Raw genomic sequence first — 144179 nt, 5'->3', positions numbered from 1 at the left:
GAAGTGTCCCTTGTGCCAACATATGAATTTCCACCACCCGACCGGTCTCCTCGGCTCTGCAAACTCATCGCTGACGACGACATCACCTTGCCCCCGGAAGCTTCGGTCCCTGTAAGCCTTTCATGTGTGGCGCAACCTGACGCCACGGTGGTCTTTACGCCATCTCCTGTTTTTACTGAACGCAAGGGCATCGTTCTCCCATTTGCCGTTCTTACAATTGCATCTGGTTTAACCGTAATGCTGGTTACCAACCACTGCAACTACCCCATCAGCTTACTTCGTGGTGAAACGTTGGGATATGTGCAACCTGTCGACCATATCGATGATATTATTCCTCCCGACGAAACGCCATGTCACATTGCCGCAATAACTCATGCGTCTGAGCCATCAAGTTTGTCAGCCTTCGACAATGCTATTGACGCAGACCTTCCCCTCTCGCATCGCCGCCAACTTGTTGCTCTCCTTAACAAGTTTCGCTCTTCTTTCGACTTTCAAGAACCTGCTTTGGGCCGCACCACGACTATCACTCATACTATTGACACCGGCTCACATTTGCCTGTGCGACAGCGTCCTTACCGCGTTTCCGCCGAAGAGCGCCGCGTCATTACGGAGCAAGTAGACGACATGCTTAAACGTGGAGTGATACAGCCTTCTCAAAGCGCTTGGTCATCACCTGTCGTTCTGGTCAAGAAAAAAGATGGCACCGTTCGATTTTGCGTGGACTATCGCCGCTTAAACAAGATTACGAAGAAAGATGTCTACCCGCTACCACGAATAGACGATGCTCTTGACTGTTTACAAGGCGCCGAGTACTTTACATCCTTGGATCTGCGTTCTGGGTATTGGCAGGTGCCAATGGCTGAATGTGATCGCCCTAAAACAGCCTTTGTAACGCCAGATGGTCTATATGAGTTCAAAGTGATGCCATTTGGGCTCTGCAACGCACCTGCCACATTTGAGCGCATGATCGACACCATCTTGCGTGCCCATAAGTGGAAAACTTGCTTGTGTTACCTGGACGACATCGTAGTTTTTTCGTCTGATTTCCCGACACATCTTGTTCGCCTCCACGAGATTCTGACGTGTCTAACTTCTGCGGGCCTACAACTTAACTCCAAAAAGTGCCACTTCGCAGCACGCAAACTAACCATCTTGGGACATGTCATCACAAGAGACGGTGTTCTTCCGGATCCCGATAAGCTTCGGGCTGTCGCTGACTTCCCGTTGCCCACATCACTGAAAGCTCTAAGAAGTTTCGTCGGTCTCTGCTCGTACTTTCGTCGCTTTGTGCCCAACTTCGCGTCCATCATCGCACCTCTAACAAGTCTGCTCTCCAACAGCAAAGGTATATCTGCATGGTCACCTGCATGTGACGACGCATTTCGCCAGCTGCGCCGCCTGCTGACCTCACCACCCATTCTTCGTCACTACGACCCCGCTGCTGCCACAGAAATTCACACCGATGCAAGTGGCATCGGTCTTGGTGCAGTTTTGGCACAACGGAAAGGCACCCAACCCGAATACGTAGTCGCCTATGCAAGTCGCGCTCTCAAGAAGGCTGAGTTGAATTACTCCGTGACAGAGAAGGAGTGTTTGGCCATAATCTGGGCCTTGACGAAGTTTCGCCCGTACCTTTACGGCCGCCCTTTCGACGTGGTCACAGACCACCACGCTCTATGTTGGCTGTCCACATTGAAAGACCCGTCCGGACGCCTGGGACGTTGGGCACTTCGATTGCAAGAATACGACATCCGTGTAGTATATCGTTCCGGTCGCAAGCATGCAGATGCCGATGCACTTTCGCGATCGCCTTTGACCCCAGATGTGGCTTCTCTGTCACCACTTTTTACCACCTTGTCACCAATAGACACCACTGACATGCTTTCGGAGCAGCGTAAAGATCCATACCTTGCATTGTTACTCGACTACCTTACCGATCCGTCTGCTGTCCCTTCCACGAGAGCGCTACGCCGACAAGCAGCCCACTTTTCCGTGCGAGACAGCATTCTGTACCGCCGCAACTACATGCCTGGTGGTCGGAAGTGGCTCCTTGCTGTCCCAACTCATATGCGCTCTGACATCTGCATGAATTTCCATGCAGACCCTCAAAGTGCTCACGCAGGTGTCCTGAAAACCTACGAAAGGCTGCGCCAACGATATTACTGGCGAGGAATGTATCGCTTTGTGCAGAAATACGTTCAGTCTTGCACCACTTGCCAACAGAACAAGACACCTCCGCGGCACCTTACTGGCATGTTACAGCCGCTCCCATGCCCGGCTCGCCCATTCGACCGCGTGGGTATCGATCTCTATGGCCCCCTCCCATATAGTCGCTCTGGAAACCGGTGGATTATTGTCGGCGTCGATCATCTGACACGCTACGCTGAGACTGCAGCTCTACCAGCAGCGACCGCCCACGAAGTTGCACTCTTCATTCTCCGCAGCTTCATTCTCCGCCATGGGGCTCCACGGGAATTACTCAGTGATAGGGGTCGAGTGTTCCTGTCGGAGGTCATCCAAGCTATTCTCGCTGAATGCAACATCATCCACCGGAAATCTACCGCATACCATCCACAGACGAATGGTCTCACTGAACGGTTCAACCGCACACTTGGCGACATGCTGAGGATGTACACCTCCTCCGACCACACTAACTGGGACGCTGTCTTGCCTTTTGTTACCTTCGCTTACAACACCGCGACGCAAGCGACTACCGGTTTTTCCCCGTTCTTTCTGTTGTACGGCCGCGAACCATCCCACCCACTCGACACCATACTTCCGTACCGCCCTGATGTATCGGAGTGCTCCCCGCTTTCGGAAGTCACCAGATACGCTGAAGACTGCCGTCAGTTGGCTCGGTCTATGACAAGTGAGGCTCAAGGTCTACAAAAAACCCGCATGATGACGCTCATCACATAGCGCCTACGTTTCGTACTGGCTCCCTCGTGTGGCTTTGGGTGCCCCCGCACGTTCCTGGCCTGTCTTCCAAACTTCTGGCCCGGTACCATGGTCCATACCGTGTCATTGACGCAACCTCACCAGTGAATTACATCGTCGAGCCCCTAACGCAATCGCCAGATTTGCGCCGTCGAGGACGCGAGACCGTACACGTCGACCGTCTCAAGCCCTACTACGACCCCCTCATTGTGCCTACTCCGTGAGTCGCCAGGATGGCTACTCTTCAACCCGGGGGGTATTGTAGTGGAGCATACGCACTAACGTGTATGCGCCTTCCAAAGAGAAGGAAAAACCCCGTGCTCTGATTGCACGAGAACCTGGGCCGCCTTTTGCCAGACTTGTCGTACGGCCACTTTTCGTTGCGACATCGTTGCGACTTCTCCGGTTCAATAAACGTCATCACACTACGCACATAAACTAATAAAGTATGTTTAAGATAGAAGTATAAGAGAGCGTACGAGTATTTGCACAATTAATTCTTGATATTTTTTAGTGTATTCGGCAAGCAAAAACGCAATGTCTCAAAACCATGATTTGTGTGCCGTCTCGGCAAATGCCAATGTTCAGAGTGTCGGTTTAGGCGCGTCAAAGGATTTAATTGTAAGTTAGCTGAACTACGTATATGGCCGCGACCTTTTATGGAATTAGATCAAAAAGAGATAACTAAGGAATATTCGTAGAGCAAGTCTAATTTGATTATTTTATGTTTCACAAATATTTGTCAAATATGGGCATTAAAAGTAAGGTTAGCAACAGAACGTAGAGCTTTTTTTCTGTAAGATAATAAAACTATTATTATATTGTTTTGTTCTATTACCCAAAATTAAGTTGCAATAACTCAGATGTGATATAAAGAGCGGATTAAATATCATTTTTTTTAGGAACTGGCAATAGACCCTGACATTTTCTCAATACACCTAAGACTTTGCAAAGCTTGTTGTATAAAAATTCTGTATGATAATCTCATTTCATGTGCTCAAAGAAAACAACGCCCAAAGACTTCGCGATGGAAGAGAATTTGATTATTCTGTTATTTAACATGACATTGTAGGATTCGGTGACTTCATTAGGTGGATTTGGAGCGAAAAAGAACAGCTTTTGTTTTGGAACAATTTGTAAGTAAACAATTTTCAAGGGTCCTGCTGTATATCTTTTGTAATGTTGAGTTAGCTGTATTTACGAGATGACTAGCATTCGTACCTGAAAAAAAAAATATTAAGCTTGTGTCGTCTGCGTAAATTAGGGTTCAGTTAAAGCAACGTATCTTCCAGACCAATGCTAATTCTTCAAATGAACAAGAATAAGACAATTAAGAAAACGATGCATAAAAGCTTAGTGCATAAGATAAACCCAAAAGTTAATTAAGGGTGAATCAAGAATGAAATAAGTGCACTGAGAATGTAACCAGCACCACAGCGAATCTTCTTGGGAATGCATGCTGGCTTTCACCACCAAGTCATCTTAGCATGTAATAAGAAACCCTGTGAATTGTAATTTTTAATTCATGCTGAACAGGCAGAGACGCAAGAGCTTTTCAATGAAGTTTTATTTTTACGATGGTAAAAATAGGAAGATGATTTAGAATCCAACCAAAAATTTTGAAGAAACCAGACGTTTTGAAACCGACTTGGTTCCTTCCTCAGGGGTGAGTGCGGAAAATACGTAGCAGCGGCGTCTTCAAAGCACTCGCGTGGCGGATAATGACCCTCTCTCTCTCGCTCGCTCTCTCGTTTTGCCGTGGAGCGCAGTTCATGTGTATACAATCGGGGAAGGGTTCTGAGAGAGCGTTTGATGTTATGGGCTGTCCTCTGTATGTGTGCCGCGACTCGAGTAATAACCTTCTCCTCCAGTTCGGCTCGCTTTCAAGGATGGCCGTCACCTCGAAATTTATCCGGTGATCCGACGTCTCAGCGTCCAACGTTTCTTCAAAACTTTTGGTTGGAGTCTAAATCATCTCCCAGTTTCATACCCAACCAGACAGACTTCTGTCGAATGTTTACATTCAAGTCGATGGTACAAATAGTATGAATGGCAAATAGCTGCCGGCTGTAGGTGCACTACACACAGTCATATGTTGCGCACAACTGTCAATACTACGTACTTTCGAACACTTCGCCAAGGTATTGAGCTGATAAACAAAGCGCGCATTCGACGCGTGCGCGCACACGATGGAACTGCCGGAAAACAGTCCGCGCGCGCGCCGAGAACTTGCAAAAATAAGAAGTGTACGTCGGCCCTTCCTTAGCCCTGGTTTTTACCGTTCGCTCACTAGCTGAATGAAGTGCGACCAAAGCGACAAGCATTAGGGACACAGGAAATGGTCCCTTGTGACTACCACTTATAAGTGCAACCACATGTGGTACGTATGCTCCTTACATTCGTGTATTGAAGCCGATTAGCATGCTTCACCTACAGCTCCAATTTACTCATCAAAAGAGGTGTACGAAAAATAAGAGCTGTGCCTTGAACCATAATTGCCAGGCTTGCGTTATAACATTCTGAAAGATAGACAACCCGGAAAATAATATTTGAAGTAAGAACTCATAAAAACCTCGCGATATATATACGGCTAGTTTCTTTTCTTTCGTTCTTTGTTTGGTGGAGATTTAGGTTACACTTGCTCGGATATCAAGAAGAAGATGTGTAGAAAGGAATGAAGAAAGCGAAGTTTGTCCGATTACGGTCAGATAAATAAAAACTCTGGCAACCTCGACAAACGGCCTATATTTTGGCATTAAAATTGAATTAGACACTTTCATATTTTGCTCTGAGCCACAGCATCGCAGCTGAGCGTACGTATGCAGTATACTCAATCTCAATTTTCTCGGATGTCTCACAGTGGTTTCTCATTCACTTATTCGAGACGGCATTCAGCGCAACGCGAGAAGGACGCCGGCTTCTGGGAGGAGGCCTCCGAATTCATCCGTCTTCTTCAAGGCCGTGCACACTTGCCGCATCGTTTGCTTGAACATCTCTCTCGCTAGAACTACGTCATTAATTATGCTCTCGTTTCTCGTTGCGACCTTCCTTCCAGAGGAACCCAGATTTGAAAGCAGAAAAGAAAGTCTTCCGGCTCAACAGCCACACTCACAATGTTGTCCGGCAAGAAACAACCCCTCCTGCTGCCGTTTGGCGCACTCCTGTTGTGCTGTATAAAGCAGAATGCTGCGCAGGACTACATCACGGTAAAGACGGTCAACGGGCACGTTCGTGGCATGCTCCTAGACGTGGACGGTGCGTCCGTCGCGCAGTTCCTCGGCATACGGTACGCGGAGCCCCCCGTTGGGCCACTTCGCTTCCGGAAGTCCCTCCCTGCCCGTTCGTGGAAGCCCGAGACTCTGGACGCCCTTGAATTCGGAAGTCCGTGCGCGCAAGCCAACGGCTCTTTGCCTCCGGTGTCGTGGCTCGTCCCGCGAGACAAAGTCAGTGAGGACTGCCTCTTCCTCAATGTCTGGTACCCGATGGGCGAGGGCCAGGACAACCTCGGAGTCCTCGCGTGGATTCACGGGGGCGGATATCGCGCCGGCACGGCATCCGATCCCGACTTCGACGGTAGAAAGCTTGCGGCTGTCGGAAACGTCGTTGTGGTCACCATCAACTACAGGCTCGGATCATTCGGCTATCTCTACACCGGGCCCGGCACGTCGACAGGCAACTACGCCCTCTGGGACCACAACTTGGCCCTCCGCTGGATAAGGGACAACATCGCAAGATTCCGCGGTGATCCCCGACGAGTGACGGTCTGGGGTGAGAGTGCCGGCAGTATAGCCATCGGTTCTCTGCTCTTGTCGCAGCAGAACGCGGGTCTCATTCACAGGGCCGTACTCTCCAGCGGTAGCAATTTCTGGCTCTTACCGCCCATGAACCGAGCCGGTCACGAGTTTGCCGACCGCATTGCTGGGCACGTGGGTTGCCTGGACTCCAAGAAACCTTCTTCCAAAACACACCCTGCCCAAGTGGTCCGGTGCCTGCGGTCGGTGCCGGCCGACGCCATCATCGACGCTGAGCAAACGCAGTTTCCCGACGACCTCGTCACGTTCCGACCTTCCTTCGGCGACCAGTACCTCCCACTGCCGGACCTGACGACTCTGTCTAAGAGCATGTTCATTCCTCTGGACAGCCTGCTCGCTGGTGCCGTCACCGAAGAAGGCAGCCTCTTTCTATATTTCAAGGACCACGTCCTCTTTGGCCCCTCGATGCCCAAGCTGACCAGGAAGCAGGCCTTTGACTTCGCTCTCGAACACTACTTAGGCGCCCTGCCCGAAGGCGTTCAGACGATGATGAAGGAGTTCTACCATAACAACGTCACCAGCGACGAAGACTCGGGAGGTGTGTTCCGGTCGCTGATGGACATGGTGGGCGACTACCTCATCATGTGTCCAACCAAGTTCTACGCGGAGCTTTTCGCAAAAACCAATCGGCCCGCCTACTTCTACATGCTGGACCACAGGTCCGAGAAAGGTCGCTTCCCGCCTTACATGGGATCGATGCACTTCGAGGACGTGCAGTACTTCTTTGGCCTGCCCTTCGTATTCCCCGACCGACACACGGACGAGGATCGGGCTTTCAGCCTACTCTGCATGCGAGTCATCGGTTCGTACGTCAACACAGGGTGAGTGTCTCGCAGATGAGAAGAATATACGGGGGCGTTATTCGGGATGAAAACGGAATGCTTAGCTCAGCGAAGCCAGCGAAATAACAATAATTCCTCGATATCGGACGGCTGGTGCAAACAGTGATTTCGTATTCATGACATGCGTGTATGCACACTGCGAGGCACGTACCGAATCTCCGCAATGCGAAGGCTGTCCGTGCAAGAGGTGTGGACAGCTCTGTCGGCCAGGTTCTCTGTGGTCATTCGTATGCTTGCAACGTGCGACAAATGCGATGAGTTTAACGCCTTCCTCTGAAGCCGATGTAATCGGATTCCACTGCATTTTTCACCCTCATCCCTTTGTAATTTATGCGTCCGTTTCTCAGCATTTCTTTAAAGAAGGCTGTCATCGTGTTTTGTGAACGTGGCACGTGTTTCTTCTATAACTAAACGTAGTGGGAGCCCTAATTAGTATTCTTATCTTCGCACACTCGTTTTATCAAAGGCAAAATTTAAGCCTCCAGCCTGGCTGGTAATAGTGAATCAATGAAATGAACTGCTGTTAACGTTTGTCCTCTTTGTTTTTTCTCCACATCTGCTGTCTTTTTCTGCGCTATTTCATCAGTCAGCCAGTGCCAACCAGTTCAACTATCTGCTTCTTTAGTAGTGTTGTCAAATATGATGTGCAAATTCCTTCGTTTGATTTCGTTTATTCCTCATGCCGTGCACTATATAGCCACGATCGGCTATATAGCTTAAACGCTAACGCATGTGGGTTGAGCGCCTCTCGGGCCATTATTGAAGCGATGGAAGAAATAACCTTGTAATATACTCTTACAGTGCACTTGCCCTATCTAAACCACGCTTAGTGGATGTCGCACAGCTAAGCCTAGGTACGCGGTTTCGATTTACGGCGACGGCAAACACAATCGATGGAGCGGATATGTAATAATATCCGAGTACTTAAATAACATCCGTCGACCATCCATGTAAATAGCATTCGTGTGCTTAAATTTAGGGTCTCGCTAAAAAAACTCCAGGTGTTCGAAATTCGGAATCCACTGCGGCGCACCGCGTAATCAAAATGTTGTTTTGGCTCGTAAAAAACAGATTAACGAAGTATTTTAACCTGCCCAGTACAACAAAATGTCAAGAAATCTTTATCTTGTAAGCTTGTGTACGGTATTGCGTCATTGCCTCATGTACTGCAGCCAGGTGAATTATACTTCATTTTATACGTAATATGAGTTAAATGACGACAGACATCTAGACGAGGTAACCGATATTACCGACATTAACAAGGTAACCGACATTACTATATGAGGCGTTTTCTGCTGCTAGGGCGCGCATAACAGGCTGCCACCCGCACGTTCAGGCCTTAAAGTATCTGGCCGGTGTTTTATATAGGCGTGAGCAGGGTTCCCCTTCAGAGAAGGCGAAGGTTTTGTCGCAGCGCCCCCCTTCAGTATGAAGTGAGTGTATGGGGCAGACACCTTGAGCCCCCCCCCCCCCCACTTGGTAGAAAAGGGTAGTAACCGACCCCCCCCCCCTCGTGCACACGCCTATCTGTGGTGGCCCAAACCTTGCGTCTTTCAAAACACAATCATCAATTACACTGTTTAATGCCATTCCCCTCATTCGTGGCGATCGGTCAATCAGAGGGACGGAACAAATCCGTCAGTGATTTCACGTCACGTTGCAAGAATATCAATATGTGATAGCCCTAGGACAAACTCGCATACATCATGCTTCGCTTTAGAGCCGCAGACTATTCCTTTTCATTGGTCTTAATCTTCTAGCAGCCTTGCTGAAATAACGGCCTTTGAATGTTCAATGCTGCAGAAGACGCGTGAAAAACCAATTCGGTGTGACGATAGGGCTATACATCATATATTAGGCGCTGGGTTTCCAAATAGTTTTCTACAGCCACTATTTTTAGTGGGTCACTCCTTGCGTGGCTAATATGTAGACACGTGTTCACGTAGCGTTGTCTATTTCGGGCACCTGATTGCATTCTGTGTGCGCGTGGACATATATGCATATGCTTGCCCAAGAGCGTTTCGATCTACAGTTATAGCTCGCTCGCCATGATTGAGTGTCTCGCTATATATATGTAATCTTAGCGGTGCCTGCTCGACGAAAAAAAAATACTCAAAAATATACGCGGTATGACGTGCTTCACGAAAATTCAAAAAGAGGGATACTCCGAAAATCGTTCTCCGAAGAAAGTAACTCGGCCCTGCGAAGCATAAAGTATATATATATATATATATATATATATATATATATATATATATATATATATATATATATATATATATATATATATATATATATTATATATATATATATATATATATATATATATATATCGTTCATGTATAATCTTTGCTTCCTTGTCTGTCTCAATATCACGGGTAATATAGCAACTCGTACCTTCTTTTACGCGCCTAATCCCCGTTTTACATCTTTACCTGCTGTTCATTATTATTTTCTTTCGTTCTTTTCTCGCTATACCAGCGTCGTTCTTTAATGCAAATTTTGCGCAAGGAAAGCGGAATCTGGCGTACGCCTTCATGTGGTAGTATCACAGGCAGCGCGGACTGGGCTATTCACTTGGCTGAAATTTGCCAAGTGAAGTTCTTCGTTTTCACGGGAGCTTGCTCCGTGATTCCTCGTTTCCGATGATGATGCTATTTCACTAGTCCGCTTTCGTGCGCGAGTCAGCGAGCTTTAAAGTGACGACGGAAACGCGTAGATCTTAACGGCTCTCTTACAGGTATTTTTATTATTTTTCATGGGTTTATTCTACGACACGCTGAATATTTATAGTCGTCATATTTGTCTTCGGTTTCGTGCACATGACGTATGCTCTTCTCTTGCATTTCCTTCACTTTTTTCGCTTTTCGTTTTTGCTCGGGGTATATGGCGGCATACTCAGGGCGCTGGCATTATCATCAACGAAATTCCTGCTTTAAAGGGGCTCTCCAAAACCTTTTCAAGTAATCATCGAATAACTCCGTTAAAAGAACTTATTATAAGCTTCACGTACCAAAACTGTTGGGGAAAATCTTGGAGGATGCTTGAGCCTTGTCTTCCAGTGTAGAACGTGACAGTGTAATGCGGCCCCATGTACATCAGCTTCTCAATTTCTATAAGCACAGCTTCGGTACTCGGTGGATGCTTCAATCATGCCGCAAGAAAACAAACATCTGTGTGCGTTACATTGGCCGTTTGAAACTATCCTAGAACTCCTGCTGCAAGTACAGTTGCAAAATGCCCACAGCGTCATTATTCTTCCTCATACAAATCATCAAACGACTCGGCAACACGCCCATATTCGTAGCTGCTCACTTTGCTGGTACTTTTGCAACTTCTCAGCACTTTGTGATGCGCAGCTGCTCACTTTGCTGATATTTTTGCAACATGTCAGCGCTTTGTGATGGGTGGGCCTTCAATGCCCGCACTCGTTGTGCAATTCACACGTCTTGACGCCTGGCTTGATTCTACGCTTCTGCCCCGCAAGCATTAAGGAAACTCCTCCCTTTATACGCTAAATTCGTATATAGTGTTTCTTTTTTTTTCGAAGCTGTTTTAAGCAATAGCATGACTCCGCTGTTTGCCCCGTAGGCGACCTGCCTTCGATTCTCACTCGAATCAAAGATTTGTTTTCAATTTTTAGTATTTATTAACATGGAAATGTTTAATACCAGGGTCCACTAAGGCTTCAGTGATATATTTCGTCGCGGGAATGTCATAGAAAAAAATGCGCATGATCGGATAGCAAGGGAAAACTTGAAAAAAAAAAGTTTTGTCAATGGAAGTTTAACACGCGACGACATATGCCGGGCACGCCAACCACCATGATCATTGTTCACTCATCGTGGGTGCTTTTCAAACAAACCCTCACGCTTTCCTCACACAGTGGTCTCGGTCGATGCGATGGTGTCGGCGCCTGGTTTCTGGAAGTGAAGTATAATGTCTGATTAACGCGTGGCCTCAGCGATCAGCTTCTGCGAGATGTTATTCATACGCGTCTGTCCAATTCGTCACCTTCCCAATAAGAGAAACACAATTTTCATAACGCCTTAGAGTGGTCCTGCAACACTTTTTAAGTAGCCATGGGATGCATTTAATAAGGGAGCTTGTTACCTCACGAACTTCAATCACCGCAAACATTTCTAGAATCTGTCCAGTACAATCAGAGTTACAGTGATTTGTCGGCGATTGCTTTCTCTCATCCCGACGAAAGCGCTGGAAGTTAAACATAGAAGGATTGAATGCGGCACGAAAATACGTCACGTGAGGCTTAATGAGCACTTTCTCCCCTCTTTTTTTTTGAATGTGTGGTTTTTTATTATTATTGCAATTCCGCGTGCTCGCACGTGCAGGTCGCGGCCTTCCGTGGCGGACAACTCCCGAGCGCGCCATACTCAAATCAGCCAATGACGATACTCTGACCTGTGACGTAATGATTACTTAGTATATGACATCATTTGTCGGGAGGGAGAAGAGAAAGCAAGCTTTATCAATGATAATTGATTGCGAATTCCAGGCCGCCTGCTGCGCTGTAATATTGGGATAGCGTGGTGTCCTCGAGGGCCCCGACTACCGATCGGCAGCGTTTTCCGACTATGTTGAACAAGTTTCGCAGGGCCCCTTTAACACACCTCGTGAAGGCAACCTTATAGCCCAAGCCACGGCCTCGCTCATAGCATTCTTCCGTATTAAGCATTCTCCCGGTTATGTATGTATGTATGTATGTATGTGTGTATGTATGTATGTATGTATGTATGTATGTATGTATGTATGTATGTATGTATGTATGTATGTATGTATGTATGTATGTATGTATGTATTACTACATACATACATACATACATACATACATACATACATACATACATACATACATACATACATACATACATACATACATACATACATACATACATACATACATACATACATGCATACATGCATACATACATACATACATACATACATCATGCATACATACATACATACATACATACATACATACATACATACATACATACATACATACATACATACATACATACATACATACATACATACATACATACATACATACATACATACATACATACATACATACATACATACATACATACAAGGGATGGACAGACTCACGCCTTAAGGAGCTTCGCCCCTAAAGCGAGACGCGATCCTCGTTTCGTTTCTCTCTGTAGCCCAGCCGCCATGCTCAATAACTATTACATGGCGCGTAATGGCGACCTTAGCTCAAGTTCGGCGCCCAATCAGCGATGCTCTTCTGGCTGCCAAACAGCTTCCTCTAATTGTGCTCCCATCGGTAACTCCTAAAGCTACCACAAACACTTGTTTAATCATTCGGCATGAACGCTATCAGTCACGATACAGATGCACCACCACGTGGTGCATCCACGTTAACCAGTGCTATAGCTGTCAAACGCAGATGTAATGTGCAAACTATTGTATATCATCATCATCATCATTATCTTCTTCTTCATCATCATCATCATCATCATCATCATCAGTGCACAGTTCACAGTGCTTTATTTTCGTCTTATAGGAATCAACCACCTCTTTCTTTTTTCGTCGATTTTTCGGTCACGGGCTAGACAATCAATTTTCTCTCACAACTAACGACGCATACCCCAACGCTGACACCGGAATTCCTGCGAAACGAGCTATTTATCACTGTCGCGTTGATACTGCTGTGTTGTAAATTCGTACCAATATTACGCACTGCAACCAATTAAAGAAAACAGTGTTCGGCCTGATTTGAAGTGAAAAAAACTAAAGTTTTTTTTTCTAATAGCTTGAAGACTGCAGAAAGCTTCTTGAACAAAACATTTTAAAATCCATCGAGTACAAGCGGAGTTGGTGATCTGTCGCAAGCGTTGAGTGCTTTCTCTCTCCTTTCGTGCTATGGTGAGCATGCTGAAAGCTACGAACTGAAGATTATTTCAAGGAGGCAAGAAGATGCGTCCCTTCGTCATCACACGTCATGGCCTTTTTTTTTTTTTCTTCAAACGTGCGGCTTACTTTCAGTGCGATCGCGATCGTGCGTGCGGGCATGTGGCGGTATCCCGCGGCGGTCGTGTTAACTATGCAGCTCTTGCTGCTTGAATCAGCCGTTCGGTTTATGACATAGTTTTGCGCGAGAATAGAGAAAGATTTCTCGAAGGCATTTAGAACTATGATGGGTGCCGAGAATTAATTTTTGAGAGAGTTTAAAAATTAAATGTAAATCCTCAGCCACGTCCTCCACTATTATTTTTGGCTCGCCTGTTTTCAGGAGTCTCGACTACTCATCGACAGTGCTTTTTACCATGCTGAAAAAAAGTTGCAGGAAACCTTTAGAATATATTTAGGTTTAAGTTTTCGGCAAAAACCTAAAAAACACCCGGCCTGCACGGAACGCGCAGCACACTCACAGCAAAAGCTCGAAGAGTGACCTTACAGAGCCTTTTCTAAACACTATTTGGGATGCTACAAGGAGCACACTGCTGGGTACCCAATAATCAAAACTTTTTTGTAGTAGGCCAGCGTTCACTAGTCGATCCTTCGTCATTCTTTGGAGCAGCGTGGTATCCGCTGCACACTTGTTAGGATTTTGGTGAATTTTTCGTATGCTTTGGCTGACGTCGATGAAGAATTAATTCTGCCAGAAGTGGGTATGCGCCACATTTATTAGGTGATCAAGAACAAGTTTTCTCATGGGTTGGAGTATTTGATGACCCAGTCGTTACGCAATTCGCATTGTGTGACGCCTGGATGTTCGTTTTATGTTATAAAACGCTTTATTACTCATATTACCACGATTTCTTTCCCGACACCAAGCCTGCCTAAAGCCTGAGTGGTAGAATACTGTACTGGCACGCAGCGAAGCCGGGTTCGAATTCTATCGTGTAATTGGTGTTTTTTTTTTATTTACTGAGTTCCAAGCACTGGCGTGGCACAGAGGTGGAATACTGGGAGCCGCGCGTGACCCGTGTTCTGATCTCATAACAGCTTTCCGAGTAAAACATCACCAAAACCGCTTGGCCTTCGTCCAGGAAGCATAACGCCAACATCGGTGTCATCATGATGATGTCACCAATCTACGTGGCGCATCGGCATCTGTATCGATAGCTGACTGACATATTCAAGTACTGATGTCTCGCTTGAATCAGCAAGATGGCAAGTTGGGCCAGTTGCATTACGTTAATAATTGAAAATTTTGTTGAAGCGCACTAAAAAACGGACGGACAGAAGAGGCTGACAAGGACAGCGCTTGCTTCACAAAGAAGCGCTGTCCTTGTCAGCCTCTTCTGATTGATATATGGGGTTTAACGTCCCAAAACCAACATATGATTATGAGAGACGCCGTAATGGAGGACTCCGGAAATTTCGACCACCTGGGGTTCTTTAACGTGCACCCAAATCTAAGCACACGGGCCTACACCATTTCCGCCTCCATCGGAAATGCAGCCGCCGCAGCCGGGATTCGAACCCGCGACCTGCGGGTCAGCAGCCGAGTACCTTAGCCACTAGACCACCGCGGCGGGGCTTGTCAGCCTCTTCTACCATTCGTTTTTTTTTTTTTGTGCGCTCAACAAAATTTTCAAGCTTGAATGAACCCTCGAGTGAGAGAATGACATTTCTGAGCAGGGTCGAGTGCAAAGCGAGAGCGTTCGGGAATGCGGCTGGACTAACATGCCAGAAGTTCTTGCTAACTATATGATGTATAGCGTGCGAACTTTTTGAAGTAATCCTCATCATCAGCGTGACTACGTTTACTGCAGGGCCTCTCCCGTGTTCCGCCAGTCAACTCGGTCCTGTGCTTGCTGCTTTCATTTTTCACCCGCAAACTTCTTAATCTCATCTGCCCACCTAACTTTGTCTCCCCCTAACCCGCTTGCCTTCTCTGGGAATCCAGTTAGTTACCCTTAATGACCAGCGGTTATCCTGTCTACGCGCTACATGCCCGGCCCATGTCCATTTCCTCTTCTTGATTTCAGCTAAGACATCCTTAGCCCCCGTTTGTTCCCTAATCCACTGTGCTCTCTTCTTGTCTCTTAAAGTATACACCTACAATTTTTATTTCCATTGCTCGCTGCGTACTCTTCAATTTAAGCTGAACCCTCTTTTTAAGTCTCCAGGTTTCTGCTCCATAGTTAAGTACCGGCAAGATGCAGCTGCCTTATACCTTCCCCTTGAGGGATAGTGGCAATTTACCTGTCATGATTTGAGAGTGCTTGCCAAATGTGCTCTACCCTATTCTTATTCTCCTAGTTACTTCAACCTCGTGGTTTGGCTCCGCGGTTATTACCTATCCTAAGTAGACGTAGTCTTTTACATCTTCAAGTTCACTATTATCCATCTCGAAGAGCAGTTCTCTTCCGGGGTTGTTGCACATTACTTTCGTTTTCTGAAGATTAATTTTAAGACCTACCTGTCTGCTCTCCTGGCTTGATAATCATGAGTTGCAAATTGTCCCCTGAGTTACTCAGCAATGCAAATGTGATCGGCGAAACGTAGGTTACGAAACGTAGGCACTCTTCATTAACTCTTATTCCTAACTCTTCCCATTCTAGGGCTCTGAAAACTTCCTGTAAGCACGGGGTAAATAGCACTGTTGGAAAGATTGTATCCCCTGCCCTACATCCTTCTTGATTGGTATTTCGTCGCTTTCTTTATGGAGCACTGTGGTGGCAGCTGATCCCTTGTAGACTTGTTCCAGGATGTTTATATATGCTTCGTCGACACCCTGATTGTGTACGTTAATGAACTTTTTTAAGTAAATACAGTTACCTTGGCAGGGGCGCAGCCAGAGTTTTTTTTTATTATTATCAAGTGGGGGGGTGTAAGTTTTAAGGGGGGCGGGTGTTTGTGTGTGTATACGTGTAACGTCTACGAATGCGAAATTGAAAATTTTAAAGAGTGTACGAGTGAACTCTCCTACCCCACCCACCTGGCTGCGGCACTCTAACCTGAGCACATACCCTCACCTTCATCCCAAAAGAGGCCTCGGGCGTCCCTTTCCTCAGTTCAATCTGATTACATTTCTGAAGTTCATTTAACGATCAAATACGTTCAAGTAATGATTTACTGTATAGTGTTCGAAAAGCTCTGGTGAACCCCTTCTTGGGAGGGGGGGGGGGGGGTCATTTATTTTCGGACGCAGACACTTACTCGCCGTAAAGTTCTGTAGCGCGTCAATTCCTGTAGGCTTTGTCTATGATAACTTAGTCAATGTATTCCAGTTTTCTTGCTAACGAAAGATGTCCCGTCCCACCACAACCCCCGTTTATTCCGGCTCGAATATTCTCATAACTTGGGTGCGCGTTAACGAACCCCAAGTGGTCGAAATTTCTGGAGCCCTCCACTACGGCGTCTCTCATAATCATATGGTGGTTTTGGGACGTTAAACCCCACATATCAATCGGTATTCTCGTAACGTCTACGCTTGCACAGTATATAAGTAAGCTATAGTTATAGAGTATATAAGTATATGGTAAGCTTAGTTGTTCTTGTTCCTCGTGACTTATAATGTCGTTGCTAAAACGGCGTCCAGGGACCCAATCGCGGCATACGATTTGATAAGGGAAGAGAGAAACGGAAAGAACGAAGTCGACTGCTCAGTACAAAAAGTTTGCCACGGCGGCGGGTTACAGTGACCCCTCGATCGTTCCGTCGGGCAGACCACGTGATTGATCACCCGCGCCATGCACGGCCGTCAACACAAAATCTTCAGGACTCTCTTGTTCGCCGAAGCGCAGTTTTTAACGACCGACAGGGGCGGTTTTAGCATTTTCCTCACTCGGCCGTGCTCCGGAAATCCGCGCGCGCAGCTCCCCCTCCCCCCAACCCTCTCGAATGCATGCGTTATTCATCCTCGTTATTTCTCCGAATCAAGTAGCGGCCCCGCCTTTAATGCGACTGTTGACAGTGATGCATAGCCGGCGCGGAAAGCACCTTCATTGCGCTCTCGCTGTCAGATGTTGTTAACGCTGTAGGCACCACCACCGATGCTTGTTAACGTGACCCTCCAAGACGCGTACAAAGATTTCTCATTAAACCAACAGACATGGTTGTCGTGACTAGGCCTGTGTCCGTACGTCTGCGTGTATATTATAGTTAGCGCACTTGGCGTATAGTGTACCTGTCAGCAGTAGCGCCACCATAATTTTCTCAAAGGGGGTGGGGCGAGTACTATATTTCGTCTATATTCCCACGCGTGTTTGTGTGCGCGCGCGAATAAGTACCCATGCAAGAATGTAAATATTCTGGAAGGTGCGTGCAACGCCCCAGACTCCACCCCCCCCCCCCCCCCCGGCCATGCCAGTGATACCTGGTGTGTGCCGACGAGAGGACAAGATGTTTCTAACAAGGGGAAACAATCTGGAGTGAGCACTACGTATATGATATATTGCTGTCGCAAATGGAGTTGTATTCATAAGATTGCACGTGCGGTAATTACTTCGTTGCTGCTAGATTCCCTGTGAGGATGAGTAATCTGCCTGCTAAGCCATGCGACTTGTTTATTCTTATGTTGATCGCATAGGTAGTTGCAGTACAATGCTATTGTGGGGATAACTGAAATAAAAAAGGCCATTCAATTAAAAGTAAATGTATAGACTCGTTCACACCTCGATAATTCAGCTTCATCATCATCATCAACATCATCATCAGCCTGACTACGTCCACTGCAGGACAAAGGCCTCTCCCATGTCCCGCCAGTTAACCCGATCCTGTGCTTGCTGCTGCCAATTTATACCCGCAAACTTCTTAATCTCATCTGCTCACCTAACCCTCTGTCTCCCCCCAACTCGCTTGCCTTCTCTGGGAATCCAGTGAGTTACCCTTAATGACCACTGAGCGGTTATCCGGTCTACGCGCTACATGGCCGGCCCATGTCCATTTTCTCTTCTTGATTTCAACTATGATATCCCCAACCCCCGTTTGTTCCCTAATCCACTCTGCTCTCTTCTTGTCTCTTAAGGTTACACCTACCATTTTTCTTTCCATTGCTCACTGCGTCGTCCTCAATTTAAGCTGAACCCTCTTTGTAAGTCTCCAGGTTTCTGCTCCGTAGCTAAGTACCGGCAAGATACAGCTGTTATATACCTTCCTCTTGAGGGATAGTGGCAATCTACCTGTCATAATTTGAGAGTGCTTGCCAAATGTGCTCCACCCCATTCTTATTCTTCTAGTTACTTCGATCTTGTAGTTCGGCTCCACGGTTATTACCTGTCCTACCTCTTCCCAATCCTCCTGCCTATTCCCTAAAAACACGAATACTATGCCATTCCCAGACGAATTTAGGACTTAAAGTCAGCGGGGATAGGGGCAGAGGGGTCCAGCCCCCTTTCAATGTTTAAGAAAAGGGGGGGGGGGGGGGCTCGGTTTTTTCAAGACTGGGGAGCAGCCAGAAATGTTTCGAGTAGGGGAAAGGGGGCCTCTTGATTTCGCGAGGGGTGCCCGGTTGAAGTGGCTATTTTCCGCTCTCTCTGTCATGATGAAATCGTTTGAGAGAGGGGCGCACGGGCCTTTGTGCCCCCCTAGCGTGCGTGTGTGTGTGTGTGTGTGTGTGTGTGTGTGTGTGTGTGTGTGTGTGTGTGTGTGTGTGTGTGTGTGTGTGTGTGTGTGTGTGTGTGTGTGTGTGTGCGTGTGCGCGTGCGTGTGCGTGTGTGTGTGTGTGTGTGTGTGTGTGTGCGTGTGCGCGTGCGTGTGCGTGTGTGTGTTCCTGATTCGAAGGGGGTCCCTATCAGCGCCCGCTAGGCTTGTCTAAATGTTAAAAGTTGGCACATATCCCCTTCATTTACGTTGTAGCATGATATATCGCAGGGACGGCTCAAGCGTTATCTCAGTGTCACCCATAACGCGTGTTTCCGTGCGTCAAATGCCGGACTAATTTATTGGAAGGCTGAAGCTCGCTTGACCCAGTATGCGAGTTTTCATGAGTGCTTGTTCCGAATTCATCATTCCAGTTTCTAACCGGCCACGGGTCCGACAGCGCTTCCCGGCGTCGTGAAGTATTTAACGACACAGGCATCGAGTGACTCGATAAAGCGCGTCTGACGCGGTGCCTTAACATACATGAAATATTTGAGCCCCCTCAGAGGAGCGTCTCGGTTTCCTAAGTTCGAAGGAAATTCTCAACAATGCGCTTCTTTCGTGCGCGTGTATATGCGCGTTCTAGATCGTCTCGGAGTTCGAGAGCTGCTGGCTAATTCAACGTAACAAGCAGCCTCGGCCTCACTCAATCTACACTCTGGCACACCGGGCGTGCGCAAGCCGAAACACGGCATTGACGCAGTTCCCGGAACAATCGAAATGCTCTCCTACACACATCTGATCAACCCGGAATTTTTCCCCCGAATCGTCTCAGGGCTGGCAGCGATAACTTGAGCCGGACTAGGTAATTAGGTGAGGCGCGTGGCTTTGGCGGCCCACTCATTCATTCCGTAAATTACTCAGCCTGGGGCTTGGCGCGGAGGTCAGTTTTGTATAGAGAGGAGAATTCTTAAGGAGCTGCGTGCAGTATAGATACACCCTCAAAAAGACCCAACCCCACGACCATTCTCGTCCCCGCCCCCTCGGTGCATGAAGGAACTGAAGGGCCTTCACGCGTATAAAGTAGGCAGGTGTCGATCGTTGAGTACCGTGCGAAGTCGAATGCTCGAGACTTTTGTGTCGCTTTTCGAAGTGATGGAGTGGGCGTGGTTCCCCGAAGTCGCAGTATATAAAGCTTTTGAACGGCAAGGAGGATACGGGATCGCAAACGCTGACGTCACAACTACGGCCCTGCATATGACGGCGCCCAGGTAACTGCTTCATATATATATATATATATATATATATATATATATATATATATATATATATATATATATATATATATATATATAACAGAAAAAGTGTATAAGGGCTCGTTTTTCCGTGTTTTCGGCACAATAATAATGAGATCTAACAGACAATAACGCCAAGGAATGTATAGGAGAATTTGTTAGACCCAAATGTAATGTAAATGTGAAGAAAGAAAAGTGGGTGAGAAGGTAACTTGCCGTGGGCAAAAACGAAACCTGTGACCTTCGAATAACGCGTCCGATGCTCTGCCAACCGTGCTACCACGGCGGCTATCCACCCACCACCATCCCCGCCATTTTATTGTGTATATACGTAAATTAAACGTGGCAGTGTCAGTAAGCACCGCCAGTGGCCATGGCGGCGAGTGTGGCACACTCTTCGTGAGCGTGTTTGGCGTCACGGAGCATGTTGCTCATTACGAGCTGGCAGCTGACTAATGGTCCCTCTTATACAACCTAAAGGCACCAAGTCTGCCAGTAAGAGACCCTCGCTAATGAATCGATGAAAGAAGTGTATACTATGGGCTCGTTTTTTTTTTTCATGTTTGACACAGTATTAATGTGATCTAACAGATTATAATGACAAGGAAAGTATAGGGGAAGTTATTATACTGAATTGCAATGTAAATGTGAAGTAAGAAAAGTGGGTAAAAATAAATCTCCGTGGCCAGGAACCGAACCTGCGCCATTCGAATAAGGTCGCAGGTTGCTTCCATCGCATCTACTTGAGTCAAGCAATGCGTAAAGCCTAGGGCATGCAAGAAACGCGAGCATGCGGCACGAGGCGCGAGCATGCTCAGTGGGGGGTGGACGGTGGCGCCGACGCCGAAGCGCGACATCGTGCGACTAAGAAATGGTTTGCATTAAAAAAGTAATCTCAGGCATAACATTTTACCCCCTTTGCTCCACCGCGGCGGTCTAATGGCTAAGGTACTCGGCTGCTGACCCGCAGGTCGCGGGTTCAAATCCCGGCTGCGGCGGCTGCATTTCTGATGGAGGCGGAAATGTTGTAGGCCCGTGCGCTCAGATTTGGGTGCACGTTAAAGAACCCCAGGTGGTCGAAATTTCCGGAGCCCTCCACTACGGCGTCTCTCATAATAGTGGTTTTGGGACGTTAAACCCCACATATCAATCAACATTTTAGCCCAGTATATATCTTCAATAGAGCGAAAGACTGGTGCGATAACGATGTTGTTCAGTGATTTACCCATCACATTCCACAACGACTGTTTTCGTGTGTGGCGCAGGACACCGCAGTTACCAGAGGACGACATCGATTGGCCCGTGTTCACCAAGGAGCAGCCGACGCACGTCATGCTGCGCGCGGGAAACAGCAGCGTCGAATGGGGATTCCACGAAGACGGCTGTAACCTGTACAGAAAGATCTACGAGATGCTCAGCATCGGCACTCCCTGACATCTGCCTGGTTGTTTTGGCATCGGTTGTTTTGGCAGGGAGGTTCCATGACACGCACATCATACGCCTCAAAAGATGCAGACATCCATCTGCGCTTCCCTGTACGAACACTTTCTCATGCAGTGGTAACGCTTTGGTGCTTGTTGCATCGGTGTTGGTACCTGGTAACGCGTCAGTACTGAGATACCATATTCATTTTCAAATGTTTTTTTTTAGATATGTTTCTTGGTCAACAGGCAGCTTTTGTATGTACACTTGCGTCTTTATTTATTTGAACAACATTTCACAATATATACTGCCTTTTAATTACCAATGTACGGCGTGTACAACTGAAGTGATTAAGTAAAGAATTCAAGTGAGAGTTTCTATTATTCAAGAAAACACAAAAAAATTAAAGATACTAGCGATCAACTAGACTTTCGCAATGGCAATCAAAAAAATAAACACGACAAACTACGTGTGCCAGACCTGCGAAGTACTCCTGTCTGCAGCTTGGGAACCAAACGCTTTGGGAACCCGAACACGTAAAAGAAAACAGTGCTTCAAGAGTGAGTATATCATAATGTGCTCTTCTGAGCCATGATCCAGTATCGGTGACAATATGCTCACAACAAATTACCTCCTAATCATGTCAAGGGTAGCTCACATATATGCTCGTAGGAACCGTCCTCCATGCCCTTATATATGCTGTGCTGTCCTCCCTGCACTCACAAGTTAATTGCCAGCGTGCGTTGATTAAGCCGAGACATCTGCTCAGAAGTTAATCATGTCTCTACATGGTGAGTATGAATTAATTAAACCCGCTGTGGTAACTGTTGTGAAGGCAATCTCATCTTCGTTGAGCTAATGTAATCACACCATACTAAACCTAATAGAAGCGAGACTCACCTTCCTAACCGGACATGCGAGACAAGGCTTCGACGGGAGTAGAATTAATTAAGTCACTGTCGCAAAGTATATCGCGACGCAATCGCGCAGGAATTGACTACCTTGTGGAGCGATGCGTTGTCACCATGACTGGGAAGAACTTCTAGATAACCATGGTAATGAAACAGAAAAAAAACATCGCTCGCTGTAGGGTAATAAACGGGACTACTGGTCACCCTTTCTTCATCACGTTATATATATATATATATGGCAATAAATTTGAACCCCCTCTCGCCCACCTCAAGAGCGCTGCAGGAGCGGAAGAAGGTGGGGAAAGTGGAGGGGGATCGCGTAACCACCTCGGATACATGAACTCTTCAGTTTGAACGTTTAAACAGACTAAAATACCCCCCCCCCCCCCACTTCAATGCCAAATATATGAACAAGACTCTTCGAACGGAAACGTACCCTGACCCTGCCTTTCTGTACAAGCTTTATCCTGAGGTTTATTTAACTCGTCTACGAAATTACGAAATGTGGTGGTTTAGAGCCACCTTACACCACGTGCTCTAAAAGCGCCCTTCAGTACGTGGCACCGATACAGCATCGTCCAGCAAGTGGGACTCCTCTCTGCGGAGTCCAGACATAACATCACTACGTTAGGCTGTCCAGAAGACCCACGGTGTGGCCTGCCGTGTGTTAGGGCACACGCCTTCAGAATTTTAAGCATAAAGTTTTTCCAAACCAAACCAAACGGCAGGAGGTTGCCTGGAGACAACTACAGGCACGCGCACGCCTAGCACGCACAGTCGCGCGCACATTGGCGTGCGCTGAGGGGGATTGATTGATTGATTGATTGATTGATTGATTGATTGATTGATTGATTGATTGATTGATTGATTGATTGATTGATTGATTGATTGATTGATTGATTGAAAACTTTATTGAACTACATACAATATACTCTCGCTTGTTGGCTTCAGCACCATGGTATGAGGAAGTTTTTAAAAACTAAAAAGAAAGGTGGGTGATCTGACACTGGTCAACTTCCTGGGCAGGGCATGGCCGTCGTGCACAAGACAGTGCGCCACATCTTCATCCTGGCTCTGATGAGTGGATCTTCGAGTGTCCAGTGGATAGTCTCATACACGTCTTGTTGTATGGGAGGCAGGGTAAGTTGGGTTTTTCTCATAATAGCAGCTCGGCTTGATTCGTGAACGGGGCATTCCCAGAGGATATGCTCCGTCGTTGTTGGCGCATTGCATGTAATCGCAGTTGGGCGTCAGAGTACTTTGTCGGCTATATTAAGATGTCGGCTATAGCTACCGAGATTGTATTGAGGCTTTGCGTTTGTAATCTTCTGGGTGTGACCTCTCAAAGGCGGGTGCATCTTGGGGGCGGGGCTGGAATGGCATCGTGTTTTGTAGCTTCTTTTAATTTAGCCCTCATTTTTTGCTGGCGCTGCACTTTAGCACGGTAGTTTGCATTCGTGGGCCTCATCTTGAGTCATCGCTACGGCCTGCTTCGAACTGTCATCCCACTCGTCTTTTTCTTTTCTTTTTTTACCTCACAATAAAGAATAACTCGTTCCTTGTAATGATGCGCTGCAAGGCTCGTTGATGAACTAGTTCATGTCCCTGTATATTGGTGTGTCCAGGAATCTAATGAATTCGTTCCCGGACTGTTTGTTCTTGAAGTTGGGCGGCATTGTGCAGGACGTACCTGGTGTACGCTGGTAGCTTTCTTCGAGTTTGGAGTATTTGAATCACTTGCTGCAAATCTGTAAAGATGTGAAAAAAGGGATGATCCTGCTTCAGTGTAGAAGAATAGAGCTTCCAAAATTGATTGATATGTGCGGTTTAACGTCCCAAAACCATAATTTGATTATGAGAGACGGCGTAGTGGAGGGCTCCGTGAATTTCGACCGTCTGGGGTTCTTTGACGTGCACCCAAATATGAGCACACGGGCCTGCAACATTTCCGCCTCCATCGGAAGCCGCCGCAGCGGTGAAGAGCTTTCGAAATAGCATACACTTTAGCTGCTTCTGGCAGCAAGCAAGATCATATAATATACAATGAAGATGTTTCCCATGTTATTAAGTTTAAAAAATGCCTCTGTGTTGGAGCCTTCTAGAGTGCATGAGACATCTTTGTAGACGATTTATTCTTCGTCAGGTACACTTCTGAGGTACTCACTGTGCCGCTAAGCACCCTTCGCTCGTTGTCCGTGGCTTGGTTTGTATGTTTTGGAAGCAGCCGATTGTCTGTCACGTTAGCATGTTTCCATGGTGGAATGGTGAATAGAATTTGTGGTAGATTTTGGATGCTTAGAGATAGCTCGTTTCCGGAGGCTCTTCCCTCACGAGTTAGCTTGGGTTGGCGAAAAGTCTGGCCTCTACTTTGACTTAGTAATGGCAGTGCGCGCAGCGATAAGCCACGTAGTAAGGATGCACCTGCTTCTTCTTCAGGGCGTACGTGCTTCTCGATGTCGTCTTCAGCTCGTTTTAGTACCCTTGTCTGCGTGTCTCTGTCGGTGCTGGAGAGAAGGGTCTCCCATTGTTCCTCGGTTGGGTGTGAGCGAACGAGGTTGGCGCGCTGGGCATCGTCAGGGGGCATTATATGTTGTTGTTGTTGTTCTCCTATTGTTAGTGGCGCATACCCACTGTGGGGGATTGGCCAAGAATCGAGCGGCTTCAAAATTTACTGTTCAGATTTAGAATGATGGAGGTATAACAGAAAAATTACCGATAGCCTAGGCAAGTATGGTGCTTAATGTAATGCATACAAATATTTACATAAACGACGTTATTCTTAGAATAGAGCAATAATCTGATTTTATGCGTATATAATTATGTGGACATGTTAAGATAATGAAACTGGTTAATTAGTCAATCTATTAGTTTGATCAATATAGTCCCGGACGGCCGCGCATACTGTCCCATTAGAGAAACCATAAATGGAAGCTCCAAAAGACAAAATGACAGGCAGAGATAAGTCCATACCAATACCATGCAAAGGTATTTCTAATAGGGTTTTTCGTAATGTGTTAAACCGCCTGCAGGTCACAAAGAAATGGTCTATTGTTTCCAGTTCATCACAGAATGCGCACAGTGGCGAAGGTGCCTGAGCAGACCTGTGTTTATAGAAATTTAGATTTGGTACCCAACAACGCAGCCTTGTGATAGCTACTTCTTGTTTTCGAGTGCGGCAAAAGTCTCTTCGCCAGTGATATAATAAATGGCGATATTCTGTAGAGTTTGTTAGTGCTGAACCTTTAAAGACTTGCATAAGCGTACGTCTGCGGAATCGAGCAGCAGTCCCATAAGCGGATGATGGACAGAGCGGTAGAATTGGTTCGCTGATTGACGACTTAGCTAAGGAATCGGCTATTTCATTCAGAAACAAACCTTTATGTCCAGGCACCCAAACTAATCGTACTTTTCTCAAATGCACAGGTACTAGTGCACGGAACGCCCTTGTTACGTGATTATCAGGGCCAACAGAAAGTGCTGCACAGAGAGATAGGGAATCTGTTATTATGACAGCTGATGTAATTGCTGTATCTGACTTGCGTAAGGCGAGCATTACTGCCAGAAACTCAGCCACAAAAACGGGTATGAAATCGGGTAGTCGAAGGGAATGGATCCAATTTAAAATCGGGCTGAAAATACCAACCCCTGACTTTTCGTCGTATTGCGATGCGTCTGTAGCAATAATAACGTTCGTTGTAATACGGCGCAGGCGATCTTGTAGTAAACCATCCAAAATATTATGGGGAAGTAATTTGGCAATATTAGGGAAAATGTCGTCGAATTGAATTTCCACCGGGGCTGAATTATCGCGACTCGGCATGATGTCGCATATACGTACGTTTAAATGCTCCAGTAAATTTTGCACAAATATAATTTGTGGCGTGGGAAATCGCGGCCATCTAGCAGTAAAAAATGATACCGGGGTGGAAATAAAGGCTGTTTCTGAATGTCGTAATGGTGATTCAGAAACTCTTAAGGATGTCTGAACAGTCAGAAGGCGAATTCTACAAGAAAGCGGAGGGACCCTCGATTCGAGATACAACACATTGTTGGTAACTGTTTTGGGAAGGCCAAGGCATAAGCGCAAAGCTTCTCCTTCCAGAAGAATTAGAGGCCGCAACTTGTAACCTGGAACTCCAGAGAAAAGTACACAACCAAATTCCAAAATGGGACGAACATACATGCGATATATCATTAATAATGTGTCTCTTCTCATACCTATGCGGTAGTTGCTTAGCCTACGTAATATGCCAATGGCCCGCACACCTTTTCCGGCGATATATTCGATATGAGGTCGCCAGTTAAGCGATGTGTGATAAATTACTCCAAGGTATTTAACAGATTCCACCTGTGGTATATCCTCATGATGGTAAGACAGAGAGATGTTCACAGGGTATTGCAGCGGGAAAACGAGGAGGGCACATTTACTCGGATTAAGTAAAAAGCTGTTGCCATCGAGCCAGCTCTCCAATATATTAAGGTAAGTCTGCAGCCGTTCATATAAGGTCTGAATGTTATCTGCCATTGCAAAAAATGCGATATCGTCTGCATAAACATAAGCTGTTATATCCTGTTTAAGTGGAATGGTGCTCATTAGTAAATTAAATAGCACCGGGGAAAGCACCGAGCCTTGCGGTACTCCCCTCGTTTGGGTATGAGTAGATGATGAAAACCCATCTTTAAAACAATAAAAGTTCCTGTCTGCGAGGAAATTGTGAACCCACGCTACTATGTATGATGGAAAATCAAGGTATTCTAATCGATCTATCAAAATACAGTGCTCACGGTATCATATGCTTTAGCGATGTCTAAAGTAACTAAATCAGCATATTTTCTATGTAGCCGAGCTAACTGCAGCCTACTTTCTAAGTCAACGTGGGCATCCCAAATTGAACAACCAGCCCTGAACCCAATTTGACAGGGACTTAGAATTGATCTCATGGTAATAAGTTCATTAATTCGTATATTGATGATTCTCTCAACCAATTTCACTAAGTTTGATGTCAGTGCGATCAGCCTTATGTTATCCAACGTGTATGCATCATTTTCATATTTTAGCAACCATACAATTTTGGCAAGTTTCCATTCTGGAGGTATCCATGCATTCCCTAAAGAATAATTCACTAGTTCTAGCAAAAGATTAGGCGATTCCTGGAGTAAACATTTCAACATAGAGTTCGTAATCCCATCTGGTCCGGGAGCCGTCCTCGGTAAGCATAATACTGTCTGATTCAATTCAGCTAAAGAAACTTCTGGAAATTCATGCAAGTTTACCAGAACGGACTGAATAGCCGAAAAATTCGCAGTGAAGCGGCGTTCTAAACCTTGCGCAATGTCTTCTAGAGAGGTGTTTATTTCTACTGGCGTCAAGACACATGACTGCAACGTTAAAGGTGCTGGCAGTACTTTTCTTGTGCGAAGATAAGCGAACAAAGCACGCTTATTTTTTTTTATTTAGAAATATAATCAAAATGTCTACTGTCGTATTCTTCTTTCGCGCGGTTCACTGTACGCTTAAATACGCCAGCTAGGAATTGATAGTCTTTCCAGTTTGTTGGGCTCTGATTAAGAAGAAGTTTTTTCCAAGCAGCTTTTCGTCTTCTATAATCGCGCGTACACTCATCGTTCCACCAACGAGAGGAGGATCGTTTATTAGATGGAATAGAAAATTCGGAATTTTTTCTAGGTCCCTCGAGCATTGAACCAATCGTAGATGCAATCTCCTTAGTACTGCATTTCCAAGCTTGGAAATGGCAGAACGGAGGCAGGCTTGAAATTTGCTATAGTTGATGTATGTGCGTTTTGGCTGATCTAAAGTTATTGTTGGACAAGTAATGTCAAAAACTACAGGAAGATGGTCACTGTTAGTTGCCGAATCCAGAACAGCCCATGACAAAACCTTGATTGCATTAGAGCAAAACGTTAAATCCAATACTGAGCTAGTTTGACCTCGGACAAATGTTACATGACCTTTATTCAGACAGGAGAGGTTGTAATCAATAGTCCATTCCCACAGTCGCCTACCACGAGAATCTGTCCTTATACACCAAGACAAATGGTGTGAATTAAAGTCTCCTGTGAGTACAATTTCCTTTCTACATGCTACCAAAACGCTGTCAAGATAACGCGTGCTTTGCACACCGGAGGGGAATTAACAATTTACAATTGAAAAAGGGTGGTATCCGGGGAGACACAAGTCTAATGCTAATAATTCACAATCCAAGTCTAACATTCTGAAAGAAATTTTCGCGCTATGGCATAATTTACTTGATACAAGGATCATTAAACCACCACCGCGTGATGGGCGATCTAATCGAAAAGAACGAAAACCTGCAAGATGGAAATTTTTATCTGGTGCAAGCCAAGTTTCTTGGAGAATTATAATATCAAGATTAAAATTATTGCAAAAGTAATGTAAGTCGGTTGAAGCTGAGAATATAGAACGGCAGTTCCACTGTAGTACCCTCAACTGACCTATGGTGTTGAGCGCACCACAGAGGCGCATGTCGCGCCCTTGTTAGCATCTTCACGCGAAATAGCTGATTCATTCCGTTTAGATTTGGACCTGAGATCGGTGAAGATAGGGGATCTGGTACGTTTATTAGTTCGTATATCGAGTTCCATATCTGTAGCACTACTTGTGCTCTGCCGAGGCGAATGTCGGTCCAAGTGCACCTGTGTTTCTGGCTGATTAGCCTTGCCTGCAGATGCAGAAAGTTCGTCCAACACTACATTGCGTAGCTGTGTGGCGTCGCTGGTAATGTGTAATACTGCAGGTTCTGTACTAGTCTGTACTGTTTGTCCAATCTGACTTGAAAGAATTTGCACTAAACAGTCGAAAAGGTTAGATATGAGTTTATCCATTGCCTTACTCACTGCCTTTTCCACAGCAGTTTCAATAGCCTGAGATAGGTTTGGGTCCATACTGGAAGTGCAGCGCGCTGTAATACCAGAGTATCCAAAAGCCCTGTCTCTAACTATGTCAATGGCTTCCCTTCGAGAACAGCGGCGGCGGTCAATAACTTCTAGGATTTGAACCTCCCGGGAACGAGCGGAACAGTCAGAGTTGTCGGCGCAGTGACTGCCCCCGCAGAGACAACACTTTTCCGCTGTTGCAGTACACTTGCTTGAAGGATGGCTCTCTCCGCAGGTGCTACAACGAACGTTAGATTTACATCCTCCCGCACTGTGGCCGAATCTCCAGCAGTTCTTGCACTGAATCGGACGAGAAGCGAGGGGTTCTACTCGGAAGATCAGTGGCCATATTTTTATTTCTGACGGGCATTTTGTGCCCACAAATGTCGCGATGACAGATTCGGTTGGTACCCTCTGATTGTCGACTAGGCGATTACACCGGTAAATTGAAATTACGCCTGCTCCAGAGAGCCTGTCTAGGGTCTCAGCTGGACTCAGCTTGGAGTCGACTCCCCGTACAAGGCCTTTGGTACATGCAAGGTGAGGCGGAATAAAAGCACTCACCGGGGTAGCAGCAAAGGAGGAGCATTTGAGAAGATCCTGCACGCAAGTCTGATCCGGCGACCTAGACACGATACCTCCTCGCCCAAATGAGCGCCCATCTGTGATGGTCTGGAAATAATTTGAAGTTGTCTTAAGTTCCTTTTGAACCACCTGAGGGTTTGTAAGTTTGATGAAGCCTCCATTTGTAGGTACCAGTGCTACAGGAATACTGTCGATACCACTGCGGAAAAAGGAGTCTAGCGGTAATTCATTAGACGGCAGGGACGCTGACCAGGCGGATCGCGCCTGGCCAGAAGTATTCGACATGAGCACTAGAGATATGGTTAGACTCAGAAACAGATAAACTATAGAACCGGACTCTAAGACAGAAAGTTAAAACCACCCAATCTTCCGCCAAGAACACCCCAGCAGGTTGAGCACGGGCAAGCGTTACGTAGATGTAAATGTAGTTCCTAAACTCGTGGCTCACACCCACTCTGGGGGATCGGCCAAGAATCGGGTAACTTACCAAAAAAAATGTATATAAATAATACTGGCGAAATGAAAATTAACAGAAATATTGTTTTTGTAAATTATTTTTAGGAAAAAATTTTGATGAATCAGTTCCTACTGACTGAGCAATAAATTATTGATGTAAGAAAATTTCAATAGCCTACATGGGTTAATTGAGAACCTTTTGGTATTGAGGTTATAAGTAAGTCTCTTAGACTGTACAATAAAATCTTGCACGGCCGCATACACTTTCCCGTTGCTGTGCCCTAGGGTATGTGCACCTAAGGATAGTAAATTTGACGTTGTCAAAGCTAAGCCAAGGATTCGTAATGGTATTTCTAGTGGTACATTTCTTAATGATGAAAACTTTCTACAAGATATGAAAGGTGCTCCACAGTTTCCTCTTCTCCACAAAAAGAAGAAAGTGGAGAGGGAGTCAAGCCTGCTCTAAACAAATGAAAATTTAATGGAGGAATACGACAGCGAAATTGAGTGATTAAAACTTCCAGCCATCGGTTATGACACGAGGAAGTTTTCCAGGGTGTCGTTAGATGGTTTAAATGTAGAGAATTTTTTAAGCATGGTGTAGAGAATTGTCGCATCATCATTTGCCTCCGAAATCTAGAAGCTACTATGAAGGATGTTGTAGGGGTAATATTGATAGCTGGTCCGTCTAACACCACTTTCGGTAGTGCCTTAGCTGTTTCATTTAGAGTTATGCCTCTATGTCCCGGCACCCATACTAATCGCACCTGGGTTAAGTGATTCGGTACTGGGGAGTTGAATTCGCCTAATGCTTTCGATTCACTGGATGCCGTGAGAGCACTGCAGACCGACAAGTAGTCTGTTATTATTACGGCGGAATTCGTTGTTCTACGGGCAGCCCCAGAGGATATGGTCTAGGTGCCTCAGAGCCAACGCGCCAAAACGTAATCCTCAGCGACATCCCCAGCTCAACAATTCCGTTATAACGTCAAGCCTCTATCATCCTATGAGCTTCTTTCATGTTTGAGAAATCTAGAGGCATCTTAAAAAATGCAATCCCGACAGCGCACATTTTCATCCAGCTATCTTTCACACTCTCCCATGAAAACCGAAACCTCGTCATTCGGCCAGCTCGGCTAAGCGCAGTAGCATTTCGTGTGCGACGGGCAACCTTGATTATTACCAGACGATGCTCCGTTGCAGTCCACGATGGCACCTGCTGCCGTAAACAGCGTGGACGAAACTGGAATGGAAACGGAGAACAACATACTTTACGAACTTCTAACGTACTCAGAATGGCAGCAGGAGCCAGAGAAACTGGTAAGTCGGCCCAAATGAAATAGGCCGAGCAAGTGTTTTGGCTTACGAGTTGTCGATAGTTAACAAACGCGATGTCGAAGTCTCACCTCGTCAGATGGTCTCCGTTTTCGGTCAACATTCGTTGAATAAAATATTTTAGAAACCATGCTCCGTTTTTGCACGCAACACACGCTAGATCAAGCAGTTCTGTTATCCATACGGCAACGCGTGACTGTCAATACAACTTTCCCAATTAAATCGATGGTTGCAACTCGCAACTCTGATACAGTAGAATCTCGGTTTCTGCGAACAGATATAGGTGCATTTGCCGGTAGTTTCTTACCAACGCTGTCGTTAATATAGACCATGCAAACTTATTTACCTGGCAAGGGCGAATATGTGTCTTATATTTATTAGATCGTTGCCACTCGAGGCTGTGACTGACCTTTGAAATTCTGGTCTTGTTGTTATCCAGAGCAGAGCAGCTTTCGAGAGATCAGAAGATGCCAAAGGATCAGGTATTGTTACCGTCATTTCCTTTCGCTTCGTTTTACTTCAGTGCATTGGTGCGCTATGGACACGAATCTTACCGTGTAAACATCGCCCTGTGCATCATTTATAGGATTTTGGGGCTGGCTTGGATTGCTGGCCACATCGATGTCCAGTATACCGCCCGCTGTTCAAAGGCTCCGCTCTTTTCACATGGAATGGCACTTTGTCGTTGGAGGGTGAGGAACGTGTTTGTTTGGTTGCCGTTCACACTCATTATGCTCACAGAACGGGGACATGTGCCCACGTAATGACAAATAGACGCTGCGCATTATCGCTGTGTGTGTGTGGCTCTTTTCACATTGCTTCTTGTCCATCAAGTTCACTAGAAAAATATCGGTGCCTCCCGCACAGACATTGCATGTACGTTGGTATTATGAATGAATACACAAGACAGCTTGCTGATGTATTGGCAACATGAATGCAGCACTGTCTACGCCTCGGTTGACAATGCTTTGCATTGACGCCACAAGATAAGTGAGAGAGAGAGAGACATCATTTATTTTTAAAAAAAGTGGTCGCACCACGAAGAGCCCCACCCGCAATGAACCACAAGTGCAAACACCTCCGTACTTTGCATACGCAGAGGTGTCTTCATTATAAATTTAGAAGTCACAATAGTTAATTTATCTCGGTTTGTGGTTAATGTTTGACTTTTTATCATTAAACTCACTTTGAACAGATTTGTGGTCTGTATAACTACAGTGCATACCGTGCTACTGTGCAAGCTCGCTAAACTTGAGCTGTTAGTGTTAGTAATTCTCTTTCTGCTGCATGTTCCCCATTTTTTCAGTGATGGCAAGCTTTTAGCGATACTACAGGACCAGTGTGTGGAAATAAGGCAAGTAGAATGAAATATGCATTTCCTGCCTACTTTACTTTTAACAAAATATTCGTCATGCATGTTCATATTCATCATGCAGGTCCTCAAAGGATGAATATGCAACTATCATTGGCCGTGGAATTGGTGAGTGTCTGCTTAATGCATTTCCGCAATCTTGCTGTCTGATAGCATGCAGTTTCAATTTTGCAGTGAATGTCATTGATGGCCCCGGAATTTTTTTTATTTTTGGTATGGTTTCATTCTTGCAATAGACAATCAGCGCTAATCCAATGAGAACTTTTCGTAATGTGAAACAGATACCAGATGGCTGCATTAGGCACTGCAGTGTGTCGCGCTTGTTTGTCTCTTAGCCTTCGGTTTTTCCGTCCACTGTGTGTGTGCCAAAATGTTACCAAGAATGTCGTTTGATATTCTTGCTCACTGCTTCCTTCATATTTAAGCATTGTGTCATTTAAATCATGCCATGTTTGGCAGCACACTCTGTGTGGAGCACTGCCACACAGCCTTAATCAGCTGGGGTCTCTCGTAACTTATGTATATTCATTGGTAGGTGGGCCTTGTATGTCCTTAAACTGTTCCTGAGCTAATGTTATCAACAGATATCTAGACATCACTGAAGTTTCACGAACCATAGGGTGTGTTGTCAAGACTCATTGCTGTCAATGTCATATTAATGATTCGAGGTAAAAAGAACAAACACTACAACGAACAAGAGAGACATAGGCACACACACAGAGCGCCACTTCCAACAAAGTTTATTCCGGGAAAAGCGTGGGTATTATTTATAAAGACAGTGCTGTTACATTTTATCACTGCCCATTTACACTCAGAAATTGCAGCTCTTTCTGCAATATAGATATTGGGACCACACCAATGCAGAGATTTCTTCATTCAATAGTCTTCTTTGCCTCAATTATTAATCTATTTTCTTTATCTTGGCTCCAGCAGTCACAAAGCAGGCACAAAAATTCAGTACACATTTGCAATCTCGGGAGTGGATTGCCAAGATTGCAAGTGTGTACCAAATTTTCGTCATCTAGTGTCGAGATTGCAACGTGTGCCGGATTTTCACATTGCAAGTGTTTACCATATTTTGAACGCCAGCAAAGTTCGGTGCAAATAAAGTAATGAATTCTCGCCTCAGAATCTTATTCCAAGTAAAAAAATGGGTGCCGAAACGGTCGTGCTGACAGTTCAGAGTAGGTGAATTTAGTAACATTTTTAACCAGATATACTTTTGTTTCTTTAATTCTGCAATGAATCATTTTCTTATCTTCTGTCTTTTCGTGTCAAAAGTTGTGTAAGCTTTGGCTTACAGTGAATGCCATTTTTCAAGAGTTCGAATGTCAGATTTGTGCTTGTTTATTTTTTTGCTGAAACATATCTCGGCGCCTTCACATTTGGTCTCCTGTGTCACTGTTTATGGTTACCACAATGAATCACATTGCGTGCTGCTACAAATGTAATACATACCAAATGTAGTATAATCCATGATTTGTTGGTTGTGGAGCCCAACATGGAAATATAGGAGGTTGATGCTATGAGCACAGCAGTGTTCAGATGTCGATTTCGGGTTGGCACATGCAGTGCCCCGTGATCCAATGCCTCAGTGGAGACGCATCGCGTGGTCTCCCGACTGCAGCTTGCTGGCCGTTGCCCTGAGCACTGGGCGCGTTGAGTTCTTTGACACTGTGGGCAGCACACTTTTCCACATCCCAGAGGTAAGTGCTTCACTGATGCACAGCGTAAGTCGCTATGTCACTGTTGTTCCTCATTGAAAGTATGTTCTAAATTAAAAAAGAACAAACTCTGATGTCATGAACGATTTGACAAATAATCGAGAAAAGCTGTAATGTTGCTCACTGAAAATATCATTAATGCATTCTATGTAGGATAAAATGAAGTTATTTTCATAGGAGTGCCAGTAGTATTATTTGGGATGTAGTGCTATAGTTTAGCATTTCAAGTGTGTGTGTGTGTCATTTCTCTTTTGTTACAGCCAGTGGTGCAGATTGAAGGAGTTCTGCACGACATCAGTTATGCCATGGCTGGCATTCTCTTCACCGAAGCTCGCGTGCACAAGACACAGTGGTTCGTGTTGCTTTATTTTTTCTGCGTTTTTGCTGCATTGCTTAAAGAGACAGCATAGGTTTTATAATTGTGTGGGAATCTCATATTTTGTGTTAACTTGGGAATTAATGCTCTGATACATAATTAAGTGCACATGCAACAATCACAGCTCATGTGGTTGCCAGAAATACCTTGTATACTTTTTTTCTAATGATGCAGGCCTAGTCAGTGAAGGTGCACCACCATTTTAGCATGTTTATGTAGTAGTAAATATCATACCCTAGGATGTCTTGTCACTGTTAGGTGGGGATTCAAATAGTAATCCTTACATGTTAATCATGTTTTTCCTTTGCAGGTCCTACGAGTTCATAACAGTCAACTACAGGGGCGAGCTTAAAAGTTACCTGCTAAGGTATAATTGAAAGACTTTTTTTTTTCCTTTGTTGAATGTATATTATAAATATCGCTTTTACGTTACTGCATTACATATGTGTTAAGTATAACGCTTTGCTGCATCAGTTTTATTTTGTTGCTTTGGCCCCTGTTTCTATAGGATCGTCTAGCTGTTCTTGTGAAAGCTAAATCGTGGACAACTGCTCGGAGGGAGGGGTTGATTGCATCCTTGCCCCCATCCCCCCATAAGTGACGCCTTTGCTTGATCGTGTGTTGCTATACATCCATCCACTTCAATAAACTTATCAATCATGAGTTACTCACAACACAGGCATGCGCAGGGTTTATTGGTGAGGGGGGCAAAGTTTTATCCCAACCTCCACTTGTTGGTCAAGTCCAAAAGACAACATGCTCCTCAATGGATGCAAAACAATGAGAACGAGGCAATGAGTGTGCTACTTTCAGTGGCCTTGTGAAGAGCTCTTGGGATGCAAGATCAGGGGTTTTCAGCCACCGTAATTGTCAGAAATTTGCGTAGTCATTACTTTGCTCTTTAAACAGTGGTGGGACGGGTTTAGCTGAGTAGCAACGTGGGGCAGACTTCCTGCCTTCCTCATTAGATAATTATGGGTTGTGCCCCCCCCCCCCCCCCAACTTGAAAAAGGAACTTTTTTCTCATAGTCTATTGCTCGTATTTTGTGCCACGTGAACAGCCCATCTGAAGGCTACCGGGACAACCATACCCTGACCCTGGCGTCCTTCTACTCCAAGGGAGTGACCAGTGTCCAGTATCACCCGTCTCACCAGGTCCTCTTTGTGGCAGGCCGCTCACCCTTGCTCCCGGCAACTGGAGATGACAGTAACCGCGGCTCAGCCCTGGAATTCGGCATCACGGCCTGGCGGTTTCTCTCTGACTATCCCCATTACAAGCTGGTCACAACGCTCAGTGATGACATGCTGGTAAGTTATCGAGTTCTGTCAAAGTGATTCATCACCTATTGCAACCTGCTGTGGTATATAGGAAATATAAGAAGTTGATCCTGTGACCCAAATGTCGCAGGATCAAATCCCGGCTGTGTCGGTTCCATTTGAGGGTAGCCAAAATGCTGGAGGTCCGTGTATTTAGATTAAGGTTCTTGTTAAAGAATACAAGGCAGTCAAAATCTTCTGAGACTTCCCCTATGGCATCTCTCCTAATCATATCGTGGTTGGGGTTGTGAAACCCATAATTATTATTATAATGTTGTCATCATTTACTACTGCCTTCCGAGTTTGTTATATTTCTGTCCGCTTATATTGATTCCTATGTGTATACATAGTATGGTTAGCTTTTGTGAATTTCGTGTTGACTGGTATTAAGTGCCACCAAATGCAGCCATTTCTAAAAAGCTTCAACTTCTGGATTTTTATGTGCACAGTATCGTTATGATTCTTACCGTAGCGGAGGACTCAGCATTAAATTTGTGATTTTCACTGATGTGTGCATGAATCTGAGTGCATGGTAGTCATCATAGTTTGCTGCCGTCAAATTACAGCCGTTATGGCCAACAACACCCATATGCTTTGCTGGCAAGCAACTTAGCCACAATGGCAGGCCATTTTAAATCTTTATTCAGTTACATCGAACCGAATGGGTACAAAGTATTAGTGATTTTCATAATATAAACATTTGCATGTTCTGCCTTTTATTGATTTTTAGCTGTACTTCAAATGAGCCTATGCAGGTGGGTGGTTTTTTAAGTTTAGCAATAAAAATTTTCAACCGACTTTTAATGTCCTGTCTGTCTATGATGAGAAGAATCTGTGTAAAATAAGCAAGTTTTTTCATCCATGAAGCATCTTTATCCTGTGTCAAACCCACCTTCGCAGCCCAGTGGTGCTGTGTTGTATGGCTTGATGTGATCCCATAAGTTTAAGCCCCAACTCAGCAGATGCAGAATACAATAGTGCTTATGTGTTTTGGTTTAAGTTCACATGAAGGACCTATAGGTGGTTATAATAGTTTGGCATTGCCTGCACTATGGCAGCCTGGTTTTGGTTTTGATACGTGCAACCCTAAATGTCACTTCATTTCTCTGTCATAAAGTGTATTTCCTTTCACGCACAACATTCCCACACTTGCTTTTATTGTAGCGCATGAATCCAAGGCGGTTCTTGACGAGGATGAGCTTTTACTACAAGCAGACAGAGGTAAGTGGTCATCTATGTGACCTCATGTGGTTTGGCATGTACGCTATTGGTCTGAACTAGCTGTTGTCACTTAGATGCGAGACAGTGTTTTATATTGCATAAGTCGTTATCATACTGCTTTTGCCTCTTTCTATCTGCAAGCACTAGTGTATAACATCTTATACACTTCCTTTTCTGTGTGATGTAATATTTGCATGCAAATATGTTGTTTGATGCACACTTGAGTTTGTTTCAGAAGTTCTAGAAGATATACATGAATGAACCCAATTGCTCTCAGTGCTGTTGATATCACTGTTGTTAGTGGCCAACATCAAGAGTGAATGTATGCAAAGCCCATCACTGCAGAGTCTGCAAGACTGCTCTTGCACTATTGCTTGTTTTTAATATGAAACCAACTGTCACCAGTTATTTCCGTTCAGTTGCAACACACACTTTGGAGCACCTGGAACATGCCACCAGGAAAGCATAATGATCTATGCTGCTTGGTAGCATCACAGTGCAGGGCACCATATTTCATCATGTATAGCCCACACTCATAGCTGCGCTTAACCGTCCGGGAATCATAATTAGGCTTTTGCAAATATTCAATCGCTTTGAATATTCAAACAAATACTAATGGATTCCAATTTGCTTTGGTTTGAATTTAAATTATTAATAAAGTATTCGAATAAACCAATAAGTGGATATTTATCCGCATGAAATCTCTTTGTAAAAGTGGTTTCACTGCAGTGTAGGGATGCTGTACTGCGATTACAGCTTTTCAGGAAAAAATCGCACTGCTGCAAAGTCCCCTCTTTAACATATTACCCTCACACTGATTCCTTCGTTTTTAAGTTTAAAAGCATGTTATACGAACTATATGCTCTAAGTATTGTAAATTTTTAAGCTATCTCTTGCATTCTACTGAAAGTCAAATCTTTCAGCTATCCAAAGGTGCTTCCTCTTTCTTTGAACCAAGAAGAATAACATTTGCACATGTCTTGTTTCAATTTAAAAAAAAAATGTATTGTGCTTGTTAGTTGGGTCGGGACAGACAAAGTCATTTTTCTTCGTAGTGTGTGATGTACATTTTTCAAATTTGATCAAAAATTATTCGAACCAAATCACTTTTCATTTCAAACTTAAACCTCACTGTTTCACAAACCTAATCTTACTACATATTGTCACATTGTATTATTATAGCACATAGAAACCTCTAGCTAGCAATACACAAGAATATCAGGCTGGTCGAATTATTGGCAGAACAACATAGTGTTTGTCACAAGCTTGTTCTCGTATTCTTTCTACAGTGGCACATACAACCTGCCATTAATGATACGACATAATACTATACGATATTATGCTCGCGGCAATATAAAATATTTCAAACAATAATAGGTTCAAACCATAGCCCCAGAAATAATCAGTTAGAATGTATGTGGTAGAATCAGGCAGAATGTACATGGTAATGTCTGTAATGGCGAGTACAGCCATTGTTGTCCTCTATATCGTTGCCTGTGGAAGCGCATGACGACTTCATCACCATGCACTTCTCGGCCATAAAGTCGCGCAGCGCTGAAGTCGTTCACTCCATGGCTGGGCAGCCTTCCTTGAAGCCAAGCAGCAATGCAAGCAAGACTTGCACGCAATCAGTGCTTCACACTGTAATCTTCTCGACTTACTCATGGTAATATAAATAAAATGGTGTCTTGAGGATGAAATTGAAGTAATGCATCACGTGTACAAAAATGAAGTCAACCAGAGACCAATAACTTTGAAGAGTAGCACCATTTTAATAAATATTAGTGATTATTTACTCTAATGTGATACATTGCAGGATATTGTTTACCAGCTAAGCATCTCCCCATCTGGAACTAAAGTGGCCGCTGCTCACACCTCAGGAGCACTTTCTGTTTGGACTGTTCCTTCTCTTACAAGGTTAAGCCTCTGGAGGCTGGAAGACATGGTACGAAATGCATTCCGGTGTATTGCCTCGTGTGTTGAGTAAATGAACAGAGTGACTGCTCTCATTGAGCATATAGTGCGCTTTTTAGTTTTTCAATTCCTTGTTTGGCCCATTTTCTTTAATACTATTTGATGCCTGTAAAAAGTGAGCCACTATCGTACAGAAGGACAATATAATAGCCAGCAGGTAAGCACAAGATCATTTCACCAAGCTTCGTCTATCAATATGCAATGAATCGCTGCTATGTGGTGCTGGTTTAAAATCAGCAGTGTACTACTGGGTGTATAAGTATAGCGAGAAGTAGACAGAAAGACCACCAACTTATTGTGTTAAGTGCAACTGTGGCACCCATGTACAAATAGAGCATATCAAAATAAGCAGCTCAGTTTGAACGAAGCTATGAACATATTTTCATCATGCAAAAGCTCTTTACACATTAAAGTAACTGTGTAATGAGATAAATAATTACAGCTGAAGCCCCATTCCTACATGCAGCCCAAGTTTGACCATCTAAACCCTCAAGCGCACAAGCTGAACAAACGCCGCTACCTTTCTCTTCGTCCGGAGTCTGCACACCTCACCATTAGTGACATGAACTGGTGGTCAGATGATGTAAGTGAATTTTTTTTTCATTTATCTGGTATATGGGCACTGCATGTGTTGCATTGCACTACTGAGACATAAGTACGCGTGACGGTAGTTATAGTGCAAGAACAAAACGACGACACAAAAACAAGAAGGACACGAAGAACACGAGCGCTCGTGTCCTTCGTGTCCTTCTTGTTTCTGTGTCGTCGTTTTGTTCTCGCGCTATAATTATCGTCATGTCATACCAAATAGCCCAAGCTGCCACACTTATAAGTACGCAGGCTCAATGTCTGGCCTCAGTGGAGCGAGGGGACATGGCATTGTAATATAAATGAAGCAAAAGTAAGCTAGTACATTGAAGATTTGGACCATGATAACCCTGGACAATCAGAGTTAATGCAAATGATTTCAGTATAGTTTTTCTCATGGTTACTGTATTACACTCAAACCTCATTATAACAAAATTGCATCCTGCAAAATAAATTTGTTATATCCGAAAATTGGTTATGAAGTTATATTCCTAACACTGTCTATTTATATTCCTATATTCCTAACACTATTCTTTATTTAGTACTCCATTATAACTGCTATTTTATTATATCTGGCTTCGTTATTAGAGGTCCAAGTGTACTTTAAATGTGAAACTCAGTAATTCGAATCATTAATTAATTGTTTTATCTTATCTAATGGTCTAATAAATGCCTCCTTCATGTCCACTGTTTAGCACTTCATATGATTGAAATACTTGTCCGAAAGCTGCCAATTTTGTTTGAGCTTGCTGTGGACTCCTCATTTTTGCAACCAGAATGCACATACACATGACTGCGCTGGCATCAGCTGTAGAGATGAAATTACCGTATTTACTCGCATAATAGGCGCACTTTTTTTTTTCAGAAAATCCGGCTCGAAGTTAGGGGTGCGCCAATTTCGCGGGGTAAAATTTTCGAAAATTTTTTCAACTCGGTTCTCGCGCTTTAAATCTGCACACTTGTCAAGTAAAAGGCGACTTTATCGTTTACCAATTAATTCACAACAAAACTGTGGAAGTCCACCACTTTGTCCTTATATGCTGCGGGCAAGCGCTGGCACAAGGTGGTCCGCCTTCGCAGTGCGAGGCCATGGCGCTGCATGAAACGAGTTGTCCATCCGGAGCTGGCTTTGAACTCTTTTGCTTCGATGCCCTGCGCTCGGGCTATTCTGCGCGCCTCAGTTTGCACAATATCCAACGACACAGCACAGCCGTCTTGTCGTAGCTCCCGTATATGCCGGACCAGTTGCTCTTCGACGTTCGGTTACCTGCCGGTCTTGGCACCGCGGAAAGCCCGTCGTGTCTTTTTCGTCGCCTTAAGTTTTTCTTCTTGGTCCCTCCAGTACCGAATACTGGTTTCTCCAAAGCCGAAATGCCTGCTTGCAGCCCGGTTGCCGTGCTCCAGCGCGTACTGCACTGCCTTCTGTTTAAACCCAGCCGTGTAGCTCGCGTACTTCCCCATGGTGGAACCAAAGTTCAATACACGACCACAACATACGCACACCGCTTGCAAAATGGCGTTTCTTTCTTTTTCTCTGATGGTGGTGATGGCGATCGAGCCCCCGGCGTTGTACACGTGACCTCCAAAAAGCGCGGCGATTTGGGGGGTATCAGTAATTGATGGAACAGCCGTTTTTTTTTTTCGCTCATGGGCGCTTTTTTTTTTTTCAAGTTTTATTTCGAAAAACACGTTGGTTAGGTCGTTGCACTTCGAATTTTTTTTATTTGCTCGTCGATTTGCCTTCTTTTTTTCTTCAGGGTACGGGGACCGCGTTCCAACTGTACCGCTGGGGGGTAGAATCGTTTCTGATCACGGCCAAGTTCGGGGTGCGCCTATTATGCGCGGAATTAAAAAAAATAGAATTTTCCGCGACCAAACTAGGGGTGCGCCTGTTATGCGAGTGCGCCTATTATGCGAGTGCGCCTATTATGCGCAGAATTAAAAAAAATAGAATTTTCCGCGACCAAACTAGGGGTGCGCCTATTATGCGAGTGCGCCGATTGTGCGAGTAAATACGGTATGTGTCAGTTTGACTTAAGGAACTTCAACATATAATGGTCGCACCGCATGTCTCTTTTAGTTCTTTTCAATGTAACATGTTTTACATCGAATTATGAAATTATCATCCATTGCAGCCATGAAAAACTTACTTGTCATGTCCCATAATTGTCAGATTCACAGTCATTAAATTTCATCATAGTTTTACTGTACTCATTAGATTTTTCGTTATCTTGAGCATGGAAAAATAGTTAGGGCAGCAACATGATAGAACAATTGAAACAAAAATGAAATACAATAAAACGAAAGGCACAATGCAAAATATAATATAAAAAGCAATGCAATGCAAAGTCAAACAGGACACACAGAAGTAATACGGAACACAAAGTAGAAAATTTGCACAAACGAAGTGAAGATGAACGAAAAAAATGAACATTGGAAACAGAAATAAACACATAAAATAAATGAAGACAAGAGGAAAAAATTACATATCATTACTAAGGTGCGCAATCGAAAGTAAAAAAAAAAGATTTTATTGATGTTTTGAAAAGGAATAATGGAGAGCAAAGATTTAAGTTCAGTCAGCAAGCTATTCCAAAGATGAATGGTAGAGAATTTAGATGATCCCTTACTGTAGTTAGTGCAAATGGGTGATAGCAAGTAATTACGATTACAAGCAAACCTGATGGGGTTAGCATTCTTGAGGGAGTTGCATTCAATATATTGAAAGGAGAGCTGGGAATTAAATAATATACAAAACATTATGCTTATGCTGTATTGAAATAACTTTTTAACAGACAAAACTTTGTGCTCATTAAGCAGGCTAAAGGCACCTGAACGTGAAGAACTGTAAGTTATGATGCATATGGCTTGATTTTGTATATGTTGGATGGAATGAAGATTTTCCTTTTTCCTAATGCTTTTGCAGCGCACCCTCTCGACAGACAAGTGCGAGATTGGGGATATGGTTCTTGTTGAGACCAACATCCAAATAAGGAGCGGAATGTAAATTACTCATGTACTATGTTTCAATGCAGACGACAAGAAACAGCGCGATCTAAATGAAACTGGGTGTCACCACTATGACTGACCTTGTAGCCCTCGGAATATTTTTACAGTGCCTGATCTTGGCTCATCACTCGGGCGCAGTCAAGGTAGTCTCCCTCCTGTCTCGACGAAACCTTTTGGGCGAAAGCCCAGAGTGGTTCGAGTTCTCACCACAAGTGTCTGGACTCTTTGATCGTGGATTTCTTACTCTTGAGGTTGGTGCAATTTCACTAGTAAATAATGCACATCTAGCACAGACTTGTTACCTCATGTTACTGTGGTGGGCAGGGTTGGCATATATTCAAAGAGAAGAAGAAATTAACCAATTCAGCGAGAACAGTAGCCAATTGATAGCCCTTATTTTATTTTAGAACCAGAAATTTAGCCAAACATGACTTGAGTTTAGTTGAATTGTCACCACATTCCCATGCTTAAAAATACAAAAACATGCATCGCAGCATTGTTTAACACATCAAAATAGAGTAAAAAAAATATCAGGCAAGTTCCTGGAGGAGACATTAAGACTAAAAAATCGGCAGTTAACACTGTGCTGACAGTCAAATGTACATAATCAGGTTCACTTTTGCCAGCATGCCCTGCGGCACCGTTATTGTAGAGTGAGAAAAGTACTTCGTATTTCGCAGTAAATGTGGTGCCATATTTAATTAATACAGTTAATGTAGAACTTGTAACGGCTTTCAGTCCAAATTTGATCCTGATGATCACTAGAAGTTCTTGCGACATTCGATTCCTTAAGTCACTTTTTGTAGATGCACAACAGAAAACACTCGCTCCGATAGCAAGAAGTTATGCAATGTCTTGCAGAGGATTAGCACCTTATGCATCCTGGTAGGTTTGTGTTCCATTGCTATGATGTCGGCACTCACATCTTCAACTTAATGAAGGCGGCGTACTTGCTCCTCAGTAGGGGGCGCTCAGGGCAACCAAATAGTATGTACAAAGCGTTTATCGTATTCAACCTCTTTAACATATGATGAGTCTGCAGCTAGAGTCAGTCTGCAGTAGCGTCGGCAAAGAAAATATTAACCCAGAGTGAAAAATGACTGTAAAAACAGCTTGATGCGTGCGCTTTGCACCAGGCTTTTATGAGCCATGCTCATTCATTTTTCCTCAACGTTCTCCTAGTATGGCGCCACCGATGCAGCTGAGAGCATTAGCGCGCGAGGCGGATAGCGACTAAAAAGCCTGAATAAGCCTCCCACCAGCTACGTAACAGTGCGGCTTATCCTTTATGAGTTCCGTTAATAATGTGAAAACCATGGCGGTCGGCACACGTTTTAAGCGCACGCAATTGATTCCGGTATACTGAGTAAAAAAATGCGATTACCGAGAGAGTGTAATCGCAGCCGGCAGTGTGAATGAACATTTAATTCTTTTTTATAGCTGTATTTTTCATAGTTGTGCTTGGTTTTAGCGTATATTAGCTGCTGATGACAGTGCCAGAACACTAGCCAAAAAGTAGCCAAGTAGCCTACGTGACTTTTTTGTCGCAGTGGCCTCTTGAAAGTAGCCAATCTGGTGTAAAGTAGCCAAATCTGGCAACCCTGGTGGTGGGTTATGAGCGAGAAAGAGGTAACTTATTGAGGGCTTATTTCTTTTGTCAGACACAGCCTAATGAAACCAATAGAGAATGAAGCCAAGAAATGTGTACTCCCAGGACAATAACTGCATGTTTTAAATGTACTACTGTAATAATGACATTTGCGGAAAGGAATTAAACTCGATAAAAAATAAACTTGCTGCTGGTAGGCGCTGAATCTACCACCGTTGTGCTACTTGATGCTAGCTCGCTACAAAACTGTCTTCCGCAGGCACTGTCATGGTTGCGAGCAGCGCTGGCTAACACTTCCACGACTACACAAAACTCAAACAACCAGTAAAGTGAATGTGGAAAATTACCACCACTATAGTTCACTTAGTAGAGCATTGGAAAGATTATCTGAATGTTGCAGGTTCAGCCCTCACTTGCGGCAGGCTGATTCTTTGTCCCCCCTAATTCTTTCCATTTACATAATATAATTACTGTGCTACAGTTAAAACATAAAAGTAGTGTTTTGTACACTTCGCTTGGCTTCATTGTCTGTTGGTTTTATCAGGTAGAAAGTGACAGTTATTCATTTTGTATTCGTATCCTGTATCGTGAAACTATACTGACTGTACAGCTGATGGCTAGTCTATAATACTGCAACTGCTATAGTTGATCGGAATTTACCAGATATTTGCCGCAATAGCGTGCCAGCTCAAGTTTTTGGGATGACTAGCCTAAGGCAAGCGATTTCTCTGTTATGTTCAGTGTGACCTAGTTTCTGTTACTCTTCTGGCACTTGTCCTTCAGTGCTTCAGTATCCTTGAACAGGACATTTAGAATGTACATTGTAATCATAAAGCTGTCGTAGACCATCTGTCAAGAAAGGAAAACATGACAACCACCCATTTCTAGCACGAAGCCACAAGGAAATCGGAACGGATTTCCCAGAAAGAAAAAGCCTTCTAGTTGCCGAAAAATTTGTCTTGGTCCAGGGTTTTTTGGCAACTAAAAGGCTTTTCTCCCTGAAAAATTCGTTCGGATTTCCTTGTGGCTCTGTGCCACAAATGGGCGGTTGTCTTCTTTCCCCTTTTTAACCCTTCCGCCACCTTGCGAAGTTGCGCAGAACTCTTCTGCAAGACCATCTGTCGTGCTTGCTTCAAGACACTTCACTTGCGCAGCCTTAATAAAGCATTTTACTTAGATACAACGAGTGCTGCATGATTGGCCTCATAATGACAGCCAGAGGCACTCAGGCGTTGTACTTATCTTCGTGTGCCCATGTGATGTGCATGTGGCAGGATGCCCTACAAGTTTCCCTTCTTGACATGTGGCCTAGCTTGCTAGTACAGCTCTGGCTACATGTGAATGCGAACTAGAAAATTGACTGTGACATATTTTTTGCATATCTAATAGTAGGAACTTCTTTAGAGCAATTGGAAAGCTTTGCAATGTTTTTTTATGCATTAAACATAGCATAACTAAAAGTTGTACCACATATGCATGACCATCTTTGAGCAATCTTTTGTGTCTAAGCTCATTCGATGAGTACTTGGAGAAGGGCCTCATGACCCCCTTAACAACCGCAGGATGGTAGAAATATTCAAAGGGCAGTACAAAGAAAGCATTTTAGCTACTTACACCTTTAAGGGGGGTGTAAATGAAAGTGAATCACTTAACATTATGCTGTTACATTTGGTGACCCAAGCTAGACATTTATCAGTATTCAGCACTCTCTGCAAAACTGGGCATGTTTTGTTGTGCGGACCTAAAATTTTCAAACTTACACAGTGAAGTAAACATGAAAATTATTCAGGTAAGTCAAATGATTGCAGTGGCACTGCCTGGTGCAAGATAATGTGCCTCTCTGTTGCACTGCAGTGCGAGTGGCTTTTTGCTGGAATCAGAACTCCCGTTGACACCATCGATGCTGGCGAGAGCAGTGATGAGGAGACCTTGCCCCCGTCGCTGTCTGGTAAAGCCAGTAGTGTGTTCCGACATGCCCTCTACTACGTCACCGACAGCGAACGCTTTGCACCGCCAAGAAAAAAGCCCATGTAAGTGGAGGCAACGCTCAACTTTTATTGTTGGTTTTTATTCTTGCACTCCTCAATCACTACTGCTACTACTACTACTACTACTACTACTACTGCTATTACTACCACCTCCACTACCACCATCACCACCTCCACATATGTCACTTTGGGAAGTGGTAATAAATTTTTATTAAGAATGAAATGAAGTTCTCTTTCTCAATATTTGAGAGAGAAGTTCTAAGCCTTAAAACTATTGTTCTGCAAAAGCTAGAACCATCAACTGGTGCACTCATTGCACTCCTTGGCATGTGTAGAATTCAATGACATTTGTTTCAACAAGATCTATGCAGTCTGTTTAATGACCTTAAGATGAAATGATGCTTTCTTTATTAGTTTATTTTAAAATTAATGGTATAGTCTACATGAAAACTGTGTTCATGTTTGATATCAGCACAATAACACGCATCATCATTGAAGTTTTTGTTATCCTAGCTTAAATAACATAACATTTTATGTCTAAAAACTGCTTCCCATTCAAGAATGGGGAGCTCGTTTTCACTTGGCTTTTCTGGGATCATTTGTTTCTTGGCTTTATGAAAGGGGGTATTTACTCTCATTCCTTGTCTAACATGATGTTGACTAGCATGTGTCTTTTAAAACAACTGTAGGTTGTTATTTTTGACAAAGGAATTCATTATGCACTTTTTAAGCACACTAATCCATACAGTCCACACAATACACTCAAACCTCATTGTAACGAAGTTGCATCTTACACGAAAATAAGTGCGTTATATCCAAAAATTTGTTGCAAAGGTTTATTTTAGTGCTATATCTATTGCAAGACCATTTTTCATTTACTTCATTTTTAACCAATATTTTGTTAGATCTGAGTTTATTATATCAAGGCTTGATTGTAAATAGTTTATATAACTTATTTTTTATTTACCCATAGCATAAAAATTAAGCCCTTTGCTTGGGGTATTCCTGTTTTTATTCAGAAGAAGAAAATGGTTTATGTGCCAGTGCCAATCACATAACCTCTTTGACGGCTTTGTTTATGTATGTAATTCCCTCCCTTTTTTTTCTTTTTGTTTAGAATCATCACTAAGCTTTATCGACTGCTGTGCGTGAAGTCGACAACACCAGAAGAACTCTTCGCAGCCAAGGTAGATAGCAGCAATTTCCTAGTTGCTTGTAGTTCAATTGTACAACTTCACATACATGGAAAGTGAAATACTGTTACAGTCGAGCCCGACTATATCAAACCCGTTTATATCAAATTATCCCGTATATCGAACAATTCCTAAACACGGTAAGTTTACATTGAGAATATATAGCAAAAGTTACTGTTTTATCGAACGAAAATAGCAACGACAACTGATATATCGAACTCCATGTGCCTCAACAGTGCCCCAGCAAGTTGGCTTTCCCTCGCGGTGGCGGGAAAAACTGCCGGCGCCACCCTAGAAAAAGTTGGTTAGACCCAGTTGTGGGCGGGCCAACGCCCCTTTCCAAGAAATGATCCTGGCCCACTCGCAGGGCTTACAGCCAATCAGAGGCAGTCGTGCTTTCTCCGAGGCACGGAGGCGGTAGAAGTGAGCGTCATTTTTTCTTTCTTTATGCTTGTGTGCCTGCTGCTGCCGATTCAGCGTGGTCTGTGGTGTTGCCTGTTGGTGCTCTGTGAACTGTATTGGCGCGCTGTCATCATGGCTTGCGCAAAGAGGCAAAATTTGCCGTTCGCCGCAAAACTCGAAATCGTCAATCGGGTTGAGCACGTTGAAAAGAAGTCCGACGTCACCACCGCGTACAAAATTCTAAGGAGCACCTTCAGTACTATCCTGAAGAACAAGGCAGACATCAGGGCCAAGTCGGACAAAAGGCCAGGTGCCCGTGGCGCCCGACGTGTGCGTGCTTCTGTGTGCGAAGATGTTGAAGCGGCCGTTTACAAGTGGTTTGTGGATGTTTGGTCGAGAAACATCCCGATGTCCGGCCCTATGATCGAGCAGAAAGCCAAGAACCTTGTTTTTCTGTTTGGCAGGAATGATTCCCAAGGCGGTTCAGGCTGACTTCACCGGTTCAAAGAACGGCATGACATCGTTGGCAAAGCTGTTACAGGTAAAAGCAGAGCGGCGGACCTGGACAGCGTAGAAAAATGGCTGGAGGAAAACTGGCGAGATATCGCAGCAAGATATAGAACCCAAGATATCTTCGATGCGGATGAAACCGCTCTATTTTGGCAAATTTTGCCAAACAAGACACTTGCATGTCGTGGTGACAAGACAAGCGGCGGCAAGGCAAACAAAGCTCGTGTGTCCGTGCTGTTGGCAGCTAATATAGACGGATCGAAAAAGCTTCGACCTCTGGTTATCGGGAAAAGCACGGCACCGCGGTGTTTTTGAAATGCGCTGTCGCTTCCAGTTACCTACCGAGCAAACTCAAAAGTGTGGATGACCGGGGAGCTTTTCAGCAGAAGGCTATCATCGTGTAATGATGATTTGGTAGGCGAAAATCGCAAGGTGTGCCTGCTCATGGATCGCAAGGTGTGCCTGCTCATGGACAATTCCTCATCGCACCGCTTCAGTACGACCTTCAGCAACATCGAGCTGCGTTTTTTGCCCCCGAACACTACGTCTGTATTACAATCACTGAATCAAGGCGTTATACGCGTAATCAAAGCCGGCTATCGGAAGCACCTGGTGGAGAGGCTGCTGCAGAACCTTTGTGTCGGCAGGGAGTTTAAGATCGACTTGCTCGAAGCTATTTCTATGTTGAGTAGATCGTGGGCAGATGTCAAGAAGGAGACGATCCAGTACTGCTTTAGGCATGCCGGCTTCCGCATGCCTGGTGATGACACCCCAAATTCTGACAGCACTGAAGACACCGCAGGTGTTTCCGCTGAAGTTTGGAACGAGCTGGCTGAGTTCCCGGGTGCTATCGACGGATTGACGAGTTCGTCAGTGCGGACGATGATGCCCCCATCATGGGCCAATTACAGGATGAGGATTACATTGCAGACGTCGTGCAGACCATGAGCCAAAGCGACAGCAATATGGAAATCGACGATGGCCTATTGCCTACATCCTCCGAAGTGATTAGTTCATTTGTGTTGGTCCGGCGCTATTGCTTGAATGTGGAAGGTTGCCGCCTCATCTGCTCCGACTCGTTGGGCAACGTGTAGGCGTGCGTGCTGTCGCAGGCAGCGAAGTCGTTGACACAGAAAAAAATCCGGGACTATTTTGCTCCACGGTAGGGCATGCAAGTAAGCCACCATATTAATAAAATACCTTTCTTCTAGTTTGCCCTTGTGTCAAAACCTATACCGGGCCTACATCGAATTATGCCATATATCGAACTAATAAACGTTTTTTGGCGAGTTGGATATACCCGGGTTCGACTGCATAATTTGTTATGTTATAATAAAGAAATGGATGTAATAATAGCATGTAACCATAATTGGTCAATCTTACTTAGAAACCCTTGCACTTGAAGTGTCATCCTAACAAGTAAATGTTTACTGTTAAATATATATATATGTGACAAATTACTTGTAATTCAGAATGCAGGATATCCACCCATTTTGAAGAAGGGAATGCTTTAATGGAGTAAATACAACTTCTCCTTGACCTTCATTACAGCAATATATATATATATATATATATATATATATATATATATATATATATATATATATATATATATATATAGAGAGAGAGAGAGAGAGAGAGAGAGAGAGAGAGAGAGAGAGAGAGAGAGAGATGCATGCACACACGCAACAGGGTGTCCCAGCTATCTAGGACCAAGGTTTTTTTCAAAAATGTGTGCTATAGGATGATCCTGCGTGTTATACATTAGGGGTAGTAATGTGTATATACAACCTGTTTTTTTTTTCAGGACAAATTGCTAATTAAATAACGCTAATTAGTCAATTTTATTATTTTTGCTCGAATCGATAAAATATTTGCTGTATATCTCATTGCTGCGTAACTCAGGGGACAGATTGCAACTCATGATTACGGAGTTAGACAAGGGGAGCAGAAAGGTTGGTCTTAAAATTAATCTGCAGAAAACGAAAGTAATGTACAACAACCTCGGAAAGGAGCAGCGCTTCGAGATAGGTAATAGTGTACTTGAAGTTGTAAAAGACTATGTCTACTTAAGGCAGGTAATAACCGCAGAGCCTAACCACGAGATTGAAATAACTAGAAGAATAAGAATGGGGTGGAGCACATTCGGCAAGCACTCTCAAATTATGACAGGTAGATTGCCACTATCCCTCAAGAAGAAGGTATATAACAGCTGTATCTTGCCAGTACTTAGCTACGGAGCAGAAACCTGGAGACTTACAAAGAGGGTTCAGCTTAAATTGAGGACGACACAGCGAGCAAGGGAAAGAAAAATGGTAGGTGTAACCTTAAGAGACAAGAAGAGAGCAGAGTGGATTAGGGGACAAACCGGGGTTAAGGATATCATAGTTGAAATAAAGAAGAGGAAATGGACATGGGCCGGGCATGTAGCGCGTAGACAGGATAACCGCTGGTCATTAAGGGTAACTAACTGCATTCCCAGAGAAGGGAAGCGGGTTAGGGGAAGACAGAAGGTTAGGTGGGCAGATGAGATTAAGAAGTTTGCGGGTATAAATTGGCAGCAGCAAGCACAGGACCGGGTTAACTGGCGGAACATGGGAGAGGCCTTTGTCCTGCAGTGGACGTAGTCAGGCTGATGATGATGATGATATCTTACCTCACGTAACCCCAGAAAGAAGCTTTCATTTTTCACTGAAATCTGCCTAGTTGTATTTTCTGAGGTTAAACAAAAGTGTGTGAAGCACGTGAAATATGAAACAGAAAACGTGCTCGCATGCCACTATTTGAGCGCTTGCAAAATTTTTTTTAGTTGATACACGGCTACATGCGTACACGGCTACACGGCTACATACAAACACAACCATGTGTCACCTAAATGCTTGGAAGTGCTGGAGTAGCGGCCCACAAGCGCACCTATTTCATATTTCGCACATTTCATGTGCTTTTGTTTTTTTCTAGGAAAAAACAGCCAGGCAGATTTTAGTAAAAAATAAATGCTTCATTCTTAGGTTGTTTCAGGCGAGGTTCAACATGAAGTAAATATTTGAACGATTCAAGCAGGTTGGCTAATTAAAGTTATTTAGTTAGCACTTAGCCATGAAATAAATACAGGTTGTACGTACACATGACTACCACTAATATGCAACAAATTAAGCTTTTGTAGTACGAATGTTTTTTTTTTTTCTTCGTGTTAATCTTGGTCCAAGTTAGCTGGGACATCCTGTGTGTGTGTTTTTGTGCGTGTGTGTGTGTGTTTGCTCGTGCACACAAGACTTTGTGGTACTGTCAACCTTGTGATGATCAACTTAAAAATGTGTATTTTCTGTTCCACAAAGGCTGCTTTTTTAATTTCTTGATACTTCCACCTCCCCCTTTTTCTGTCTTATATTTATACATTTCTACAAACTGTTATATTGCTTGAAGTACAAGCCACTACAATTAAAACAGTTCCATAATATTGCTTTCTGTTTCCTTTCACCACACAGCACCCCTGAAAGAAACTTCTGGTTTGAGTGCACAGGCATGCGTAAGGGGGGGGGGGGGGGGCAAGAGGAGGGTACAAAGCTTGCTTCATACATTGGCATAATAGGGAAAGGGCATAAGGGGTGGGGGGCTGGCACAAAGCCAGTCTCATACATTGATGCAAATGAGTTCTGCGGAGACCCGCAAAGTGGAAGAAGGGTTATGGAAAGGAAAATAGACAGCCACTCCTGTAGCACAAAGACACAAGGAAATTCGTATAGATTTCTCCGAAAGAAAAGCCTCTTGGTTGCCAAAAATTTGTCGTGGTTCCAGGATCAAACCCGTTACTAACGCCATTCCGGGGCGGTCACTCTGCCAGTTGAGCTGACCAAGATTCTAGCAATACCCAAACTGTTTTTTACGAAAAGGGCACAAAGTCAACCACGTGGATTGACATAATAGGGAGGGGGCTTGCACACGGAGGGTGGGGGGCAGGGTGCCTAGTCAGCCCTATATGTTGACGTAATAGGGAGATGAGGCTGTGACGAACCTATGCCCCTCTTTCCCCTTTTGAAGGGATTCCTGTGCATGCTGATGTTCAAGTGCATATGGGTATATTGTGTAGCCCTGAGTGAATTGTTTTTGTTATTGTTGCTAAGCAAACCCAAGAGTGCCGTTCTAACTGCAAGTCATGGTTTGCTTTTAATTCTGCAGAAAACATAAATGATTTCTTGAATCTGCTTGTAGATAGATGCGGAAGAGTACGGTGAAGCATTGGATTTGGCTCGAACCTATGGATTGGACAGCGACCTCGTCTACCAGCGCCAGTGGCGCAGGTCATCCGCATCTGTTGCAGCTATCCAGGATTACTTGGTACGCTTACTCAAACGTTATATGTGATTATCTCCAGTTAGAAAGCAATACATTACAGACTCTCAAAAAGAGTTTGCTGGAAAGCAAATCTGACTGCTGTCTTGTTCTGCTCTGTATTGCTTTATATTTTACAACTGCTCCACTATTTCCAACTTCTGCGTGACATAAGCTTTCACTTCCTAGCACAGTTATTAGTCAATCTGCAACACGTTTTGTTTTCCTTTTTTTATGAAACACACACAATAAGGCAGTGCATAGTGCATATGTGTGACACCAAATGGTGTGAATACTTAACTTGTGCATTGATTGTTTAGTTGGTTGCATAGAGCTAGAATTGCTTCTTATATATAGGAGTACTATATTGTACTGTGCTGCGATTTTTCTTGCATTGCCCCATAATAGTGTTACTTACCAGTTTGTATCACACTTTTAACATCCTCCTAATTTAGTACTGTTTCCTAGGCTGTGGTTGATTGATATGTGGGGTTTAACGTCCCAAAACCACCATATGATTATGAGAGGCTGTGGTGACTGTTTCTTATTGGAAACACAAATATCTAGTTCCTGATGCAAGCTTACTTTGCTAATAAACAGCTACTTCAACGATGCAGCATCATGTTCGCAGATGGCGTTCTCGTGTAAATGAATATTGTGCATGATGAAATTGACGATTTGGAAATAATTTATCTAGTAGGAAGCGCATAAATTGAAAAAAAAAACACACACACACGCATGCAAGGAACATCAAGCAATACTGAGATGGTTTAAAAAATTCAAGACGTTTTTTTTTTTTATTTTGTACGGACTCAAAGTTTTCAAACCATTTCAATATTGATGGGAATTCTTTTGTCTTTTTTTTTCATATGGTGAACTTGCACTAACTGCATTTATCTGCGCATGTATTAGTACAAGTACGCAGCTAATTGATTTACTTAAACTTGCTGAAAACAAGATTACATTTAATAGCAACATTCAAGTAGAAAGCCCAGGCCTGTAGTTCAAGTGTTACCTGTCATGGGGCGTTTGCAGTCTCTCCCAAACTTCAGTGCACATAGACAGGCCAGAGATACCGTTTAATTGTCAACCTCTCTTATTATACTACTGCTATACCACCTCTCTTTGTTTGACTATTGCGTATGCTTTTCTCTCCCCCAATAAAAATTTGCCCAGTACCTGGTCACTGCTGTGGTATTGCCCACCTCCAACTCTCTGCTCTGCCGGGCCTTTATTGCAGAACAGTGCAAAATACAGGACAGTGAAACACGCAGCACAGAGCATCTGTGTCTAGTGTGTTTCACCGTCCCAAATTTTATACTGACCTTCCACTATGTTTGTGAACCACCTAGCTCACCTAAAGATTATTTTGCTGGATCACCTTGCTGTTGATTTCTGTTGTCCCTTTGGCTTTCGCATTGACAGAGCAAGATCAAGAAGTGCACCTGGGTGATTCACGAGTGCATGGAGAGGGTTCCCGAAAACCTGGAGGCGGCTCGCCAACTGCTCGAGTTCGGGCTCCAAGGCACGGATGTGGAGGCCCTGGTTGCATGTGGGCAGAACAGAAACAGTGGAAAGTATGCATAGAATCAGCACTCTCTGCTTGCTTAATTGTCTTTATAATCTCAGACCAGCATGTGGAAACTGACACCTAACTGTTGTTCTGTTTTGTTTTACTTTAGTGATGGTCATTGTTCTCGGTGATAAAGGCGATGCTCATCTCATGATGTGATGTTGCTGTTATGTGACAATGACAACAACTAAGTTTGCTTGGTGTCATTTATGGTTTTGACGACGGCATTTCCTGCACTGTGCGGTTACAATTAAATACTTTCATAACAAAAGAAGCAATGCCATAAAAATTTATGAATATATTTTATTATAGCATTAATCAAATTTGTTCTTAAGCTATCACTCATAAATCACTGCCTGGGGAAACATTAAATCTTAGCTGTGCTTCACATGCACGCAAGCTTTCTGCAGTCATGAATTAGAGCCCAAGTTCCTCAACTGCAGAAGCTTGGAATTGAGTTTAAGGGTCTGACATGAAGATCTTGTGTCTCAACTTTTTATTTTATTGCTTTATTAGATAACTGGGATAGCTGCCATCTCTACAATTTGGTACGAGACTTTCCAACTCGAACGACAATTAGTGATATCAATGTTTCAATAAGTGTGTGCCTAATTGAAAGTTTTTTCAGGCATTTTGAGCAGCACCCATTCACTCAGAAAATAATATTCCCTTAAGTTAACAGTTCTCAACTAACAAGATAGCGTCCAGAGGAAGAAAACTGAGGTAATTGCATGAAATTAATAAAGTTATTGGGAGAGGAAATTTCTGCACTCACAAAATACTGCGTGATAGGTTAGACTGGTGCATGGCTGTGGTAATAGCAAATCATCAGGTTATCTTGCCTAAGTCGTGCAGCAAGCCCAAACAAGCTGATTGGTTGTGTTCTAGTAACAGCGCTCTTTCTTGTCATTTTTGCCTCTTCCTGCAGTTGTCGTGCTGTTACTAGAACACAACCATATGATATCTCATTAGGTGCAGTGATTTCCAGGCTTACGTGAATATTTGAGCACTTCAAATACTTGACCAAATATTTTAGTATTCGAATTTGCTTCGATATTAATCTGAATTATTGGGAATTTAGAAGTATTTGAAATAAATGAATAACTAGATGTATATTAATCCGCATGCAACTCTCTTGTAAAGGTGGTTTCACTGTGGTAGAGGAGTGTCGTATCAAGAATACAACTTGATGGGGTAAAAAACGCACTGTCGCGAAGCTTTTCTTCAAGACGAAATAGACGTTATACTCCCATCAATTCGTTCTTGTTATAAATTTAAATGCTTGTTACACCAGTTTACATTATCTAAGCATTACAAATTTTAAAGGAACACATATTTTAGTGGTTGTCACTTGCATTCTATGGAATGTCAAGCCCTGCTACTACTCGAAGTTGTTTCCACTTCATTTGAACAAGAAAGAATGACATTTGCACATGCCTTTTATCAATTTTATTAAAATATTGTGCAGGTTAGCTGGGTTGCGAAAAATATTCTCGTTTTTTTTTTTATAATATGTAATATACATCATTCGCATTAGATTCGATATTATTTGACCTGACTACTATTCGCTTCAAACCTAAAACTCACTCTCTGCTCAAGCCTATTGATTTATTTTTCCAAGTCTTTCCTACTGTTGTTTTTTCTGTTGCAGGTTCGTTCTGAGCAAGCCACCTGTCTATAACAATGAGTACGAGGACAAGGACCTCTCCGAAATACAACTTTTAGAGAAGCAGAAAGCAGCCACGCAGCAGTGGCGGAAAGAGTGGCTCACAAAAGTGGACTTTCACAAGTGAATACTATTGGAACTTTGTTGTCCTGGTCCTTACGTATGGCACTGAAATTTTCATCAAGCAGATTAGCAGGCTTATCATCAGTCAAAGACAGGCAGTTGCAAAAAAAAAAAAACTGTCTTTTTTAGTGCAAAACTTTCTTGTAGTAAATTTAGGTGTACAATAAGGGGAGGAAATTTACGTAGAGGTACCCTGAACCGCCTCCAATATTTCTTTAACATCTTAAGTAATCAGACACATAATGTTTAGAATGTTATACACGGCTACATGGCAGTGCTGTGCCACAGGCAGGCCACAAAGTTAAAACAATAATCTCGTGGTTTTCTCTGGGCTTTTCTGTTATTGCTTGTTTATATGCTAGCAAGCGCACCTGCTTCCCGCTCTCTCCGAGCTGTAGAGAAGAGCCAACAAACTGAGCGTAGCGAAGAAAAGAGTGAAAGGAGCAAGGGCCACCTTTTAATCTTCAGACATGTGTAACTCTGCTATTACGACGCTATTTTGCAAAGTTCTTGTGGCTCTGTGTTCGTTGTAGACTCATGCACTACTGCAACATTGCAACTTGACTTTAACTTCTGGATGGTTTAGGGGCTGTTCATTGAGAAATTTTCAGTCCATAAACTTTTTCTCAGTGGGGTACATACACAATCTTTCACAACCTCCCAGCTTTTTGACCAATGCTGTTCCTCTTTTTTTTACCCGCAGCTTGTCTTTAGATCAACGGTGGCTCTGCGAGTGCCGCTTGAAGCTTCTTCTGTACCTAGACAGGCTGGCCATGTATGAGGTATGTCTGTTACATCATGAAACAAAGGTGAATTAATAGAACATATACTATAATCAGCCGGGACTGAAATATTAACAAACAGAAAGCAGCTGTGAAATGCATTGTTTAAACAAATGTCTAAACTGAAAAAATTTTCAGTTTCTGCATTTCAAAAACTTTCATAGGCACATGTGTACAAGGGGCTGAGCAGAAACTGATGCCATCATTCATGCTATCGTTTCTTGCTACAGAAAAAAAACAACTAAAGTGCTGTTCATCCAGCATGGCTTATAAAATAATACATGGCAAATAGGTATTTGAATGCCAGGTCTTATAAAAACTGGGCTTATGCAAATAGTGAACTTTAGGTTCGGAGCAAATAGTGATATTGGTTTTATAATTTCAAATTGAATATTTAAAAAAAAAAGGAAAAATGGCCATATTTGTCATTACCGAACTAACCTGCACAACACACACACATGCACACACACACACATATTCAGTGAGAAAGTTCAGTGGGTTTGGTGCGTATAAGAAAAAAATCTGGTACACGTACGGGAAAGCAAGCAGTTTATTTATCAATTTACGTTTTGGCCGTGGCACGGTCGAAACGGTTTAGCACTCCTTTACTGCAGTGAAACCACTTTTACTGGGGGTACAAGCAGATTAATAAACACCTAATTGTTTGTTTCAAATGCTTTAAATTTTGAACAGTTTAAATTCGAATCAATGCAAATTTGAATACAGTAATATTCATTCAAATATTTGAAGCACTCGAGTATTTGCACATGCTTTGAATATTCGCACAAGCCTAATAAAAACCCATCTAGACACGTGGGAAGCTGCAGACACAATACTCCACTATGCCATAGCATAAGACCACCATTTCTGTTTCTGTACTGCTGTCTAGTTTTCTCAGAGCCAATTTTGTACTCTTAGAAAAAGCTTGAACATTGAAAACTTTGCCACAAGGTTTCACTTGTAGCATGTTCCCTTTTAGGATACATCACACACCTGAGAACACCTATAAGTTCGTAACAGCTATTAGTTGTGGCATTAAATTTAAGATAAAGCATTACAAGCCAATCTATATTGGATGGGAATTCATAACTGCCATATATATGAACATGGCTTGTGTCAGTTGCCTTTTTTTGATTGTTTAAAATATACCACATGTCTCTTTGCAACAGATCTATGAGGAATTGACGCTTTCTCCTGAGAAGTTTGATGCTGAGTTCTTCGAAAGCTTTCGATGCCAGCCACCGCTCGAAGCGGCTCTCTCATTCGCACAAGAAGGCAATGCCCCGGCCGTGTCAACGTTGTTCACCTACGCTGGTGTGGCCACTCTGCCGCACTGGCTCACTGTTATGAGCAACTTCCCAGAGACCCTGCCTCCATCTCATTATTCCACTTGCCTTCCCAAGGCCAGGTAGGGTTGCCTGTCTTATTTTTTGCTTATAATATATTTATCAGTACAGTCGACTCTTATTAATTCAAACTTGAAGGGACCCCTGAATTTTGTTTGAATTATCAAGAAGTTTGAATTATCAGAAGTTCTCAGATATATGAGTGTGGGTAAGGTGGCACCAAACATTATGATTAGGCATTGATTTCATCAAATTTAAAAATTTTTAAGCCTTTTGAAACCTAACTGCACGTAACGAACAAAAAGTGGAAGTGCAAGGTCTATAAGTTTATTGGCCATTTACTGCTGATCCGACCTCTTAAAAGAAGTTGTTGATTGCCAACTGCTTCTTTGCTCTATGTGCCTTCAGCACAAACCTCTCTATATACCAGGTGAAGAGCATCATGGTTTACCACAAGTGTGCTTCGTTTCAAGCATTTGTTTACTAGTAAAGCCCTTTTCCTTGAAGGGGTGAGACCCTTATTTTTTATTTTTAGACTGTTAGGACCTTTACCTATTTTAGACTGCTAGGACCTTTACATATAAGCACCCAAATTTTTAAATAGTAGTGGGAAAGCGACAGATATTTTCTGGTATGGATCCACAAAAGGTATGAATTAATGGAGTGATGGAGTTTGAATTAAGAGGCTTTTAAATGCATATAAAGAACAGGGGGCCAGCCAAAAAATTTAATTTTGTTTGAATTAACTGAAAGTATGGATTATCAGAGTTTGAATTATCACGAGTCTACTGTATATCAGGATGCCAAGGCCAGTTAGAGTTGCTTGTATTGCTTTTACTTTTCGCAATTTATGATTATTTGGGGACAACATAAGACCTTAAGCACTGCTCGCAAAACTGCCTCTTTGGTCAGAAGAGAGAGAGAGTTCCTAAAAGACTTTAGTGTTAAACGTCCAACTTTGTTGATTGTTCACTTTCATATCACAGAAACTAGTAAACATTACTAGCTAAGGCGTCTTAAGAAAAATAATATTTCATGTGTTTAATTTGGGCAGAAACATATTTGCCACGAATTGCATGCATAGGCGGTCACCAACCATGACGCCCTTTCATTCCATTCTTCAGGATAACAGAACAAGGCACACGTGAAGTGATCTCATGGGATACACAAGACCTCAGGGAGAAAGATTGGTGTGAAGAAATGATTCAAGAGTAAGAAAGAAGCTCATGGAGCATTTTTTAATATATGGTACCTCATTTATTATTATTCGTGTTCATATTTGTCATTTTAGGGCACCAATGGTGGCTGTGTGGAATGCATATGACAAAGATTTCTACGATGACAACCCTTTACTGCAAAAGTGGTGGTGAGTTTTTCACACTTCATCACTTCATTCCCTCCAGCACTCAGTATACATCACTCTCATTTAGTACTACTACCACATTACAGTAAGCCCACATGTAACCAAATTGATCTTTGCTCCAGTGTCTGATTTATTTGATCCTTAGTAATACCAAAAGCTCGATAATTTGATGTCATCCTTTGGTTCCTGCAATTCAATGCAATGTTGTTCCTGACCTCATTACATATAGATGTGCCACATTTGGATGTTTTCATAATGTAGAAGGCATAGAGATTTAATCAGTGCCAGCACTTTCACCTACTGTGAGTCCTCTTATGCAACATGCGTGGTTACTTATAAATTAATTATAAAGCGCAGAGTATGCCTCTTCAAGATCACCTGGCTTTTTTTTATTCAGATAGCTGAAGACAGAATGACTTGCACTTGCTAATCAATATTCCGAATCATAAAATGCTTGTAGGAATCGAGCCCACTCTCTCCTTTCGCGCCTCATTCCTCAGCTAGCGCGATTGCTGGCCCCGTGCTCCTCGTGCGTCGAAAACTGCCGTTGATCGACGGCATGACCACCTTGGCTTCACTGCCAGGCATTTCACCTGGTGAAAGCCATGCGTTGGTCTTCCCTGCACAGAGACACGTGTCTGAAGATGCCCAGACAATGCCTTTCTCTTGCGTCACGCTAGTGCACGTCACAGTGCTTTGCCTATCCTTATTGGCTGCCCGTGTCTGCCCCCCCTTCCTTTAGCTTGTTTCTGCCCGGTGCTCGTGCACTGCGGTAGATGCTCACAAGCCTGCATGACAGGTAGACACGCTGCTTTAGCAGGTGGCTTCTCATCCGTGTGCTCGGCTGCCCTTTGTGTGATAGCCGTAACGTCTGCCGGCAAGCGTCCATTCAGTTGGTCTTGCGGAGTTGTCCAGTCGGCGCGCAAGCCGTGATTGTCGCACTGTGCTTAATAAACCTGTGTTTATTCACGACTTGCCTCGAGTGCCGAACCAGAGTCAACAAACCAGGCCGTAGTGTCTTAGTGTGCAACAGCAGTGGAGAATTTCACGGTCCTTTCCCATCGCTTTATAGGGTAGGCTCCTTGAGCAAGCCTCTCTTTACAAACTGGAAGGATAAAAATTGCAACACTTGTCAGTAAATGTTGAGCAACACGGCAGTTAGCACCAGATGTGCCTAGCTTGTTGGTGTCATGTTGGACGGTCTTATCGAAATAGCTGTCACATTGAGGAGAGTGTGACCACGGGGGGGGGGGGGGGTGTCAATATATGTACTGCATCTGTCACTACTGCTCGTGTTTAGCATAAGCAACACATGTCCTTTGTTTTTGACTCAGGACCGAGGAGCCAACTTGTGAGATGCTGACACAGTGGTATTCGCAGCGAGCTCACGAGATTGAAGAGATGACTTCTCTGGTGGACAATGCCTTGGAGCTGGTCAAGATCGGATGCTTGAACAATGTCGAGGTGTGCTCTCGTCTCAGTCATTTGCTAGCAGTACTACTTTATTGTGTGAGCCATTGAACGAAGTGACGCCGAGTTTTCCATTAGAAGTGGTATGTTATGGATGCATGTTGACGCTTGCATACTTTCTTCTTATTTATCAAAGCGTAATGAAATAATGGCTTATCTGTGTAGCTGGTACAGGTGCAATATAACTATGTGCTACAAATTCGTAACAGTGTCATATACCCATCTGAAAATGTCTCTTTACATAAGATGCTGCGAGCAAAGAAATGCAATGCCACAATAAGTGTTACTTAAACTATACGCCATGAAAGCATTTGCAAATAGTAAATTTTAGGCTTGAAATGAAAGGTTATTTAGTTGAATAATTTGTATTAAATTCAAATAGTATATAGCACATAAAAAAAATTATCATATTTGTCGTGACCCAACTAACCTCTGCACAATATTTTTGAAACTGAAACAAATCATGTGCTAATATATTTTGGATCAAAGGGAAGTAGAAGCATCTTTGAATATTAGTAGGATTCAACTTTTGATAGAATTCAAGTGATAATCTGTAAAATATGTTATCTTTTAAAATTTACAATTCTCAGGGCATATAAACTGGTATAACGAGCTTTTAAACTTCAAAAATGATGAATGTGGGGGGGGAGTAATAAGCTCATTTAACCTTGAAGTGTCGCATTGGGGCAGTGCAGATTTACCCGGGATGGTTTGTTCGCGATGTAGTATCCTTCCACTACAGTGAAATCACTTTAACAGAGGATTACATGTGGTTTATGTAACCACATTGTAACCCTCTTTATTAGTATTGTTAGTTTCAAATACATTGAAATTTAGAATAACTTAAATTTACATATAAATGAGTTTTAATAGTGTAATATTTGTTCTAATATTTGATGTGCTCAAATATTTGCACATGTCTATTCCCAAACCTTATTTATTGTACTACTGTGACACAATTCTCACAAACTATGTCTTTGCAAAGTTTTGTCATGTCTTTCCTGTTGTTTTGATGTCACCATAATGATTACTTTTCTTACAGGGTCTAGGCAAGCTCTATGGTGACCTTCTTACGCTGGAAACACTCGTGTATGAGTGCCGCATCAGCCAGCCATTGACACTTACTCAGCTGGAACAAATGTCGGACGGCGAAAAAATCAGGATTCTGATGAGCATGGCAAGTAAATTTCTATCGACAATTAGACAAGTGCATCACTGCAGGCAGGTAGCTAAAGTCTTGCTGGTTAGTCGATCAACTATGCTGATGCTAAATGTAATCATTGCAACTTCAGTTTGCCGGCGTTATGATCACATTTCATTTTCGGCGTGTGCTTGTACACAGAGCAGTACGAGAGCACAAGTTCCCAAAGTGTTTTGTTTTGCAGAAGTACTATTTCAGTTTTGTGACAGCTGTTTATTGCTTGTTCTGGTTCAGAGTCTCAGGATTTTTTTATTTCTTACCAAAGTGCAGAATTTCTCTATCAGACATGGGCTTCCAATTACTTTAATGTGGATCAGAGTGCTGTATTGCTACCTATACTGAATATGCCATAAAGCTGATGTTTTTTTTTCTTCATATGTTTTCATCACCTTTCACAGAACACGTAGGTGTGTTGTTTTGAAAAGCAAGTATAAAACAGCTGTGTAAGAGTATTTTTAGCATTACCTTAGCTGCCAGAATTCAAAGCAAGGTAGCAGATGCTTTTTTTCACCTTTCTCAAGAATCTGTCTTTGTGGCTCTGTTTGTATCGTTGACAGAGTTCAGACAAGAAGTACGTCCTGTGCTTCCGGGATTGGTTGCTGCCGTTTTTAAATCGGTGCGAGCGGGCTTCTCCCGGAAGTCGCCGCCGCCTGCTGGGAGAATTCCTCTCGGAGACTGCAAAAGAAGATCTTGCGCCTTGTGTGCAGATCTTCGAGAACTCCGACCTGGAGGTACCCATCATCCCTTAGATATAATATTGAACACAATGTGCGTTGAACATTATACGTCTTGAATGATAACTAATGCACAATATTGGTTTTTAGGATCCGGAGCGAATATTGCAAGATGCTCATGAACTTGCAGAACTGGCTTTGTCTTGCATTCGCAGCTGTCAAAGGTGGGCTACCAAATTTCGTACATCATTTATGAGCTCTGTTCTTTAAGGGGCCACTCACCAGGCCCCGTATGGAATTTTAGTTAGACAGTGGAAGTTGTTGGGTGTCTGATGAGGAACATGGCACAAAAATTTTTCGAATCGGTTCATCACGAGTGGAGAAAACAGGTTTTTTTGAAGCGGTGCGAAACGATGATGAGAGGATGTGAGCTCGAAACCCTTGCCGCTCCTCCGCATAGCCTTCGCAAGCCAAATCTCTTTCCCACTCTCTCAGGCATCCGACCAACAGGCCACGTGCGCACGGCATGCCCAAACAAGCCCAACCCCCGAGCATACGAGTGGCGTTGCTCTGTTGACCAGCATTATTTTGTGGTCTTCTGCCTGTTTCTGCTGGATGGTTTCGAAACGCTGGCTTAGACGTGGTAGAATAGATGAGCACAATGAGTGCGGGAACGCGTAGGAGCATTTCATTCGCTTCCACGGCTGTCTGCTCGATGTGCTGATCACGGGGACACGAGCGCATACGAAACGCTGGCACATTAGCCCCGCATCTCGTAGCATTTCACAGGAAAAAATGAAAGAAAAACGCGCACAATTTTTTATTCCGTCTCATTATTTATTTCAAGTTTTATTAATCTCTTAAAGCAATAAATACATAAACTACGCATCTTGTGTTAAATAATTTTTGCCATGTCACGTGGTGTACTGTTGGCAACGTCAGAGCACAGTCGTCTACGTAGAGGACCAATGTCATTGCATTGTCGTGTACGTAGGATCATTCATACGCCCACGTCATGCCCTCATTCTTTAGGCGTGCGCCGGCAGAGGGGTGGGGGAGCAGCGTTCATCTTGAAATGTGACCCATTTCCGCAGTGCTTAGCGTTGCAAATTTTGGCAGACGTGATCGTGAACGCCTCGTCTACACATTGCGCTTGTCAGCTCAAAATTGTCAAACCTGGTGAATGGCCCTTTAAATACAATCTATGATCGACATATACAGGGTGTCTCACGTAACTTTAGCCAGAGTTTAAAATTATGCCAGAACACGTAATTACGATGCGACCAAATGCATGTTGCTTATCAATGCCTGCAGTGGGACTATTTTTTGTGTTCTCAAATATTGTTTAATTAGATCTGCTTAATTAACTAACTTCTGGAGGAACGAAGATGGATAACAACTTTCAATGAGAAAGCTGTAGATTGGTTTGCAAAACGTCCAAATAGATAGTTTTAAACATTATATCTATTAATTATTAGTGTTTTTCTGCTAATTACAAATGACTGCAAAATGCAAAAAAAATACCATGTGACAAACCCACTCGTACGCCACTGTGCACAGGGATTCTAGTGCTCCTTAACGTTCTGCGTACGAACTACCATAGATTTTGCTCCATTGTGCTGTCTCGGTAGGGCCGCAACGATGGTAGCGGCTTTGCAATGAACAGGTTTTGCGATCGACCACAAAAATGATAACCGCTGTGACTGCTTATCGCTGTCGTGAACCATTGTGAGGGAAGCGTGTCATTCGCACACAAAAAATTAGGGAGCACTAGAATCATCATGCGCACTGACGCGCGAGTGGGTTTTTCGCGTGGTATTTTTTTTTTTTTTTTGCGGGCATTTGTAATTAGCAGAAAACACTAATACTTACTTAACAGATACAAAGTTCAAAGCTATCTATTTGGACATTTTGCAGACCAATCTACAACTTTTCCATTGAAATTTTTTATCCATCTTCGTTGCTTCAAAGGTTAGTTAATTAAACAGATCTAATTAAACAATATTTGAGAACACAGAAAATAGTCTGACTCCAGGCAACGGTGAGCTACATGCATTCAGTCACGTCGTAATTACGTGTACAGGCATATTTTCAAACTCTGGCTAAAGTTAAGTGGGATACCCTGTGTGTATATATATATATATATTGACTAATAGACAATATTCACTAATTTGGCTTCACACAATACTGATAAAATCTGGTTGATCATTTTTTATTCATAATTGTTTGCCTGCTATAATGTGACCAAGAACAACAGGTTCAAGATGACATTGATTGCAATAAAAACAAGCACTCTTTGTCCTTTTTTGTAAGCTTGGAGGCTTGAGCTAGTTCATTCATGGATCAAAAGGAGAGAGAAGCAGCACAAAAATTAAAATTCGTCTTGTGTCCCGTCATATTTTTCACTGTTTTTTCCTCCTTTTGCCATTGTAACATTATCAAAAAGTGCGTGGCCTGTTTTTTGTTTGCCATTGCACAGAAAAACACTTCAGCTCTTTCACTTTCACTTTTATTCCTTAAAGACCCCACCCTGGGGTATTACATAAGGGGTGGGTTACAATATATACAACAGGTTGTGGGGTCTCGGCGGGGCGAACGAGCGCCTCGCCACGCCACGCTCTTGGAGAGAACGGACACAGCAGACGCGGTTGGTACAAAGCACACAACATACATACATTTATTAACTAATTTAGACGACGATATCGTCCGCCAAATGATACACCAATTTCAATTAACACGCTACCATACAAACAACATAACGCAGTGACACACTAAACACACAATAACATGATAAACACACACTGACACACCCAACACCCTAACACATACCCAAGGCGGCGGCGCCAACGCCTGACTTTCCACGTGGGACCTCGGCGCGATGCCCGCGGTGCCGAGCACCGGGGACCCACGCTACAGACAACCGTTCGCGGCAGCCGCCACGCGCAGAAGAGACTCGCTCAACCCTCGCCCACCACCAAGGCCTGCCTTCCGCCAGGGGCCACCGCCGGCGCTACCACTCTACCAACAGTGGTACTCAAAGCGAACACAACGCCATCTATCGCCGGCGGTGGTCACCACCGAAATAAAGCCTTGGGGCAAGACACGTGCGCCACGCGGCGCAGAAAACTTTACAGGGGGAGTGTCAGCACCCCCACATTCCCCCAATCTTAAATAAAACCATATCCCGAAATCAAAAATTAGCTACACAAGCTTTAACAAAAAAATCATATCGCACGATCATAATGTCCTTGCACCATGACACCGCCGCTGGTCGACACTGCTGCACTGTCCGGCTAGACTTCACCTCAATACCGGCCCCGCAACAGAAACGTTGCCGTCGGCGCGACGATCCGTCGCTAGCGCCGACACGTCTTCCAGTTGCGACCAGCACTCGCGAGGGCGCCGGACTGCAGGCAGTTGTGCAGGTCCCAGGCATCTCCCTCGCCCGACCTCACGACCGCATTCCTGTCCAGCGATGCTGACGATGTGCAGGACAGCCGGCTGTGGATGACATCCCTCCTGCTGAATACATCAATAACAACAACATAAAAACTTTAAAGAAAACAATCGAGCAGGTCCTCGGAAAGGGAGCTTCGAGTCTTTCGTCCACGTGGTACGTTGGTCAGTACTGCTAGCTAATACATCGGTGGCGGCTGAGACGCCCATCAAAATAAAACAAAAATCACTTTTCCTAACTCGTGCTCACAAGAAAAAAAAAGTGAGGGAAGCAGAGCGCAACACCTCAACCCCACAATCCACCTAGTTGTGCCACGTGCGACAGGCGGCTGCGCAGAGCCTTAGGCCTAATGAGTCGCTTGGCAACAACCGGCATCTACCCAGCACTCAGCCTAGGCGCAGAAGAGGTAGCCGCGAGGAGACGTCCACTCTGTGAGGTGGCCCTATCGCTCGCCGCACACAGCAGCTTACCGAGCGATCGGCGTCCACCGCCCCGGGCGGTGTCATGACGCCTCGGCGTCGAGCCGCAATACCAGACAGCAACGACGCCCGGCTCCCTGAGCCCAAAGATATAGAAGAAGCTATTTACAGAAAATCGGACCACTCACGAGGCTTCCGTACTCACTCGCTTCGGGCCTGGCCTACAAACCACATGCTCTAGGCCTTGCTCAACCCAAGATGCGGACCGCATAGCTCTCGTTCTAATTCAACAACGTTTTTGAAAACTAACAACAACAAAAAATAACAACACTTGCGAGCAAAAAAAATATAGAAAGTCAACCTGCTGACAAATTCAAACACGTTACAAAATCAATCTCCTCGCTTCTCAACAAAGCACACCACCGACACTAGCAAAGAAGTCCCCCCTAGGCCTACACTACTCCGGCTCTAACAAAATCCCTGTATTAAACCGCAAAAACTGTCGTCCGATACTCCAAGAGCTCCACGTTGGACAGCCAGTGTGGGGTCTCGGCGAGGCGAACGAGCGCCTCGCCACGCCACGCTCTTGAAGTGAACGGACACAGCAGACGCAGTCGGTACAAAGCACACAACATACATACATTTATTAACTAATTTAGACGACGATATCATCTGCCAAATGATACACCAATTTCAATTAACACGCTACCATACAAACAACATAACGCAGTGACACACTAAACACACAATAACATAATAAACACACACTAACACACTCAACACACTAACACATACCCAAGGCGGCGTCGCCAACGCCTGACTTTCCACGTGGGACCCCGGCGCGAAGCCCGCGGTGCCGAGCATCGGGGACCCACGCTACAGACAACCGTTCGCGGCAGCCGCCACGCGCAGAAGAGACTCGCTCAACCCTCGCCCACCACCAAGGCCTGCCTTCCGCCAGGGGCCACCGCCGGCGCTACCACTCTACCAACAGTGGTACTCAAAGCGAACACAACGCCATCTATCGCCCAGCGGTGGTCACCACCGAAATAAAGCCTTGGGGCGAGACATGTGCGCCACGCGGCGCAGACAACTTTACAGGGGGGGGGGGGGGGGGGTGTCAGCATCCCCACAAGGTTGAACACTTTATTATATGGTATAATGTGATGTGATCGCTTCAATGAAGGCAATAGGGCTTGAGTTAGCAATTTCTTGTGTAAGGTCATTCTAGTCCTTGGCTGCTCGAGGAAAAAAAGCTCATTCGTATGACCACATACGCCAGCATATTTGTTCTCAGCTAATTAGATATTTGTGTCATGGGAATAAAGATGTTGACTCCTGGGCGAAAGAAATCCGTAACTGTGCATTCAGCATGCAGATGTTGATTTTGTTTAACTGTTTGTTTTGGGTGGTTTGTAGCCAACAAAGCAACATTCCTAATTCAATCTAGTAAGCAATCATATGGGTAATGTTGGCACAAATCACATTTTGGTAGCTTAGCGTCAATTACATGCCATGTTTCAGCATTGCAAATGGCCAGGCCACGTTGAAATTTGACAAAAGACCACTTGCTTGTTAACACCTACTTCTCGACGAGCATTTTTTGTCAATTGGGTTATATATTAATAACTAATCTTTATTTGACGAAAATGCTTTTATGTTGAATTGAATGGGTCTTTTGTGGCTCATTAAATATCCCAGTTCCGCCATGTCACACTAGATTGAGAAAAGCTGGTTCGATGGCATTATGTACTAGGACTGTTTGCTGAGCTGGCTATGACAGCTGTCTTGCACTTGCTTGCAGAGATGACCAACTGGACTACATTGAAAGAATCATAAAGTGTGTTCCACAGCGAGGGGCAAGGTATGTAGGTGACAGCTAGACTAGCACTTTGTGCAGACATTTGCTTGAGACAGTTGGGCTGCAGTAATGAAATCAGTTATAGTTAGCGCAGCTGCAGCTCATTGTTGCTGAGGCCTAATGCAGCATCACGGCTTAGCCTACGCACTCGTCTCTTGCATTAGTACACTGAAACGCAGTCGGTGAATGAGCCCATGGTTGCACTCCCTTTACTCTTAATGAAATTTTCTATTACGGCTTGGCCTAAGGCTATACAGTGCAACTTTACTGTCTCACTCGTTGTTGCGGGTCGTGTTGTTGCGGGTCTCGTTGTCAACAAGGGGGACTGCGGCTCGTGCAGATAGAGTTGTCATTGTCAAAAAGTTGACACTTGCAGTTTCCTATTGGACAGTACCGTACCAAAAGCCAGAACTTTGTATTCAACACCTTTGCTGTGTGAAGCTTCATTTGAAGCAAGTATGTTGCTTACCTCTAATGCACAAGTTCGGTTCATGACAAGCTATTTTATGGTCACCTACGGCATGATTGCTTTGAGGTGAAAGGTCTAGTAGTGACATTATTTGTCACTGTATAACTTATTTTGTGTTTGTTGTTGCTGCATATTGGTTAATAGTTTCAACAATTTATTGTCTGTGTATTTATTTTTATGTGTACCTTACGGTGCAATGAACTTTGCTTTCTTGCAGCGGTGAAAACGATAGCGAGGAGCTCAAGCACTTACATGACCAGCTGGATGCTCTTGAAAGCTATATTGAGTGAGTGACCTGCATTTGATGGGCTGACAGAAAACAGCGGCTTGCCACTTTTCCAGCACTGTATATATGTTCAAGCAACTTGTTTATGCATTAATAAAACACACCTATCCCTCCGGCTTCTAGGGTTGCAGAGTGTTTTCATCGTTACGGCGCCAAAATCTGCATCAAGACGGTCGTTGAAAGTGTCAGTGATGTAAAACAACTCGAGCTCTTGTTGAAGAAGGTCACATCTGCAGCCCTGAAGAGGTGTGTATATCTACTGATTCATTGTTCCTGGTTTGAGTGACGACTTGATCGGCAGAACTTGTTTTGCGCAGTAATAGTCGGGGGAACTGAGGGACTCAGTTAATGTTGTTGTCTTGTTTTTGGTGTTTCTTAGCATCTAGTTTCAACCACATAAACTCTGTAAAAATCAAAGCCAAGAAAACTGCAGTACAGTTGAACCTCGATTTAACAAAGTCAGTGTGGCTCTCAGAGCATTTTATTAAATTAAGAACATTGTAAAATTTAGAGAACCAATTTCACTCGAGAGAATGACAAATTTATTGCCTGGTGAAAAAGCTCATTATTTTCGCCGTGTGCACTTCGTGGGCTGCGGGAGCACGCAATCATAGTAGCTGCCCACTGCAATCAAAGCATTATTGGCACTCTCATGTGCCCCAGCAAGCTACCTGAGAAGGTTGACGGCGTTCATCACCTGGTCTAGTGTGGGTGTAAAAGCCTCCACAGTATTTGTATCGTTCACATTTTCAGACTCATCTTGTGCGCCCAAACAAGTTGCACTATCTCCTCGTCATCGAAAACTTCTGGTGTGTCAGTATCTACATCGGCGTTCACGAAGTCATCAAAGTTCTTATCTGCGGCCACTTCGTCACACTGACGAAGCTCTTTCCAGCAAGTGGCTAATACCTCTTTCTGCTTGTGTTGTGGGTTTGTGGAGCCCAAGGCAGCCTCGAAAGTAGAATAGCGGAAGCCAGAATGTCGGAAACACGCTGGCAGCACACTGCTAGACATTTTAGTCACCATAAATTTTAAAAAAACTTATTTTTCAACACATTTTTTTATGGAATGCTTTGTTAAATTGGGTTTGGCAGTGAAGTTTGTTTTCTTACTTCAAGTTTAAAAAAACATCAAGCTTACGGGCAACTGTGGGGAAATCAGAATTTGTTAAGTTGGGAAATTCATAAAATCGAGTTTCAACTGTATAAACAGCGAAAGAATGTTCAGGCAGCAAGTTACTTTTTTTATTGACACTCAAACCTCAGCCCCGCTTCTCAGACCCTTGCGGTAATGATGATTATTTACAGGTGATAAGATGAAGTGTATGAATAATGCTCACACACTTTACTCTTTATAGACATGTAATGAAATAAAGAGATAAAATATATTAAAACAATATTATCGCATTTTAAAGTAGAATCCAAAGCTTTCACATTATATGTATTACGTTACATTATTAGCACTTTCGCTCAACTTTTATTACATTCTTTCTGTGAGCGGTTACTTATTCTGCTACGGAAAAGCACATATTTATTAGAGGAGGATTTTTTCGTTGCGAGGTAATGCTTCTGAATAAATGCCTATAACAAGGTTTTAACTTGTTGAATAGTATATTAATTTTTTTTAACAATCGAAACCTCTCTTTCAGGTCTCCTCCACTTACAGAAAATGAATGGAGCTCTTTCTTGGATGATATATTGCTGTTTCAGAAGAACGTCTTCAGCAGCCTCACAGTACCTGACTGTGTCAAGGTACTTCATACTGAGTCATCATCTGAGATATTTGCTACTGCATATTGATTACTACTGATAGGGGTGCCGAATTTCAAGGTTTTTTTTTTTCTGAATTCCTGAATTCTTGAATTTTTTTGTACTTTGTCTTCATTTTTTACACCATGATAAGCTTTGGCAATGCATCTGATGTTATATGTAACCAGTGGAATTGATTAGAATACTGAAAAGTTTACAAAGTACGATACTACATGTATGTAGTTTTTCACATCCAAATGTTTTACAAACATGCCTTTTGGAAAAACTGTATTAGGAGTCATATTATGCTACCTTTTTTACATTTACGCTAAATTGTAAAAATGTAGGCATTGTTCAGTGCTGAATGAGATGTAGACTACTGTCTCTTGCCCATGTATAATTAAATTAGCTAAATGACCGACGTAGCTTTCATTTTAAATGGTGTTGCTAATGCTCTCCCATGGCTTGTGCTTTGCAATCAGATGGTGGCACATGCCCTGCTTGGTTCAGGAAATCGTGAGTTTATTGGATCTGCATCGAAACTGCTGCTGTGCAACCAAGAAGGCATGTCCTCCAAACTGAAGCACCCAAACAGCTTGCCATTCAAGACCTCAGTGGATCTGGTCCTTTCTGCTGCCAGGGAATATGTCGATTCTGCAGCATCGCACATGGATTCTTGCATTCCTCTTGCGAGGCAAGTAGAGGCCGTGCAAAGTACTTGGCAATTTGTTTGCCCTGTTCTTCAAAGGGACACGAAAGGCAGACGAACGATCCTGAATCATTAGTGACCGTCGGATCAGGTAGAGCTAGCTACTACTAGTGGCGCTATAAGTTGGCGAAAATCTAATTTACATGTAGTCACTTGCAACCTAAGGAAAAATGTAAGCTCCGCCCACAGGACCATGGAGCACCTGCCCTTGACCTGTCCAAGACGGTTGTGCTAGCTAGTTTCTACTTAAAAAGTATTTTTTTCGGTAATGTAATACTATGCATGTTGAGAGATAAAGCTTGGTTGTTGCTACCTAAAACAATACGGTTAGCTTGGAAGCGATGTAAGGATCCCTGAATGAGCTTACCAAGACCTTCTAGTTTCTGACCTAAAACCAGCGACCCAAATGTCTGTCTGTATGAGAAAGTGCTTGGTGTCAAAAATTAAGTAAGCATTATTGGATGGAGCATTTATGCAAATCCTTTGTGGGAGGAACAGCGATGGCTGTGGGCAGAGCTGTCATTTTTTTCTTGGGCTGTGACCGAGTATTCCAGTTTCGTAGGAAACTTCATCTGATAGGGCTGCACAATTTTTCAGCAGGCAACACTGGCCACTATAAATGGCATGTATTAGATTCAGAGGAGTGTCACCAGTCTTGGAGCCCATGCTTTATGGGGCACTATGTTGCTTTCTTTAAGTTGGAGACTCACAGAAAGAGGGCACCACGCTGTTATTAGCGTCAATGGAGAAGCGAGTATGGGTAGTACTAGTGATAGATTTCCTGCTAGAAAATGGAAAAGAAGCCAAATGGCATTTTACTCATGTTTAGATAAATTATAAGTTAGTTATATCGATGGGAGACTATGTCTCAATAGTTGCGAATGAAAAAAAAATATTTGTATCTATGATACTGGTACCATATCCTCAAAGCTTTTTCACCAAACTAAGAAGGTGAAAGAGTGTGCACAGACAGTTTCTTAATGTTTATAATTTAGCTTTAAAGTAAATTGTTCATGGTTCCACAAACCTTTTCACGATGAATTATTGGTTCTGTGTGTTTAACACCTGCTGCTTTTTTTTTTTAACTCCCTGTCCTACTCAGGGCGTGTTTGCAGATATTGGACAATAGGCTTCCTGAAGTGAAGGCAGAGTTGGACTTTCTGTCAGCACTGCCTTTGTTGAGCCAGTTCAAAGTTCCTGCACTTCCCATTCAAGGTGATTGGACGAATTAGTTTTATGTGATGTAGCATCTCAAAGCAGCTCATTAGCAGTGAGGTATGTTTTACTGCATTACTTTTCATGCCATTTTGCTATGCAAACTGTTTATATGTGTACTTTTTTTAGTTCTTGACATCCATTAATTATAGAAAGTAGAATCCTCTGATACACTTGTTACGGGACCACTGAAAGAATACACATAGCACAAAAAATGTTACATCCAGTATCACATTATTTGAATCTGAATAGAAGGCTGTGCATGCTTCTTCTGCCTGGTAATTGGATTGACTAAGCCTTTATGGTATTTTTGTAGCTGTGAATCGCACAAAAAATTAAACCTGTCATTTCTGTCAGGTGCTTTTATGAAATGTTTAAATATCCGCCAAGCACCCCATAGTCTTTTGCAAGTATCCTTGCAGCCGTACACATCACAACGAGCTTGCAATATATCATACATAGAGGTACATAGTAATGTGGCCGTTTCAGTCATTTCATCTGCAACCTCATCACTTTCAACGTCATGAGTCTTGAAGAATTCTGTTGCTAGTAACAACTTAAACGAGGCAGTGGCAATTCTAGTCTGTAGCATAATAGGGACTGCAAAGTAACCATAAATTTCGTTCAAGAGTAAACGAAAGTGCGACCTCTCTCAGTGTCATGTCTTCGGTGCACTCAACATAGCTGGAAATATAAATTTAAGAAGCTTGGGGCTAACATAGATGAACTGGAATTCGATTATGACCAACATTTCCCAGTGCAAGCGCTGGAGAAAATTTAGCAACATAGAACATAATAGCAAGATTACACTGTAGTAATGTCACACCAATGCGCAATGGCATAACACATGAATTGAATGTCGTATCTGTGATCCATACAGAAAAGAATAGCAGTCTCAGATGGAGCATGACTGCAACTTCAAGAGAAACACATTAAAGTAGTCTGATTTCTCTGATTTACTGACGCATGTACAACCCTTGCACTCTTTCCTTAGCTCGACTCTGTGATAAGATGGAGCTGATCAGAGAGGCTCTAAACCACACACCAAATGCCTACAAACAGTCCGACAAGGTGAGGCTTGTGTGTGTGTGTGTGTGTGTGTGTGTGTGTGTGTGCGTGTGTGTGTGTGTGCGTGCGCGTGCGTGCGTGCGTGCGGGCGTGTGTGCAATTTCAAGAGACGGTTTGGAATTGCCTTAAAGCCCAATTTTAATTGAATGTATACAAGGTTTATTTGTGCCCATAACATAATATGAATATCAACTGCAGTAATGGGAGACTGTATTAACTTTTACTCCGCGGAGTTCTATATCATTCATGAATAGACATACACAAATATATTTACGTTCTGCCTTAATGAAATTCAGTTCATTGTGACCAGGATCGAACTTACAACCTCAAGCTGAGTGTCCAGCAACTTTTTCTGAATTAATTTAATGCATTGCAGCAGCATTTGTCAGCATGCCATTCATCAAGTAGCCATTCAATTTCTGAAAACAAATTTTATACCAGGACTTCTGTTTGTTTTAGTGCTTTTATTCTTAGTGGAAGCTACTATTTGACATTGGACGTAGTATGCACAATAGTGAAATATTCGAATTTGGAGGAATTCAGGTACCGTCTGTCTCTAAGGTTGTGCCTTGTGGTCAGAACAAGCATTGTCCGCTGATAGTTAGATTGTCCGTGACAGACTCCGTGACATTCAGTTCATTCTGAAACTAAGCCGTTACGAATCACACTGAACAGCATCCTCTCTCTGTCTCCTGTGTGACAATTTTAGATGCTCAAGCTGGCGGAACTGCTGCACTTGTACGGTGAGGACACAGCAAGACGTGAAGGAGCTGTTCTCTCTCTGCTTGCGAATGTTGCCCTTGAGGTATGATTTCAGTCAGAGCATTAGTGTACTGTATGCTTGAAACCAGCAAACTAGACTAATAGCAATATCAAATTTTTAATATGAATCGAATATGAATACATAGCTTCGAATATGAATTGAATATCAAATGGTTAAGAGATTCAATTTTTTCATCAGTAATATTTTACTTTACCACATAACTATGGTGAAAACAGTACGCTTTTTAGCTATTCTTCTATAGTCTGTTATTGCACAAAAAAAAATGCCACCATCTGTGCTTGCCAGGAAGCATATGACTGTGCTAAATAGTTGAGCTTATGGCTGTGATGTATTCGGTTCAATTCTCATGCTGAACAACCTTCTTCTCTCTTCTTTTTCTTTTTTTATGTGGTCGCTCTTGACTGCAAAAGAAAAAGCTTTTGTATCTGCCATGATGACTAGTGAATACGGGGCCGCTCCATGGTTTGATTTTTGCCATGGCAGCCACATTTCAATGATGGGAAATGTAAAAATTAACACCTGTGTACTTAAATCTAAGCAATTGATTGTTAAAGCACCCTAGATGGCCACAATTCATTCGAGTTAGCAGGTTCCCAGACTCTCAGTTTTAGTCCGTTCGATCCCAGATTTTATCATTTTCTTTTCATTTTTGCCCTTGTTCTCACTCACTGGTCGAGACACTTAGGCAAGCAGGAGTACTTAAGGCGTCTTTCAACTACACAGCAATACTTGTTACCTGGCATGCTTTCGTTCCCTTTCTCGAAAACTACGCGCTCATCATTTTCTAGTAAGAGTGCTCGGTCACGCTGATAGCCGCGCGATTGTGACCAAGGAGTACCGGGCACTGTGATAACGCAAGGAAGGCACGCGAGATAAACTGATTACATTAGTGCGACGAAAAGATGCCCCAAACACGCCTCTTTTTTTGCTTTTCTTCTTTCTTTCTAATTGAGCCACAACTATCGGTGGCGGGAGTACTCACCCTATTGCCATATTGTGAGTACCTTCACTGCACTGGCTGCTGACGACAGGAAATTAGCCATTGCAAAAAAGGCAATATTGAGCAACAGAGTTACTGAGGATTTATTGCAGGAGACGCTGCCGTGGGAGTTTGATGTGCGTACAACGAATTCCCAAAAGCACCATTAAGAACGCAGCGTAACTATGCAGTAACTGCCCAAATATCTGTTACCTTAGGTGCGTCGCTGTTATCAACAGAGAAATATATGTGATAACGCCATTAAATTGTTACTCAAATCGCATAGCCTTTTCTTTGTTTGCCATTACAGAAAGACACTTCAGATCATTTGCATGATGACGCGCTACTATCAGGTCATTTAACTATATGACAGCGAACTATATATATAGCTATATATAGTGGCACAGCTGACGGACGACTCGTCAACCTTTCTTCGTCACCTGCACATAAGTTTTTGCGGTGATACATTAGTGAAAACCAGTGCAACTACACGTATAATACGCATTAACTACTGCATCGCCAAGCTGAGCATTTTTAGTTGTTTGAGTGCGGTGCTTCGCCTAGGAAGCTTACTTCATCAGCGCCACTTGCTCTAACATACGCATACACTTTCCTTTCTGTAGGGAAATTTTTTTTCATCATGCTTGCTCGGCCCTGCACCGGGCAAAGGTTTGATTAGTATTTTGTCAGGATAATGCAGCGGTGGCAAGTTGCCTTTTTTTCCACAAGCTATACACAATTTATTAAAGCAGTCCCGCACACAAGGGCGCACAGCAGTGAATTGCATGATCAGGGCACTTACAGTGTTACTGCTTAAAGGCTGTAACAGCGCTAAGCCTGTAAGCCACACGTACTGTCGAGGAGGCAGAATGCATGGTTTATATTCTTTAAGATGCTTATTATTGGTACATTTGTCGTGATTAATAGTTGTTATTACGCTAACGCGTATTTCCTTGCAGGCATCATAGCACTCCTGCGGAAGTTGCAGTAATTGCTGCACAGTCTGCTGTTGGTGTGCTTATCATAAAGGCACAAAAGCGAAATTTCTTTACAATAAGACATGCAAGCCATTGTTTGAAAATTTTAAATATTCAAGTGACTTCAAATATTAGAGCTTTCAAATATGTGATCATCGAATCAAATATGAATATTACAAATGCAATTTTCGACAAATATTCGAAACTTTCGAATACCTAGCTACTTAAGCCTGGCATGTGCGCACACATACTTTTTTAACATGTGGTAATTATAGAGAAATTCCTGTGTTGTATGCTGGAGTTGTACAGCTACTTATAATATTATTTAACGCTGTTTGAGTGGCACCAAGAAATGCATAATTGTGTCAAGTTATAACAGTGGAGCTGTTCTATGGCTAAGCGTGATGACAGAAGAGTGCCCGTGTTGCACCCATTGAAGGCATAGCTGCTTTTGTCACAGACAAAGTGGTAGACACACTGTGAAGTGAAAAAGCGTGGTTCAAGCGTGAACGGCACTTAAGGTCCCTGTAGCAGGAGCGAGTGTGGCAGGGCCTGCCATACATCCTTTTCCATGAATATGTACTCTAAAAATTTCGTAGGTAATCGCTGGCACCTTCACAAAACTTGGAAACATCACAAAATATCACAAGGGAAACGCAGAACTGCAACTCCATTGTTTTTACAAATTTCACACTGAGCAAGGTTGTTCCCTGTCTCTCTTCACCTGACATTTTGGCAAATAATTCAAATTTGTGGTGCCAGTTTTATATTAAACCCTGGGATGACACAAGAAGTAAAACCTTGAAAGCAGTGTCTCATTTGTGGCTTACATTTTCGTAGAAAATCTCTAAGTGTTGTAGAGGTTGCTGTCACTCGATTATGATTGGAAGGGAGCAAGTTGAACTGCATACCAAAGCAAATAAGCCATTGCAAAACACAATCATGTTTATTTCGGATAATTTCGATCTGAACTGAATCGTGTCAGTTGGTTGCACCTTGCGATTCTTGTGTTTCTCTAGGATGCAGACTACAAGCACTGCTATGAAGTTTGCCAGAAGCTGATGGCCGGGTACCACTCTGAAGGCTGGAAGATATGCCAGAGCCTTGGAGAATGCACCGAGTTCAATGATCTTGCCGCTCGGTAATGTGTTGTTTCTTGTTTTGCGCTACTATAGAACTCGGCATTTTCTAGTTTTTTTTTCATACTCCTTTGGCATTATTCACTGAAGACACCTTACGTTGTTTTCATTGCTAAACTTTTTAACAGGGCTAGAACACTTATGGTTCACTTCCATGACAAAAATATCCCTACTACAATTTTTTTTGCTTATATAATTGTTATAAATGTTACTTGGTAATATGAATGCGTTTTAGTCGACATCAAGAAAACTTACAGAACCACGAAATTTCAGAAAATGCCAAGTGCTCTTGCAGCTAGGTAATGCATGATGGCCCCTAAAAAGTCATGCAGGAAAAGTGGCAATATACAAATGTACATTGATTGATTGATAGAAATCAAGCAGGCTTTTCTCTCTTTCTCATTTTCTTTCACCCTCTCACTAAAAATGGTCCAGGCAGAAACTGCTTGCATTCTCTCTTTGCTACTGTCCGGACACTGCGGTGGACAAGCTCCTGAAGGCTACCCAGATGCTGGAATTGCAGGAGATCTACCAACAGCTTGATCTTCCTCAGGACGAGGTGTCCGGCAGTGCTAGCAGAGAATCCGTAAGAGCAGCCTGCTGGCATCTGCCCTACCTTTATTCTTTATACGTTTGTCCTTGCTTTATTATGCACCTCCAGAGCATTTAAATTCATTCAAATGTACACATGGGAGAACCGTTATTTTGTTTCTTGCTTCGTGGATTTGGGTCACTCGCGTGCATTGAGAATTTATTTTACATGGTGTTATCGTAGACATTCAGTAAACGTTAAATCCACACAACCACAGTGCACCAGCTTCTCAGTTTCAGCTTGGGTTTGCTACATTTAAGCCTCTTGTGTGCTTGTGTGTGTTATTTGTTTTATTGCAATAATGCATGCTGGTGAGCTCATTGGTTAATGACGGGAAATAAGTGCTTGAAACCGGACAAAACAAAGTGAGCTTAGGGTGGTGCAGTGACTGCCAACAAAAAGGTTTGATTCATACATGGCAGCTTTTATACATATATAGGCAGGAAAAAAGAGGAGGAGTGAAAATCATGAAGTGACAGGCTCTTTAAATTTAATCATTATATAAAAGCCATATTTCATGAATAGTTCTCTCAGTTGCCAGTTCATGCATTGTCCTTTTTTGTGTCTGTTTAGTCTTATTTTTAGTGCTGTTTATCTGCCAACAGTTACCTTTGTTGAAATATGTACTGTGGCAGTAATAAGCCGGCGAAACTAAATTTCTAGCAGAAATTTAGTACTCTCGTATTAGTCAAGCTTCATTAGAAGGATAGTTACTCACCTGTATAACTTCTGCTTTGCATTGTAACAAAGACTCAGCTGCCTGACTGCAAGGAGGTGTCCTCGTGGGGCTCTGGAGACTCCGTGAAGTCAGACGGTAGCCAAGAGAACTCCTGGGGCATCGTAGGCTTCACGGCGGGGAAAACTCGTTCCATGCTGACAACCCTTGGCAGTGCTGACTTCTGGAAAAGCACAGTCAGGTGCGAGCTGTCGCCAACTGGCAGCACTAGATGACTCACCATTTCGCATGAATTGTTTCTTAGTTTATATCTCCTGGTTCCTGTATAAATCAGTGAAAAGCTTGTATGGTATTCATGGTCAATACAGGCACTGGACTGAGATGTTGAGATATAATTTAGTAAATTGCATAATTGAAATAAGAGACTTCATATAAACAGAAAATAAATTGTGACATTCTGGAGCATTTTCTTAAATTAAGTACTGTGATGCTTTGCATGATCCTAGCAGAATCATAAACACAAAGACACGCAAAATATAAATAAGGATAAGCCGTAATCATAACGATACCTGTTCATAGTAATTGTGACCAAGACACCTAAACATCAGAATGAATATTTGACTTGATGTTATTTGGAAAGTCACTACTTTCTTTCACTTGTTCTTTTTCCAAATACATTAATTTACACTGCACATAGGACTGCTGCACATTGCAATAAACTTTGTGTAAATATGTGTATTTACTAAGGTAGCTGTGTATTTAGAAACATTTTTTTGTTAGAAAGAAGCTTTATCAATTCTCTCCTTTGTTTCAATAACAATATCACAAGTATTCGGTTCCTAAACAAATAAACACAAGCCAAAAATATTTTGTGACCACTGGGTTAGTGTTTAGTGTCTCTGTAGCCTATAACTTCTAAAGTTACTTCAGCTGTGCATAGTAATAACATTTACTGGCACTGTGTTGCTGTCTACGAGTTTTTACAAGTAACTAACACGCATCATTCTCATTCTGTTGTGTAGGGCTTCTTATTTAACTTGTTATGCCTGAAGCGGTGGTGCTTTTTCGTTTGTTTTCTTATACACCCAAGGATTGGTATGCTTTTCTGTCTCTTGCTTAATTCTTTTTAACAAAATGCTGCTGTGCAGGAATCTCACTAACGTCAAGCGCCAGAAGCCAGTTCAGAGGACTGCATCCACGGTCCGCTCCAACACCGAACTTGAGCAGTTTGCTGTCCCACACTTCTACCAGTCTGTCTTTCAAGATGTTTATGTGAGCAAGGTACGGCAATTTATCATAAAATAATGAAATACTTTGGCTTGTGTTAATGCTTCCCCACTCACATCTTTTCAAGTGCTAGTAAACTATTCTTAAAACTTTGTTTTTATTATCACTTCTTGTTGCATCTTTTCATCACCGAGAGAGAGAAAACATTTTGTTAAATATATATATACATATAAAGCATATGGGAGGAAACCCAAGTCTGGGTTTCCTGTAATGATGTCGGTGATCACCCGGATTGGTTGAACCAAGGCCTGGCGGACCTTGGGAGGCCTATCGCAGAGGGCATCGTTCCACGGCTCTTAGATGCGTAAGGGGTGTGCAGAGCGATGGGAAGGGTAGAAAAGAATTCTGCGCCGTTCTCCACCGTGATGGGAAGTATCATCGGGGGGCTGCCACAGCCCTGGCAAGAGTCTGCGTAGTGGTCAGGGTGAAACTTGTGCACGGATAGGAGGTTGGGGACAGTATGCATTTGGAGTTGGCAGAGGACCACCTCTTCCTCTCGCAAGAACGACGGTGGTAGCGGGTGAACGTTGTGTCTAGCTCTGGTGTAGTATGTTAATATGTCTCGGTAAGTGAGTGGAGGGCCCACTTGATCTGGACTCTCGGCCTCACCATGCCAAACAGCTCACTCTACTAATCCTTCTTCGCATAATCTACCTCAAGTAAACGAGGCCATCGGTCACTTATTTTTAATTCTTGGAAGTCAGTCGTTATACAGTATAGAGATGCAGTGAATTGAAGCTTGAACAAAATGTTTACTGTAGCTTTATGATTATACATTAGCACTGTGTGGAAAAGCTTGCTAAATGTACTGCAGAGAAGAGTGTTTAATACATTGCGGTGAAGTGTACCTAGATAAAGCAGAAATAAAATGCATTTTACCACAGAAAGTGCATGTATGCATGAGTAAGCAAAGTGTGCCAGGCCTTGTGACTGTCTCTGTTTCAATTGGGGTATTACTTCACAGTGATTCACTGCGCACACTTCACTGCAGTACATTTTGCATTCTTCACCACATAGCAAAGCATTGCATGATGAGGTTGTCACTTTAATGAATGGCCGAGTGTATTGCATTATGTCATATAGGTAGTGTCAAGATTCTTTTGCTAGGAATGGCGTTGTGCACATGGAATTCATTTTTTCACGTGTCTTCTTTCACAGTACAGTCCATCATGTGGGAAATGGGACAGCCCCAACATGAGCCCCGTGCTGGTCGATCTCTTCAATGTTCTCAGGGCATCCATGATTGCAGAGGCCATTGATGACAAGTCACCCTCAGCTCAGTGCTCATATGGTAAATGTTCGGTCATCTTAGTTTCATCGAGCAGGTTCCTTTCTCGCTCATTTTAGATGGTCGTCATGTAGGTTTCAACTCAAATAGGAAAACCATTCATGGTGAACTGTAGTGATGATGTGAAGTTCAATTTCCACACGGTAATTCGGATAGGTAATAGCTGAATTAAGAATGCTCAGTGCTTTTTTACCATATATATTAGCAATTCCTGATAATTTAATAGTCTCTTGTGCAATTACGGTGCTTCGATATTTACACTTCAAGCTTGTATCAATGAAAAGCTTATGAATTAACATGAGAGTAAATGCTAACCTCGAACACAGCAGCAAAAGTGGAATCTCAGTCCTTGAAGAGTTTAAAAGTGCAAGTTCTGCAGTTTTTTTTTTTTTAGCCAAGTGTAACATTGCTTTGCAGAATAACCTGAAACAGGAGTGGGAAAAGAGAAGTCAGGTACCCTCTTTGCCTGTTCCAATGTGCAATCACTGTGTGGCTTGCCTCATAGTTCTGTAGTCCAGGAAGTACCTGTCTTAAGAAAGAGGATGCAATGATCAGTGGCGAGCCCTAAAACATGAGGGTATGCATTGTCATGTTTTTACTTGCCCACTTCTCAGTCTGTGCTGATTGCTGCTGAACCTTCAATGCTTCTTACATCAGTACAGCATTGTCTGATCATTTGTTTGTTTTGCAGAAAGCCGCAGCTCCATCCTACTTGGTTTGGCCAAGGGCATTTTGCCAGATGACACACTTCTGGCGATGTGCTGCCTTTTTGGTGTCCAACATGTGAGTGCATTTCATTAGCAACAATGTCAGTCTGCTTAGCTGTAAATGTCTTCGGCCCCAAACTTTCGCTACATTGTAGCATTCACTCTCTAAGTATTATTGTGGTTAGTGTCCTGAAGAAGCTCACGGTGTATGAGGAATGCCATGGTGAAGGAGGCTAGATTATTTGTCTATTTAGGTTTCTTCAGTATGGGCCCAGAGAACTGTAGACAAATGTTTTTTGTACTGCCTTTATCGAAATATGACCCTATCATGTGGGACTTCATCTGTCAGTAACCGATCTTCGTAGTCTAGAGCAGCACTCAAATTTAAAGCGACACGTGTACAGTGTCCCTGCATACTATGTTGTAATCATAAAATCTTCACCATAAAAATTTTTTATTTAATAGCGAGTACTCATTCTCTTAAAAGATGTAGATTTCTCGACAACACAGTGGAGCTGCCATCTGTGATTATACAGCATTCTTGCCCCCCAAGATCTTTTCATAATAATTTTCTTTTTGTAAACAAGTTCTGTGTGTGTCGGGAGTTATCATGGCTAGAACCGATGTCTAATTGTTTCTGTTTTCTTTTTTTCCTTCTCAACAATACATTGTGCTGTTTCATCAATAGAAGCATCAAAGTAGTGGCATATTACTGTTCGAGCTAGTGACAATAGCAAAATGTAAGAAATGTACAGATGTGATTGTTGCAAAATCTTGACCCTGCAGCCCTTGTTTGTTGCAACTGTGTAAACTTCGTGTGCATGCATGTGTGTGTACACACTTACATACGCCTTGTGTTCCGTCTAGGCACACTGTTTCATGCTCATAGAAAAATGTTGCCACGTGTTATGGTCCGTTGTCTGCTTGATCTTAGAATTCTGCAATTTGTTGCAGAGTGCAGCACTACTGAGGTCTCCGTTGCTCACTGTATTAAAAAAAATGCAATGTACTTGTTTTGCATGCTTTAAGGTCTGGTCAATGCTTTTGCCTAATCGGAGGATGTCTACCTCGGCCAAAAGTGCCAAATTGTGCAATGCGAGATTTGATATACATCCTGCCCTTATTAACACCGTGGTACTGTCCCTGCCTGTTGTGGTATTCAGTGCTTATTATGCCACATTGTTTTCTATTCAGCTGGACCAGGTGGAAGAGTTCTTCCTGAACTTGCCGAGCACACCACTAGTCTTAAGCGTCGCCTCCTACTTCTTCTCACTCTTGGTCCTCGTCACCCTTAATCCAGATGACACAGATCGACTGATTTCACTTGATGCCCAGCAGGTGGTGCAAGAGGTATGCTGTGTGGTCTAGATAATTAATTAATTAATTAATTAATAAGTTAATTATTTATTTATAGAACAACGCAGACACCATAGTCCGAGCAGGGAGGGCGACAAAAAGTACATACAGTGAATACGTTTGGCAAAAGAAAGTAAAAAAAACGAAAACGATATTATTGTACAGAAATAGAGTGAATGTGTTTGTTAGCCTCAGTGGTGGCTACGTACCGTTTAAACCGGGCTATAGGTCAAGTGGGAATATAGGTCGACCCCCCAAGTTCAGATTACCGTAAAAGAGAAAAAAAAGGAAAACAACCGAAAATTGTCGAACGACATTTATTTGCCAATTTTGCACACCGCACCCCGATCGTCGGAGCTCCCCTCAACCATCATCGCAACTGTTCCTATTCTTCAGACGAAGCACCACTGTCTTCTGAAGACGAGGGTTTGTCGCTGACCGCCTCCCACAGTGCGCTGTCTTCCATGCCATACAGCGAGTTGCTGATGGAACATTTCTTAAAAGCATTTTCCACCATAGAATCTGGCAAGGAACGCCAGGCGGGAAGCACCCAGCCACAAACAGTTGCAAGTGAAGGCCTCTGTAGGCAGCCCGTCGGTGTCTTTGGGTTGCCGCCGGACATCCACTTTCGGTACTCGAGCCGCACTCGGCCCTTGAACGGCTTGTTTAGCACAATTTTGATCGGTTGGAGGGTGGACGTCATACCACCTTGTATCACGGCGAGGTCCATTTTTCCATCGCCCAATGCGCCCTTCACAGCGTCGGTTAAGTGACCACAAAACGCACCTAACGCCAGCATGCTGTAAAGACGCAGCAGTGCACCTGGCTGATGGTTCCAGACTACTCGAATCTATTCGAGCACCGTGGCCTCGTCCATGTATCCCTTTTTGTTGACGCGAACGACAACACCAGGCGGGAAGACTTGTTACACTTCCTTCGGCATTGTCTTACGTTTGAAAATGATAAAGGGTCGAAGCTTTCTATCATCTGCCATGCATGCCAGCTTGACAGTGAAGCGCGAGTGCTCGTTGCCAGTGGACAACAGCTTCATATCCTTGGCGCCATGCTGCACGATCATGGTCAATGAAGGCATGTTAAACCACATGGGGGTCTCATCGGGATTGTCAATCTGCCCCATCATGTAGTTGTTCTGCTCCCGAAGCCAGTTCACGAAGCCCTGAAAGTTTATAAGCTTGTCCTCGAACTCGTCTGGAAACTTCTGACAGATGGATGTGTGCCACCGGAAAAAAAATCTTTTGCGTCTTATGAATCGACGCACCCAAGAGTATGGTGCACAAAACTCTTCTCTCGTGAGCCCAGCTTCTCGAGCAAGTTCCACAGCTTTCTTACGAATGGTATCAACGGTCACTGGCAGCGAGCACGCATGAACTTCCCACACAAAGTTCCCTAGCGTATCCTTCAGCTGCGGATGAACCGCACTTCTCCCATGAAATGAAATTTTCCGAGGATTGCACATTCAGCTTCCCTTTCTGCACCCTCCAACAGCGCACGCTTTTTTCTGATACACCAAAGCGGCGCTGAGCACCCATATTCTCATTCGCTTCTGCAAACTCAACAACCTCTAGTTTAAACACAGCTGAGTACTGCCTTCTCGTACCGCTACTCATATTCAGTGGACAAAAAAAATACCACTAAAAATAAAACACAATGTCAAGCGAAGCGAGAACTTAGAACAGATCGGAGGCAAATCACGAACACAAAAAAACAGACAAGAGAGAAAAAAACAACCTGCTATTGGATTTGAATGCGAATATGGCCGTGTCCAGCTTCTCATGCACATGCAAACCACATGTTGCCAGACAGCGGTGCACTGTCGGCTAGACACCGCTATAAAAGATGAGGGGCGATTTTAGCTCGTTCTTTTATTGAAAAATTTTCGACTTATGTTCCGGTTTATATGGTGGTTGGACATCTGCATCCACTGCGATAGGTACCGGGTTCAATTCCCAAGTGACGACAGGAAACCGTCAGGTTTTTCTCAAGGCATAGAGGAGTAGTACATCGAAGAGGAAGAGGCGCTTGGTTGTTCATGATTGCTCATCTCGAAAAGTGACCCCATAAGGTTTCGTAAAGGCTCCTGGTTGCACCTTGACCCACCACAGCCTTGGTGAAATAGTCTAGCATCTGCCACTTCTGTTGGAGGCATAGAATAGCTGCCACCAGATAACTACCAGTAGAACAGCTACATGTGCACTTGTGGCCTGGCGTTTGGCAGAACAAAGGGCGTGGTAGCTTGCGAGGGTACCCACCCTTTGGGAAATTGGCGACATGGCCTGCCAGACCTGAAAATAAGGTTGTGCTATTTGTTGTCATTTTTTTTATTATTATTTCGCATTTGATAGAACAGCATCACCAGAGACATAGTAAATGAGGACAATTAAAGAAAGAGGATAACAATAACACAGAATGTTGGGCTACTTGGTTTGGCCCCATAGTGTAACACTTCTGTGCGTGCCACATAAAGACTCAACGAAAAATTGGGGGACTCTTAAGCTTCGCCTTTAAGAGTTGAATGTGATAGTGAAATCTGGCCCCTAGTGCGCCCTTCAACCACTAACTGCATGCTTATTAATATGGTTTGTTACAAACACACACACACACACATAAACACGCTCGCACGCAAGCAGGACGTATCTATAGTAGTGCAGTGACTGTGCAGTGTGGCCACTTGCCTCTGCCATAAAGAGTCTCACAATGCTTCACAGATGGCAGCACATTATCTAGCATTTGCTGTTTGCTTGATCAACGCAACGCCTCCTCTACGCCTCTGGAAATGCATGATATGTTTTCCACTAGATGCACATAGTTGTCCATTTTTAGAGCTGTTTGAAAGTTTTTGTGTGTTTTAGTGGTGATGGCTGCACTATCCCGGCCTTTTTCGACGTAGTTTGATGGCCTCCCAAATGCGCCTACAAACCGCCAAATGGGCTTGTTTTCGACATGACACCTGTCGAACGAAATGGGTTAAGGAGACTCCTTCCACCACATGGCATTTATGTAGTGTTTTTTCTCAAAGCAGCTGCAAGTGACATCGTGGTTTTGTGGTAGGCTTATCACGCGAACGGCTCGGGTTTGATCCTCACTGGCACCAAAAACTTTATTCTTTATTTTGTTTGCTTCTTTCTCGATTTTTCGCTCACAACCAACGGTGCCGATGCTGACAGCGGAATTTCTGCGACACGAGCTCTCTACCGCTATCGCGTTAAAAGGAATGCACAAGGACTAGCACAGACTAACAATTGAATTTTATTCCATACCAAAGCACATATGCTATACGCTCTAGATAACCACCTCATATGCATGGGCAACAGAGCACAGAATTTTTCTTTACATACAAACAAAACCAATAAACAGAACCTTTTTCTTATGTATCCTTTTCATTGTGTCTCTGTGTAATGTGCAGAAAATTCTCCACTAAAAGAAGAAAACGTTCTTTTGGTGTTACGTTCGTCTGTGTTGCTGATATTCTAGACTAATTTTTTGTTGCAGTGGTTCCTGGTTGCTTACCTAATACAGCGAGCAGGATGCTCTTTATTCTAGCGGAGTGTTGCTCCATATGCCATGCCATGCATGTGTTAATTATGTATCCTGAATGGAAACGAATGATAATCTTGATCCCAATTTTGAAGGAATTCCAGAAGTGATACGCTTTAACCCAATCATGTAACCCAATATAGTTTATGGGAATAGTATACGTGTATACCAGGTGGAATGTGCGTCATGTGCTATGCAGAACGCTGCAGCTTTCACCCACAAGAGTATTGAAGTGGCCTGTGCACTGCTTGAACGGGAGATAAAATAACTGTGGCTGGGGTGGTCCAGAACTCGATATGGTGCTTCAGCACACTGGATTTGTGCTGATTTACAATGACTTACAAATGAAGAGCAGATAACAGCAAAACAGTAAAGCCTCATAAGCTAGATATGTTTACATGGACTATTCTGATGCCCTTTACTGATTGCTTGAATTGTTCATTGTTTAATATCCTCAAAGCTTCATTTAAGGCTTTAAGTTGTTTTGTAGCCATTGAAAGCTTTTCAGCATGACAACTGAAAAGTTCATGTAAAAGAAAACTTGTGCAAAAGAACACTTTCAAACACATGTATGTATGTCAGCTGTGTACTTTTCTGCCTTTGAAATTTGCAGCAGACTCTCATAAACAGAAACAGGACTAGTGCTGCTTAAACGGAACAACTGCCTCTGGTATGATTGGTTTTGTACTTGTATAGCTCCATTTAATGGGAGTGTACTGTAGAAGTATGCCTTGTTACATTTCTTAATTAGGCTTAGAATCCTTGGATTAATTATCAAGCCACAAAAATTAAGAGTTTAGGTTCACTTGTAAAATATAGCTGCAAATTATTTACACATGGAAGTGATAATTGTATACATGCATTTATTCCACTGTATTGGCAAACGTTAGTAAGGCTAGATTATAGTTGCACTGTACTGACCACATTGACCAGTGACATGGATCAACTTTCCACTTGAACTGCAACCTTCATTCACTCTCTTTCCTTTAGGTGTCAAGCAAGACCCAAGACACACTTAGTGACGATGCACTTGTTTGCACAAAACTTGCCTCAAAGTTCTGCAAGATGCAGGCTGACCTTGCTCAGGCCGACCTGCTGAAAAGGCAGGGCGGAAGCATTGATGTGGAGCGTTTTGCTGAAGACAATCGCTACAAGGCAGAAACAATTCTTGGGATGGCTCTGTAAGTGACATTGTCCTGTCATCCATTGCGTTCTGATCCTGGGTGCTATTATCAGACTGTCCATCAAATGGAAATATCTATTTTGGCAGAGTGCTTCGGTTACTCGAGAAAACGGCAATCCATGAAGGCATGGAGCGATGCAAGGAATGCGTACCAACCTTCACAAGTGTGTTGACCTGGTAGCCATATTAAACTTAATTCAGGAGCCAATGAGACCACGGAATCACAGTCAAAGTGTGGAATATAGTATTCACGGGACCAAAAGCAGATCTCAGGATGCTACGGTCGTTGTGTAGAAGCGCATTGCCTTCCTCTCATTTGTGTCAAGAGTGGTGAAACCCTCATGATGTGAAAATGATGTTGCAAAAGAAACATCGAAATCAGGGGCACACTACTCGCTGCGCTCCGGCTAATCAGCGGTCAAAATGGGCCGTCCATGACGGACACCTCGAGAACAGTGCCCCATGGTGTTTATATAGAGAGAAGTTGCATGCAGTGCAAGTCTGACAAGCTATCGTTGGAAACACACATGTGTTCAACCATAGCTTTGTATTCTTTCTGGTAACAGTTCCAAATAGTAACAGTTTCTAACATTTAATTCACATTACTATTTCTAGCACTGTTTATTACCACCTCTATCTGTAGTATTGAAAATAGAGTACTAACAATAAGGGCTTTGAACCATGTGTTGTAAATGCACTACGATTCTTTATTATGCAGCGAATTCAGTTGGCTTGTATTGCCCCCATAGCAAAACAATGCAATTGTGGGACTAAACTTCAAAACTCCGCTAAAACTAAAATGACTTCAATTGAACTTTCTCTGAACAACGTCGCTTTGATTTTCAATCTTATGCGTTTTTCCTTTAATTTTTTCTTAGACCACTTTAGGGTGCTACAGATGTCTCAACTTAGACCAAAAGTGGATTTTTTGTCAAATTCAGGATTTTATCTTAAAGCCACCACACACCGACAAAACAAATATATTTGTAAATAATGTGTTTTATGAAGAGCTTGACAAAATTAATTTGTGGATTTTATCGATGGTTGTCTTTTGTTGAAAAATTCTCGAAAACACTACAATTTACTTAGTTTTGTCTATGCTATAAAGAGTGAAAATTTCCAAGATATTATGAGCAACTGTTATATAATGAAAGCATGTTTCTCTGAAAATGCAAAAAAGCAAGTACTGAAAGAATGCGCAAAATGGTCAATCTATAGAGATTTTTTTTAGCTGGTTTTTTGTCATTTTATGAATTTCAAATGGGTGCAAAATAATTTTTGCCGCTCAAAATATCTTGAGAAAATGCTTTAGAACTAATGTCTATATAGGTGTAATTTTTTCAACTATTTGATTAAAATTGATTTCTTGCGAGCGTTCTAGTTGGGACAATTATAGTGGAATGATCTATTTAAGAAATAATCAGAAATAAAGACACCCGTTTAAGCTTCCCAAAAGCACTTTACTGCAAACTGGTGGGCTGTGGTTTTGTGCTGTGCCTTATTAGTGATGCCTCTGTTTGCTTATACACAGCACACTGGACCAAGAAGCTTTACATGCGGCCATCTCCCTGGCCAGGACCTACGACATTCCTGTCTGGGATGTTTATATGTGCCATTTGGAATTTTTATTCTCTGAAGGATGGTGAGGTTCTATTGAATTTTCCTGACATTGCGTTTCTGTGCGTGTCTTGTATGTTTATTAAACCTCACTTGAGTGCGATTTCTGCAGTGAACCTACTTCCTCAGTCTTCATTAAGCCGCGTGTCCTTACGACTTGTGCATGTTTAGCGTCATGAGATTTCTTAGCTCGAGATAGCTTGTCAACAGTGTTTTTCCCACAGTGGAAGGCAGTGTTCTTACTGCCCGTTGCTGCAGCCAACTGGCTATGCACTCACTGCCAGTTATAGTTTGCACTTACTCAAGTGTAACTTTCTGTTGCCCCTGGGTGCAGTAAAAAAGGTGTTCCGAGCAGCGAAAACATTAGGCTTTATGTAGGCTACTTCAGAGGACTCACCGCAGATACATTTCAGTGATTAGTATGTTGAAAATGGGTATGTATTGAGGATGCATTACTGACTCTAAGCTGTAGCGGCTTATCTGCATATTTGTGTTTCGTAACAATAACCACTTCCACGTGTTGGTATGCTTCGTTGCGTGGCACTTCTGCACTGCAGTGAAACCCATTTTTTGTATACGCTATTACATCAGATTAATTGGCATAGGAAAACGCTGGCTCAAGGATGAAAGCAGTTGCGATTTCAGATAATTCTGTTTTAAAAGTGCGATTGGGGTATATTACTCAATAAATTAAAAATATTGGATGTTGAAGAGTTTTATTGTTCAAAATTTCAGTTATGCCTTACTTTCATTACATGTACGGGGCTTGAGGCTGTGAACTCACACACTCTCCCTCCGGCTGCCCAGGTCCTCAAATGCCCATTTCTATATATTTACTCAAGAGAACCCCACTTGTCATGTAGAACTGCATCCTGCAATCCTCATACTAGAGCCATTTTTAGCTTGTGTCTCTCGTTTCCTAATCTAATTTTTGCTCCTTTTCTCCTTTGTAGAGTAGCCAATTGGCTCTTGTAGACTTAAAATGAGTAGCGCATAAAAAATGGAGCCAATATAAAGGGACATAGATGGACAAGTACTTGTCCTGTATACCACCTATTCAGGTTATTTTGCCTTATGGGATGGTTTTATAGCATGCAGTGAAAGCATTTCTTATGCAAGTTACATGCTGTGAAATACGAGTGTTCCTTCATTTTAAGTTACTCATAAGTAAAAATACTAAGAATTTGAAAGTCTGATCAAAATACTTTATTCAAATTTTAAACTCAAATGTTCAAACACTGCTACCATATAGTTTGCAGCAGCACTTTCAGTGCTTAAGAAATAAGTGTGAGCACTTGGAAAGCTAAGGCAAAATGGAGTCAGCAACCCTGTGAAGTAGAATGCTGACATACTATCAAATACTAGTCCAGGCATAAGCATCAGGCATTATACTTAAATGTAATTTTTTTGGACACTATTGAGCGGTCAATGATGGTAACGGCAATCAAAACTACATTGTTCTCAGTTGAGTCTACACATGACTTGTCCACATCCTTTACCAAAACATGTTTAGAGTGTAGTATTACTGTCCTGTTAGTTCTAGTTTTTTGCGAGTTCTCTCCGCCACAGTGTGACAGAGCTTTTCTGTGCAGTGACATGGCTGATATCGAACAGCGCCTTCTCACGGGTGGCATGCTGGAGGTCCTAGCTTCCAACCCAGAATCTCTTAGGGAAAAGCTGCTGGGCAGAATCTACCCATCACTTAATGGATCCGACCACGCACTCATGAGGTTTTTCTACAAGCTGCTCGAGAAGTGTGGCCAAGCATTCACTGACGACTTGGGTCTGAGGCCTTCCGACCATCTGAAGCTCCTCGAGAGGGTTCGGTCAGCATGCCCTCGTACGTAGTCTAGGGTCACCGCTTTGTTTCTTAACACAAGGGGTTATTAAAGCTCGTTACATTGTTTAGTAGTTGCCCCCCTTTCCCCCATTGTGGTCTAGCGAATATGGTGCTTAAAGTCTGGCCTGAAGGTTGCAGAATTGAATTATATTCACAGCAGCTGCATTTAAATGGAGGCAAATTGCCAGAGGCTTGTGTCCTCAGATTTAGGCGCACGTTAAAGAACCCCAGGTGTTCAAAATTTCTGGTGCTCTCGCCGACGAGGCATTTCTCATAATCCAGCATGACAACAACAGCGGTTAATCGAGGAGCACGGAGTTCACAGAGTCATAGCAACCAGAAGTGCCCATTGTTTTGAAGAGCATGTCAGCAGTGATGATATGTCACGCGAGATTGGGAAGAAAAAGTCTGTAAACAAGGGTTGTGTTGAGCTGACATTTAAACAAGCGGACTTGTCTTCCTGAAGGTTAGAACATAACTGATTTCTTTATCACTAGCGTGTCTATGCTTGGTACCTTCCCCTCACCTGTTTCCTGAAGAGGGAACAGGTGTTCCACAAATAAAAAGAAAATAAAAAGTGGTGGCGAGGTGAGGATGCACGCGTTTTTCTTAATCATGGTTGTCAGAAGTTAACAATGGTAGGTTTCACTTTACTAAACGGAGGGCATTTGTTATCTTTGTGTTTTTACCGTACCGAATGTATTCAAGAGCCCCTTTAGAAGCATTTATACATATTGGTGTGAGTGTATTGAACTTGCTAATAAGGTATGACTCTGTATATTCTCTGTCGTTTGCAGACTGGTAGTTCAACTGAAGTATGTAGAGTTTGAGATAGTCGAAGTTGCGTTCTGCTGCATTAAAATGCTGTACAACAGCTTGCAGTAATTTCATTGCTGTGTTCGCGCGATGATCGTTTAGTCCAACGTTAACAGGCTGTCCTATTTCACCTCATCGTCTCATCTTCAGTTTTTGTCTCTACTCTTGTGCTGTTTTTACATGCCAAGTGGAAATCATAGGTTGTTGTTCGACCAATCGCTTGCTGACCACCTCACAGATTCAACATGTTGATGTGACACACGTCACTAGGGAGGCCAGGAAACTTGGCGAGGTGAAGGGATTGTTTCCTGGATTGTTTCTTGAGGAAGGTCACTCTACAAGGAGGGCAAAGTGGCTTTGGGAGATTAGACCAGGTGATGAGCAAAGGGCAGCAAAGAAAAGAGTGAAATGAGCGATCACCATGTTTCAGTCATCAGACGCGTGTAACTTCGCTATTACAGCACCATTTCGGAAAAATTCTCACGACTGCATTATTGTTGTAGACTCGTGCACAGGTGTCACACCCCAACTAAATTTCGACCTCTTGGTAGTTTAGGGGCCCTTTAAGGGTTGTTAAACCCAAACAATATTATAATGTTTCGTGGTTCTCGATTCACGTTTAACAGATGTTACTAGAACTGATCTGCGTTCGTAAAACATATATAATGCAAGCATGCACTAGATTACAAGTCTGCACAACCACTCAAATTATTGCCAGTTTTCGTGCTCTAAACTGTTTGTAAGGACTAACGCAATATTTTGACAGTTGCATGCAGGTTGTTAGAGCTCATGCGTTGGAACCTTGAGAAAATTTACCGCACTTGCGGACAAGTTCTTTGTTATTAGCTTTGTGCTAACAACTGAGCAAAACTGGGCAGGGTCTGCTTGTAACTATTCTATATTGTAGCATATCGTGCACATACCTTGCGTGCAAATGCAGGCACAAACAAGGGCACATGTTCATGTTTTCCACAGCACCAAATCGAGACATTTTCTTGGTCTAGTTATGAAAAGGATGGACAACTTCTTTTTTAGTCGACACTCTTTGTTGCGTGTGGCTTTTCAGAAATCGACTACAAAGCCTTACTCGAGCCCGGGAATTCACCTCTTGGTGTGTTCAGCCCATTTGTGAACAAAGACACAGTCGAGGCCATTTCAGAATTGGCTCCCACCATTCCCTGCCGTGTGAGTATCCTCCTCTATTGTGGAGTTGTATTGGTTAACAACCCCAGTAGCTGAAATCTCTGTACAAGTGATAATACTACTTGCATTATTGTGAAAGTGAGTGTTCAATGCTTACAAACACTAGCACTTATCCAACCAGTGCCTAAAAGCCAAACTTATTCTCTTTCGAGAGAGAAAAATTTTGACAGAACAAGGTATCCACAACAGTACATATTCTGTCGTCTTTATGAACAGTGCACAATGTGAACAATTCGTCACATACGCCGTAGCAAAGCAGATATTTGTGTCTCAAAGATTAGAACAAGGGAAAAAAATGAGTGGTATTTCTCAATCTGCATAAAGATCACAACCAAGGATATTTGTGCTACCTTATAACTTTTATGTTGGTAAACCTTTGTAAACATGTTGACAGCCATTTACCTGTGTGCCAGCTTCAAACAGGCAGTTTCAGTACATTAGCCATTAGCCATTAGCCATATTTAGACCACAAATAGGCTGCAATGCTGTTGAAGTTCAACACCCTCTTTTTTTTTCTGCTTTTACCCTGTGTAGCAAAGTTTCATATTATGATAGCGATAGTGACAATTACTGAGCCAACTTAAGGCTACAATTTATGTGTAATTATATAAACGGTAAAAATGTGCTCACTTGTTAATATAACACAGAAGAGCCTCCAAGTGGTCTGGCTTTGATACTAGTCAAGTGCTGCCAAAATATTTGTTACAACAGATACAGCTTTCATTTCTGTTTTGTTTTTGTTCCTTCCAGGATGGCAGCCGTTTGACGCCCTCCTCCATTTATTGCGCATGGGCTACCAAGCTCTTCCTTTCAAAGGGAGGAGAAACAGTGCTAACAACGGTAATTTACTGCTAATTTAAGTTACGCACTCAACAGGCTTTATGGATGCATAGGTCAAGTATAATATGCTCGCCTCCCAGGTGCAGCTCTTCATTAAAATATTTTTCTCCTCCTTCGTAATAGCATAGGTCCATTGCTTATTGCACTGATTTTTTTAGAATGAAAATTTATCAGTGAATTGATAAATTAATGAATGAATTAATAAATCAGTCAAGCCATTCATCAATCAAACACGCTTAATGTATGGGTGTGTGAATAATGCAATTTCATCTCAAATTGAACTTGAATTGAATACCAAAGACTTTGCTGAAAATTAAAAGAAAGAACAAAGAAATGCGACCTGCTCATGTCCTCAGGCCCTTAACGCGGTGAGTGACTGATACTAAAAGATTACAAATTGTCATTCAGAAACACAAGCCACATGACTTTGCTTCTAACTTACTCGCCATGATGTTCCAGCACTTCCTGCAGTTGAAAACATTGCTCACTGGACACCTCAGTAGCAGGGATGGGAAGGTATCGCAAGGCAATTGTGACAACACCCGAGTAAAGTGCAGCTCTATGCATTTTTCATTCTTTTAAAGGATCCTCTTTTCTTGAGGTCAGGAGCTCATTCAAGTATTCTTGAACCTCTTTTCTATAAGGTCTGGTCTCAGTGCTCTGGCTTTTTCTGCTGGAGCCATGATGTGCGGAAACGGTACAATCTCCTTGAGCCCTTTACCGTTGAGTGTGGCAAATTCACAACATACGTAAAAACTACAAGTAAGCAAGTCGTAAAGTGCGTGCTGCAGTTAATACCGGCTGTCAAGTACTCACAGGGAATGTGGCTCTTAGCATAGAAAATCTAGCACCGTCTCGTGTAAGGTATTTTATGCTAGGACCAATTGTGTCTCAGCTCATGACGGAAAGCACGAAGCACGCGCAACAGCTCTTATTTCTGCATTCTTTTTCGCCTGGGTGACCTTAGTTCTGTCTTCAATAATATTGTTTGTTTGGTATGTACACAACCAAGAGGCTACATAATTCTGAAGTACGTTTTTGTTGCAAGGTCCTCGCTTCTGTGACATATAGATAATTTAAGACATACCTAAAAGTATGCATTAAAGTAGCATTTTGGATAATTTAACTGTAAAATAAACTAAAGGCAACGATTTAAAGCTGGAAAATGATAATTTCTCTTTTGTTTGGCAGTTTCATAATTCAGACATTAAAGGATTAAACTAAACATGCACACATTTTCCTATGAGTATATTGGTGAAAGTTTTAACAGAAGGCCTTTTGTAACGATGTTAGCATTATTTTTAACCACCCCACCCTAACCAAGTTGTGCAATTGGCCTTTGTCGTGCTTTGGATATTCGTCCAGTGAAACTATGAATACTAGCTATTCAAAAGTCTAATTGAAATATTCGATTAATACTGTTTAATTCAAATTGAAAACTTGAATATTTACACACCCATAATTTCAGGGCATCATGGTGACTCATGTTTAAATACTTGAAGTATCAAGTACTTGAAGTATGATACAAAACTAGCAGTTACAAAAACTTGCAAATTATTTCTTTTTATGCTGACAGCCTTTCTTGTAATTCTTTCTTGTTCACTTTTCAGACTGAGTGGACTAAACACTTTGACGAATGCCGTGGCTACCTTGAGAACCTTTCTCCAGCAGATCTTGTCACATTTGCAGAATCAGTCGCATTTGACAAGGTGTCACTCGAACGTGTAAGTGCACACTTTTACAGGTGTCATGAGTGCACTTTTACATGTTTGACATGTGTCACGCATCCTATCTGCTGTAGCATAAGTAAAAATTACCTGTTGTAATTTCTGAGTGATCACTCTCTTTAGCTGTGGCACTGAAAAGTTGTGTCATTCTTTAGTGCCATTGGCCTGAATAGTGAAAAAACTCTTAGCACAGGTACATTCAGTTCTTATGAGGGGGTAACCAAAAATAGCGGGACTGGTGCTGCATCGGGCGAAGCTAGCCTGTTAGGCAGTTATCGCATGAGGCGATCGTCATGCCACATCTCCCGAGTTCATTGCTTCCAGTGAATTCTCCCAGGAACCCTCTTTCGAGATTCAGTGACTTTCTTTTTTAAGCAGTTTCCCACATTTGCCGTTTTTTCTCTGTGGCCAATCGAAATGAGCTGTAGGCCACCTACTGAACACACTGGACTACAACAGGCAAACACAATAGGTCAAGTGCTGTGTGCAACTAGCCATTAGACAATTGGCTCCCCACATGCGTAACTTTTTTAAAGAAGCTATGCCAATTTTCGCTCAGTAGCAGATCACGGTAAACACATGTCGCAGACAGTCGATACAGTCCGTTTTGTCACTGAGTCAGTCGCCACGTACCCTGGACCCTTTAGTAGTTTTAAAATGCTCCTATGTGTCGCCACTGCGTGCTGTCGGATGGTTGTGTGATAGTGCAAGAACTTTTTTCTGCACTTTGGCAAAAAAAAAAAAAAGAAAGAAACGACTTAATGATAGATATCTTAGGCAATACTTGCAATTTGATTGTATTCTATTCTTTGTTGGCGGTAATGGTACACATCAAGAGATGCAAATTTGTACTTGGTTAATGCATACTACCTAGTTATGCCATTCCCAGCTGGTACACTTCACTTGATGTGTAAAGGAATATTTATGAAACAATCTATTTTGAGGTTTCATGCTTAATCAGCCTGATAAAGGTTTGAATACTAATTAGGTGTTTCTATTTAAGTACTATATTGACAACCCTGTCAGCCTTCTAATAAATTCTCTTTCTGTCTCTCTCTCTGCAGTGCAGGATCTAGGATACATTCATGCTTCGTTTAAGGCTAGTTGTTTAGTCCTTTTGAAAGAGGATCAAGGGATTCTCTTTCATCCCTAATTATCTCTCGAAAATTATCTGGGCAAGTTCAATCACAAGCTGACATACATACACTATAGGCTTGTGTGAATATTCGAATGCTTCGAATATGAATGAATAATGCAATATTTTAGTTTGCTTCAAATCGAATTTAAGTTATTGAAAATTACTAATATTTCTTACTAAGAAATAAGGGCCTATTAGTCCGCGTGTAACACGTAAACGTGGTTTCATTGCATTGGAGGGATACTAAGCCGTGAAAGCATCTATTCAGAAGAAATCCGCACTGCCACAAAGCCCCTCTTTAAGTGTGGCAGCTTGGGCTAGTAGGTATGGCATGACCATAGTTATAGCGCGAGAACAAAACGACGACACAAAGACAAGAAGTCGTCGTTTTGTTCTCGCGCTATAATTATCGTCCCTCTTTAAGGTTAAATGATAATATAGTTAAGCCCCTTTATAAGAGGCATGCTCCGGGCAGCAATTCTTGTCTCTTATACGAGTTGTCTCTTATTAGCAGGGTACCTCGTATGCATTTTCTTATCAATTCGTATTTTACTGTAGGCACTCTGGTGTCTCTTATATCCATTTGTCTCTTATATCAGTGTCTTTTATAAAGGGGTTTGACGGTATTACCTTCGTGTTGATTCATTTTTTCACTTTAAAAGCTCATTATACCAACTAATATGCTTTAGGTAAAGCAAATTTTGAAACTTGACATACGTTACAGGCTATAACTTGTATTCTACCAAAAGTCAAATCCTGCTACTATTCAAAGTTGTTTCCACTTCCTTTGATGCATAAAAAGAGGCATTTGCACAGGCCTTGTTTCAATTTAAAAAATTGTGTAGATTAGTTTTATTATGACAAATATACCAAGTTTTTTTTATAACATGCAGTATATAGCTATATGATTTTGATTCAAAATTATTTAACCAAAATCACTGGATACTTCGAATTCGCTTCGAACCTAAAATTCAGTATTCGCACAAGCCTGATACACTACTTTAGTTATAGTAGTAATAACTTAGTATTGTCATTTCTTCTTTTGTGTGTGAATGTGTTTGTCCGTCGGAGCATTCTTCCCTACCATCACCCACTATGAGCCCATATGACTGGATATGTACTTGGCCACCTTAAACCAATTAACGAAATTTATATGACCAATCTGTGCTGTGTGAAATTTATCTGCCCACAAAAGTGAAACTCAGATCTACGAAACTGAGCCCTTTGCTTTTCTTTAGTGCTCTTAAATTTTCGGTTGCTGTACTTTGTTCAAACCACTGCCAACAGTCACATTTCTGCATGCAGGTCAGCCGACGAATACGCCTAGATGTCGTGAGGCAGTGCCTGAAACTTTCGAAGCAGTATCACGTCGACAAGATACCCAAAATGTAAGTAAACGAGTTTTGTTATCCTGTCTCTGGCAGGTGATGCAACTTTTAAGCACTGCATTGGCAAATGTGCTCTGAAAGTAAATTACAACGACCGATGTGGTCACCTAGTGGCAATTGTAAAGCATGCACTGACATCACATGCAGTTCCTTTCATTCCTTTAGGAATTTCAAAGCTCTAACATGTGTTCCGATTTGTTTGACTTTGTCCACATTGCAATTGCATGCTGGCAAGTTATTGCCACTCAGGGCTTTTTGCCTTTTTAGATTCGGATATATCCTAGCTCTATGTGATAACTTTTGCACATTTCTTTCCTCAGTGGATCCGAAGAGGAATGGAAAGATGCTGCGAAAACCCTCCAGGGCTACCTGTCACACTTGCAGAGGATAGCGGACGGAGTATTGGACGAAGCTGTTGACCCAAGCAATCCTGTAGTTCAGAGCTATGCAACTGAGTTTGAGCTTTCACGGGGCATTCCACAGAAGGCAAGTTGAATTGCATCGAGCTCCATGCGTAGGTCTGTCCTCTGCTATCGTGAACACATACACTCGTTACTCATAATGAGCAGAGAACCACGTGCCAATAGTAATGGTAGCCTCTTTAAACTACACACATGAACAGTTGTGGCAGCCAGTATTGTTAGATTTTAAGCACCACTGAACAGGCTCCAACTTTCTTTTTTACACCCCTGAAAAATGCTTGCCAATTCATACATTGGACTGCGGCGATCACATTTGCCTTCTATTTATCACATTTGACAGCGCTGCGCACCTGTTTCTCTCGCCTGACCAATCCCCTCGTACACGCGGTCTGACAAAAGTTGCCCATCAGTAACATTGCACACCACTGTCCTCGTATATTGCTTCTTTGCTTTGGGAAACAGCGCCTTGGCCCTTCGGTGAAGCAGTTTCAGCTGTGCAGTCCGCATTTCCAGCTTTCTGTGCTGCCCTCTGCCGCTTTGTAAAGCCCGAGGCTCCAGGAGAAGCAGTATTGCCAGAGCGAAAGCCCCTGAGATAAAGAGGCGTCCACTACTTTAGCGTGAGGGAAAAAGCGCTCCTCGCTCTGCATTTCTTGCCCTGGTCGCCGGGATACGTGCTCATGTGGGAGAAGTCCCGCTCGATCGTTGGTTGTGCGCCGATGATGTATCACGGACGTCATGTCACGTTGCCGAAGTGGGCAGAGTCACGACAATGGGCTAGCTGTCCTCGCCCTCCCTATGGCAGAGAAGGGTGGCAAGCACAGCGCGAAAATTTGAAACTGGCTGAAACGGATGGTTTAACCCCTGTAACTTCCTTATTATAGTAGCATGTATTCACAATATTCTTGCAGCAGCAAGTTCATATAGGAAAAGTGTGTATATTTCTCTTTATTAAAATTTTTGGATCTTGGGGTTGTTCGATGACCCTTTAACAAGTAACATGGTGCTAAATGAATGCGTTATGATTGCTTTTGTCACAGTTGGAAGCCATGCTACTTCGTTGTGCCATGTCGGAAACCACACCCGGCCTGTTGCAATCCCTGCTGTCCTGCTGCCCACCAAACACAGTGGACAAGCAACCTGCAGACATATACTCGGATTCCATCTTGCTCGCTTCAGAACAGCTCAGGTTGGGAATCATATGCACAAAAAATCTTGAGAATTCATTTCTGTAATTTCAAGAAAAGATGGAAGCTTGAAGAGATGGAGAATTCTTGAACTCATGGTGTTGCATTACTCGGGGACAACTTTCTGTGGCAATGAAGGGAAAGCTACGGGGGCGGAGCTACTGCACATGTACTCCGCTGTGAAGTAGTCCGGCTAGACTCCCTTTCCGAATGCCGGCGGTGTTCGAATAATACCACTGCGCAGAATTTGCCATGCCCACTTACACAGCTATTTTTTTTTCGTGTTCTTATGCCACGAGTGTTGTGTCTTGATTTGTTCACTTTATTTTGTACCTGTTGCACCCACTCCTGCTTACAGCCTCAGCTAGAGGCTAGCAGTACTATATAAATAAATAAATAAATAAATAAGTAAATAAATTTGGGAGTGAAATTTGACACAAGCTCCTTTGGCGAATTGTCGGTATAGCTAGAGGGGGACGAGCACTCACCTAGAAATGGAGACGCCATTTTGACTGTGAGGTGCGCCTAAAATGTGTGGGGTTCTCAGACGTGCAAGAATGCAAAATGACACTTCATGAAACAAAGCAGATAATAATATCTCCTTGGTTCGTGCAGCATCTCTTTACAAACGTCATCTTGTAGAAAATAAAGTAATGTTGTTTTTTATTATCTTTACGCAGAAAATACAGGCGTATTTGTGGTATTATATTCCTCAGTGGCGGCACACGCCCACTCTGGTTTCATTACCTTCCCTTTATTGCCACAGAAAGTTGTCCCCTAATTTAGTACCGACGTTTGAACATGTGGACTTTGTCTCTTATAGGCTGTAAATATCTACATTAGTGCTTGTACTGTATGTGTTCTTTGTAATCTCTCTCACAACAAGCGGTCTTTAAGAAGGCAAGACAGCTTGTCTAAACGTTGACTGTAGTGACAAGTGTTCTAGAAATTTTTAATAAAAAGTTTGTCATTTAGTCAACAAGTTCAGTTAGCTCCAATAGCAGACGGGAGAAAGAAAGCCATTTATGCTTACAGGCTACTAATTGTCTTTTAAAGGAAAAATGGCTGCATTGTTAAAGGCTTATGTGCAGTTAGCACTCCATTGAACTACCCAATGCCACATGAATAGGCCCATTCACAGTGCAAGCGGGGATAGTAACTTCATGGCCCACATTCCTGGCTTGATATCTTCTTTCTTTTTTCCCCCTGCTTTACTTACTACAAAACCACTGTGACACAAGGAGAGTCACGGCAGTCTAGGACAATACATGATGGATTAAACATTATTTTACAGTTAACTTGCAATGCATGGCAATGCAACAAAAAAAACAGAAACAAGCATGCAGTGCTGTGTGTATGTTTATGTCTGTCTTTGTTAACCAAATCACCATATGTTGCTGTATGTGATGCAGGCTTTTAGACAGCTTATTTACATTTTGTAATCCTTCAAACGCCCTTCACTTTTCTGTCATCGCTATAAAATGAACACACAGTAGGGAACATTTTTGCCTGTTGTTTTCAGACATCTTGGGAGGATAGTGGTCACAGCTTTATCACAACTTGTTACTGACACGTGTCACTGTAAGCTTGGAGGAGTTCTATCACATGTGATATGTGATAGAGCTACTTTATATGTCCTGCAAAAAAATGTTTTGCTTTGTGCCTTTTGTTGTACCAGAAATCCAGAAAAGAAGTTGCACGACGTGTTCGACTCGATGACACCTGAGGAAGTCCTGGAACGTATTCTTCGCCAAGTTCTTGAAGAAAGGCAAGTATTGTTTTGGCAACGATGACAAGTTACCGCAAAACTGTTGTTCCACTAAGCACACATTCAACAGCACTGAGGTTGCACTGCATTCCAGTACTGACACAAAAGTGTGTTTTCGGCTTCTCTTTAGTTCATCAGAGAGCGTCTCTACGAAGGCTTGGGGCATTGCAAAGAGAGATGCTTCGTAGGAATAATAAATACAGACGGTCAGTTGGCAGGAAGCTTTCACTGATATGCATTCACAGTTATGTAATATTTTTCAACTCCGTTTCCCTGACATCAGTAGTAGCATAGCATGTTCATGTAGTATTCTGTTTCAATCTTAGCTAGCTATATTCCTGCCTAATGTAAAGCAGATGTTAGAAAAAGGAACTAGTATCTTGTAATGTAGGCTGCCTTACCATACCACCTGCCGTCTTCTTAAAGGAAAGTATCAGCAAGTGCTTTTGTTTACTTTTCAGTGATGATGTGTTTGTTGGAGACATGGTACTCGACCTGCTGAGACCTTTCTGTCTTGACAGCAGCGTGTCAATTCATGTGCGCCTCAAGGTGCTGGAAATACTTGAGAAGGTACTGGTTCTTAATCTGTTTCTTAACCTAATGATGGTGGCTCTATTAAAACTTCCTTCTCTCCTTGTAATCTCTTTATACGATTTAATTTTTCTCGTGACATTGCATCACCTATGATTTTGTTATATTGACATCTGTACCGTGATTCCTTTGTGTTGTCCTTTCTTTTTTTTTAGAAGCTGTATTAATTTTTGTAGAAGAGGTTTATGGTGCAAAATGCGATTGAGGACATGGTGACTTTAGGAATTGTAGTAGTATCTCAGATAGCGTGCTATACAGCAGTCATTCCATTATCTTTTTTAATGTTTTTTTTTAGATCTTCTTTTACCGAAAATGTTGCATAGAACTGACTTCTGATTTAATAATTGATGAAATTGTGCTTCAATTATGCTTAGATTAGAATGTGCTTGTAATTGCTGGCGGACGCTTCCACAGTAGCATCTCAAATCGCTACCATCGCACAACCGTTTCTTTGTGTCCTCCCCCACAAAGCCTTCATGCATAGTGGTGTAACAGGATTATGTATTAAAAACCTAAATTCCGCATTGAAGATACACACTAGTGCCAAAGGTAGAAAGGATTAGTAACCTGATAGTGAGAAAGTCTGACTGTTCACTTTGCCATCTAAAGCTTCTTGGCAGTGGTAATCATTAGATTTCAGGGGTTTTCATTCACGATGGGTATTCGCCCTCTAAAGAAGCAAGCATCCAAGTGCCTCTGACTGTTGTTAGCTGTGATTCTTGCTGTTTGTTGCCAATAACAGTTGATCCTGAACTCTGGTCTCACTAAGAAAATAAGATTTTGCAGAAGATTTGGATTTTGCATGCAGCTTCCGCTTCTTCTTCAGGCCCACAGCTGCTACCTTATAATAACTTGTCTAGATTGGCGGAAGAGTGAGAGGGGATGGGGAATGTAGGATAAAGCCACATGCCTTGAGATACTTAATCTCACCATGTGTAGTTTGACTAATGCTGATGTCAATAGAATTACAAAAGCCGGTAATCTGCATTTTTTTGTTTTCGTTTTTCATAGAGGTTTCACTGGCGAAGTTTGTGAAACCTGCTAATGAATGAATGAATGAATCACTTGGGCTTTTTTTTTTTAGAATTTTCGTTTTTCATTGGCACATCTCATGGTTCTTTTATGCCACCTGATTGGTACTTTCTCCTGTTATTCTACAGCTTGGCAAAAGCGTAAGCATATGTGCTAAATTTTCATATTCTTTTCTTGTACTGGTGTTTATGTTGAAGTTGTTTAATTATTGGCTTTGCTAAGTCCACTTTTCACACCAGGCTTTGGAGATAATTTAGGCTATACGTTGCGTAAATTTCAGAATGTGTCGCTGAATGCTGACGATGAGAACCTTCTACTGCTCCTTCAAGTGCAGACATTAATCTGGTCCGAGTGGCCAGACTACGAGGTGAGTGCTGCAACGCTATTTCAGGCTGCATTTGTCAACCTTCATCTCAACCATGATGATGTGATAAAATCTGATTGTTTAACTGATATTTCAAAGGACAACTGGCTGAATTAACTAAAAAAGGGAGTGAGGGGTATCAATGGAAAACAGTAGTAGCTGTGCATGCCTATAAAGGACCTAATGAATAAATGAATTAATTAATGAATGAATACAGATAGCTTTCACTTCATTAGTTTGCATGCCTTGCATAATATATCACGCAGGTTTGGTTATTTTTATATTTCAAATGCATTTTAACCTGTTTGAGAGACGACATGCTGCTTATCCTGCACTCTCTTGAGAATGACACATTCTTGCGTTATCATGCTTTCTCATAGCTTGACGAATGCACTGAATTGGACGGTGACAAGAGGCAGGCCATGTTTGATGAACTCCTTCAACGCTGCAGCACACAGTCAGGCTTTGTTGTCCTTGGAAAGCTCCTTCAGTGTGGTGAACCTCTGGATTCCACATCAGAATTGTACGGAAGCTACTTTCCTCTTTTTTTTTTTCTATTGTGTTGCTGATTTATTATAGTCATTGGTTAATTGAACGTGAAGTTTATATCTGAAATGAGAGCATTGCAGACCTTTCTATACAAAGAACTACAGTTCAAATACTCTGCCTGTTCAGGTCATTCGTTAAAGTGAAGTTAAACCTGAGTCCTTCAATACTTTTGCTGGTCATGAAGCTTCGATGAAAGTTTGATACTATAGAAAGAGAAGCAAACACTAGGGGCAACCTCGTTTGCGCCATGGCATTATAGCGGCCCCGGTACTGCAATGGTACGGCACGCGTTAGAACTGCGAATTGTGATTAAATGTGCCCGTGAAGATTTATTACATTTTGAGATTGATGTAACCCTGAAGGATATTTGAGGAGGCTCTAATACAGTGAAATTTAGTGTCGAATGAAGCCTTGAAGCTAGAAATTCAATGGCAACAAATGCTTGCTGCTCCCACTGTCAAATATGCTATCGCATTAAAAGCATGCTTCTCTTTTTTCCTGAAGCATTTAGTGAATATTTCCAGACGATCCAGAGTTTTCAAGGACTCTGGCAAGTCTTAACGCATTCCGGAAGGCAGTAGTTGCAACTCTTGACAGCGCATATCTAAGTTTTCAGGCCATATATGCATTCAGTGTTTCTATATACAATGATATCGTAAAATAGACTCGTATTCATCTAACCAACGCCCTGCTTGAATGAATCACTGCTTTGAATTCAGCGGGTGACGAGGATCAAGGAATACTTCATGCGACTTTTGCCTGGTTCTTATGTTTTTTTGTGTGTGTTTATTTATAACTACGATGCCATAGCGCATTTAAAGTTTGGCTGTTCATGCGATGTAGTTTTCCAGTCCTTCACATGGTTGTGTAGCTTCCTCATGCTGTGTTTTACCTTTCCATCTTTATTTTTTTACTGTTTAGGCAGAAGGCTCAGATGCCTCATCACATGTGAAAATCGACCAACTGCATCCTGCACAGGCAGTGTCAACATGTGACGCAAGAAATTATCTTTTCGTGCTCATGATGCATTGATATCAAAAATTAACTTTTCACACTTTTACAGCTTGTGCAAGTTTTAGAGTGTGTGTGTGTGTGCATGTTTTTTTGTTTTTTCATCCTTTCTTGTGCCATCACTCTAGCAAGCTTCTATTGGTATCGCTGAGGTTTCTGTTCCAAACAACACATGTGTACTTCGAGTTTTTCAAGCTGTGAGGAGCTGCGTGTAGCTCTGTCTGTTTAACATTTTACTTTTACACTTTTGGTCATCTCAGTGCCTGTATAAATAAAAATGGCGAGCATTTCACTTGTAGAGCTTTTTTCATTATTGGCTTGCAATGAGGAAGAGGTGGCCATATGCTCACCTTCATTAGCTGCCTCATTATTTATGGCAGCTGTGTCAAAGAGGCTCATGCACAGTGTCTGTGTAGGCTCGACAGTATCCCACTCACCTCACGGTCCCCGGCTACGCTTCGTAGGTGGGCGAGCTCTGGACCTTTTTTCCACGAGACAAATACGTTGGGAGGCCATGGGGGATTCTCTGCACAGCATCCACTAAATGTTTCGGAACATCGCATGGCGTCTTCACAACTCATCTGATTAGCCACTGGTTTACGCAAAGAAACTTACTCTCATCAAAGTGCTTTTCGCATTATCAGAGTACACTGCACAGTAGAAAACACCGATGGGAAAAAGACAAGGACAAGCGCAGATCATGTATTACCAACTGGCCCAATCGTCCACTTTGATTTGCTTTTCGCACACTCACAGCTGCGGGCGATCAAATGTGAAACCACCAGTTTCCGGTCGTGGACCCGTCATTCAATGCCTAGGCAGCTAGAACGTACAGATCTTGTCATTTCCCTTGTAACCGGATCGACACCCAGACATGTAGCATGTACGCTGCAACCTTTCATATCTTCAGGCACAACACGCACAACACCAAATGTACGATGAAAAATGCTAGGACGCATACTACAGTATATGGCTGCCATCTGCCCGATTCCCTCAGCGAGGTCGCAGCACCGCCCGCGGCCTCCACTTGCAGCACACAAAGCTCTTCCATAGAGTGACGCTGAAAATTTGTGACCAGTGAAAGTATTGAAGGACTCTGGTTAAATTGTATGGGCTGTACGTGCAGTTCAACAGGTGCCCTCGATTTCCTAGTGTTTTCTGGATTTCTGCAGGCGTGTTTCATTTCGATCTATCTGTCTTTACTACTTTGTATGCCACAAGTTCTTTTTCTCATTCCGTGCAATGCGTGCAGTTCTTCTTGCCCTCTTCTGCCTGAGGCCTGATGTGTGGTCTCGCTTTTTTAAAAATCAATATAGTAAATAAATGGCTGTAATGTTCTTCCCTTTTTCTTATATGCTTGCTAGGTTTAAGGACAAAGAAAATGCGCTTGTTAAAGCCGTTTTCGTTGCGATAGCAATTATATGGACACTCTTGGCTGGATTTTGCCGTCGGCATCACTCACCATATATGTATACGTATCTATATATATGAAAACGCAAGAAAGAAAAACTCAGAAAAAAACTCCGTTGCTCGGAATCGACCTTGAGTCTTCTCAATTGTGAGTGCAAGGAGTTAACCACTGAGCCACTGACGAGCACGTCCTTCTCCATTCAAACAGCAAGCTATTTATATCTGCCACTTACCGCTGCTCACGGGCATCTCAGCGGGAGTTATGGTGTTTTCAGCATTACCAGCAAGACGGTGCAAAGAGCGCACGTCGCCACATCGCGCGGCGGCGTGCCCTCTAATTTCTCACGTGTACTTTGCCGCGCTTAAAGGAGGGGAGCTACGCTTCCTCGCGTGCCCTTATCTCGCGGTGGGGAGGAGGGAAGGATGACACGTCTTGGCTGGCCTCGGGCTTTACCTGGAACGATTTTGTTGTGATTACCGGGCGCTCTAAGGTCACTGCAATCATTGCAGTCTCTGTTTGCGAAAAGCGCACCCTTTTCAGACACAGCGAAGTAACAACTGAGACACTTAGTCATGTGCATATGTACCTGTGGGTACATTTCGTGCGTCATTTGTGCGTGAGAAACGCGGGGCACGTTTCAATCCGCTTTCCATTCTGCGTGTGACCTTCCAATTTGTTGTTATCGTGTTGATTGCCTCTCCTTTGCGGCAAAGTTGTGACTTCTTTTTTTTTTTAATGTCCACCAGATCCCTATGTCAATAGACACTACAAACACGACAGAAAACACTGGAGGTGTGTGATATTTCTGTTTGTCAAAAATTCACATTCTGCAATTTTTAAACAATCAAACGTTCTATTAGTACAAACAACATGGGGTAATATGTAGAAAGACATCGCTTTGTTTCTAGCCACTTAGTAACACCATTCCTTGTTATTCCTTTCTTATATTTACTCTCGATTCTCTTTTACACTTCTTTTTCAGGGATCCAGAAAAGAATCCTTGGACTCAACTGATAGGCAAGATGCTTTTAGTTTGTGAGGGGGGATCGGGTTTGGATGAAGCCGAAAGCCTCTTCTTAACTGCAATCAAGAACTGCAGCCTCAATTTAGAAGTAAGTGTGTGATGATTAGTTGGTGAGAGCGTTTTGCCATAGTTCATGAAAGTAGTGTGCATCTCGTTTAGGTGAAAAATATTGGCTTCCTAAAACCATTTCTTATCTTTCTTTTTTATTTGTTCCAGTGTTGCCGTTATATTTTCTGCGAGTTCGAGAAGAAGAACAGCCTGATTCACATACTTCGAGCGTTTCTTCAGACTGATTTTCCACAGCTTCATAGTGACGCAGTCGCATACCTGAAGCATGTTGATAAGGTGAGAAGAATGACAATTTTCATTCTTATTGACACTTCCACTTTCCTCACTGTTATAATAGGATTAACCATTCTGAAACAGATGTCTCCTAGTTTCGTGAAATTCGCAATCATATGGCACCATGACAGGGCCATAACGGCTTATTTTAAAACTATTTGCATTGAAAAGGAGCAAGTCATCCATGTAGAGTGGTACTGGCACTTGTCTCCAAGTCCCCTCTAACACTAATTGTCTCTTTAATGAGCATAGGCTGTAGGTTCAGTGCCCTGCCACCACAGCCACATAACGATGGTGGTCAGAATAAAATGACAAATAATTACTTTTATGTTTTCCTTGGCCTCATCAATTTGATATAACAAAAACAGACCTCTTAATCCATTCCCTTTCTTTCGTGCACTCGTGAATGAAATATCTTTTGTAAATCAGCCAGAAAAGCAGCCATATTGCACAAATTTGTGATGTTAGCTATAAGATAAGATCTCTTAGTCAGATTTGTGCAATGAACAGGTAGCATTAGAATAGAAAAAGAAGTTATGTTTTAGCTTGTTGAGTTAACCGTGCATGTCGATAGGTGCTGTCCTTATCGTTACTTTTCGGGTTGATTTAGTGAATTTCATGCAACTTGAAGAATGCTGATCAATGTCATCTTCGCATTGCTAGACAGTTTGACAGTTTGTCACGTGGAGAACTTATAAAGCTCATAGCAGAAGGAGCATCAGATTCCACCTGTTATTTTGCATATATGTAGTTTGTGTAATGAATGAGTGTTTATATTTCTTTTGAATTTCTTAATCCTTTTTTTTTTCTTCAGATTTCGGAATGCGACTATGATGAGACTGTGTTGAACAGGATTTTGCAGCTGAGGTTTCTTCCTGATGTGGTGTCAACGCCACTGTACCGACCAGTCATAGACCACCTGATTGCTAACAAAGACTCTGCAGAAAAGCACTTCAGCATTCAGGAGGCAACGAGGAGCCTCACCGATGCCAATATGCTCGCGGAAGCGGGCACGCTGTTACTGCAATTATCACGAACACACCCTGCCGCATGCACCTTCAACACAGCTGTGAATGCTGCGAGGAGATGGCTTCGAGGAATGACCAGTGAACCTTAGTGAAGTGTAAATTTCTCTAGAAGCTATAGACTTCCTAATTGAATACACATTGATGCTGTGATTATCAAATATTTTTTATTTAACTCATGTGCGATGTTCTTCATTCTTCTCTGTCGATGCTACACTTACATTCATTTCTAATACAACATTTTTCAGAATCACCTCCACATTTTTAGAATAAATTGTGGGAGAAATAAGATTACTTTCAGACAAAGTTTTGATGCAAGCAGGCTAGCTCCATGGCAATCCTCTTGTACTGGCACAAAACTAGCCTCCTTGCACAGCTGTGAAGCACTGCCATGAAGCCACCTGTGCAGACTGTAATTAGTATTCTTTCTCCCAACATGAGCTCCAAGTTCTTTTTAACTCTTTTTAACTCTTGTACAGATAATGTGCAAGAAAATAAAGCATGTAATACATCCACCAGTGGTAGGACTGAATTCAAGCAGTAGTGAAGTTTGGTCTGCCTAAGAATCCCATCTCTAGCTCATCTGAGAATTTTCAGTAATAGTACTACTACACCCAGGTGTTAACAAGCATACATCAACTCTATCCCTATACTGTACTATGACAAGTACAAGACAGCATCAAAATCAAAACTGCATTTGTTTTATTATGTGAACAACAAGATATCTAAAAACATCAGCTCCCAGTCAAAGTAGATGCCACAGTTCAGTAACACTAACTGGTGAACTTCTATGATGTCAATTCGCTTGAAAGGGGCTTCTCTATTTCGCTACCTTTGAATGGCCTTTGAAACTGCTTTGTTTCAAAATTCAAGCCTGGAAACTACAGAAAAAGGCTGAAATGCAATGACTAATATATTTCAGTCTTGCAACAGTGATTACTTCTCTTTCTTGCAATCAAACTAGAAGATCGAAAAATGCAACACCAGAAGCATTTCATCACTTGCAAACTCATCTTAGCTAAGCCTTCTTCTTGCCTCTTACCAGCATTGATTTTTACTTTTCATTATGGTTTACTTCAGCAGGGCAAGTTACGTTGCACCAATTCGCTTCATTTATGAAGACCAATTTTCGTGCGTAGTGACGTTTGTAGTTATGAGGGTGCTATAGAAATGCATCTGGAAAGTACTTGGTATTTGCATTTCTGGCAAAGCAAGAAAGGATTGACCATCGGGAGTTCGCCACACAGCAACAGAATCATTGTGCTGGGTCAGTTATGCATAATTATTTAATGCTGAACTGGCTGTCAGCTGGGCTGATGCCAGCACATTGTTGATCAAGGCTTAATATGCATAAAGGTAAGTTATTTCATTCTTCAAAGTTGCATTGTTTTCAAGTTGCCAACATTCATATAGACATTGATTCAGAAATGATTGAGATTCAGAATGCTAAAGATATGAAAAGTAATAATAGTATTTCTTGCTTTATATACTGAACAACCGCACTAGAAAGCCAGGGTAAAATGTGAAAACTGCATGCTCACTAGTTGAGCCTGTAGAATTCTTTGATCATGATCACTATTAGTCAATGTTTGTGTTATAACTTTTATTTCGAACTCCACCAGGTCACCTATAATAAGCTGAGCTTTAAAAGCACAAATTGTTTTACAGCTGTTGTGAGATCACTGCAATGCCCTAGGTGTCTGCCCCTTCCGGTGTCCTTAACCACTATGGTGAAAAGTGAGGGAAAAAAAATCTGCAATCAAGTGTGATTTGAACCCGAGCCCTCTACATGGCTCTCAAGTGTTTGACCACAAAGCTATACTGGTGCTTGGAACTCTTTTACAAAAAGAGCTTACATAGGCTTTATGTCAGGCAATTAATTGCATCAGCATATTTAATATAGCGTGGTAGAAGAAAAAGATAACAACCAGGCATCACGCAATGCCAGTTGTGCAACAAGTGTAATTACGAGTTTTGAACCGCTATGAAATGCTCAGCCGTAATTCCTAGTCATCAGCTAAAGCATTAACAAAGTGCACATAAAATGCTTTACAAATGTGTAGCGGGTACCTTGCTTATTCCTAAACTGATGAATAATGGCATAGTGGGTGCTTCTCTACTTGACAAAACTTATGATTTATGGCATAGTCATTACCGTGCAGGTGTACTTGGTTGCCCTTAGGGAGTTAAGAATGGGCACTCTTCCAGCTTTCCCTGTTACTGCGCTGCACATTGCCTGCAGTCCATGCAGCCCCCCCTCTCTTTTGTGTGTGTGAGTGCCCGAGAAAGAGACAGAACTGTCAAGATCTCGTATAGTTAAACGTGTGTCTATTCATTCAAAATGCATGTTGGTTTCTGGGGACTTCTATGTGCACAGCACCGTTAATACGTTACCGTGCTTATACTACCGTACTTGGAACAGCAGCATAAAAAAAATTTAAATAAATGTGCCTCTTGACGAATATTGATGCCCATCATCATTGTTACTTCAGTAAAAAGCACTTTGCCTTGTATATGGTAACATATGCTGGATTTAACACTGCATGTTAATTCTTTAATTGCACATTCCACAGTGCAATCCTTCCGGTGTTAGGAAGGAAAGCTTTAACATATCGGTGGCATGACGCACTGTTCGCGAATGGGAAGTGTAACGAAGATGAAAAGATGTGGTGGAGCAAATGATTCCGAAAGGTGCCATGAGAATTTTATTAGTTCTATTATCAACTGAACTACTGCACTGATCGGCGCACACGGTTGGGTGGCTACCAAGCTGCATTAGAACAGTTACAGGAAAATGTGTTTAGCCTGTATATATGCTCACCTCAAAGGGCAAATGTATGTACTCTTCCGTGTGTATGCATATATTTATTCAGGTACGTGATGAGAGCTCAGAATTATTCGGCGACAGATGCGAGCTTCATGCAGTAGCGTGAGATTTGATGCTTTGCTGCGCAATATCTTGGTGCATCACTGTCAAGTCTGTAGACGATCATTACGGTAATGAATGAGGTGAACGGCTGACGCATCGCGACATGTGCACGGTTTGAGCTTAGGTTTTAGCAGTGGCTTTGATCACGAACACAAAAGCAGAACAAAGAAGACCTTGTTTGTTTTCAAGCAAAAGCGTTCATGTTTACAGAGAACTGTCAAGCTTTCAACAGGTAAATTCATGAAATATGAAATCAATAAAAGTAGATTCAGAAAGGTCAAAAGCGCGGAATTACTACAAATTTTTGACAGCAGCAAATGGGTGTTCAGCAGATGGGTGGACAGCAGAAATGGTCTTATTTGACACAACATGTAGACCATGTAGACATGCCGAATTTTCTGTACCGTAAACTTTCACTTTGTGCCGCTGTGTTTCGCTGGTGTCGTAGTCAACATGTCGGACGCTGAGGATGACTTCATGTGCGACGATGAAGAGGACTATGATTTGGTATGTTTCCGTGTCATTGAAGTTTACATTCTTTACCTTTCTCTAGAAACACTCACGGTGTCAAAGTCACGCATGCTATTGTTTTCCGTGCTTTTCTTCCTAGACCGATGACTGGTAAACAGTCGTTTGCGCTAGGCCTAGTGCTTTGCCGGTGTTCTGCATGGGCCGTTGTGTGTTGACAGTGTGCGAACTGTTCCTCTTCTCTGGAGTATGTTAACGATATTTAAAGTTCATGCCAGTCGTTCGGTATTATTGGCATTGTGAAATAGTGTTTAATTTATCCAGATCGATCATCTCAAGGGCTGTATTATGTCAATCTCCCATCGTTCAAACGAATGAATTGATGGATGTGCACTTTTGGGCGTGTACCTCTTTGCTTGGCATCTGTTTATTTCTGCAACAGCACACATTACCGTCCTTTAGTTTCTTGTGCAGGTAGGTTATCGATGGCGTGTTGGACCTGTACTCATTACCTCAGATCAGTTGTCCAGACATTACAAGACGAGCACAACCACTCGTAACCTGTAGTTTGTTGTCATTTGGCAGGCATCTTTCCGCGTTGTAGTACCCTCATGGTTGTGTTTTTTTCTTTCAACGTGTAGGAATATTCGGAGGACAGTAACTCGGAGCCAGACGTCGACTTGGAAAACCAATATTACAACTCGAAAGCACTCAAGGAGGATGATCCGATGTCAGCTCTTGTCAGCTTCCAAAAGGTGAGAGCAATCACAACTACGTTATTCTAGATATCTCCCGCATATTCGATTGGAGGTGTCCTTTAACTGTCTTTTGCGCTTCCGATGTTTCCTAGGTTTTGGACTTGGAACACAATGACAAGGGAGAGTGGGGATTCAAGGCACTTAAACAGATGATAAAAATCAACTTCAAGCTGGTAAGTCCTGTTTCTCCTAGTATCTTTGCAAAATATAAACATCAATGTAGGTAGCTGCTTAGTAACAGAGCTTCAGAATTGGCTACCCAGCCCATAGATTCATTGGATTGCATGCTCCTTCATATGCATACCTGAGATGTTTCAGAATAGGTTTTCGTCCTTTGTTTAGGAAATACTGAACTGAGCGGAAATAAAATTTGAAAGAGGATGGAAATCCGTAGCTGTATGTTTGTTTAAATTCTGGCTTCATGTGCAAAAAAAAAGCAATTTGATTGGCAGTTGTAGCAAATGCCCATTACTATGCTTATCTTTAAGTTAAGTTTAAACTTCAGCTTTTGATAGTTTTTTATCAAACACTGGGTACACACATTTACATCTTCGTATTGCTGGCTCTTTTACACTCCCCCCCCCCCCCCCACCCGCATCTTTTTTTGCTTTTTTTTTTTGCTTCACAAAGGGCAGACCAGTCATGCAGACCTATTTTCACATTGTAATGATGTGTCTAATGTGTGAATCTTGACCATCTTTCCAGATTTGCACAGGCATATTGCAGCGAGAATTGCTTGTGTGGTCATGTTAAGCAATCTTTTTTTTTTCTCTTTTCATTCATGCGCAGGGCAAGTATGAAGAGATGATGACGAGGTATAAGCAGCTGCTCACTTACATCAAAAGTGCAGTGACAAGAAATTACTCGGAAAAATCAATCAACTCAATCCTGGATTACATATCCACCTCGAAGCAGGTCAGTGTGTGTGTGATGCATTGGATCCTCAGCAATCGCGTGTCTCTAGAAAAAGATAATATGCTTATAATGACATGCCCAGCTGCATAGCACAAATTTTTGTCTTACTTGATAGAAGCTGGATAAAGGGCCCCTGCAGTTTAGAGATGAGTCGATTTATAAATAATGCTATCTCCTGTCAGCCCTCAAAAATTTTCGAGCATTCTTTCATATTCTCTCTTTCATCCCACCTTTATATTTCGTTGGCTGATCTTGTCCATGGAACACTTCAGTAATCAGCGTCATCACGTTAATACTTGAACATATGAGGGTCGATTTTTGTGCAAAGTGCATCCCAAAAATTTTTATTGCTGAATTAAATTGGTTAGACGACTATATTTAAGAAAAGCATTGTCTAAAATATTTAGGGTGTCCGTAAAGCTACTAAAAAGAAGTTTGTGTTGCTTCATGAACATAATTTAATTGTCAGTAATACCAAGATCAATTCTTACAAAAAGGCAAACTACAGTACTGTTAAAAAAAATTATGGGTTGAAATAAACATCTGTGTAGCTCACAGGTGTCCAAAAATAGGTGCTAGAAGTGTTAATTGGAAACTTGGATGGAGCCCCGCCGCGGTGCCCTCCACTACGGCGTCTCTCATAATCATATGGTGGTTTTGGGACGTTAAACCCCACATATAAATCAATCAATCAAATCAAACTTGGATGGAGTAGAAGCCGCTTTTCGTCTAGTCAGCTTTTTCTTGCCATGCACATGTTCGAAGTGCTGCTTTTTTGTCTTAACTTCGGGTGATGGTATTTCTTCCGGTGATGGTCTGACATTTACTGAATCAGATTCTGATTTGGCATTCGAGTAGCGATATTGAAGCATCACTGCTAGACTCACTTGCGAAGAGAAACCAGAGTGCACTGAGAGAAGCTGTGTAGTTGTGAGTGCATAAGGAGAGTGAAAACAAGTTCGAAACCTATAATAACCCTTTGTTTTGTCACCGACGAGACGGAAGCAGCTTTGTAAATCTCGGAAATAGGCGATCATTGTGTCACTTGGCACATGCACGTAAGCGGGCGTAATCTCGTACTAGAGAGCAATAAACAAGATCAAGAAATTGGTCACCTTTTGAAAGATTCTGAACCGGAAAGCCATTGACTTTGCAAGCACAAGTGAGAACTGGCTGAAGAAAAAAGCCGAAACTAGTCGGCACACTGCCGTGTTCAAGCATTTAAAAAAATAAAGAAAATATTTTCTGTATTCACATAGTGTGGCAGCACGTGACAAGTAAAAGAAAGGATCTTTAAAGGCACGTGTTTTAAATATATACCCCTTTTACTGTCTTGAAAGATGACATACGTGTTATGCCTTCGACCCTAAAGGGTTAAAATTTTACAAACCTTACAGTAACTAGTTTTGTGATTTAGCCACGTTTCCCCACTAGTAACATTTTTTTATCTTGTCAGCTTATCTACACCGGCTATATGCTCTTTGGACACACTTTGCCTTTGTGCCAATAAGCACCACACACATCATCTTTCGTTTCGTATTCTTCTTCCCTTACGTTCTAGCTTTTTGCCAAATCTATTTTGTTTTCAAGGGTAGGAAGGCACCATTAATTTCTTTCATGAACTGAATTAGGAGCAATGTTGCTGCCTAATATTTACGTAAGGTTTTTTCGTTGCAACAGTGTTCAATAACTGTTTCATTCGTAGATGGAGCTACTGCAGGAGTTCTATGAAACAACCCTCGAGGCCCTGAAAGATGCAAAGAATGATAGACTGTGGTTCAAGACGAACACAAAGCTGGGGAAGCTCTACTTTGACCGAAATGAGTTCAACAAACTGGCGAAAATTCTGAAGCAGCTGCACCAGTCATGCCAAGTGAGATATTTACACCTCATATTGGTAGATAAATAAAGTATTATTGATTTATAATAAGTGCGCTATTGCACTCAGTTTGTGGGTTGATCCTCACCACTCGTTATACCCAATAAAATGGGAATTTGAGTAGGACCACTATGGTTTTGAATAAGAAGACCTAATTGAACTGCTGGGCTTCTTGAAAATTATTGCACAGAAGCCATATTCAATCTGCAGTGTCAAGTCACTGAGGCGTGTAAATGTGGCTTTGATAGTATGTGGGAGCAATGTTGCATACCATGCACCATCCACCCTGATCAGAATTCAGAGATTCAGTTGGAATTATGATGCGTCGTAGAGCTCATATGCCGCATACAATCAAACATGCTTTGGTGTCATGTTTCATAGTCAAGAGGCCATCTATCATGTGAAACTGGCAATCGCATTGCAGTCTTGATACAGTCTGGTGAGAGCCTGTGTTCCACTCGTTAAATGAGTGTTCACGGTTCTTTTTTTTTTTTGTGTGTGTGTGTGTGTGGCAGACCGACGACGGATGTGATGACCTGAAGAAGGGGACTCAGTTATTGGAGATTTATGCGCTGGAGATCCAAATGTACACGGCCCAGAAGAACAACAAGAAACTGAAGAAGCTGTACGAGCAGTCGCTGCACATCAAGTCTGCAATCCCGCATCCGCTGATCATGGGTGTGATTCGTGAATGTGGTGGCAAGATGCACTTGCGTGAGGCCGAGTATGAGCGTGCACACACAGACTTCTTTGAAGCATTCAAAAACTATGATGAATCGGGCAGCCCGCGGCGGACCACCTGTCTCAAGTACCTTGTGTTGGCCAACATGCTCATGAAGAGTGGCATCAACCCCTTTGACTCCCAGGAGGCAAAGCCCTACAAAAATGACCCTGAAATTCTTGCCATGACCAACCTTGTCAGGTATGTCACTGTTTGTTGTGTGCTATGCTTGCAGGTTCCCTGCTCTTCGGGAACTTGCAGGGCCATAGTTAAATAATTCTTGCCGTTTAGCGTACACGTGCGCGTGCGTGGCTTTTCTTTGATGGTGTTTGTTATGCGTGAAAGCGGTTTGCGTGGGGATTGACTGTGGCGTATTAACATGAGAGCTGCATTTCATGTCTTTCAGTTTTTTTTTAGCTCTGAACATAATTTTGTCAGTTCTATGGTTGTAAGATTATTGGTTCTTGAAGTAGCCATAACAGCTATCATCATAACACCGAGCACTACTAACTGAATATACCTGGGTAAAATACAGTTGTTTTCTTTTTTTTGGTTCAGTGAGACCATTACACAATGTGCGGCCTTGTATGTGATGGAAAAAACAATTCACAGATGAATGGGATATCTCTAGGGTACACACTCACAGCAATGTAGAACCTCACTCCCTATCTAAATTCTTACTGAGCCTCTGGCAATAGCAGTGACTTATCTTTCAAGAGGAACTACATGATGATGTTTAGAGCGTCTATTTGGTACACAGCAATAATCATCTAGTTTTTTTGTGCTTCCTTTCTCAAAAGTTTTGCACACACTACTTTTCTACACACTACACACTACTTTTAAATAATTTTTATTATTGATGAATTATTTCATAAAATCATATTTTTTCTTCAACTGGCCATGTTATTTGTGATCACTGTTGGAAGAAAAGGGGACTGTGCTAATAGGTGCAGTTGGGATTGTTTATAGTATTGTTGGTTCCCTTGGTCATAAGATGTTTGCGACACTCTAGGTTGAGTACTGCTTGGTTATTGCCAAGGCACCACTGCTTTTTATTCAAAGAAAAATCCAAAAGTAATAAGGGCAGCTTTTTTGTTCTTCTAATTGAGGTGCTTGAAACATTCAAAAACGATATTATTTTATCACCACACTGCTGGTTTTCTTGGACTGCAACGGACCCTCCTTGCACTTTTATTCTTTCTGTATCCACTATTTGCAGCTGTTTAGTCACTTCTTTTTTGGACGTTTGCTAATGCTTGCAGTGTTGAATTGTATCCATGCTGCATTTCGTGATCTACTTTATAATCTCGTTTCTGATTTGGAGCTCACTAGGACAAGGTAATAGGTACTACAGAGAGAATAGGGCATCACTGTTTGTGGGCAAGAGTGTCACAGTGACACACAAGTCACTCTCCTGAGCTCCCAGATCTGATGGTTTTTTTTTAACCTTAGCACAGAAACTCTTGGCTGCTCCAATGTGAGAATGCTTGTTGAATGTCGGATGTTGATGTTCTGTAGAAATTTAAAATGGACAAGTTTATTTGGTATCACAGAATTTCCGTAAGAGGGAATATATGTACTTTCGTGATATCACAAACGACGCAGATATCAATACAGGCTTAAGAAAGCAATGCATTCAGCAGACGTAACAGACATAGTAGCTTGGCCAACTAATTTAAATGATAATGTACAATGTATGCCTAGGTAAGCTGTTTGCTGTTACCCTTCTTACCGCTTAAGCAAAAAAAAAATTCCAGTAATAGACTGGTGTCGCTGATTGCAAATAGCTTAATGGCTAGATTTTACGTTTGATATGTTGCCCCGAGCCATATTAACATGATAGCATTACAAAGCACATTGCAGAAATTGCTGTGTTCGCGTTGGCAGCTTCGGTTATAAGCAGAAAATTGGCATTGCTCATAAGTAGAAAATCCCGGTGGGTGCAAAGAATAAAATTCAGTGTTTCAAGCTTGTATTCAACTCAGGCTTTCTGCATGCCACTCTGGTTTTAAGTGCAGAGCCACATTTGTGCTTGAAACGGCTTTAGGTAAAAGCCTTATACCCCTGTCACACAGCCACCACCAAAGTCTGTGTATGCTCCGTCCTTATACTCCGTCAAAGTGAATCTCCCCTTGGGAGTTCGACGGAGATGGAGTTGTGCCAGTGTCACACGGCAATGACAAGATTTTAATAGTTGCCGCAAGGGGCTCAGGTGGCTCTGCTTGATTTTTGCATAAATATCCGAATTTCATTTCTAGTTGTTTTCCTTGTGAATCTTCGTTATGCAGTTTTTACAAAAACACCCTATTAAGTAGGTCTGAAGCAAACAAAGCATTAAATATTTCAAATGAAAACAAATTCGCTAAATGTATCGATGCTGGAAGCGAGGCTGGCCACCTTGTGCCCCTTAAAATAATTATTTGCATTTGCACACTCTACAATTAGTTGTGTTTCTTTGCTTCGTGAGCGCACATTTTGTCTTCTGTATAATTGGCTGTGTCTTCCGCTGGCGACGATGATGCAGCGCTGTCAGTCATTCCTCTCACGAGCTAACGCAGACACGGCTGCAAATGTACGCACAGAGGAAATATCTCGGCTCGACTTGTGAGGCACAGTGCGGAGGGCATAGGTGTAAAATGTAGCTGCACTTTGGCGCGCGCGCGTGCATGTGTGTGTGTGTGTGTGTGTGTGTGTGTGTGTGTGTGTGTGTGTGTGTGTGTGTGTGTGTGTGTGAGAGAGAGAGAGAGAGAGAGAGAGAGAGAGAGAGAGAGAAAAGAAACACAGGTTGTGAATGAGTACTGCAACGAAAGAACATTTTAATATTGCCAAAATGTAGTATTGTTTTCAATGCAGCAATTAAGTGCTTGGAATTTTTTTGCTGACCTGTAGACTACTGGGGACGAGAGTACCTCGTTCCGCTGCAAAGGGAGATGGCCGAATATCCTTTGCAAAATGCTCTGTTTACCTTCGTTTGCGTAAGGGTCGCCGCAGGACACGGACCGCATCTCCCTTGTCGTAAGGACGAAGGAGTTAAGCGGTGTTTGCGGGTGCCCATGTGACAAGGGTATTATACAGACGTCATGTAGTGCAAGGTGCCGCATTAAAAAAATGGAATATTGCATAGCAGAGGCATAGCACCAGACATCACTCTGGGATTTACACGAGTAGGTGGTTTAAGGGCCAACCCATTGCAAAGTGCCTGGGCATATTGGATCATCATAATCAGCAAGCGCAACAACAGTGTGCAGCTGTGAAGGTGCTCGTCCCTTTACGAACTTCTTGTGGGTACTACATTAATTTTGAAAATGAACTATAATGGGCACTTCGCAACAGTACTTTCATTAGGCATTCTAGAAAATTTTAGAGAAGCCAGCCTTACATGCACTGTTGTTTGCTTCCTCGTGGCACTGTTGTCGTGTCCACCGAGAAGCAAAGTTTGGCAAGCGAATGAGAAGGTGACACAAACGGGGCCCCGATTACACTACCGGGTCCCACTTTGAAAGCTGGAGCTCAAGTGTCCTCCAAGTTTTTATTCCGATAGTGGTCATATGAATAGTCTTGTCAAGTTTTTGCCACCGCTGCCATCATGACCCGTATAAAGGTCAAATCAAAAAAATCTCCCCGTACACTGTACTTTCTACCCACAAGTAATAGTATGCGAGTGTGGGTGATGAATGCAGCTGAAGTACAATTCAAATGGGTTGGCCCACTTCTGTCATTTGCATGCGTTAAGATCCTTCAGAAGGGTTTCAACTTGAACTTGTTGGTGATTCATCTCCATGGTACTGATGTGCTTGAAAGACAGGGACACGAGAATGAACACTACTTGTGTGCTCCTTGTGTCCCTGGCTTATGTGTACATCAGTTCCCATCAAGATAAGATCCTCTTGGCTGTTAGACTTGCCGTGAAATGCTCAGGCAGAGAGGAATGCTCCACCTGTTTTTAACGAGCATGAAAAGGGGGAGGGTGGTTGCTCAAGCAGCAACTGTGAACTTTGGTTTTAAAGGCGCTGTTGCCACTGCTGGGTTGCATGCTATTTCCCTATCTAGGCAACTATCAGCAGGCAGCTGGGATACCCTTCTGAATGCTGCACTTTCAATGCGAAGAGACTGTGTGAAGAGTGCCCCGGAAGCAGCCCTATTCTTTCACACTAGCGTTTTGTCGTGTTGCGTGAGATCGGACCCAAAAGTGTTGGTTGCTAGTCTTACTTAATGTAACTTTACTATTTATTGCTATTACATTCTTTGCTTGACTCTTGCTATGAAATTGAGGCTTTTTTATGAGGGGGGACTTGATAATTCAATCAATATATTAAGCTCCTCCTGAGTTGGAATGATCGAGAGCCTACTGTATGTTTAATTATAGATATCCACTCCCGTGTTGTTTTGCACATGTGTGTGGATGACATGATAAGTTGTGCCCCTGCCCTCTCTAATTTTACTGGAGGTTTTGCAAACACAATGTTATATTTGCAGTGCTTACCAAAATAATGACATCAGCGAGTTCGAGTTAATATTGAAGACCAACAGGAAAAACATCATGGATGACCCTTTTATCAGAGAGCACATTGAAGGTAAGTGAAAGCATTACTAAAGCTTACCTGCACTACGATTGCACTTGCTTTTACAGCAATTTAATTTTGCTTTTTCTACCCCCACAGATCTGCTTAGGAACATTAGAACACAAGTCTTAATAAAGCTCATCACACCTTATACCAGGATTCACATACCTTTCATATCAAAGGTGAGTTATCTGCATTCATTGCTTTTCTATGTGTGGCCGTGATTATGTGAATTTGTCACACTCATATATTTTTTGTGTTCTTTTCTTACCAGGAACTCAACATAGACTCAAGTGAAGTGGAAAATCTTCTAGTATCTTGTATTTTGGACAGGTGAGGTTCTGGTCCTCGTTTCCTTTATCTATTAGGCAGTCATGTGGTATTGTAGTACAGAAAATTAATCTTGCCGTAATCTATAAAATGGTGATTGAGTGTGTTACAATTTTGTGCTGTCTTCATGCATCATTACTGCTAAGACTCTGAATAAGCATTGGCGTGGCACAATTGCTGTATAGGTCTTTGCCTGAAAGGCATGAAGCATTTTAAAGTGGAGAGGCTTAGCTAGTTCCACAGCTATGTAATTCTTTTGTGGAGTCAGTCTTTTTTTTTTTGTTAATGTTATTATTATAGTGCTCAGCATGAAACTGTTATGGCCAGTCTTAAATTGCCTGGGCAGAGTATGTGCACACGTGTGTGTAATGTTTAATATGGAGCCTGCAACACATCATCATTGTGAGCATCATTTGTTGACATTCTCACATGAGGACATTAATTTTTTTTCGGTGTCTCACATGCCTTCAGGTTGTTTGTGCACCTTTTTTTAAGCGCTTGAGAGGTAAAGAAGGCAGTGTCTGTCATATGTTCTGGCCAGGACTGCCAATTCTATAAGTATTAGCTTTTGTTGATACACTTATAACAAACTTATAGATACTCTTGATGGTCTGATTTCACCACTATATTTTTTGCAGCTTAATTGATATCAGGAGATGTTTTATAGAAGATATGGTATGATTATATAATATATGAACAGTATTGTAATACATTATGAAGGGTCATAGGGTAAAATTGAATAACTGGATGAAAGTTATCTTCAAAGCCCATGGCTCAGTACAGTGACTTATGTCTTGTAGCTAGCCATATCTTAACACTTAAGCATTGAAAGCTAATGCTAAGGACAAATCTTTCTCGTCATACAGTTTATTGATCTTTCGGGCTATAAACACATTGTTAAATAATTACTGGTGCAAGAGAGTACTGTTTCTTATCTTTTTTTTTCTCACCTTCTTTTATGACCATTTTGCCATACCACTTGTTCCCCTGCTTTGGAGCAGCATGATCCAGGGTCGCATTGACCAGGTGAACCAGGTTCTTGAGTTGGACAGCAAAGGTCAAGGTGCAGCCCGGTACAATGCACTAGACAAGTGGACAGCACAGCTTGGCACGTTGCACCAGACCATCGTGAACAAGATCATGGCGTAGCACACGCCAGGCCTAGACCACCGCCCCTAAAGCTGTGCGAGCCCATGAGTGCAGTGACTGCAGTGTCTGCCCATGAATGCCTTCTCTGCATGGCGTTCACTTCAAGAGGCAACTTCTAAATCATACCACCGTCGGCTGTGTGACAGCAACATTGTGTGTCTGTCATGCTGGTTCCTCGATTCTTACTGGAAGCTCTGTTAACAGATTTGCACTCGTTTTACGTTGACTTGCAAAGTAGCCATTGGCTGCTGTGGCCCGCACAAATTGCACGTGTGCAAGCGTAATTCGAGTGCTTTTGCAGAAATTGAATCCACCATTTTTGCTCTCTATGGTTGGTTACAGGCATGGCTGTGGTGCATGCCCCCCTCTGTTAGCTGTTATGGGAAGGTATGGAGCGATTTGACTGCAATATAACACCCAACAAAGCACTGCTGATGACTTACCAAATGTCCAACAGTCACCTCTCAGAGAAGCAATACTTAGGCCCAATTCAGTTTGCGCCTTTCGAGCTTTCTGCATCGCAGTGCTGCAAAGAGCATGTGGAGATGCTTTGTGAACAGAGCTGTGCGTCTGCAGCTATGTATGGCTTTCAGTTGTGCGTAACACGCGTGAACAATGATAGAATGTGCCCAGATGTGATGAGCGGCTTGAGGACACAAATTATAAATGCTAGCTCACGTAGTGACGAAAATTCTTTTGTCCTTTTTCAAGCTTCTCTTTTTTTTTCCAATTTTCCCCAGCCAGAGCATACTAGCATATTTTCTTAAGGTGAAACAAGTGTAGAGCACTTGTTTTAAGCTAATTGAGCCACTTTTTAAACTGTGCAGTTTAACTTGAAAGCATTGGCATCCAGTGTTCACATGTTCGTGTTTTGTGGATAGCATTTTCCTTCCGATGTGTTTCTGGTCCTGTCTTGTACATAACAGTTTGCCAACAGGACAGCAGAAACTTTCGATGGTCCTGACCTGTTGGCAGTGCGCGCCTCTTTCTGTGCTATTTAAGAGTGAGTGATAGACTGCTTGGGTTTGTAAAATAAACGCTGTGCCAGAGAGTTTTGACAAAATGTTGTCCTGTGTTTCCTTTTTCAAAATAAGTAGGCATGTGTGTGTGCTGACAATGAACTTTATTATTTTGGTTGTGTAAACTGCAAACAGCCCGTCTGCTGCAAATAATTCAATTGGTATTTCTTGATACCAAAGTGTATCTTCGCTTTAAACTCAGTTTTAAATGGTGTCTTGATGTGAAGAGGTTGACTTAACCTGTAACACAAAAACCACTTGTTAACATTAACGGAGCACCTTGACCAAGATATATTTAGAGGGACATAACAGAAACAGTGTCTAGGTTTAGATTGACAAACTGCATTTTAAGGACATAATGTCAAATGTTTCACTATCATAAGTTCATTATTAGCAGAGAAAATCAAGGTTAAAGCTTCATTTTTAAATTTCATTCCAAAATCTCTGTGCGTGAGAAAAAATTTCGAAGTGAGTGAGTGAACAACTTTTATCAACCCCCTGCAGGTTACCGGGCTGGGTACTTGCCTGAGAGTCGGCCGAGAGACCATGTCTCTCCACAGCTTCCATGTCCTGTTGGATCGCCCAGAGTTTATTGTGTGGTCCTGAGCTTAGCAGCTCAGGACTAAATTTCAAAATTTATTTTTGGTTTTGTGATATTGGCTAGAATGAGATTTTCTGAAACATAACGCTAGGTCTATGACGCAAAGATTACAATGTACTTCATTTTTAGGGAATAAAAGCTACGTAGGACCTTTTAGACGCCCTAAAAATCTATGACATCATCGTTTGGTGCAGGAATATAAAGGTAGCATACCTACCCACATTTTTATGGCACGCATATTTGTCTCCCTTTCACCAGGATCATATTTTTGCACTTCATGCCTAGATATCATGTGCCTGAAAAGTCTGGAACATTCTGTAGGTGTTTTCACTGCATGCGTGATTCTATGAAATGGCATAATGACGATTGGGGGGGGGGGGGGGGGGGCGGGTCAGTGCTGCTTTATTACGGCCATTGCCTACATGTTAGGTAGGATGGTTTTGTGCAGTCACTAGGTCTACATAGCACAAGAATGGTCTTGCCAGCTTAGCTCATAGTCAAAGTCAGTTTTCACTTATTTGGAAACGTTTCAGCCACTTCACAGTAAACTTTTGCTTACTGTTGAAGTATAGTTTTGATTTAGGCTCTTAAACGTGATTTTTTTTATTTCACTTGCGATGAATAGTGAAAGAAGTTTAGAACATTTAAGAAATGCTGACATACTTGAGGCCTAATCACACGGAAGTAGAACTAATGTAACTTTGGGTGTTTTACTGAAACATTTCTTTTGGGCAGCTTACAAACCCATCTCAATTCGTGCTTGTGGTCTTTGTACCAACTTAAACTGGCATACTATGATGGCGATTCAATGTAACACAATACGGTACATTCATTTGGTGATGTTCCTTTGTTTCATTAATGTGATGGTGGTATATGAAGTAATCAGCTATTATAACATATATCCAGTAATGAAGAGAGTGCTTCTGCTGTAGCAGGGTCGTTATGACATTGCACTGGTGAACGTAGGTGTGCTTCATACTGGCGTAAAAGGTGAATTTTGCTGAGCACGAAATGCAAGCAAACACTTTATAATTTTGTATGCATGTTGGACTTAATAAGGTCAAATTTGACCGATCTCGCTATTAGGTGTGCCAATCATTTTAATATTGTGGGTTGTAAAATTCCATTGTGATCATAGTGACACATATTCATTTACCACCTTTGTACTGTCTGTTGATGATACTCTATTTTGAAATGAACTAAACTGTACCTAGTTAAGTGTTCAGCAGTCACTTTTCGTGAATATTCTGTGGGAAATATTCTAATTGGCGATACTGAAAGACTAAAGTGACAACGTGCATTGCACATTCGGTACTGCTAGTCTTGCCTCATAATCAACAAGAAAACATTACTGGAGAATATTTCTCTATTATACATTGAAGGAGCTCCCGAGATAAATCCATCTTATTAAGTTTCATGGGCCCAATACCAGGCATTGTTGCCAGTATTGGTTAACCGCTAGAAGATCCAAATTGGCGTCTCAGAAGGGCTTTACTAAAAGTTTTCAGATCTGTTCATTATTGGACATCCCAGAAGAAATCCAAAAGTCCCGTTACCATGCCCCCGGGAAGGGGAGCTTTAGCGACATATGCTTTATTCTCCCATTTCGTTGAGTTCTCTCCTGTGCCAGAGGAAAATGAGCACGTTGTGTTGACGTGACGAAACTGGGTCTCTTTTCTGCTACTGGTGCCCTTTCGTTGACGGCACTGCGCTCCAGTTTGGATTAAAAACGAGTCGCATGACATGGTTGCGATGTTCTATAAACGGTCTGGATTCGCGTGAGGGTTATCCCAAACCGGGCGTGGAAGCTGTATCTCGTATTTAGTAAATTGCCCTTTCAAAACCGAGAGCACCTCTCTTCACACGAGGAAACGTCTCGTAAGCGAGAAAATGCAGGTGACGACACTTAGGCGAAGTTCCCTCGACTCGTGATGGCATATATATTCACGCCTTTTGCTCGACAGTCTAATACGTAGTTTTCAATGAGAAAAAAAAAAATGAAGTACATTGGCTTAGGAAATCTAAGAGACTTCTTTCTCAGTGCGGCCAGAACGCAAGAACGAAACAACAGAAATGAATGACCGAAACTAGAAAAATATATGGACCATCTCTTTGAAAGGAACCCTGATAGAATGCGACGCAACAGCGGTGCGCATGGCGTTGACCCGGTTGAAACGGATGTCGACGCTGGTGCTGGAAGAACGATTTGAAGCGAAACTCAGCGTAGCGTTTACTCCAGTAAACGTTCGTTTGAGACGCAGAGACACGTGTGGCGAGTTGGGTTTCGTGAAAGTGTGGTCGAGCGTTGCGGGCGGTGGGGAGGGTGTAGCGAGAGAGAAGTTAGTTGCGAGCGGGAGAAGGAGTCGGTAGTGGCGAGGGTGCTACGGGTGAAGAAGACAGGGACATTAGCGCGCACCTGCGAGGAGAGCGTGATGTGAACACCCAGCTGCGTCGTGACCATGGGCGTGACTTACTTTCACCGTTTCAACATCCACGGCGAGGAGAACGCGTTGCGGGGCGTTCGTACGGACGCACGTGCGTACGGCGTTACACTCGTGAGTCAAAGGGCTGCTTCGCGTCTAAAAACGACTCGGTTTGTACGTACAAATTGAAAACGGAACTACCGTTTTTTGCAACCGCCGCGCGGGAAACCGCAGTCGTGGTGACACGGTAATCAATACTTACTGCTGGCCGAAGGCACGCGGCTAAAGCAGCGGTTATTAAAGTTATTAAAGGCAACAAAGACGTAAAAAAGGCTAGAAACGTTTTGGCGTTCCTGTCGAAAAAATAAAATCCAGTAACACGTTCCTGTCGTTCTGCGTACTTTGGCTTTACTTTGGCATTAAGTTTTCAGTTCGTCTCAAGCGAAACTTCGTCCCGCGCTTTCCCGGCAGCCAGCTGCGCCGTCCCGTCCCTTCGCGTGTACCAGGAAGACATGCGCGAATTCTTTTGAGAGAAATAGGTTTTGCTAGTTGTTTTCATGACGCAAAATTTCTGGACATACGAGGTGATACCGCTTTTTGAGACCTTCTACTGTAGTAGGGAAACTCTACCCTCGTGTGTTCGGCCGCTCCAAGTCATTATAAGAAAGCAACTCCGCCGTTAACGACCCCTCCCCGCCCACTGTTCTTGCTATGTTTTTTTTTAATTTTTTATGGTGCAAAAAATGGGGTGGATCAAACAACGCGGCCTCCCCTCCCCCGGAGAACGCCTGATTTAGTTAAAATGTCCGAATTCCTCCTATATGGCATCCCTCATAATCATGAATATCGTGGTTTTGACACGTAAAACCCCAGATATTACTACTGATCAACAGCATTTTAAGACCATGCTCAACCAGCACTACACTAGCATGAACCATGAACTACTGATTGTAAATAGAAGAGTATACGTGCACAAGTTACCTCCTCGCATTGTCCTTTATCTTCCGCAGAACTTGGCGGAGCAGTAACTTTCTTGAGTTATTCCCGTGAGTCTGCATCAAAAGCGGACTCAATCAGAAAGAAACCATTGTGCAAAAATACCGACTCATACAAGGCGCAAAAAAGACGAGAAAGGACGGTACCTCACTAACCGCGTCACTATACATCATAAACTAATGCATCACTAACCGTCATCACTAACCTGTTACTTATGAAATATATATACTTCTACGTACCAGTGACATCGGGATGATCAGTATCGGTGGTGCTGCTCGCTTAACCATTTGGAAGTATATCTGACTCTACTCCTTCGAGTGTGTATTTTTCCCGTAACAATATAATTAATCTCGGTGGATAATGTGCTGAAACGCATACGGAAGAAGGGAAGTATGATCATCATGAGCTTCCGAAAGGAGGCGGAATGGAGGGGGGGGGCAGTTGACCCCCCTCTTCTTGGAATGTCGGATGATATTTACGCACTAACGGCACTGAGTTCTGGTATATGTATACATGTGTGAAATGGCATTTAGGATTGCGAGCCGGCGTCTCCCGTTACGAGTAATCTTGCTGCCTAGGCTTTTGCGAGAAACTTTTGATGGGGGGAGGGGGTTCATCTTAATATATGTGCGAGCACGTGTTTGTATGCGTGCGTGTATGTGCAAAAAAAAAGATGCACATATGCAACACATACAAAATTGAAAAACTTCGAGGTTTTGAACCCCACCCCATCAGTATAATGCCCCTGACACACGGGCACCCTGAAGTCCTTTAGACAAGGGGACATCTTTCGGAAAGGCGTTCGGGCGCAGTGACACACGACAAAGGAGTAACTCCTTTCCGGCCAAGATCCTTTTCGCAAAAGCAGATCCCGCATCTACTTTTCTGGCAGGAAGGGAGTACTCTCGCATACAGTGTGTATAATTTATCAATAGAAGAAAACGTGTCGCAACACTGTGGTGCCCTGTCAGTATTTTTTTTTTGTGCTGAGAAAATTTTTTTTCATTTTCAGCAGCAGTGTGATTTGTTAAAAAGTGAAGGCCTATAGTCTGTCCATACTCTCAAATGCCTGCATTACGTCACTAGCACGATCATGTTAGGGTTGGCAGCGGCAGTTGCTGTGTGGGCGACAAGAGTCAGGCCCACCTCAACTGTTGCTTTATCTCTGTCTCTGCGCTGAGAAATCGCAGGACCACGACGAAACGCGACACGTCGTCACTGACCCAGCTGGACGCAGCCATGTAAAAAGCACGACAAAATACAAAAACAGCAAAACACCGACTGTTCATAGTTGCCAGACGAACTTAAGTTGCTGCTAAAAACGCAAAAAAAAAAGCGAAAGAAAATTACAGGTATGCACATTATAAGCCACCAGACAATAAAAAAAAAACGGTTTTTTTCTCCGGCGTCGCTGAATGTGATGTACAAGCGCAGATTCTTTTTAATATTTCCAATCTTGCTGCTTCCACAAACAGCGCCATTTTTTCTGCAGCGTTCTTTTGAGGCACCGCCTAAAGCAGTAGTCCGGTGCCGTGTGTCATCAGCACCACTCCTTTCTGCAAATGGTCCCCTTAGGCGACAAAAGGGGTTTACTTCAAAGTACTTTACTTTTTCCCGTGTGTCACGGGTATTAGATAAATATACATAACACCTTACACCGCGCCTCAACTTAAAAAAACACACGCACATAGAACACGAGCTGCACTCGTGTTTGCTTCGTGTCTTGGGCATTTCGCGCAGTTTAAGAATGTTTAACAGCAATGAACCAACTATAGGTCTGCCAGGACGTACTACTGAGCTTAAACTAAAATGTATTCTGGTTACATGACTAATTTTTTTACGTACCGCAGCTTGTGCGGGTGGACACCGTGTCATCGGTATCCGAGTCAGTCTCAGCCAGTTGCTCCACGACTGCGGCCAGTTGAGTCGCTTCCGCCAGCAGAGATTGAGTTCGCCTGAAAGGACATCGTGATGGAGGAAGCAATAACCTGGCTTTGCAACGCCATCATCGTTCAACAGTCAAGGGTTCTTGACTGTTGTTGATTGTAAGCTGCACGGGATAAAAATTACAGCGTATCCATGGATGAGTGGGGTGGAGCGTCTGTCTGTCTGTCTGTCTGTCTGTCTGCCTGTCTGTCTGTCTGTCTGTCTGTCTGTCTGTCTGTCTGTCTGTCTGTCTGTCTGTCTGTCTCTCTCTCCGTCCGTCCGTCCGTCCGTCCGTCCATCCGCCATTCTATGAAACTTCTATCAAACTGAACCACATGCAACGTAAAGTCTCTGAAAAAAGCTGAAGTACCGCCAACCGCTCCCCTTCGCCTCTACTTCCTCTCCCAGCAACCACAGCAGCGCCTCTGAGTGTACACCAGGAAACTACGAATGCGAAAGCACACGGGTGCACTGGATGTGCCAGACGCTTGGGCAGCTCGGGCACTGCTGCGCCGTGTGTTCATCGAGCGGCCGTGCCTCGGGTATGCTGAAAGGGTACGCCGGTGGCGTCTGTTAGAGGAGCGCGCGCTCTCGAAACTGAACAAACAATATGGCGTTTGCGCTACCTTCACAAAAGCTAGTGCGTCATGCTGCAGATTTCTAGAACTGCCGAGTTTACATAGACACCAGTGGCGCTGCCATCGAGAGCGTCAACGCTAAGCGCGTCTGCACGAAAACGGTGGGCTATCGCGTTGAGTATCGCGTGCTTGCGGTGATGTTTTTTGCCACCACGTGCCACTTGCTTATATACATGTCACATCGTCGTATTTGACGTTACTTTTCTTTTTTTTTCTTTCTCAATCACTCTTTCGGTGCATCGCCTAAAACCTCGAGCAGCGCCCATATTAACTCTAAAAGACAGATGAGCACACGCCCATCTTTGCGGCCAGGAGCCATACAGCCCCTCAACTAGAGTTATGAAGCGTGGAAACTTGGACAAGTTGGTAGAACTTAACTGAATCTAGGAACAGCGCAATGTAGACGTAGTTACTGTGTAACTACGGAAGCTGTCCTTGTTTTTTCGCTTCCGTAGTTGCGCAGTAACTACTTCTAGGTTTCGCCTTTCCTACATCCAGTCAACTAGAGTCGTTTACCATCTGCTATGCATGCGAGGGGAGAGGGGCGTGTACATTGACACGAATGGTGCTAATTTAGATTTTTTTCCGGGGACTTTGACGCAATGCGCGCCTCCACGCTTCTAGTGATCACTCCACGTACTGCAATCACAGAACACTTATATACTACCATGCTGCAATGATGCTGCTAAATGCTGCGACAGTGCAGCGCCATGTAGTGAAGATTGCGAGAAGTAAGGGGTGGCTACTACAATAAAGGGACTGAGCCACAGCGTAAGAAGCTTTGCCCCTAAAAAAAAAAAAACCTAATCTTGCATTTCTTTGTTGATATTGTCGGTCGCTTCCACTTTGTGATCTGCGCTGCTTTACTTTGTGCGTGGGTTCCACGGTGAGAGAATAGACTGTGAGGGGCGATCCAAGGAGTGTTTTGCGTGTCTCACTGTTGTAGATACTACGACTATGTTGTGGCAACCACGGCTATTTCTTTGTGTATTGTTAACGCTTCCAGACTGGGTGACGAGACCCATCGTACTTTTCATCAGACACCACCCAAGCCCCGCCGCGGTGGCCTAGGGGCTAAGGCACTTGGCTGCTGACCCGGCGGGATCGAATCCGCGCTGCGGCGGCTGCATTTCTGATGGAGGCGGAAATGTCGTAGGCCCGTGTGCTCAGATTCGGGTGCATGTTAAAGAACCCAGGTAATCGAAATTTCCGAAGCCCTCCATACGGCGTCTCTCATAATCATATGATGGTTTCGGGATGTTAAACCCCACAAATCAATCAATCAATCAGACAACCCAAGCTGTAGTGGAGGGCATTCAAGAAGGAGCAAACGTACAGCGAGCAGACTGGAATTTCGTTTTGACTACACGAGCAACATCAAAAAAGATTTTACAGGTGTCAGCGTATGTGACAGCGTACGTAGAATGCCCTGAAGAAGCGCCCTTAGGAACGCCCTCAAGAAGTTTAAAATAGAGGAAACCTTGTTTACAATTCAATATCAGCTGTCAATACACTTGTGCACAACTTTGTTGTTGTGGAACAACTTGCAACAAAGCCTGAGATTTAAAAGTCCAATAGGCATGCAAAGCCACATAGTCGCGGAATTGTCGCTGGACTTGCTTGCAGGTGAAGACTTCATAAAGTTTGATTACTGTGGCCATGGACACGATAGCGAACTAGTGATTTAGCATTCACCGTGGGGCAGAAGAACTGTTTGCTAAAAAGTTTGTCTTGATACTTCAGTGACAATAACAAGGGAGCAAGAGGGTAAATACAAGTCCAGAAAAAGGAAACTCGACACGCTGGCTGATGAACGAGTGCACGAGTGCTTGGAATGGAGAAAAAAACTGACTAAAGCAAAATGACCTGTGTACGCTTTCAATCATCCGTAGTATTTTTTTTTCAAGCATAAGAATGTTTATCACTGAACTAACAAGAGTTTTAATCGACAAAAGCTCATTCACTATCGAGCTTGAACGAGTCGAAGCGTCGGTCTACTGATAACATGTTTCGGTGGCTAGAAGGGCCATAGACACGTCCCGCGATGAGCTCCTTGGCTAAGATCGCCTATACCCGTGGCTTGTTAGATTGAACGCCACTGCCCAACTAGAGGAAAACGCAACGTGGGTTGTGTTAGATTGACAGTTGTGTGTTCCCTCTTGGCCAGCCATGATTTTAGGTGCGAAGCTCCTTATAGCGGCACCCGTTCGTTCTTGAAGTCGTAATAGTAGTGTGTAACCAGTCTTACATTTTGACCTCCAAAGTGGTGCCGGGGGAAGATTTCTTCTGTGCGTTGTTGAACAATAAAAAATTCGCAGCGTGCGCGTTAACTAAAAGCCGAATTCTCTGTCTCTCATTCCCCTTTCGCAGTGATTGGCATGTACATTGAGCACTATCTGACAAGAAAGGGTTGCTACGTCATACTCGCTGGGCGTAACCTCCTTGGTTTTAGAAAGGTTTAGCGAGCGTTGGGCCGCAGTGCCATGAATACAGTGAACTAGTATAGGCACCCTCCGATGGAGGCGGAAATGTTGTTGGCCCGTGTGCTCAGATTTGGGTGCACGTTAAAGAACACCAGGGGGTCGAAATTTCCGGAGCCCTCCACTACGGCGTCTCTCATAATCATATGGTGGTTTTGGGACGTTAAACCTCACATATCAATCAATTAGTATAGGCACCCGAAAGTGGACCAGAGGTCGTGACGAAGCATTTTTGGGACGCCTCAGCATTGTTGGTACCGACCGCCAGGGATACTAAGAAAATGAAAAACTCGCAGAACACAGAGACACGCTTAAGCGTCAGTGCCCTTTTTGGGACGCTTTCAAAGAACGCTTCCTGGGCGCTTATATAATCAGTCGTGAACCCTCTGCTCACAACTAAAAAAGAAAATGATATGCACGTCCAATTTTGCTGGGTGTTCTCGCTATAGGCAACTCATTGGAAGACTCGTTTTTGCTGCGCCTACTCGCTAGGCTGCGTGTTGTGGCGTTACCATCAGATCTCGTAAACTGCATTGCCGGGTGCCAATATACCATGAACTCGAGGTGGTCAAAGGTGGGAAGTAGACACGAAGCGCAAGCCGTAAGAAAGTGTGCGTGTGCCTCCTCTCGTTCAGTCCTTGGAATGTCCGCTGGATGGCGGTGCTTCTATATGAGGAATATATCATGAAAAGATGTGAGATGGTGGTACTTGGAGTGTTGAATAGGTGGACGAACGGACACACTGACAAATGTATGGACGGACGCACGGATGGCTGCACGGACGGATGGACGCATGGACGGACGCAGGAGCGGATGCATGGACGAAATCAGGGACGGACGCACAGATGGACGCGCGGACGCACGAACAGACGCATGGACAGGCGGATGGACGCACGGGCGGCCACACAGACGCACACATGGACGGAATGTTGCTTCGCCCCACTCTCCATCATGCACTCCGAGGATATTCTGCCATTTTTTTTTTCTCGGGAAGAGCCAGAGCGCATACGCGAACGTGGAGTTACGTCCAAGCCGTAGATTATTCACTATATATAGAAACGACGTGTTGATGGAATTAATCGTGAATGTCATGGTCGTGATGTAGATCATGTATTTACCTGGAGCACCGTGAAAACGCAGTGGTAGATATAAAAGACGCGTTTTTAAAGCCTGCTAAAACTTCTAAAGGAAAAAAAAGTGACCGTGGTGCAGTGAATAGTGTGCCCGGTTCTTTATTGACTGCCTGGTACACCTCTATACCAACTCCTGGCTCGAATAACAGTTTTATAGGCGTAGTTCGAATGTACTGCCATATTTATGCATGCAGAGGAATTGCTACTTACTGTCTGAAAAGCTTGCAGGACAGAAGAGCTTCGTACAGCTCACCCTCCAGTTTTGAAACCTTCGCCTCCTCGGCAATAGCGCCTGTACCAAGAAGAACGGGGTATTATTATTATTATTATTATTATTATTATTATTATTATTATTATTATTATTATTATTATTATTGTTGTTGTTGTTGTTGTTGTTGTTGTTGTGATATCACATTTGTACTGACTTGGGCAAGCAAACTCCCCGTACTGCAAATAGCTATGATTTCGTTTTCTTTAGGCACTTACATTCCTTCAGCGTTTGTTCCGGCGTCGCAATCGCGTTATCAGCTTCTTTTGGTGTCATTGGAAAACTGTCGTAAGTCGTCTTCTTCTCTATAAGTTCTGAAAACATTCAGGCGAATAGCAAATTGAAGTAGTTGGGGAAGCGGCTTATCCGAACCTCTAAAATACCTCTTACCTCTTTCCATCTTGAGCTGTAAAAAAAAGCGCGACGCAATGTTTAATAATCTCCTTTGTTCAAACAAAGTGGCCATTTAGTTTCAATCTTACCTTGTCCAATCTTACTTCCATCTCGACTTGTTCCACATTTTCCAAAGTCTTTCGTTGCAATCGCCTTAGTTCCTCGTTGATATCCCTTCCATCGTAGTCTAAACTAGACGATCCCTGAAAACAAATCAAGCGTGTGCGCTTCAACGAGTGCCATCATATATAGCACCTATTTCTTCAGAAGGAAAAAAAAAAAGAGGTGGTGCTGGCTCTGTATCACTTTAAAATGCCTAGAAAGCAATCAACAAAGTGGTTAAGGAGGCTATAATAAAGTACCACTTACGCTTAAGGAGCTCTGTGACATTCTCAGTCAAGCGTGATTGCGGCGCGACAACAGGGAAACTCTGTGAAGCGGTGAGAGCGCCGAAGTGGTCTTAGCAGGTGAACCCAGGAACGCGTCGTCTGTTTCTTGTTCGAATAATATTTTAGCGCTACCGTTGGTAAGAACCGTTTTTATTGTTTTAATTAAAAACAAATCTGTCCCGATGTCGGCTATTTGAAAGCATTTTGCTTTTTCAATTAAGTGCACATTACTTCGCTATTCCAACGAAGGGACATGGTAACGAGAGTATGCTCTCTGTAGCAGACGAACATTTAGCGTTGTGTGCAGACGACACTTCTTTCGGGGTCGTGAGTCAGGCTTTGTCTTTGCGCCTTGAAATGAGCATCAAAAAGGACTTGAATTTTCTTGTATCAGCTAAGAAACCTTTTTAACTTTCTTGTTTAGTTACCATAAACGTGCAGTCCTAATAACGGCGTCTGTAGAGTACTTTTTTGGTATAATGATTCGAGATACTCGAGGCATGTGGTTGAACAACTGGTCGCTAAATGGGATATTGACTCTGATTTGGGTGTTCGAGTCAAAATGACGCCGATATGACATGATATATAGACTCTGAAAGCGAAAGTACAAGCATTAAATAATCCTAAATTTCGCGTTTCTATCCGTGAGTGCTGTACATGTGCACATGTACTATTCCTGGTGACAATTTTTTCCCAGTTGAAAAATGCTTGAGTTGTCAAACGGAATTTTTCTAACATCATAGCTGATTCAACAGTGAAATAATGCTGGCTCCAATCTCACTGTGCGCAGTTAGGCGAGCATGTAATGACGTTGTACATTCAGGAACACCAGCCATAACTCTGAAATGTACGAGATGCTCTTATTCCGCAAATCGAAACGTCGTTACACTGTGTGTTCTGTGTGCTTTTCTGGAAGTAAGGTTTGTCCAATGATAATTTCACCCTATAACTAACAATTTATTCACTGTATTGTTCATTGTCGCTACAACGTGACCGTCTCATTCCATAATCGCAAACACCTATACCTTCACCGCAATACGCCTTCGTATTGCCGTGAGGCTATTTGTTATGCCATAATAAAAATAATATAGGCAAAAGAAGGCTTAAGAAAATTACCACATGTTATAAAGATTATGTGGCGCCTTTGTTCCAAGGCATACTTAATGAAGGCACGAAAAGCTTACGCAGTACGCTCGTGCATATTACCGTTTTTTTTTTTTTTCACCTTCAGTCCTTAACGCATTGTATATGCTTATTTGCGTTACACAACTGATCTGCAGTGAAGCCACTGCAAATGAGTACAAGATACATCGAGAAGAGCAACGCAAAGTTTAGAAAATGCCTGCACCTCCCTGAACGGAATCGTGAGAAATGCGAATACATTGCTTAGCGCCCATGACAGTGTTTCGACGCGAGAACCCAGTGTTAGAAGAATGTTTTCTTTATTTCTTTAGGGCCGAAGCTCCCGAAGGCTTGGGCTGAGCGTTGGTTAGTGGTTCGTAAGGAAAAGGAAGAAGGCACCTAATTTCTGTCTGCCTATAGGCGACACGCCGCAGTGCCTTATAGGGGAGGGGGAAGGAGGGATTAAAGAGTAGAAGGAAATAGGTGAGCAACCCGTCGTAATCGTATATAGCCACCTCTCGTTAGTTTTTGAACCGGCCGTAGAGGGCGGTGCTTGTATATATAACGAAATCCATATACGCTGAAATATGCAAATAGTACGATACAATAGAGGACGTTACTTGTCGTATGACAAATAATAAAAATAACAGCATATCCATGGAGTTATCAATGAAGATGAGTGGGGCAAAGCGTGCGTAAGTCCGTCCGTGCTTTGGTCCGTCTTTTTGTTCTTGATTCCGTAAATCCGTGCCCAGGGGTCCATCCGTCCATCCGTGCGTCTGTCCATTCGTGCACCCGTTCTTGCGTCCATGCGTTCGTCCTCTCGTGCGTCCATCTGTGCGTCCATCTGTCCATCCCTGTGTTCGTCCATGCGACCGTCCGTCCCTGCGCTCGCCCATGCGTCCGTCCATCTGTCGTGCGTTCGTGTATCCATACTTCCGTGCGTCCATCCTTCCGTTTGTCCGTCATCATTCACTTCGTAGATGTGCTGTGATTTTTTTCTTACACCGTGCAGCCAATAGCGCCGTTCGCCGCACGTGGCGTTTTTCCGTTGCGGGAAACGCGATATGCATTTCTAGCTGTAATAGTTAGCGTACTCGGTTAAAAAAACGCTACACAAACTCTGACAGCACAAACGCTACAAATGCGGTTTGAACGCACTGCATTGAGGCGGCGGCAAGTCACGTGCAAGCCAAGGAGGTGAGGGTTCTGGTTGCTAGGGGCGAGGATAAGCGCGCGCGCCCGCAGCTGTTGCCGACAGCTGCCGACGCCGAAGCGTGACATGGTGGGGGCTCGGCCAGGCCCGTGGCCATAGAGTTTCCTGAAATTAACTAGAGGGGACTCTGGCGCTGCAATCGTTCAGCGAATATGGGAATGATGGGTAGTACACACATTTGCCTAGTCTTCGTACTTGCAGGTGGTGAATCGTACTTCGGGCTTCGTTTAATTTCTGTGTTTCGGTTTTGTTTGAAAGAAAGATTCAACCCTTTTGAACTTTGTGACCCGATTTTGAAAGGTAAGTCTAAAAAAATAAGATGAAGAAGCGCTACCGCTGAACATTTGCTAATATTTCTTTCGTGAGAAAACAGCTCCAAGACACACGAAGCCAAAAGCAGGCCAGAAGTACAAATATTAGACAAATCTGTGTATGCTACCCATCATTCCCGAGCTCGCTGAAGCGCCGTGCGTTGCAGCTCCCATAGACACTAGCGCCACAGTTCCCTCTAGTGTATATTAGGAAACTCTATGCCCGTGGCTTGACGATAGTTATAGCGCGAGAACTCGTGTCCTTCGTGTCTTTCTTCTCTCTGTGCCGTCGTTTTGTTTTCGCGCTACAGCTACCGTCATGCTATACCAACTAGCCCAAGCTGCCACATGTCCGTGGCATGTTGCGAGCTTCTCTTCCTCACTGTGATGCGTCGCTACCATCGAAACGACGACAGCGCATCGCCGGGGACGGCAAACGCAACGCCATCTAAGCCCTTTTTTTTATACGATTTTTGTTACACTTGAAAATATTACGCATAAAAACTGCTTCACAATTAACTTTAAGCATTTATAAGCACAAATAGTGCGAACGCGTGGAATATTGGAAAGTGACCCACTTAAGCTGGCGGAGCGAACTCAAAAACAAACAGTCCAGCCGCACCAGCTGCTCGTGAAAGGCAGGCGGATACGTTGATATTACACACAGAAAGTTTGCCAATTACTGTCAATAAGGTGTTACGACATCTTCAGCTATAGAAGTGCAGTAAAATAGTTGTCAGTAAAATAGTAATTTTTCAAACATTGTACAGCTGCCATTGCAATCCAGACGGCGCTATCATCGCGTCTCTATTGGCATTTCACTCCACTGGCTCGGGCTGCTAAGGGTGCGCGCGCCCGCAGCTGTTGCTATGGGAGAGGACGGTGGACGCATCCCGACGGGCGCCTGACATAGCCCGACTAAGAAATGCGTTCGCATTTAAAACGCGGACAAACAAACGAGTGATGCGCACAACACAGAAGCTTATGTACAATATCACATACAGTGAACAAGCTCTCCAGTTCCATCTCAGCAAGATACCTTGGTGGTTTGCGATTCAAGCTGGTAAGCAACACACTGTCATTTCTGCATCGGTGTGCATCTTCAGGGACGTAACTAGGTTGGAGTTGAGGGGGTTATGGCACCCTTCGTAATGTTTCCAACCTTTAACTTTAGCCAATGTTAGCTGTTTCTACACATTAACACCCCTTGAAAAAAATTCTCGTTACGGCCTTGCTTTATACTTTGCGCGTGTATCCCGGCTGCGGCGGCTGCATTTCCCAAGGAGGCGAAAATGCTGTAGGCCCGTGTGCTCAGATTCGGGTGCTCGAATTTTCCGGAGCCCTCCACTACGGCGTCTCTTACAATCAAATGGTAGTTTTGGAACGTTAAACCCCACATATCAATCGTGTCGATAAACGTGCAGCCTTGATAAGCAGCCGGGAGACGTGATGCTCGCATTGACTCGAGCTCAAGACACAACCAACAGCTATAGGCAGTGTAACGATGTAGTATAACGATATGCTGGGTAAATTTTGGCCCTAGCCGAGCAAGTGCTACATTTCGCTTCTTCGCAAAAAGGGTGGGTTCACTGCTCCCAGCTTCAGTGCGAGTTATGCGTGAGCGCGGGACGACGAATCAAGGGCGCAATAAGGAAGAAAGCGGCGTTTATTTTTGAACGTCTCCCTACCGCACGAAAGGCGTCAACGATTGCAGTGCAGCTGCTCCCCGCGTAGGCCGGCCCAGCAACTGCGGCCGCTTGCATGGGTGGCGCCCACTTTGCTGTAGGGCGCCGCCTTCGTAAGGGGCCGGACTCCTGACGACCCTAGTGGTGGAGGATCTTGTGAATCTCCATGGCCGTGGCTCGATGATCTGCAGTATCTGAAGGCTTAGACTGTTTAGTGTACAATGTCATTACTGTACATATAGGTCGGGGGCGTAGTATGAAAAAAGACTTATAAGGGGCGAATTTTACAAATCTTTATGCATGTTCGTGCTTGTTTTTGTATATGTTCGCGTATATATCTAAGCACATGCAAAATCGAAGAATGATCTTGGAATGGATGGGATTAAACTTTTAACCCCCCCTGGCTACGCATAGGGAACCAACCCCCTATGCGGTCTACGCTGTAATGGCTGCCACTTTTTGCTGTTGCGGCTAGAATCGGATAGCGGCGCCCACATCCTAATTGCATTGGAAGGAGCTGTTGGTACCTCGTTGTACTACTGCCGATCTGCAATTTTTTTATTTGTGCTAATTGTTACGACATTCCAATGTAGGATGTCCCGTTTTCTTTGTCGTTGGTATTTCGTGCATTACGCTCAGTGGAAATGTATCATAAAACAACCACCGTGCCTTTCACCAATTTTTTAGCGCTCGTGCAGCAATATCGCTGGGAAACTCAAACATTTTCGCGGACGTCGTCTTTCGAAGTTTTTGCGGTAGAGTTTGAAAGACGGCTGCATGTGGCTGAACTCATGACGCAACGGCAGTAGGGAGTTCTCGATTAGGGGCCGCAAAAGTTAGGGTCCCAAAGAAATAGCGTTAGGGGCTCCAAAGACAGGCCAGAACGCATGCGAAAAACTCAAACCGGATTTGAGTTTTGCGTTGGGGACGCTATTTCCTGAATTTAGCGGGAGTCCCAAAGTTTGCCCCAAAATCTATTCGTCAGACAAACTTGACGGCACCCACTGAAGCGATGGCACTCGGCCAACACTAGAGCGACCAAGAATCCAGTAAGTGTCCAAAGTGCCGTACACCCAATAATATGGTGTACGGCAAGCATGCGCGAAAAGTTCTCGTATATATTCGAAAACTCTTCGCACCTGCTTGACCCAAAGTGTGCATACGCAAAAAGCGTTGGGGCCCTAAACTTTTGGGCCCCTATTCGAAAACACTCTAATGTTACTCAAAGCGAGGGGTATATACGTGCGAGTGGAATTGTCACGGCTAATATTTTCATCTCCTAATCACCAACGGGTGTAACATGCATGGCAAGGGGACTGTAAACACGCAAGTAGCATTTTGGCTAATAAAGCACATGCATCTCTTATCACTAACAGATGTGTCGCGGTGTGCCCGCAGCAGTCTAGCCAGAATTTTTATTCTTCTTCTTCTATGGGGAGGGAAATCATACTATATGTATAGTCGTGCGTGCGTTTGTATGTGTGCTTGTATATGTACGCAAGTTCGAATCATGCGTGGGTCTGTATGCGTGACTGTATACAAGCTGGTTCTAGTAATGTTGCTTGTATATATACGCAAGTAAATTTGACACATTTTGGCAGCATTTAAACCCCCCCCCCCTTCTGGCAGCGCTCATGATGCCCTGCGACGTTTATTAGAGCGCGAGAATAGAACGACGACAACTGTCCATCTTGTTTCTTTGTCGTCGTTCTGTTCTCGCGCTATAACTATCGTAATGGACTACAGTTCGTCATTTGCAACTCATCAGCAGACAATTACTGAATTTGGTCACATATAACTAGTGACACGCGTGTGTGTGACTTTTACGGATGTATTTGAATGTTTAGTTTATTGTATTGTGGATAGCCTTATGCGTAAGAAAAAAAAAGACGGACGAAAAGCAAGATAGCACAGACAGGCGCGTTCTATATTCGAATTGTTGTTTTGCAGGTCGTGAAAATAAATGAGCTTCAAGGATCAAACATAAATGTCGCAGAAGCCAACGTTTCGACAGGCTTTGTGCACGCTGCCCTGAACAAGACAAATTCATTAGCCGAAACGTCGCATTCAGCGATATCGATTATTCAACCAGAGATTGCCAGTTCACCCATTTCTCGTCAACACATGCGAGCGGTATAGCTTTCCCAGCGCCCACGCTCGCGTTATAAGTGGCGCGCCACCGAAAATATCGAAAACGGTGACAACGCTAACGCGTTGCGACGGCGCGATGGCTGTGACGTCTTGGCACCGCGGGATAAAGTCCAGCATGGGGACAGTTTTCGTTTCTTGGCAGCCAACATAGATGAATATAAACGTATCGATGATACTTGCATGGCAACAGACGCCACGAAATCAAAACAAAGAATGAATTAAATGACTATCACTGTAAGAGTGCAACTGTGGTTGCTTTCACCAAGATACGTAGCCAGATGTTTTATTTATTTTATTATTTATTATTATTTTTTGAGGGGGTGGGTAGTGGATATTTCCTTCACCTGAACTAGGTGCCGGGGAGGCAAATCTGGTTGTGTCACTTTGTATACCATGGCAAAAAAAAAATCGGGAAAAAGGGGGGGGGGGGGTGTGAGGTAAGGGTCCGGTGTTACGCCACCTGGCTACGCCGCTGCTTTCAACAATGGCTACGTGTAATTGGAACATATCATAAGAACTGCACATATATGCAATCCTCAAAGCTGGCTTCTCCGCATTACTGATATTTATGAGAAGAAGCCCACTTTTGTTATCACAAGTTTTCTGAACAATTGACCGCAACATCATTATACGCACTGAACAAGGAAGTTCGTTGCGACATGCAGTCAAAAGCAATGTTCCAAACGCGTTACGCTATGACTAATATTAACGATGAGTCATTGTAAGTAAGTGTCGCAAGATTTTCAGTGGTGTATAAAGGCGAAACCCAGGCTTAATGAAAACAATTCGAACGTTGCCAAAAGATGAGTCATAGGACATAT

At 43.1% G+C, this 144179-nt stretch overlaps 4 protein-coding genes across 9 annotated transcripts; 3 read left to right on the top strand and 1 right to left on the bottom strand.

Moving 5' to 3' along the window:
* Positions 1-6048: 6048 nt before the first annotated feature.
* Positions 6049-22210, top strand: LOC119165266 (cholinesterase). Its single transcript, XM_037417451.2, has 2 exons — positions 6049-7570; positions 21681-22210. Exons 1-2 carry the CDS (start codon positions 6051-6053, stop codon positions 21847-21849), a joined length of 1689 nt encoding a protein of 562 aa, XP_037273348.2. The 5' UTR covers positions 6049-6050; the 3' UTR covers positions 21850-22210.
* A 9624-nt stretch (positions 22211-31834) lies between these two features.
* Positions 31835-111071, top strand: LOC119188260 (NBAS subunit of NRZ tethering complex). Of its 2 annotated transcripts, XM_037436216.2 has the most exons (57): positions 31856-32024; positions 32479-32521; positions 32626-32731; positions 33346-33393; positions 33476-33519; positions 34984-35117; positions 35396-35487; positions 35822-35878; positions 36573-36819; positions 37993-38049; positions 39866-39994; positions 40490-40606; positions 43728-43871; positions 47084-47259; positions 48335-48404; positions 53532-53657; positions 55077-55228; positions 56876-57013; positions 57717-57795; positions 58965-59203; positions 60266-60352; positions 60433-60507; positions 61839-61968; positions 63017-63151; positions 63733-63906; positions 64000-64073; positions 69530-69589; positions 70273-70341; positions 70465-70587; positions 71990-72092; positions 72572-72783; positions 73901-74013; positions 75008-75084; positions 75791-75886; positions 78841-78962; positions 79396-79546; positions 80303-80469; positions 81377-81509; positions 82674-82806; positions 83495-83586; positions 84705-84860; positions 89412-89602; positions 91136-91246; positions 92814-93061; positions 94944-95062; positions 95831-95920; positions 97531-97644; positions 100091-100173; positions 100494-100659; positions 101633-101781; positions 103458-103547; positions 104009-104117; positions 105451-105537; positions 105915-106057; positions 109488-109617; positions 109746-109874; positions 110686-111071. In XM_037436216.2, the coding sequence occupies exons 1-57, from the start codon at positions 31914-31916 to the stop codon at positions 110986-110988; spliced, it is 7053 nt and encodes a 2350-aa protein (XP_037292113.2). In that variant the 5' UTR covers positions 31856-31913; the 3' UTR covers positions 110989-111071. The 2 variants fall into 2 exon arrangements, with proteins under 2 accessions (XP_075751870.1, XP_037292113.2); XM_075895755.1 differs by lacking the exons at positions 109488-109617; positions 109746-109874; positions 110686-111071 and adding an exon at positions 109252-109282 and having other exon boundaries at positions 31835-32024.
* A 2488-nt stretch (positions 111072-113559) lies between these two features.
* On the top strand, positions 113560-125670 carry alien (COP9 signalosome complex subunit 2 alien). 4 transcript variants are annotated; one of them, XM_075895783.1, is made up of 11 exons: positions 113560-113587; positions 114274-114332; positions 114935-115048; positions 115144-115224; positions 115841-115966; positions 117672-117839; positions 118361-118767; positions 123043-123140; positions 123228-123310; positions 123403-123461; positions 124460-125670. In XM_075895783.1, the coding sequence occupies exons 1-11, from the start codon at positions 113575-113577 to the stop codon at positions 124605-124607; spliced, it is 1356 nt and encodes a 451-aa protein (XP_075751898.1). In that variant the 5' UTR covers positions 113560-113574; the 3' UTR covers positions 124608-125670. The 4 variants fall into 4 exon arrangements, with proteins under 4 accessions (XP_075751898.1, XP_037292111.2, XP_075751900.1 ...); XM_037436214.2 differs by lacking the exon at positions 113560-113587 and adding an exon at positions 113715-113769; XM_075895785.1 differs by lacking the exons at positions 113560-113587; positions 114274-114332 and adding an exon at positions 113737-113769.
* Positions 125671-125711: 41 nt separating this feature from the next.
* LOC119188259 (uncharacterized) lies at positions 125712-136978 on the bottom strand. Of its 2 annotated transcripts, XR_012895403.1 has the most exons (8): positions 136854-136978; positions 136574-136687; positions 136482-136497; positions 136310-136405; positions 136034-136115; positions 131492-131601; positions 129632-129702; positions 125712-125866 (listed from the first exon to the last, which is right to left on the bottom strand). XR_012895403.1 is itself a non-coding variant. In XM_075895821.1 (7 exons), exons 1-7 carry the CDS (start codon positions 136872-136874, stop codon positions 125862-125864), a joined length of 444 nt encoding a protein of 147 aa, XP_075751936.1. In that variant the 5' UTR covers positions 136875-136978; the 3' UTR covers positions 125712-125861. The 2 variants fall into 2 exon arrangements, 1 of the variants encoding a protein (XP_075751936.1); XM_075895821.1 differs by lacking the exon at positions 129632-129702.
* Positions 136979-144179: the final 7201 nt, after the last annotated feature.

Source organism: Rhipicephalus microplus, chromosome 1, assembly GCF_043290135.1.
Source record: "Rhipicephalus microplus isolate Deutch F79 chromosome 1, USDA_Rmic, whole genome shotgun sequence".
In the NCBI taxonomy this organism is placed as follows: domain Eukaryota; kingdom Metazoa; phylum Arthropoda; class Arachnida; order Ixodida; family Ixodidae; genus Rhipicephalus; species Rhipicephalus microplus.
This window is presented reverse-complemented; position numbering and strand designations above follow the sequence as displayed.

Excerpts from the sequence above, each read along its gene's own strand:
- LOC119165266 (XM_037417451.2), top strand. The coding sequence starts at position 6,051 with ATGTTGTCCGGCAAGAAACAACCCCTCCTGCTGCCGTTTGGCGCACTC. Across the intron at positions 7,571-21,680 it reads GGTTCGTACGTCAACACAGG|GACACCGCAGTTACCAGAGG; the intron begins GTGAGTGTCTCG and ends TGTGTGGCGCAG.
- LOC119188260 (XM_037436216.2), top strand. The coding sequence starts at position 31,914 with ATGGCACCTGCTGCCGTAAACAGCGTGGACGAAACTGGAATGGAAACG. Across the intron at positions 84,861-89,411 it reads CCCAGCAGGTGGTGCAAGAG|GTGTCAAGCAAGACCCAAGA; the intron begins GTATGCTGTGTG and ends TCTTTCCTTTAG. Across the intron at positions 109,618-109,745 it reads ACTGCAGCCTCAATTTAGAA|TGTTGCCGTTATATTTTCTG; the intron begins GTAAGTGTGTGA and ends TATTTGTTCCAG.
- alien (XM_037436214.2), top strand. The coding sequence starts at position 113,730 with ATGTATGTACTCTTCCGTGTGTATGCATATATTTATTCAG. Across the intron at positions 115,225-115,840 it reads TAAAAATCAACTTCAAGCTG|GGCAAGTATGAAGAGATGAT; the intron begins GTAAGTCCTGTT and ends ATTCATGCGCAG. Across the intron at positions 123,311-123,402 it reads ACATACCTTTCATATCAAAG|GAACTCAACATAGACTCAAG; the intron begins GTGAGTTATCTG and ends TTTTCTTACCAG.
- LOC119188259 (XM_075895821.1), bottom strand. The coding sequence starts at position 136,874 with ATGTCACAGAGCTCCTTAAGC. Across the intron at positions 136,688-136,853 it reads TGTCACAGAGCTCCTTAAGC|GGATCGTCTAGTTTAGACTA; the intron begins GTAAGTGGTACT and ends ATTTGTTTTCAG. Across the intron at positions 131,602-136,033 it reads TCCTGCAAGCTTTTCAGACA|GCGAACTCAATCTCTGCTGG; the intron begins GTAAGTAGCAAT and ends ATGTCCTTTCAG.